Genomic DNA, 144,179 nt, shown 5'->3' on the forward strand with positions numbered 1-144,179 from the left:
TTTTATTTCAACATTCGGTTTTGCAATATGGAATGGCTCACATCAATGAGAGATGATGCACACAAAGACTGATTTAGCAGGTTAAGCTAAGGTTGAATGCACAAATAAATGAAAACCTTGATGGTCCTTAATGGAAGAGAATATATATGAATACAGCAATATCAATACTTCCAATTTATGACTCCAATCTGTTTTATATAAGAATGTATCTGAACATTACGGCCTTCACAGCCACAAGGTGAATATCTGGCATTACGTACGTACGTACGAACGAACGAACGAACGAACGAACGAACGAACGAACGAACGAACGAACGAACGAACGAACGAACGAACGAACGAACGAACGAACGAACGAACGAACGAACGAACGAACGAACGAACGAACGAACGAACGAACGAACGAACGAACGAACGAACGAACGAACGAACGAACGAACGAACGAACGAACGAACGAACGAACGAACAGCTTTATTGTCTCAGAAGTTGAGAAATTCCTCTTCCAACAACATGCTTTTACATTTCATGCAGTTATACATACATGCTATACACATACATGTTTCACACAAATCGCAAATCACACACATTTGAAAGTTTGCGCCCCCCTCCTACACACACATGCACCGGAGGAAGCCATCAGCTGGCGTCAGTGGAGCAGATTGGGGTTTGGTGCCTTGCTCAAGGGCACCTTCGCAGTGGCCTGGGGGCAGACTGGCAACTCTTCAGCTGCCAGCAGCCAATCCACACTTTTAGGCCCACAGGGGACTTGAACCGGCCACCTTCTGGTTCCCAAGCACCGTGGTTCCCAAGCCACTGCTGCCCCCACAATGATTGAGCAGTCAGGGATGGAACCTGTAGTTCACTGCATCAAGGTCCCTGACTTGCCCTCTACACAATGGGTAGTTGTGTTGGTAAGATGAAGAGGTTAGTAAGGTTGGTAAGATGAGAGTATCAACAGTGCAGTTATGTTTCTTTTGATGTATTTATCTATATCTAAAGACTGTAACTCATTTGTAGAGTAGGCTAACCTGCATGTGATGCCCCGGTGCAATACAGCTCATGATCATCTCGCCATAAATGCTAGAACAGAAGTGTTGGTTGGTTTTAGATAGCACTTCCTCCTCTATTTTAATAGCGCACTCAATGAGAAAATAAGATTAAACTTGAGCGTAAAGGCAAATGTTAACTACATACACACAGAGCAGGGGCAGCAAATAATTGAAATCTAATCAGGAAGTTTTATTACATAATTACATGTGCTGATATGAATACTCTGCTTGAGGATTTAATGAATGTGATAGGGACTTGCAATCATATTTTCTATCTCCAGGCTAATAAAACAGAGAATTATAGAACAAAGTACAAGATGCCACCAGTCTAATGGAACAGATATTTTCACAAACTGATGCCTTTGTGTCAGAATTCTGAAATTTCTTTTCTTTAAGGAGAATATTAATTTTTAGGGGGGAGGGCTGGTCTTGGAGAAGTTTAAGCTTTGTTGTACAAACAAGTGTACAAATCTTCTATTTAGCTATAAATTAACAAATCAAAATGAACAGTAAGTATTCTAATATTTGATGATCAGGCTCAATGGGGGAATTAATGTGTGACGTTGCACTTTAATGTTAGTAATAATGTCATCAATCAATCAATCTAACTGTATGGATCTTTCCTATTTGTTATATTTTCAACTGATAAGCAGCACTCCTTTTATAAACATATAACTAAACATGAATATATATTCAGTCAGTCTGAAATTTAACTTCAGAAATTAAAGTGAAGAGTTTGAATATATTGTTTGCAATATTACATTTGAGTTTGTGCATTAAATGAATCACTCTGTATCTTGATGACAATGTCTAATAGCTTTAAGATGATCCATGAATGAGCAGAAGGATTTGAAGTGATACTGACTATGAAAGCATATGCATATAAAAGCAGCAAACTTCTGAAAATGGGTATTATTTTTGATCTTGCTCTAATGGCTTCACTGCATCTCAGATGTGTTCATTAAAGGCCTTTATTCACAGTGTGGAAATAAATTTGGATGTTTCGTTACACACATTTCTTAAGCCCTCTAATGTGTGTTTGTGCATGATGGAGAAGCACTGATTCATGCCTGTAAGATTGGCAATCATGTCGTTCCACTGCCACACAGACATTTTGCATGGAGGCACTTTCAGAATAGAATAAGCCATCAATTATAGAGAAAAGAAGGAGCTGTGGGTGCTGTTTGTTTGGACAGGATGTTTCTGCAAATCACAGGGACCCTGCACCATTACACTGTGTACAATGTCAGGAAGACTGACAGAGAAAAGCAGTTATTTGTTCTTGTCAGAGAACTCAAATGACAAATCAGCATTGCTAAACGATTTCACGGCAACCACCCGCTGGGTCGAGCCGAATGCACTGTGGTCAATCTCTACAGTCTATCAGTCAAGTCTCGATGAAAATTATAATTTGCAACGTGTTCCACAGGAGCTCTTATTATGATTAAATTATGGTTTGATAGCTGAGTGAAACTTTCCCAATAACGCTGAACCAAACGAGTGACTTGTTTGTGAAGAGTTGCACGGAGCCAGCTGTATAATTTCCGTTTTTGATGAAACTTCACACTAACTTCAAAGGGAGATGTCAATAGTCCTAACCCCTGTCCTCAATTTATAATAGCAATCAGTTCTGCATTTATAGATGGTTTTGAAGGATTATTAAAAGGTTCTTCCAGTACAATGCAACATTGTCTGTAGTCGTAAATGCTGATATGCTCTTAAGAATTAAATTCTGTCCCTGTAACCTCTATTAAGAACCCATACAACTTTTAAATGCCTCTTTAGAAAGTACTACATTTAACATCGTTTGAATCATAAACAGTGGAATTTACACATTTGCTATACTTGAGTTAGGCATGTTTGTTTAAAATGTCAATAAATTGTTGATTTGCTCTTCTTGCTGTATGTGGGTGTAAAATACAAATGCTTTTTAATTTGATGTCAAGGCAGGATAGTTTTACTTAAACATAAACCATAAAGGAGTACAAAATGAGATTAAATTAGGAAGGGCAGGCTTGTTTAAAATAAATCTAAGATTTCAATTATCGCTATTTACACCTACCATGATAACACCGTGTAATGATCTCAGAACTGCTTTCCAAGAAATGAATATAGGAGAATAATGAAGGAAAGTCTTCATAAGCACCATGACAGAGTTTGAACTTTGTTTTAATTTGTGGTTGACTTGAACACATTCACATGCACGATGCCTCACTCTCACTCTCAGCTTGATAAATGGCGCCGTCATTTCCCTGTCAGCTGCTGCAGATTTACAGACCACACAAAGGTAAGCACAGTCAATTAGTTTTCAACTGAGTTAATATGTGCAATCATCTTGGCTTATATTGTGTTTACTTAACGTGATATGCCACTTGGTACAATATTTACCTGAAAACCTGATTGTACAGTTCTGCGCTGAGTCTCGCAGGCTGGCCAGGCTTTCACTGAGAGGGAGGAGGACAGTATTCTCTGTCTCTTGATTATTTGAGTGGGCAGTAATTTTGGAAGCAAATTATGTATTTGACAAGAGGAAGAGCTTCGAAATGACAATGCCAAGTAGTTCTAAATTCTATAATATTCACATTAGGAATAAAAAATACATTTGCTTGCCTGGAGACATAGGTGGAGAAAAAATGAGCTTTTTCTCTTGGAAAAGTCGATAAATTCTGCAAGTCATGCGCATAGACTTTTGATTGAGATTAATGTCCAGCCTTATGGGAATGAACTCTAAAACAATAACCCATTACGTTGGGTAATTGATCATTTGAAAAATCTATAGGAATGCTTTCCCTAGGCAAGAATTAATGTATCTGCACCATAATTCATTAACAGCTTGGCAAAGTAGTGATGCATTTTTTTTCAGGAGCGAAAAGTTAGAATAGATGAGGAAAGTCCCCTGTTTACTTAAAGAGTCTGAACTCAGTTTATCCCATTCGATCCTTCATGCTGATGCAGTGACAGTGTAACTACCTAGTGCCTCTGATCTGATGGAGATGTTACTGATGAGGGCTTTATAAATTAGACAATGATGTGAGGACAAAAGGTCATGTTTTAAAAGTGAAGTGAGTGTTTCCAATTACAATAACATTTGAGCATAATTATCTTGATTTACCTATTCACAAAATAAATTTTCAAAGACTGTTAACGTCTTTCAAAAGATAATGATCTCTCTGTAATCAAAGTGGAGTGCACTATTTGATAAATTCCCTGTTTTGACATTTATCAAGTCAACCTCATTTAGTTGGTGTATTGAGTGACCTCTCCACTCTCTAAAGGTTGATCTCAGACCCAAACTAATCTTCCTGTTTGTTATAAATGGAAAAAATAATAATTACATTTTGCCTTCTCAAGTTAACAATAAATTAATGAATGCAGATGAATGGCAAACATGCAATGCTTGAAACCTGAATGAAAATGCGCTTACATTGACTTAGCATGGAATGATTGGTTGGATGGTGAAGGTTCATTTACCGTCGGCCAAGCAGTAAGATGTATGAAACAAAAAAACTTGAGACTATTTCTTGGACAAACAGTGATGTGTTTCCAATTTTATTCAATTTACTTCAGAGGAGAATCACATTGTACAGTTTATTGCTTCCCATTTGCTTGTGTGGATGCATGCTTAAATCTTTCTGTTTGTATCTTTTTAATTAGACACTTCAAAACTGACAATATGCAGTCTGGCTATGCTAACTTCAATTACCATAGCCAGACTGCATGGAGATGGAGAGCTAAGTGGTCTCATTTGGCAGGGGCGGGTTGGGATTTCAAAGACTTCTGCAGGCAACAGCATTGGATATCTGGTATGTTACACACACTGCAGGCATGACGGTCTTGGTAATCTGCAAAGCAACTCAGACACTTCAGGCATCAGAGGGAGTTCAATAACAAAGCTGTCAAAGAGTGGGTGAATGAGAATCTAAATTTTTATAATCAACTTAAGTACCAATTCTACTTCTTGCTTGGCTGATGGATCTCCTGGTTTGTGATGTCTGTGTAATTGAGAAAAGTGAGACATGCAGAATCAAGCAAACTGAGCAGGAAAGAACAAATGGTCTCACCCACGGGGACTGAAAATTTCATCAGACTGCAACAAATCACAACAACCATGTGGCGCTACATCACGTAGCAATGGGAGAACTGATACCCAAACTGGCTAAGTTTGAAAGCTGAATTGTAGATCAGTTAAATTTGATCAGTTGCCATGAAGTTTGTGTTCAACCAATCATTATGCAGTTCTGCAGCTCTGTTGAGCGCTAAAGGGCTTATAAGTTATTGTGTAAGTTAGTGACATTTACCACACAGACAAGTCTTCATTGGTCTTAACTTAACTTAACTTAAGTCATCTACTGTGTTTCCAGCAGCAGAAGTCAGACAGACAGAATGCCAGACGTGCATGGACACTCTTAATGGTGAAGAACGTAGGAGAATTTAGCAAAAGATAGACGTTACATTTTTATCTGGAGATGATGAAGACTATAAAGGAGGATTTCTCAAGAGATAGAAATAGAAATTGATTTCATAATATAATTGTATGTCTCCTTAGAAGCTGTTCTCCCTCTGTCATTACGATACGATACTACTGATGTGTCGCAAACAACAAAAAGGGAACTCTTCCTTTTGGCAAGATCCCGGGGATGTAATTCTGCTTGCTGGTATGTCAGGACAATGTATCTGTGTTTGTCTGAGGGGGATTCTAATCACAATGTGGCCTAGAATTCAGTATTGGAGGTCTATGTTTGCTATTGTACAATCTAACTTAATCCTCATGTCATCATCACACCATAGCTATTATTTTCTGAAGTTCCAAATAAAGCGTAGAAGTGTTTGACAGCTTCATCACACAGCCACAGATTGGCACAGTGTTACAGATAGCAACCAATAACCTTTTCTATTTGTCATTTTTTCTTTTGCCGACAACAGTCTTGAATATTTTATCAGTTTATTTCCATATTTCTCTATTAAACTGTCTTTCAAATGTCCTTGGTTATAAAAGTGACTTTAAGTGTAATCTTACTATGTAAATATTATTCTTGCTATTAATTATTTGTGTACATCTGCATGATTTACTCACCAACATTGCTGTCCATGTAATGCATAAATAAGCATTCTGTGTCTCACGGAGGAGGGAGATTTGTCATTCTTGAGCACGTTCACTGTTTTTTAACCAAACTTATTATTTAATATTTCCTCAGTGATGGGATGTGAGTCTACATGAATTCGTAATGTTACAGAATTTTGTAACGTGCACGGGTCAACATTAGTTATAGCTTATTTAATGTACTCCTCGTACTCCTTTAAAAGATGTAATTGGCTGACTCTGATTGGCTCTAACAAAGCTGGCATATCCGGTATAACTGATTTATGGGTTAAATTAATTGTACTTGACTGGAATATACATTTTCTAAGTGGTTATTCCTTATCTTGTAGGGTCTTGAACTACTGTTGTGTGGGCCGGAAAAGCCCTTTGAGTCATTGAGATAATGGGCAGTACAATTAAATCTGACTCAACTAGAATGTGTAACAGGAATTTTACATAAGCCAAAATAACCACTGCCTTATACAGAAACGAAGTTAACACTGAAACTTGACATACACACAATGACACACACTGAGACCTGTCTGTGTGCAGAGATCTGCTTGTCTTGTTGGCAGGAATAGAACGATCCTTCAGGCCGTATGTGATGTTGTGTAGTGCAGTGTAGGTTTGAGAGCTGATGCGCAAACAAAATCCATCTTGCTCACCTTTTAACTAATGAAACATGTCTTAGTTTTATACTAAATAAACGTAACGTAAAAAAGTGAAGGGAGCCACACCATTGTTGCCTCTTAAAGAAGAATTTGGAAAGTGCTCTTGAACGTGTCGCAAACCTGCCACGCAGCAAGCCGCTGTGTTCGTTAATGGACATGCAAGGACATCAATCAGTAAAGAACACATACTTCATAGCAGCTATCTCTCTTCACATGAACACCCACACACACACAGTCCAGGCAGGCACAAACATACAGAAGGGCACACACGCTTCACCCTCGCATTATGTAGAAGCACTGCTGACAGATGAATCAGATGCGGATGGGTTAACACTCTGCACATTTATATCAGTCTTCTCTCTCCAGCTCCCTCCGTTTCTCTCTCTAAACCGAGTCATCAGTCAACATGGAGCTTTCAATCAGCCGCCTCAGGTAGAACGCCATGATACTTATTGTGGGGAGGTGATGTGCAACTTGGAGCACATCTGCCACACTTTCTAGCCCTCCGATTTCTGTAGCCCATTTCATTTAAACCACAGCAGTGTAACCTAGCGTGCCAGTAAAATGCACACCGTATTACCTGTTCCCATTGGAGAAAATGAAGAGGGCTTAGCGCTTTTGAAGCAATAGTTCCACTTGAGTGGTAAACCAAAGTGGGGAATGGCTTACATTTTCTGAAAGCAGAACCTGCCATAATTGATTTTTATGGCCAATGGGATGCAGCGCAACATTGAAGCTTGCAGAATGACAGACATTCATGCCAAATGATTGCCTCACAAAGTAATTGTTGATGTGTTAGCAAACCTTTTTATCAATCAAACAGACACAGAGCAACATTAGTTTTTCATTATTGCTCAGATAAATTTCTGTCTTTCTCAAAACTCTTTTTTTATGATTGTTTTCTTAATCTTTGGCTCACTTTTGTCCAAAACTCTTAATACAAAACCCAACACCACAAAAGGCTAAACTCCGGAAATCTCCACAAAAGCAAACACATCATTGAAGGCTGTTTTATTGCTTTCAAAAACTTGATTTGCATGAAAATGACACACTCTTACCATCATATGAATAAATCTTTCTACCAATCAACAACACACCGATGTGCTCAACACAAAACACTACTCTGAATATCTTATCAGTAGATTTATGCCTTTTGCGTTTCCGATGGTAAGCTCCACAGATTGACAGTTGACGAAGATTGTAACAGTAAGGTAATATACTCACACAGATCCAATACACTGTCAAAATCATCTTTGTTTCTTTCTAAAATGCAGCACTTGAGAACACTTGTGTTTTGTATATAATACTTCACACACTCAGCAGGGAAAAATATGTATTTTTTTCTGAACACAAACACAAAAACAAAAGCATAATGTAAGAAAAAATAAATGAGGCTGCACCCTGCCTCCTATTTTGGTTCAGACCAAAGCACCTCATCTGCATCTTAAGCTCCAGTATGTTCTCCATGGCTAAACCCTGACATCAACATCACCACATGCATCCTCCTTTGGCTGGAGAAGAGACATGCATGCGAGAGGACGGCGGTCCTACACCTTCCATCTCCATACGGAAGAAACTCTTCAGTTGGGTTAAAGAATATGGGGGATATGGTGGGAGGTATTGAACAATAAATTGTAAGTGGTCAATAATCCAGTTGACGACCAGTTGCCCCAAATGACATCATACCTGGGCTGCTCTGGTCCACCCCTCTTCTCAGCTGGAATGCCATATTGTGTGTCCAGGAGCGTGATGAGACCGGCACTGTTGTAGGGACGAAGGTTGGCATGGGGATGCAGGACATCTTGCTGGCCATCGGCTGCACACATGGTGATATTCCCTCCACGCTGTCCAGTGACATCCACAATGGTTCAGTTGCCAATAATCATATCCCCTTCTTTTGGTTGGGTTAAAGCCACCCTCATCGCTAAAAATAAGAGCCTGATGGATAGCAGTGGCATCCAGCATTAGACTCTCTGAAAAAAAAAACAAGACAACATGCGAAATAGACTTAGAGCAGTCAATATGATGGATGGATGAATGGATTTCTTGCAGTGTAATGGTGTTTGCCACCACCATGTTCACAATGTTGCTCTGGTCCGCTGTCTTCCTTTATGGCCTGGACGTCTCTCAGTTCTGCAGATGAACCAAAAATATGAAATGATTTAAGTGTTTAAAAACAATAGTGACAAACCGTGTACACAAAAACAAATCTTCAAACTACATTCACAAAACCCTTGACTCTTCTGGCATAATCAAACAACATAACATACCTTGGTCTTTCCCTCAACTTCTTCACTCCATGGCTCACTGAAAAGACAGAAACAGAAACACATAAGTTATGATGCCCAGTTAGAGCAAAAGCAACAGGGAGCACCAGATGCCAGTCTGGGCTTTGTCTTTTTCTCAGGGAACCTGGAATCCCTCTTAATCATCGTTTGTTTTGTGTTAATAGCAATTATTTATATTTGACCAAAAACCCAGGACCCCAAAGGAACACATTTGCACATTGTTTGTTGGTTCATGCTTCTGTGATGCTTTTAAAGATCAAAACACCAATAATATTAACATACATTAGCGTTGTATGACCTTGCTTTTATGACTTTTCACCTTGCCGAATGTTTTGCATGATGTTTACCTACCCGTTATAGACATTACCATGGTATCTTAATGCAAAATAAGATTTCAAGGTGTTGTCTCACAGTGGGCACTCTTCCCTATCTGGTTCTGGATCAATCAAACAATTAAATTAGTTTGTATGAAAACAAAATGTTTGAGAATCAAATCAAGACCACCTCGTCAGTGTACATTCACCACAGGAGGAAGCACCCGTGGTCTGACTGAAGCTTGTAGATGTACCAATCTACAAAACGCTTCTACAATGAGTCACAGATCTGGTAGCAAAGAAGTTTGTCACACACACAAAGCAGCCTGTTCACTGCGCGTTCTCTGATAAATGACTATACTCTTTCCTGCTGTTGCCACCGGACAGTTTAACTAATTGAATTTGCTGTTACAAGGCAGAGGTCAAACTGTTTCCAACTGTTTCACTCATGTAAATGATTTTGGGCCTTTGGAAATCATCTGTCATCTAACTGAGTGGATCCAACACATTCTGCTGCATGTGAAGACCTGCATGATGATTCATACCTGATTCACAATCCACATGGAAAAAGTGAACAAGAGGAGATTTGTAAAGTTACTGTCTTGAATGCCTCCTATCCTCCTAATGCCCTATCTCATGTCATTTACATCATATTCTTGTGTTGTTTGTTTCATATATCCACTTGGACAACAAATTGGATGGCCAGATGTGTTGTTTTGTTTGTCTGTGTCACAGTGATGACTTCTTAATCAGATATGGGTCAAACCTGGCAGGTGTGTCAGGGTCAGGAACGTTGCTATCCATTTGTTTTCAAATGTGTCACAGGTCAAGATCACAAAGCAAAGTCAAAGTTTCTGTCCATTGCTAACGGATGGGTAACATCATCAATATTATATGAAATACACACATTTTGTATTGTACATTTCCATATGACTATTTTGGGGGATTTTTATTAAATTAGTATGTGGATGATGCTAAATTAGATTAACATGCATATTACAATGGACATATTTAGCACATAATCTCATCAATAAACATTATGGAAATGAGCACAGTAATTCCCCAACGGCTGCATACGTTGTCCTGTTTACATTGTCTCGTGATGATTCAAAATCCTAAGTACCGGTAATAACTAGGGTCAAAAAACTTCACTTGTGACTGAAATTATGATGATGATGATTTATTTTGCACAGTTAGAATGTCTTCTGTTATTAAAGGGTGGCTCTTGGGTGTTGGGGAGAATCGGGAGTCACCTTCTATAATTATAAAAATAGTTGGCTAAGAATTTTATTATTGATTAGTTGCTCTTTGCCATCACTCAAACTGTGGCATGAGATATCGACGTCGGTTGATTGCTAAAATACATGGATTTCACATCAAGCATCCGCCATAGTCAAGTCATAAGCAAAACATTTGGAACGAAAACTGAATGAGTGGAAACCCCTCCAGTAGCTTTGCAGCTAAGCTCTGTGGGTGCACACACACGCATGTGGTCTCTAATAAACGGAAACATTCAGCTTAATGTAACATGATTGTAGGGGGTATGAATCTAATCCCAAACCTCTGCTTTCCATCCAGACCCATCTGTTTACAAGACAGCTGAGAGCAAAGGACCCAAGCTGCTGCTGCCCTTTAAGTGCCTTTTTTTGTAATCTAAAAGTAACATAGAATGTTGTACAGATTTCTCTCAGTTCTCTCACACATGCTAATGCAAAATGTAACTGGTAATGACTTGAACTCCACTACTTATTCTGTTAATTCTTAATACTGAAGTGCAACTTAGTGTAATGTTTTACAGTTCAACATTCTGAATTTCATGACCCATTATTATTCATTATGATTACTATTATTCCTTTGAAACGCTTTATTTCTGTTGAAAAGAGCCAGAGTGTGTTTTATGCTTCATGAAAAACATTATTCATTTATAAAAACGCTTCATCAGTTAAAAAGGAGCACTGCACTTCACATATATTCCATTTGATCAATTAATCCCAAAAAATATTTGACAGTTTGAGTATTAAAGTGCCTGATACTTGCAATCCTACACTGTTCCCTGAAAACAGGTTTTGTTGCTGTATAGTGAAAAGGTTGGGAGAATCATGTAACATCACCACAATTGCTTTTTTGCTGTTGACATAGATGACAAGTTTCAAAACTAAAGCATTTCCTGAGCCTTTATCATGAATTGAGTTGAATAAACTTCTAAATCACTTCAGTTCCCTCAGCACCATTGGGAAGTAACCTCTGTCATTGCTTACCTCCCTCTATGGACGTTAAGACTTTTATAAAGTTGTTTTCACGTGCTAAATAATGATCCCCAGAACAATAACATTTGGACAGAGAAAACTACAAGAGGGAAAACTCAGAATGTAGAGAAATATAGTAACAGCAACATCAGGAAACCAAACAACATCAGGAGCCTTTATCTTTTCCAAACTGCCTTATTTACTCCTTCCATTAAAATGTGATTTTTATCCAAAAACGTTACGTTAGAAAAGGAAGCTTTTATTAATTCAAGACGTTAATGTGTATAGAATGGATTGCAATCAGAATGATATCTGGCCTGCCAGACAACATTAGGATGCATTCTGGCTCACACTGAAACTGAAATCTTAATCATGATGAGCCAGATGTTTAGGAAATTCCTACAGATGGGACACATTTATACATCTTGCTTACTGTGTTGTTAATGTTTTGTGGAGTTATATGACAAGGTACCTGCACCTGGATTCCAGACAGTGAAAGCCCAAGCGGAAAAGATTTTAAACGATGGCTGAGTCCAGTCAACACAGAATGGAGGACACGAAGGCGCGTGTACTGAAATACGACCATAGAATGAGACCAAGACAGTCTTTGGCCTCGTCTAAGCATCTGAACTGTGACATCTTTTCCTTTTGAAATCAGCTAGTTGATTATTTTGGCTCATATCCTGTAGGTATAAATAATTTGGGGCCAGCCTTGCCTGGCTTTCTTTTTTGCTCAGGGTGGTTCAGTTTGCATGAAATGGAGCAGAGGAGCAGATATATCCTCACCTTTCAGGACATTATCAGTGTCACGTCTTGACAGTGCTGACTGAAATACAATGTCAGCCCCCCCTCGCTGTGACAGCCCACATCCTACCTGCTTGACAGCTGTACTTGGCTTTGACACCTGAAGTGAGCAGCTTGCCAGCACAGGGAGACAGACGGGGAAGGGATCGACTGGAGTCAGACTGGAGGTCAGAACCTGCTGCTGTGCTGTAAATTACTTTAAAACTAAAGGAAAATGTTGGTGTAGAGTACTGGCAAGTTTCATAAAACTACACTGCTCGGATTATGTGTTTTTAATAACTACAAAAGGAGCAGGAAGCATGCAAATCATGTGCTTTATGAATACATGGCCATAGTATTACCTTAATTCCTGAATGTCACCTTGATATCACATAATAAAAACATTAGCAGACATACAGTACATACACATACGACTTTAAATGATAGATTACATTTTAAATACAATTCAATTATTAATTTTCATAACCCCTTCCTGTAATTTCATGACTTTTATATGATGTGCGAGGGTCATTAAGGGATGTGGGTACTAAGGTGTCCTTCCACAGTCCTGGGGTACGTGAGCTGACTTTGAGGTGTCAGGGGAGCCCTCCTCTCCTCAGACCTGCTGTAGGTCCATCTGTCCTCTGCTTCTGATCTGTCCAACTGTCCTGACCTTTCTCAACCAAGATGCAAAGTTTATACATCTGGACTATTAATCTTCTTAATTCTCTCAGCCACAGTTGCCCTTTACTCCTGTTTTCTCTCAGTTCCATTCTAGGTTTGACTGTAACCTTATTTTATGTGAAGTTTCTGAGACAAACTAAGATTTATGTGAGTTTCTCATAACGAGTAATTATATTGTCCGTCTTTTTAAATCCTGTTAGATGAGTTACACTGAGCATTGAAACCTCTCTTCATGATGAATAATAAAGATAATTTATCTTGTGCTTAACAGACTTACAGTCTTAATTTATTCAGCATCAGATGGCCTTTAGGCTCATAATTCTTGCTTCATATAATTTCCTAGATTTGAGTTGAGCTCATTTTTATTTCACTTCAGCGAACATGACGGAGCGTCATCTCGCATTTTAATAATAGATTGTGAGATTATTACTATTAGTCTTTGCTCTTATATGTGTTTTATGAGCTAATTTGAGCTCCACAGGCCTGGGCAGAGGGTTTGTAAATACTTAACACAAATCTGAAAGAGGAATGACTCCCCAGCACCTCCACACAGGAGTGCTTTGACAAAGGAGCAAACCCCAAATGCTGAACCCCCTTTGTCTCACTGAACACCAGGTGGCAGGTGGGAGGGTTTTTTCCTCAGAAATTCTTCTGATTTACTGTTTTACATTTCCTTCAGCAACCACAGGGGTTTGTTTGGAATAAACAGAGGAGGACCACATGATAGCTAACAAGGCTGAGCACACACTACTAACACCAAGAACAGATAAAGAAGAGAAATGAAACAGATGAAGGTTTAACCCATTACATTACATTACATTACGATCATTTGGCAGACGCTTTTATCCAAAGCGACTTACATTCCATTACCACCCTTCGCAGAGGGGGAAGCAATTGAGGGTTCGGTGCCTTGCTCAGGGGCGCCTCGGCAGGGGCTCGAACCGGCAACCCTCCGGTTCCCAAGCAGAAGCTCTACCCACTGAGCCACTGCCTCCCTCACCCCTGGATTATGTTTGTTTCATGTACTTTACAAATCTATGAAGATCTAGCGTCCTATTGTAAATAAAAAATGCAGGTATTCTATGACGAAAGGTTTTGCAAACATGGGGTTAATTTGTTAGCAAATCCTGACTGCCGCAACTATCAAGATGTTAAGTTGACTCAGGCTCTGTCAATTAAAGTCCCTGCACATTCATGTAATAGGGGCAATGAGACAACATTGTTTACTAATGTTGGATGGACTTTACTGGAAGGGCTATGAAGCAAAATTTCGTTTTAACCATGGAGTTAACCTGCTCGGACCAGGATTGGAGCAGAGCGTAAGTTGCCATGGCGATTAAAGTCAGCTGATTCGTAGCAATTCTGAAAAACTCAATTTCGGGTTTAAGCCCCAAGTAAGCTGGTGAAACCACAAACTCCATTTCATAGTACATCCGTGTGAGCTCATACTAGAGATCTGGTTCTGTTTGGCAAATCCCAGCAAGTCTAACAACGTGGCTTACAACTTTGTATATTGAGTTGGTGGGAATTTTAGGGTTTCTTACCACAGGAATATAACAGGGACGTAATGATAGGCACATAAACAATGACAGTTTGTTTATTTTCTTCCTGCCACTTCTGTGTATAGCCCCTCTATTAATGGCTCCTGTCCTCGTATTGGTATTTTTAATTTACTCTTCAGAAGGATGTGAGCGCTTGTTTCACCACTGCTTATTATATACCCCCATTATAATCCCCACCTCCCTTGACAAGCTGTGGCTATTCAGCACACCTCTAATTACTGCAGCAAGAACACAAAACTGCCTGTGTGTGTGTTTTCCGTAAAGCCCGGCCATCGCTTTTAATTTACTGCTCTGTCTTCATCGTGTGGCCACCTGATCTGCGATGTGAACCGGATCAATTGTACCGTGATCTAAAAGGTCACCTCAACTGTGCTCAACGCTTTACTATATCAGCCTGGGTTTTGCATGCTGCCGCAGCTCACTTGCACGTCGAAGAACGTGATCTGTCACTGTGCGACCGACCTTGACTCCCATGCAACCATACGCCAAAAACAGGATGGGGGTTTAGAAATCGCCATCGAAGGGAAAGTTGGGAGGTTTGCAAACTAAAATTGCTATCTGGGGATTTTTATTTTCCTGACTGGAAGCATCACAAAGCTTTAATAAGGTGTTGCAAGGATTTGATGGGAAATATGATGGGATAATAAAGAGTTTGAGGGTTTTATTTGACCCCAAAATCAATTTCCTCTTAAACCCCTATATTCAGTTTTAATTGTGAGCTTGTGTGGTCTGGCCCGGAACAACCTCATCATCCTCCCCCCCGCCCCCTCCCCTCTCCCCTCCCCCCACCCACCTTTTCTCAGCACCATCCAACACATAGATCATCGCAATACACAAAGGAAACAAACAGGATGAGTGCAACATAATTGGTTGCTGTTATCTGTTCCCATCAGTCTATTTTTCATGCAGCGCTGCAGGGAACAGCTTCAGCCGCGAGAGTTGTCAAATTGTATATTAGCACAAATTCAATCACTGGGCTGAAGCGGCGAGCTTGCTGCCGTGTTGTCATGTAAACCCCATGATGATATCGCCTCGGCATTGCCTGGGTGTAACAGAGACATCACCATTACACAAACAGGCAGGAGAGGAAGTGTAGAACAGGATAAGGGTGCCTTTGATCTCCCATTTTACTCAATCAAATCCAGCTTAAAGCACGATCTCGCTTATGCTGAGCGCATTGAGAAAACGCTAGGCGCAAACAGTGATAGTTGGTGTCCAGAGCTGACACAGCTGAACTCTGCTGATGAAGATTGCCAGCAGTTTCTCACTTCCAAAAGGCAGCACTCCAGTCACAGCAGCACCAACCTCCCCTCCAAACTGACTCAGGGAAATTGGCAGCGACTCCGCAGCTTTTACAGGCTCTGGCAGAGGAGTGTGGACCTGGTGAAGGCCTGATAAGGATGATTTGAATTAAATGGCATTCGCTTTTGTTTTGATTACAGAAATTATAAATATCAGCGGTGACCTCCTACTTGTGATGCAAGCACTAAATTAATACAACGAAGCCTTTAACACAATGAGGCAGCCTGTGTTCAGCGTGACTCAATGATGCCCTCAAGTGGCGTCAGTGAGCCAGCTGCAGCTGAAGCGACGTTGCTCATCAACGGCAGATCAGAGAGACTTGACATGTGTGCCTTTGTGTTGAATCTTCAATTCATATAATTAGGGAGAAGCACTCAGAAACATCAGTAATTCTACCAGTATGCCCCTCTTCTGTGTCAGGGCTTATGGTTCAAAGAGGATTAAATTGCTAGAAATGTCATTGATTAGACTTTAATGTTACAGTATGAAAACCAAGCTACACATTTTCCTTGTATTTACCAGTATTTCTGAAAAATTCTACTTTTTCTGCTGTTTTGGAGTCCTAAGCATTTGCCATTGTGCATATTTGGACTTCTTAAAGTGCATTTATTCATTATTATGGCTATGCTTTTACTTCCTTTTCTTTCTTTTCTCCAGGACACAGTAAGTCAGGCATAAACTCTCTGCTGCTGGCTGTGCCCTCTGCTTTAATAACAAAACACTAGGATTACTACCACTTTGACAAAGCACATCTCCATGCAAACCGTGATGAGACGCTACACATCTTAACGAACGTTAACGAACGTGCTCACACAAAAACAAACTTCAAACGGCGCTTTACCAAACAACACTGGAAGCAATTATTAGTAAATTTAAAACCTCTAGCCTTTGAAAGTCATTAACTGCAATCGTAATCAGAAATTATTGTGTATTCATTGTCTTCTTTCATCACTAGATTGCCTTATACTGCACAGGAATAACAAAGTACTTCAAACCCTACAGCGCTGAAATTACAGGCTCTAAGAATAAAAAACATCTGAAATGAGACACTCCCTGCTGCTTAAATGGATACTTCGCTTTGACTCTTTGATTTCATTTCTCTAGAAGTTAACTTTACAATTGTAGATTACTAAAGAAATGTTCAATTTTTGAATGAAATGGGTCACTTAGGGGTTTGTGATTAAGGGAAAACAATCACCTGTGCTTTAAATCATCAACAAACCGTTGCCTCCATCACCCACACACAACAAAGAGGGAACTGCACAGCACCCACACACACAGAGACATGAAGCCTCTGGCCCTGAGCTCACTGCCCACTCCACAACAAAGTAAGAATGACAACTGCACTGCACTTTGTAATGTATATACTTTATATTTCACATACTGCTTTTCACATTAGGTATGTAGTTGCACAGCTCACTGTATAGGAAATTGTGTTTGTCTGCTATGTCATGGACCATGAGAAAAGATATTTAATGCCCGGCTCACACCAATGGAAAGAAGCTCAACCAGAGGTATTTACACAAAGTCATTTATTCAGAATCCCATCGAATTCACAAAAACACCGAAAATATTATCTCTTCCCTATTTAGTACAGAGGACAAGAGGGAGCACAGCTGGAGCAAAGAGGGAGTAGTATAATTACAACTTAGCATATTTACCTTACATCATATAATGTCATAAATAACCCACACAGGCACACAGTCACTAATTTTCACAAATACATTTGGAGAATTCTGTATTGTCATATTAACAATGCATACTGAAGAATTCCCACGACAATAGTCACTTGAATGTGTGGTTGAACCAGAAATCCGACAAACATCAGCCACTTTCATTTGGATTCTGTCTACTGACTTTAAGCCAGAACTAGTTTATAAAGTGAACGTGGTTTAGAGACAGAAACAAAGTCAATAGCGACCTCAGACGCCTGATGTGAAACACTGAAACATCAAATCTCCTGCAACACATTTTGCCATGTTATTACAAAAACTTTTTGTCCTCAAACCACAGAAACCTTTGATTGGTGTCCACAGTCTTTGAGGGTACAGTAAATCTACAGCAGTCCCATCCCCCAATTGTTATCACTTTGACTCAGTCCATAGGAGGCCTAGTAATGACTAAATGGTGCTGTCTCCTTCAACTCATGGTACCCCAGGTGGTTTGGCTCTGTGAAGAGACAGAGAGGGCAGTTAGGGCTAAGAAGTACCACAAATCTATCTCTTTCTGTACGTTACCTTCACTTCAAACACTCTTTTAGAGCTAGGGGCTGCTACATATCAGAATAAACCAAAAGCAAGAACTTGTGAGAATTGGTTCACTAAACACTTCATTTGAATTCACATCTTCCAGCTCTAACAAATTTTGGAGAAAGTGCTTCCTTCCTCAAATCCTCTTGGACTTGGCCTTATTTGGCATTAAGTTACAGTGTCTGTTTAGTGAGGACTGCTTATGCTGTGTAATATTCAGGATATTTGCTATTCATTTTCAAAGGCTGTATCTGCAGGCTGGAGGTCACTTAATAATTTTCTGCACATCCCATATGATGTAGATGAAAATAGCCACTAACAGTATGCGTTTGAGTGTGTAGATAAGTGTTACGGTACCAAGGCTCATATTCTCCTCCACCAAAGGCTTCTGCTCGCTGCAGTTTACGACTTTGCCCTGTGCCGCTCCCAGAATGGTCATGATATCCACCAGGTTAAGGTTCCCTTCCTCTCTGGCCTCTTCCAATTCCTCTGCCAGCTCAGTCGCCGCCTCTTCTCGCTCTTGGATCTCTTCTTGGCTGAGCATTGCGCTCAAGCCCTGCCCCGGGCTGCTGTTGCCAACCTGCGGAGGCGCCAGTGAGCACAATGCTCTCACCTTCCCGAAAGACTTGAGGTGTGCAACGTTGGCACGCAAGAAGAGCAGCAGGACGTTGAGGTCGTTCAGAGGGCAGCCGAGCTTGCGACGCCGGATGAGGTCAAGAGCCGGCAGGACCTCGTAGATGGAGAGGAAGGCGGTGTCCCAGACGAAGAGGCGAACAAGGCTGAAGATGACGATTGGTGCCAATAGGAGGTAGATGGCACCGTTGGCTACACTTATCACCTGGAAGACCAACTGGCCAATCATTTTACACTGAACTAGCTCAGGCATCCAGTTCTGGTCACGCAACATGCCGGTGCGGACAAAGCAGCTGAACTCGTCTTGCAGGAAGGCGGAGAGGTGGAAGTAGGCCAGGTAGAGGCAGGCAGCAGTCATGAAGGTGAGCAGCAGGAAGCCCCGCAGGAAAAGCATGCTCACCAGGAAGTAGGAGTTTTGTTTGCACTGCATGTATCTCTCCAGCAGGGGGTATTCAAAGTATCGCTTCCTCTTAGCCCTGCAGTTGGACAAGAAGAGGAGATTTAGCACAGATCTCTGCTTCAAGTTCACACACGCACATTCACAGCTGGGATCTACATGATGCAACCGCAGTCTTCTACTTTGGGCTACAAGGAGCTGCCTAACACAACAGCCTCAACAGTTCTTTTCTGAACATGAAATTTAAGACGGGAGAACATTGGAAAACCACATTTCCCTGCTTCCTTTCACAGGCTCGTATTAAACAGATCCTGTTTATTTGAAGCAGCAGTGACCCAATGCCCATTTTCAGGAATCATTAAAGTTTCATTCAATAATGTTCAATCTTCTGTGAGATTAAAGCAAATCTCATAAAATCAGTTTCCTCTAAAAGACTTAGACTTGTGTAAACTTGGCAGCATTGCATTTAACGAGACATAAAGCGCAATGAAGATTCTTGACACGGGCCAAAACTTAACACACGGGCACTTTGTCACGTCTCCCTCTCACCTGTCCAGCTCAGCTTGAAAAGTGAGAGGGTTTTTCGTGTTCTGGCGCATATCCAGGATGTTCTGCGCCAGTCGGATAGAGCGGTTGTACGACTTGTCCAGCTCCTCAATTATGAAGAGCAGATCCGCGCCCAGTGTGGGCATGACGAGTTGGCGCCAGATCAGAGCTGGGAGATACATCAGCATCGCCATGGCCAGGAGAGAGTAAGGGAACATCTGAATGGACAGAAAGGACACGCAGGGAAGATTTAAGAAAAGAGGATGGAGGGCGCAAAAAGATATATATACGGCTTTAAAAACTACTTTACACACATTTAGCATTGCCCTAAAACTGTCAGGCGCATTACTGAATGGCTCTAAACTGTTTGCAAACGGTTTGAACAAAAATAGCTACAATTGGGTCCCTCTAAGTGGGAAAAATAAGTCAAGCATTTTCTGGTTTTACCTTGTGCACCCACAGGGAACGCTCCTCAAAGTTTCCATCGCTGTCAAACTCGTGGTGCATGAGAGAGTCCCAGCAGTACGTGTCCACGTAGCTGGCCTGCTTCATTGTGAAGTTGCTGGGAGGGAAACAGCTGATCTGAGGCCCTGCAGAATAAACATTCATTGGATTATTGACCTTATACCAATATATAGAAGTTATGGAATTGGTAGTCTGTAGTACCTTTGATTAATCTTCATCAATTTTCTGATAAATGTAAGCACATATTCAGTGCTGGAGACTTGCTGCTACAGAAATAACGTCTGCACGTTCTTTCCCTTTCCGTCCCGAGAAATCATATGTTTCTGAATGTTAACCTGACATTTAAAAAAAAGTGGGTGACTCCTTTCCAAAAATTGAGCTTCTCCACTGTATATTTAGTTCACCTTGGTTTAACCACACACATACTCCAACCGCTTGAATCTCTGCTCCGCACCCCATCTGTCATCTCCCAAGGGTGCTCCACCCTTAAAGAGAGGGGATGGGTGTGCCCCCCTCCACTTCAGAGCGTTGCAAAGAGAAACATGGTGGTTCTATTTTTTACAAGCAACCTCCAACATCTGCCAAGTTTTCCGTAAGTAGAAACATGTTGCTACTAATTTACTGCCAAGATGAGAATTCTCCATCCAGTCCATCTCATTACAGGCGTCTGTTACATGGGGCCCATTATATAGGGCGTGCGTGTATATACATCATGTCTGTGTGTAATTTCCCTTCCATGTTCTAACATATTGATAGTTGCATTGAGAGCAGTAATGGCTGCTGAGGTTAGAGAGACATATATCCGTCTTAACATGACCAATTATACACACCAAGACATGGTTAAGTGGGAAAACGTTGTTCAGTTGCTGCCCTCAGCGTTGCACATCTCCACCCATTCTGTGTACTTATTCTCAGAGTGGCATTGATTCGAATCTAAATGTGTGTTGTGAATGTGTTTCCTGTTGTTGTACATGTTACATTTTACAAATCCATTTGTGTCAACTGTCAGCAGGCTATAAAACTTATTTAGTATGCTGACAGAGCTTAATAACGGCAACATTCACCATAGTTAAAACCTTGATTATAAGCCGATTAAGGCAATTTAGTTGATTTCTTTCTCCTCATACTCGATAATCCAAAGAGTCATTCATATTTGCATGCTTTTCATTTCAAATTCATATTTTCTTGCATATTTTCTTCATTGGAGTGCAGACAAATAATCTGAGTACAGTGTACAAATTCATTTAAGATAATTACTTAAGATATCTGTCATCACCATGTCCACATTTAGAGTTATACTTAACCAGAAATGCTAATTTATATGTAGGGACATTTTATTTAACATTATATAAATCGAAAGAAGATGTTGGTCAGCTAAAATATAAAGCAATTTCTCTCTACTTTGAAAATACATTTTAGCCAGGAAGTCAGCAATTACTTGCATTCCCAAAACAGAAACAGCATAATTGCTCCACTTGGAGTACAGTTCTTGGTCCAGTATACCATTTACTGCAGGTCTGGATCCAGAGTACAAGTAGACGCCAAACCATACACAGCTGATCTCTAGTTACAGCAATTATACAATACTGTATTCTTTCTGTTGCAAAATCAAGTGCACGTTTTTAAAAGTATTTTCCTTCTATCTAGTTCCCTTTCATCTTTTCTAAATGTGATGTCCATCCACAAACCTTCAACTAGACATCACGGCTTAGCTTCGAATTTCATTTTCTGTCAATCTTCCAGACTCAAACTTTCGTCCTCTGCACTCTCTCATCCTGTGCAGGGTCATGTGGAGGCCAAAGCCTTCAGTCTGTCACAGATCTTACATTCTGATACACACTCGTGTTCACATCAGCACACAATTAATAGCTTGTAATTCATCGAACTAACACAGAAAGGCCTCAGTCAGACTTAGATAGTGCCTCAGCTGCCTGTCTAAATAGAGAAAAATAGGTCACCACTTATTAGAAATAAGGTCATAATATATTAAACCAGTGGTTCCCAAAGTGGGGGGCCCGACCCCTAGGGGGGAGGCGCAGAGCGGGGGGCACAGAGCGGGACCGGAAGAGGAGCGATATGAATAAGTACCACCTCAGGTAAATGAATGAGGCGATACTTCTCAGTCTCGCTGCAAGAGAATCTGGGGGGGCGTCAAGAGCGCCCCCAAGACCGATCAGCCGTCCCGTATTGTTTTATATTGTCTACATATTATTTTGCATGTTTCCCCTTATAAGTCTGACACCAGCATGTTCTTTTGAATTAATTTATTCACTTCTATCTTTCCCCTTTGCCTGCATTCTTGCTGGTGTTTTCACCCCTGTGCGTTCTTTGGAGCGAGAGGCCCTAAATTCCTGCCACCGCTCCTATCTCATATTCCCACTCCCCGGCTCATGTTGGCAGATCTTCCTCATATTTGTGCTTCCTGGCTGAGAGTCCAGGTGCAGCTCAACCAGACAGCAGACAGCAGCGCAATCAAGCTCTGTTGTGAAACTGACAACCACGCAAAAAGGCAGCCAAGATCTATCGGTTCCACGCCATGTTCTATGCTCCCCCTCACCACCCCCACCCCCCGCCCCGCCTCCCCCCACCCCTCTCTGGATAATCAACATATCCTCTCATTTGACTCAAATAGAGTGGAGCTGCCACAGAAGAAGTTCGCCCTGTAATTACAGTGTGCCAGTGTTAGTGAACGCTGCTCTCAATCATCCCCCATGGCAATTAGTATCAGGAGCATCGTGCTGATTGCAGACCAGCTCAGGAGAGTTCGCTCAAAGCTTAGGGAGTCAGCTTCTTCAGATAAAGACATGTTGGCTGCTCTCGCCTCTTATAGCTCGGGCTGTAAACTCTGCTTTACATTCGAATAACCCTGTGAAATGCTATTAATGTCATTTTGATAAATAAAACAGTTTTTTCTATGGATAAAACAATTAGAACAAGCTGCTTGACCTCCAAAATGGCTGAATTTCATGGTAGAATCAATATAAACACTTGACCTATACTTAATTATTACTTAATACTTAAAAGAGTTTGTTTAGGATTCATATTTTGTCCAAATGGAACCGATAGTTTGCGTTGTTCTTCCATGATAGGTTATGTGGGTGTGCTGACCTTTGAAAGTGTGTGTAATCCCATTTCTGCTTGTTGTTGCTGTTCATATTTAAACCCAGCAATGAAATGGAACACTCTCAGGTGAAATGAATCAAATGTTTTACAGCAACCTCTTATCTATTTATAGTCTAAACCTTTCAGTTCACTTTGAGTTAAAGGTGAGCCTGAGGGATAACGCAGCATCTCATCAAGAACACTGGAGTACATACTGTATAACTATAGAAGGACACAAATGGAATATAAAATGAATGTCCTCAAATGGCAGAAACACACAGCTGCTCACCCAGGGAGACCTCACGGGCGAAGGCCATGCAGACAAGAAGCAGTGGAAGGCCCACAGACACAAACTTGATGACCTTGTCCAGGGGAAGCTCCAGCTCGAGGTGGTTGATCCTGTTTACCCCGGAGCCTTCCTGCAGCAGGGCATCAGACAGCATGGCCTGAGCCGCTGCTTTGGCGATCGACATTTTCAACACCTATCAATAATAAGAAGGTTTTTATACCAATCTGCACCATATACACAACACACCTTTCTCTATCTTGTCATTCCTGTCATGCCTCATTATATGTGCCATGTAATAAGAAAGAGCCGTCCATAATCAAGGCAAACACTGCAACAGTCCCTTTACTTTTACCTCTGATAAAAAGGAGCCTAATTAAAGTTGCAATTAACATAACTAGAATAAGAAATGTATGACCCTCTTTACAGACAAGATGACAGCCGTCTTACCTCAAGTCCAGCTTTAGTGACACAAATGGGAAATCTGTTTGCAGAGCCACCAAGTCCTTCCAAAAGTCCACATATTGTTGGAAACCTTCTTAAATATTCAAGGAGGGCCTTTGTAAATGAGAGGTTGGATCTGGGCTGGACCAGGCCGAGCCGGGTCTGGGTTTAATTACAGAGAGGACATCTGGGAATATGTAGACGCCCAGATGGCACTGCTAACAGACCACCAGTTCTGAATGCTGTGCCGTGTGTGTGTGTGTGTGTGTGTGTGTGCGTGCTCTCCTCTGGTCCACCCTTCAGTTGCCCATGTTGTGGAGCACCATGGCTGTGGCCCACTTCAAACAAGCAAGCCGTCGTCAGTGGCTTTTGCCGCCTCTGTCATTCCAAGACTATTTTTACTAGCGCTCCAGCCTCAGAGCTGCTGCTATAACTAAGATAACTGCAGTGAGACTGAGCAGAGAGTAACGTTCGTTTCTGACTTTTGCAGTCATTGAGTTGTGAGTGTTTGAGGAAAAACATGATTAACAGTAACATGGTAGGATTGAGGGGATGTGACATGTGTGCGTCTGTGGGTGTAAGAGCTGCACTGTGGTGAATCTGAAGTTATCAAAAGGAACACAAATGATACATAAAGACTGAATAGTAAAGTTACTTTGCCTACAGGTTAAAGTTGTTTTGAGTCAGATCCAGTCCTGGTCTCCACTACCTTAATTATAAATGCCCAATATGGAACCTAAACAACATGAGAGTTGTGTTTTCAATCGGTGTGTTTGTTATTCAGCAGGATATCTTAAAAAATAATACATTACTGCAGATAGATAGGACTTGAATTGAGAATTGAATTGGATCCAATTTTGAAGGAGTTGAGGATCTTTCAACATTGCAAGATGGCGTATTTATTGACATTCATTTTAGTTTCTAACAACAAAGAAGTTCAAATTAAATGATAGACAACCAGCTCGTGTGGTTTAGATTTGAAGGAAAATATCCTCTCAGGCCGGGGTCACGTGTAGCTAAGGTGATGCCAACTCAAAATATATGAAATAGTTTTCAGTAGTTTACTTCTATTGTGGTATTAATACTTTCAATTATTTGAAATTATTTGATTATTTCTATTTCCACTGGAAGTACTGCAACACCTTAGGTTTCCACAGTAGATAATTACATCCAACATTCATGCAGTCGATTTAAAGACTGATGTTATCTGGCTTGTTTTGTTTTTAAATGTATTAATCATCAGTCTGAACCTGCTGGCCTTGAGTGAACCACTGAGTTAGAGGCAAACAACAACCTGAAATAAATTACCCGGCAAATGATTTATGACTTTACAGCTCTGCAGCTGTAACTAATGCCACGTGATAAATTAAAACGCCCACCTTAGCAGTGAAATACGTACGTTTCTATACTCACATTTCTTCTGCGTTTACAGAATGTTTTTCACTGACTCGCTGAACAAGTCCTGAACAAAAGGATTCTTTATTTTAGAGTTTAAATTTCCGGGAACATTTGGCATTTCTTTCAGATTGAAGAGAAGCTGCACATTATTTCCTCAGGGTTTTATTCACTAATCCTGTCTTTATGTGTCACCTATTCCCACTATAATTTACAATTCAACCCCGCGTGGCCGCTACAGCTCAGACTTTTGCTCCTTATTCGAAAAGAAAAGCCGTAGCTGAAGGAGGAAATAGCAGGGAACTCATGTTTAATAAGTTTTACCGCAATTAAAGTTTGACTTTTCGGGGGCAGAGGATAGGGTAAGGATGCAATTATACACAATGGATGGTGCTGAGGGCCATGTAGTTGGCATAAAAACAATACATGGGGATTGTGCCGCGAACACCCACAGCAGTGATTAGTGTTTTACCAAGAGGCAGAACAATCCACATTTCAGCAGCTGAAATAGTGCTGTGGAAAGCTTTGCTGGTTCTTTTATTTATCATTACAGACTAAAAGGTGGGAGAGCATTTGGGCGGGCGTCTTCCAGCAAGAGCAAATCATAGGGCTGAGCAATAACCAGCGGGTGGGAAACGAGACATGTGACAGGAAAATGAGGGAAGTTAAACCAATATTTAGACCGCTTGCTCTATAATCTGGAAATATGTTACAATGTACCAAGGTCGGAGAGGGTTTGGAGAAGTCACCCATAAGTTTTGTTCTTTTGCGAAAACGTCGTAAATAGTCCCGGCATGCTTTTTACATCACAACAACCCTGGCAGGGAATGTTCATCTATTCTATTGTTTGTGTTTCTATTTGTGTTTCCATGTCCTGCAGTTGTGACCAAAAGCGTTGGTACCCTTGCATTTTTATTCAAAGAAGTCCTGAAAAGTGTTAGACGTAAAATATGTTTGGTGATTCATACATGAGGATACAAAATGACCTGAAAAGTCATGAGAAATAAATGTAACTTAGTGACACTTCAAGTAGACTTTTTCTTTTTAGATCATTAATCACAGGCATCTTTAATTTTATAACCCCTCATTCTGGCATCTTAAATGGAAAAAAAGGTGTCACTTGACTGTTTTATGGCACTGTGTGTATCACACTAAACACAGAATAGGGATAGGAAAGCAGAGAGAGTCCAAACATGGTCAACGTAAAGGTTTAAAGACCACGTCCACGGCCCCCGATGTTCCTGTGACTGTGACCAATAGTATCAAGACGTCAATGGGGGAAGACTGGCCCGAAATTAAAGGGAAAGACTCTTTGAGAGTACAAACCTTCGGAACTTCAAAATGTAGATATTGACCTTAAAGGACACCAGCTGTTAGCCAACTGAATGAAAATGTTGACAAGTATCTTGGCACTCCGGTCCAAATTCCAACAGAATTATTGCTTTTTGGTAAATCACACAGACCCCATGTTCACACAAAATAAAGATCAAAATAAAGATAAAAGAAGAGAAACTGCTGTGAAACATGAAGGAGGCTCAGTGGAGTTCTGCGGTGGCTTTGCTGCCTCTGGCACTGGATGCCTCAGATCTGTGATGACATCTAAACATTATCAGGCAGGTCATGGGTCCCCCAGCAGGATAATGACCCAAAACATACCTGAAAAAGCACCAAGACTGGATGACAAGAAGAAAACATTCCACCACTCTGAAGTGTACAGCTTTAAGTCCTGATCTGAATCCCACTGGACATCTTTGGAAAGAGCTGAAACTGGCAGTTAGCAGAAGAAAGACTGCAGCAGTTTGCTCAGGAGGAGACGGACTAACTCCCTGTGAAGTTTACCAATTTGTTTCAAAGATACAGAAAGTGCAGTTATTGTCTTGAGGTTATGATATGGAATATACATAACATTAGATTAGAATTAGACATTAGATATTAGGGAAAGATCTTTTTTAACTCTGATTATTTTGTTTTTTCTCCACATTGAGCCATAAAAAAACATTTGTTTTCCTCTGTTGAATGCTGATTATCAAATCCTTTAGTTAGTTTCGCCTGTGTGAAAGTTACCAACATTTTCTCCTTAAACATTCATAGCATGACTTCAAAATCAGTACCTTTACATGGTTTAATTATTAAAATTGGTCTATTGAAACACAATAGATTATGACAACAAAGCATACAAATGAAATAGAAATATCCCCTATTGTTTGTTTCTTGCTCTGGAAGATCCATTTATAAAAGCAATCGAGAAAAAGAATATTAATGAGCAACACACTTCACAATGAACAATCAGAACATTCAATATAACATGGTTTTCTTTTCTAGACAGCTTCACATTAGAAACAAGTGAATCCTTTTTATGTGGCTGTGTTTTTAGTACAAAACAAGAGAGCTGAAATAGTTTCACAGTTTCTTCAAAATCCTTCACATAAAATTGAGCTCCAGATACCTCCAGGAACTCAGTTTGTTTTTTTGTCCTTTCCTTGTTTTTTTTTCTTGAAATTGTCTTCTTCTGTGAAAAAAACGTGCCAGTAAATGACATTGTTTCTGTCAGTCTGGGATCCCAAAGTCATCGCTTGTGTATCCGTGCAATTTCTCTCCTCGCTGAGATGTCAATGAGAAACTTTTTGATCCGGCGGCGGCGTTTAACAGGCTTTGTTTTTGTGACGAATCATCCCTGGTCAGAAAAATTCACAAGAGATCGATGGCTAAAGTCAAGTATGTGCATGACCACCAGCGCCCCCATTTGTCAGGAAACATACTGTGTCATCATCTTTGTCACTGCAGATCCTTGAGCCGACTCTCTGACTCTCCAAACCAGAATAAATATGCAAACCGTCAACACCAGAATGCAAACATGAAAAATCCAATATACATACTTTGTGCAGTCAGTATACACTGGTTTACCACAGTTTGTTGTTCATAGAAGAAGAAAAACACGGTTCCAAGAGACATGCTTGGAAAACCAAAACGCTGCAGCAATGGTCAGTGTTCGATGAGTAAGAAAGTCAAAAGAAAGTGTTGTCCAACCTGAGAACCTATGAGTCATTAAAGGTGTGAGTGATGTACCAACGATGGAAGCCAACATATACAGCCTTGCACTTATTTGGACAGCGTTACATTTTGTTCCCTTTTGGCGGTCTAGATTCTGTTATGTGTCAGTTTTAAAGGGGTCATATGTTCTGATTTTTACTCGCAAGTCTGTTCTGATCTGGTCTTTCCAATACTTATAGATAATGCTCCTTTGCACATGAATCTGTCATACTGATCACTATTCAGCATGTGGAAAAAGGTCTGGAACTGGCCTCTGTGACGTCACAAGGGGTCCCTTCAAGTTGGTGATGGTGGCGATACAAAATTAAAACTATTCTTTGAAGTTGTGAAAACTATTCTTTGAAGTTGTGAAGGTTGAATTTGACTTAGTTGGCTTTTTAGTTGCAGTTTTCAGCACCAAGACAGCAGTAATCAGATGAGTTTACCTGACTCTGCATCTTGCCTTCTACAGGCAGGAAAACCTCCAAAAAATGTAGCTCATGCAAAAAATAACTAAATTTGGTGCATAAACCCGGCTAGATTCCCCTAAAATGTACACAATGATCAAACTCTATTCTCACTTTCTTTAGCACTGGTGTGCACAATAGGTGAAAACCTACACATTTAAGGAACTGTCTCTTAAAGCACTCCCTTGAAAGACCACTCTCCTCTAAATCAGGCCTTAAAGGGCAGCGTATATAGAATTGCAAAACACTCGCTAGCCACTGCATCCAAACCCTCACTCACTGCCCTTCTGCTCCCTTAGTACTTACAGACTAATCAGAAAAGAAGCTTTCCACATGATACATTTCCTTTAATTGTTGAGCGCTTCCACTCATACGATTGGGCAGCTCCTTTAATACATTGTCTCTCCTTGTGTCAAGATGTCAAAACATTTAGACGTAGTTCACTTAGTGTTGTTACGTTACAGAGGCAGTCAGATGTTTCTCACTGTGCAAAGAGTTGCAGCATGTCAGCACTCCTTCCAATTCACATCTTATCAACACATCCTCCCCCCTCGACATTTACTCCATCATTTCTGTAAGAATTTAAACCGTCTGATCTATCAAAATATATTCGTGTCTCTCTCACGCAGCTTTACATTTATCACAAAGAGCTTTAATAAAGAAGGAGATAAACGTCAAACCTCATCTTCTCGTCCGTTAACTGTTCGTTACAAATGTACCCAATTTAATACTGACAGTGAGCCTTTTAATGTCTTAACCCATTTGCTTTCATAAATAATGAGCCTAGAGTAAAATGTGCTGCTATCCAAATATTTATGCAAAGGCAGGTACTACTGTGTAATGATACAATATATATTCAGCGTTAAAGTAATATTTTCTGTTTCTAAGTGTAGTCATGGTGGTGTCAGAGAGTGTATTGTGGCTCTGCAGAGAGTCTGATGAATGTGTAGAAAACCTAATATGCCCTTAAATGCCCTCAAGCATCATTAACATTAGAGCTGTCCTAGCCGAGGTCCTTTATTACTCCAGTTCCTCTGTGTGCTCCATACTCAAATCTCTCCTTCCTCCTCCTCCTCCTCCTCCTCTACTGGCCATCTGCCTCCCTCGCTCGTTTTCCTCCTCGCCGTCCTCCTCGTCTTCCTCCTCTTCCATCCCCTCCTCCTCCTCCTCCTCCTCTTCTTCCTCCTCCTCCTCCTCCTCGGTGCCGTCCATGGAGTCGTCTGCTCCCAGCATGGCTTGCTGCATGGCCAAGGTGGCCGAGTCCGACGACAGCGGCTGGAGACCGTCCATGCCCAGAGGGTCTGTGAGGAGTCAGACACAAGGTCCACAAGTTAGATCATTCCTGTCATTTGAACAAGGAGGAAATCGTGTTATAAGGATAAACTCTATATAGTCCACTGACAAAGATTGCAAGTCTTTCTTAACAAGACATGTTGAAAAAGTACAAATTAGAGAGTTCCCCTTCCCATACAAATACAACCGAAAACTCCCATGCAGCACACACAGCATGTATCGCTGTAGTCACTGAACACACAACAGCTACAGAACCTACAGGCCAGTCTTTTCCTAAACTGATAATGATGATTCTTTCATTGATTCCTGTGCTCTTCATGTATTTCCTTCACCGTGGAGCACACAGGTAGTGTTCTATTATTGTACTATTAAGTGTTTTCTTGTCACTGCGGGTGCACATTCTTTCTTCTTTACAGCCTTGTGTGATTCATTTTTACTTCCATGAAGGAGGTGATGCTTTTATCCAAGTTTGTCAGCAGGAAATCAATTACATTTTGGTGAGTTTGTTGAAAACAGAAGATGATGTGACTTTGAGCCAGATTGCTTTTACGCCCCCCTTCAAAACATAAGAAGCCAGATAGGACATTTGTCAGCACTTAGCCCATTGCTCAAGTAGTGAGACATCAATTGTAATGAAACATAATGTTCCAGTTTGTGTGCACTATGATGGACTGTGACCAGGTGCGATCTAGTGGATTAAAGTATATGATCAGATATTTATGGTGTCGCTGAACGTTTACACATGAAGACAGAAAGATGCAGCTACGACCAGCTTAGATGATTCAGCCATATTGAATAGTTTTCAACCGTTTCAGGTATCATTCATTCATCTGCAATGCTGTGGTACAATGGATTTGTGTGATAAATCTGATCTTCACATCTGAATTTGAGGTAATGATAAGAGTTTGGCTCTATGTTTGATCTATAATAGATAATGACAGATAGGAATCCACAAAAAAAAACATGATGTCTTTGAGAGGTGAGCTTTTTACTCGTTAAGTTTGTGGTTTTGAGCCAACACAGTGCTGCTGCTAGTTTATCTGATTGGACCTAATTGCGTTCACCAGGCAGCGCCAGGTCTAAATTAGCTTCTGATTTATGGCCAGAAGGAAAACCAGCAGGACTCTGAGGGACTGAAAACCACAGGGAGATGAGAATACAGAAAACAAAATCACCCATATGTCCCTGTTAGTTCACCTGCTCTGGAACTGCACACAAACACTTCAGCAAACAGATGGCGATAGAGAAAATGAGAACTTGAAGATCTAAAGCTAATTTGTAGACAACATTGCCTGATTTGTATGTCACTCATTATTTCATCATAACTGATAACAAAATCAATTCTTGAGCTAGTTCTTCAGGAACAGTTGACTGGTCAATGTTGTGCCTGAGCCGCTCCCACACAGACTGCAAAGTATGGATGCTGGTAAAACACTTGGACACTGGCCTCATACTTTGTGGGTGTGTTGGTGTGTGCATGTAGGTTTTGAAATTTTGGGAATGTCCAACACATAAACTCTACAGGGAAAAGTACAAAAAGAATTCAAGTCATTTAAAGTACTCAGAGGTTTTAAAACAGATTTCTTTTAATATTTTTTTATTAATGAACTCTGTTATGTTCAGTTATGTATATAAAGTAAAATTTCAAAATAGTCTGTGCTCAATTGTTTCCATGGCACGATTGATCTTCATATGCCAAAAGCATGATTTAAGTGCTTATTAACCTGACATCTAAGTGTGTCAACATACATTAGGACTATAAGAATTACAATAGGACCTTATTAGTGTTTCCCAAAATTAGGTTTAGTTCCCCCGAGGCTGTTCAGTCTAATTGTTCCTCAGCAACATCGATATGCTGTTGCTGTCATTGCTCTTGACTGTATGGCAGCAGGGGAAAGATATAAGTCTCCTAGCAGTGGACAGACTTTTCCCTGTCCACACTGTTAATGATCCCTTTACCTGTGACAGCTGCAGTGTTGAGATTACAGGCACAGAACAGTCAGTGGGTGTTCAATTTATCCCTTTAACTAATGTTTCAAAACTGACATGAAAACAGTGGATATCTGGGCTGACGAGACACGATCATCACTACTCCTTTATGACATCATTCTAACAGATGCTTTGACTTTAAAACTAAATACTTCCTCCAAGCCACTCTGTGGACCTTTTCACAATGTTGATATTCTGAACAGAAGTCTTCCACATGGGTTAAAATAAAGACTAAACAGTGGCATCTACTGGTTAAAGTTTATACAGCAATGCTGCAAAAATGAACTACAAAATCCCATGTACACAACAGTGGCTTCCAACCAGCTTTTACATGTGTTCTATCTTCTAACAAGGCGAGTTTTGTTTGGAACTTTTTGTCTGGGAATCTGGACGTCATCTTACTGTCTGAGTTGTTTCCCGTTTGTGATCTGTGCGTCTGTAGCACTCCAGCCACTATGGAGTCGGGCCAGAAGCGCTGTGTGGGACGGTGCTGGGACTTCATCTTCTTGGCTTTTGGAGCTGGATCTGGGTTGCTCGCATCCAGCATGGGTTGGAGAATGCGCCTGCGAGCGTTTATGAACCTGGAGACAGGGACCGGGATGAGACCAGAGGTGTATAACATGCATATACATCAAGAGCTTGACATTTTTATAATACAGATCGTTCGTGTGATATAATCATATTCGGGACTTTAGAATATAATAGACATCTTCATCCACTGGTGAGCTAGAAGCCTAAATCAGGACAAACACATATAAGAATGTTCTCTGATGTATTTGATGTGTATGGCCAGCAGATGGCGCCACAATGCCGTAAATATAAAAGGGAAGCTCCTGCCAAGTCAAGCTCAAGCTCAAGAAACAAAGTTACACAGTAGAAAACAGAGCCGTGTCTTTATTTCTACTGATGTGAGAACATTACAAGGAGATAGTCATCTTACCAGTTGTTCACTTGTAAAAGGGTTAAACTTGTTTGTCCTGCAATCTGTCGTTTCTCGTCTTCTGTTGGATATGGGTGCTAAAAGAAGAAAGAAACACTCATTGTTTTCCAGCATGTTCCTGTACCTCCTTTTTCACATCTTATTTCTTTTTTTTTCTCACTCTGTATTCTGCTCTTACATTCCAAGACCGACCAACTCAAGAAACAAAACAACTGAACTCTGTCATTGTCTGCTGCCTGGCCTTCTGCAGCATCATTCTTCAGTCATCTGCATCCAAAGCTGCCACTTTAACACCTTCCCACCTCCAACAAATGACCAGTTAGTACCTATTTTTCCCCCTTCCTCACCATGAGATGCTGAAAGAGCCAGGAGCGCATGATGTTGGTGGCATGCTTGGGCAGGACACCCCTCTTATTCTTGGACTTCTTATCATCGCTGTCCAAGAGGGAGGACAGATCCACGTTTACCTGGTCAATGGATGCCAAGAAAGGAAGAAAGAAAGAAGGAGAAAAAAGGAGCAGTGGTGGAGATTGGTTATTGTTGCCACGGAAACAAAGGGAGACTACCAATTACCTATCTTTTTTCTGTGGCAAGGGCAGAAACACCCCCTCAAGTGTCACCATGGTAACTGAATTTGAGTAATGATACTTAAAATATATAAAAGCAGCACCCCTTGACTATATAGAGACACAAGGTCAGCTGTCTGAATATTATGGCAAAGAATTTAAAGAGCTGTGATAAAACACAAGGGTCAGACAGTCTTTCAGTCAAAAGTTAAGATTTTGGAGTTTCATGGTGGATCGGTGGGGACGTGATGCAAACTGCATGACTTGATGTCGAGTTGAAAGTCTTCATTAGGATGTTAGTGTTTGGAATCACAGTGAATGACAGGATGCTTCAGAATTTGGACGGTCAGAGTCACGCACACTTGGGTGTGTGCAGGTATTTGGTTCGGTTTGGTTTTGCTTGTGAGGACATCATATGCCACTGGTCTGATGGGGACATAGGGATATGACGCTATTTTGTCATTGTAATACATTACAAACGTCCCAAAAAACTTCTACCTCTAACATGAGTTCAGGTAATAAGAAGCCAAAAAACAGACTAATCAAAAAGGGGGCTCGTGCAAAAAGATTCCAACAATGCAAAGTACATGACATACGGTGAGATCCAGTGATGCTGGAAACAAATCACAGGAGTTTACAGGCAAGTCAGGCCCTCCAAAATGCATCCTTAACCAACAAGTTTGTAATGTCTGTGTGGTTAGCATGTGCCAGCAGATAACTCCACTATGAGTACTGGCTTAGATTTGATTCTAGGGTTTTACACGGTTTTATGTGCACGTAAGTCAAGCTGTAAACTGTATTTAGTAATTTGTGTTTATATTTTAGGTTTCCCTTTAGTGCTTTAACAAGTAAAGTAGGAGAAATTGATTCACCTGCAACAATCAAAATCTACAACATTAACATTCTTAAAAATAAAAATGTTAAAGAATATAAAAAATAATCCACTTAATAATATATTTTGATTAGCTTGCTGCATCATCACCATGTAGTCACTTCATACATGTAACGTGCAAATCTAGATATTCTGTCAAAGAATTGATTCACTTTATACTGAAGTAAATTGATTGATCGTTGGCTCAGTTGAAGGATATGCGATGCATGGATGACCCTGCAGGAAATGCCATCGTATGTGAATGTTTTCTAAAATATACGTACAAGCAATGCATGTATACTGTCTGTGTGTGTATTTGACTGTGTGTGTGTGTGTGTGTGTGTGTGTGTGTGTGTGTGTGTGTGTGTGTGTGCAACATGAGTGTGTTCATTTGATTGTTGGAATAAACACAGTGTTGCGAGACATGCATACAATGTGAAACACAAAGGCAAAAATGAGCCATTCTGTCATTATGTGCAAAGAGCTGTATACTTCGTACTCTGAACACATAAGCATGTTCAGATGTAAATTCAAGCATATGCACCCAAACATTCACACAGATATCTTCACGTTAGTTCTGCTGTTTGTGTCAGAGAAACAGTAAAGGTCCTTCAGTGATTGTAATGACCTATTCATGGCTTAAGTCCTTTGAATAATTGGAAACAATCATTAATTTTATGGAAAATGTAGTAGCGGAAAGTCACAAGCAAGGAATCCCTGCTGACTGGGAGATAAATAACAGTCAAACATATACAGTGTGTACCCTCTCGCACAGACATGCTCAACCCCCAAACCCCCACAACACCAATAAATTCACATCCCCACACACACACACACACACACACACACACACACACACACACACACACACAGATTTCCCCCCACACAAAACAGGACTCATTACAGTTGCAGCTGGGTGTCACGTGGATAACCCTCCTCTTATCCCCCCTCAGCCCTGGGAATGTCTGTTCCGGGGGAAAGCGGGGTTGAATTAATTGGCGGCACCAAGCTCAAGAGTGTGATTACTTCGGGCTTGTCGGCAAAGTAGCGACGGGCTGTGTTCAATTCCCAGCCCACATGTAGAGCCGCAGCCTGGCCCCGGCTATTCACAGAGGCCTCCTCTGCCTGTCAAGCACAGAATTACCGATCCCAAATCTGAAACCCTCCTGAAGCCTCGAGCGGCACAGACTCAGATCCCCGACTCCCCGGTTTGTATGTATGTGTGAGCGGCTGTGAAGACCACAGAAAGACGAGTCTACGGCGCACATTTCAGGGCTTCGTCAGACCTCAGCATCAGTCTTCACACATTAGACAAAACAGCACCATGGAGAAGTATTTCTGAAGCCTGCTGGTCGGGTGTGCTTTCAAATCTCTGCTGGTGCTCTTTGGGCAAGGATTCAGGAGCAAAAAGGCACTCAACTAGGATTTTAAAGTTAAAATGTACTTTAACAAGCTCTTGGAAACAGCATGATGGAATGGCATCAGGCCTGAGCGAAATCACTATCATGTCTAAAGGCGTCATGCAAATGGCCATCAGGTGGCAGACGTCAGGCAGAACAGCCTGAAATCAGATCAAGAGAAACTGCCTCAGCCAGTATCAATTGAAGTTGCCTTCCACTGAAAAGAAAACATTAGCAGTTTGTGCATATGCCTTTCAAAATAAAAGCGCAGATATTAAAAAGTTGTTGCAGGTGAAGGCCTCAAACTGTGGTTCCTGACTTGGGGGTCCAGACTCCAAACTGAGGGGTCAAGAGACAAGTAATGGAATAGAAAAGATGAAAGTAATCATTCAGAATTCTTACAAACAAGCCAAAAACGGTGCCTTAATCGTTTATATCTAAACAGTTTTGTTAATTGATCTTTATTGGTGAAGTTGTGGCTTTTTATCAAAAGGAAAACTACCAGAAGTGTAATATTTGTAGTTTCCTGCTGCTATAAATGCAACTCAGCTATGTCTGGGGTCATTTGTCCTGACCACTTTCTGTCTGAGGCCATTTGAGAGCCTGTGACCACTCTGTAACTACCCTCACATTCTTATCACCCGTCTACTCAAACTCTCAATTTCAATAATAATCTCAATAGTCAGTTTTTGCTTTATCTGAAGGGTTGTGTGGTTTGTTCTATTTTTCTCTCGGGATTCCTGTCTCTCTCTGGTATCCTATCTTCAATAAAGGTTAGGGCATTGCTAATGTCTGCACGTCTGAATGTGCACTGGCAAAATCATCATCAAACAAAAGTCATTGTTTTTAATCTGGTATACGCTTACAGCGGCCTTGTGTTCTAATACACTGTGCAGTATATTGAAGATGCTGATCTGCAGTCACACCTCCTGTTGCAGTGGATTAACATAGTTTGAATCTGTACTTTATGAAAACTAGAGAGACTCCGCAGACGCCATTTCTGCACCAACCCCTTCCTTTCAATGACAGGTAGCTAGATACTGCAGCAAAACTTGACTTGCTCAGCAGAAACATAGAAATTCCCATAAAGGTAAAAATGAATCCTATTCATGCCCAAGACTCAAAGCGGAAAGAGGGTCTCAGGTATCCACAAACAACTACAGGTACCTTTTAGAAGCCAAGAAATGAACAGGGGGAAAAGGAAAACGTTAAAACCATAAATGTCTCCTGGTATCATAAAAAAAATGCAATTTCTTCCATTCATGTGGGTTTGACTATTATGAAGCGTTTCACTGGAGCAATTGCAGTCATAATATGTCCTGCCCATAATATTTCCACCCTCTTTCTTTTCATCCCTCAGAGTCTGCAGCAGCTTACAAAAGACGAAATGGTGAAGAATGCTGTCTAGTTTGAACTGTTTTATTTTCTTGCACATGTGGAATATTTTTCATAATATGACTAAATGGGGTTTTATGGTTATTGTCCTTTATAACCCTCATCTGAAATAAAAACCTGACAGCACCCAAAACATCACAGCAACAAACACATTCCAATTTAGTCAGTGGGGGCTTTTGTTCAGACAGAGACAATGGAAAGATGGCTGGTGGGCTTCCTGTAAGATGTGAAACGACTCCTTTAATAATAACTAATTGAGCTAGTGGGTGGGGGTGGCGGGGTAGAGAGAGGGAGCGATGGTGTCAGACCAAGCATTGGCAGTTTGACGCAGCTTACCTGCGAGTTCTGGATCTGTATGGTTCCCGGCGGCAAAGCCTGCGTCAACACTTGCCCTTGCGATGTCACCATGGCAACTGGCTGGTACAGGGTCCCACCTGAGGGGATAATTTGCCGTCATGAGTATCAAGTGGCTTCACCGCATTGGCAGCCATATCCTGCACTACTCCAGAGCCTTATTAACTTCCTGTCAGCCCCATAAACAAAAAAGCCATAAACAAGAGGCAAAATGATTAAATTCAAGGTGTGTTAATGTTCTTTAACCCACAAAAAAGAAAAAGGGGAATGTGTGTTTGCTGCAGGCTTAATTAGCCTTGATCAACACCCTCTTATCAGTCTGTTTGAGCTCTTGAATGTGTAGTGATCAAAGGCAGAGACATTGATTTATTTTGGGTTAAAAGAGATTTCCAGAGGGCAGGATTAACATTTCACTGTACCGGCTTCACATAATAACAACCTATCAGCCTGCTGCTGTGTGTAGGGATTCTTACCACAGCTCCATGATATGCTTGTAAACAAATCTGAGACTATGGAACAACAAAATGTAATAACAAATGTTTCATTTCCAGTATATCACAGAATGGCTTATTGATGTCAAATATGTGATGACGACCACACAGCAATCGCATTTAACTGCATGGCGATGTTATATAATATCAAACTGTAAAGGGAAAATATTTCACACCTCTTCCGTCAGTTTACGTGAACATGTACCTTATATTTATGTGTTTACATAACTCCCAGTTATATGATGTCTTTAGATGAAGATGCAAAGATGCAAAGGAGATGAGACAGTTTAAAGCATCATTGGCAGATGAAGATACTTGAATTTTGTGGTAAATTGGATTATTGCATTTTGTGAATCCGCCTGAAGTTTCAAAAAGTTCTATTATTCATTAAAATGTCATTATTTTGTACCAAGTACACAACATTAGATCTAAATGTAAATGTAAATATTAGACAGCATGTGTAATAAACCAAATTTCAAATGCAGAATGTAAATGTCACTGACAGCATACTTACTGTAATACTTCTGGAATGTGTCAGACATCCACGGATCTATAATGTTCATTTCAGGTTTTCAGCATCAGGATTACCACAATTTAGCATTCAAACACAATTCTTCTGTTTGATTTAAACTGTGGATTGTTGCATTACTTATGTAACATTTTGAAAGGGAAACCTAACATTCAGGGGTTTATGATTGAAGCTTATAATTATTGATCAGATTTGGTTAATGTAAAGTTTGGTGTATTGTAAATGTGTCCGTAGGAATCTGAAACACAATGTAAAAATGTGATTTATTATGGGCACTTGTCACATCCTTCACTGTCTTGATTTGTTGTTCGTCTGACCTCAGCTGTCTGAATCAAACCCTGAGTGTTTTTGCAGCTTTTAGCATAAATTTAAAGTCAGAATCAATTATTATAACAATTCCTCATCAACCTCAGTACAAAAACAAGTGTCACCTATGTGTTAAAGTTGCTGTTGTGTGTGTATCTTCTCACCTGACACCACTTGGGAGTTGATGGTCGTCATGGCAACATTGCCCTGTTGCAGACCCCCGGCAGGCACCACAATCCCTGAAGGGTTAACAGAGCTGGAGACAGAGGTCATGGATGGAGAGGAGGTCTGAATTAGTTCCTGGGGGATCATAGAGAGACACTAGTGAGCAAAAATGGAGAGGTGGTTTGTGTTGCTCCTCATCTGAGTGGAAAAACAGCCACTAGCTAAATCTACCAAGTGATTAATGAGAGGGTCCACGGCTCACCTGTTGCATGCTGAGATTGGTTTGCGAGGGAGAATAGGGTCCTCCGAGGTCGTTACGGAGGAGGTTGTCACTGTGCATCTTTGTCTTGAGGCAAGTGATGTAGCGGTTGCAGAAGTCCTTACACAGCTCATTGACCTTCTCTAATTCCAACAAGTGGATCCGCAACACCTGTATGGCCTTCACCATCTGAAAGAAACGCAGGGAATAAAGGTAAAGGTGGCTATTCTCCACTACAGGTTGAACATTGAGGCCTGAAATTACTGGCGAGTTACTGGGAATGCAAAAAAATCTACCCACCTACCACAAACACATTTTATCCATATGAAAGGTTCAACATTTCTATTATCTTAACTTAAGTGTTTTGATAAGCAAAAACATTTCTACGGCAGCACTGTTATATTATTTATGTTGACCGCAAATGATACATATTTGGTACTGTCTCTTTAAGTGACAACCAGAAACGCCAGCTCGATCCTGACTGGCCAGCTGTGTCAGGCCTGAGCTAGTAACACTATAGACAGTGAAACAAAAGCTGACCAAACTACACTCACTTGCCTCATATTATATTAGAAACTGAGGGAAAATACCAACAAGCAACAAAACAAAGAAAAAGTTGGCTCAAACTTGCAAACCAAGCAGATGACGGTATCCTAGTAATGAGATGATGTGTTCACTGCCATTTGGCCAAAGGGTGAAATGTAACACAGAGAGGAACTATAATACAGTTGTTTTGTTTTCATGAGAGACAGTGACATCCAAATGTCAGTTTCAAAGATGCATCGATTCTCAGTCTTAAGGGGGTCACTAATCCTTTCCTCCTCTATTGTTTCAAAGCTAGAAATCAACAGATGCAATTCCGAGAGATTTGAGTTTCTCCAGTAAAACAGGATAAGCCTGGTGAAATGAGACGTACCATTTTACGATGACTATACAGGATCATATGTGATCATATCTGACAGAAATGACCCTGGGTAACTGTAACAATTTACAGTTTTGAGAAATGCACTTCATTCATTCTACATGGCAGAAGTCTATAGTTTGCCTTTCCAAATATCTATTTTCCTGTTCCATATACTTCAGTGTGTTGTGTACATTTATGGCCATAGATGCTGTACACACTGCCCCATTTCAACTTGTTACAGAATGTACTGGAATCTGTTTTGTTCGTGGTTTCATGAAATTGGCCTTCCAGATTACTGCTTTCATAAATTGACCAAAAGAGAAGAAAGACAAGAATAACAAGACATTAATTGTTAGCAGCCCACTCAGACCTTGACTCCTCATGTCGGAACTCTGTCAGATAATATCCCCCTTGGAGTAAACTGAGGGAAGCGCTCTGCTGCCAGAGCATAGCCAGATAAGAAAACATTTATTTTCCTGGTGAGTCACAAGAATATTAAAGAGATAAAATTAACCTGCAAATAAAAATACATTTGATCAACACTAAATAGTGAGCACTTCTGGCTGATATGCCTCCCTTTGTTTCAGGAATATGAAACGACTCTGAATGGATTGGAAATACGGATAAAAGGACAGCTGGGTATGCTCTCATTTAAGATTCCTGCTATTTCAATTCAATTCAACTAAACTGAAGAAGACACTGTGGACGCCTCGTATTTGCTTGCAAACTCATCTGGGAACCATGTTGGACAGAAAAGACAATATACAGTTCACTGAATGAGCTTAAGTATGTAGACACATGGGTTCACTAATGCGGGTTGAGGTCCATGCAGACATGAAATGCATAGTTTGATATGGAAGAACTTAACTGGCCTGTGCACAGTCCTGACTTCACCCCCATCCAACGTGTTTGTGATGAAATGGAGACCTGCTAAGTGTTGTAGGTCAGTATTAAGTAAGTGGTTTTCTTAGACTCATATTCAGCATTGTAATTGACAGCTTGTAGTGAATGCTTTAAAGGAGTTTCAGACCATTGTGTGGCATTCACAAGGCCTAGCAACATTCTTTTAGGAGTTATTTTAGTCAGAGTTGAGTAGCTTTCCTATCCTCCAGCGCCACAGAATCATTGCTCTGCTCCAACACCTTCAAGTAATGCAAATAAAACCAAATTCTCTAGCAGGGGTCAAGGAAGAACTTCCATCAGACTGGGGTTCAGCCACACAGACTGCCAAATTTCTGATTTTAATAACGTGTTTCATTGAATTTGTGTTGCTAGGAAACAGCCTGAGTCCTGGTTTATTTCCTGACAGCTATTGGTAATCACAAACACTGGAAGCAGAAATAAAAAAGCTGGACTCTCTAAGATGCTTATGCACTGCAACTAATTTTAAAAAAGTGTTCCGGGCAGCTCAGGACCTATGGATTAGTCTTACTGGATGCATTCCCATAGGTGTATAACTCCATCATTATGAAACTTTGAAGCAATGTTGACCATATACTTTCTACCATATTCCCCCATAGAAATGAGGGAAAAGAGCTAAAAGCATAAATTTCCCTTTTCAATGTCAACTTCAATTTGTAACTTTGTGATACATAAGCTAAACTATGAAAGAAAAGTCTGGGCAGGGCCGATAAAAGTCCAGCACATCAAAACTTGTGGAGACCGCATATGATGCCGTATTCCCCTCACTTCAGCGTTTCTCTCAGCATCAACACCCCTGCTTGGCCCCCCCCCACCTCATGTGCGCCACTCTGAGGTGTACTCTCTCAAAGTCGCCACTCAAGGTCGTCAGAATGGACAGAAAAGCGCTTGGCCAAGGAGGAGATAAATCAGCTAATTAAACTCAGCTCGCTTAATCAAGGGACCAGTAACTCTTGCGTCCATCTCAGCCAGTCAGGCCCAGTGTAACATTACTGCCCTGTGGAAGAGTTAGTGCCCTCTGGGAGGGATGCCCGCACCCAGTGCCTCATAAAACACACAGATGCAGGGTTAATTGACTGTTCAGCACTAGTCGGGGCGACCGTCTCACATACTGTAATGGCAAGAGTGCACATTTCATTTTTTACCCCCCCCCTGCCCCGCCCCTGACTGTCTTTGTCTCTGTCTGGCTGCAGTTCCTCCCCCTCTTTTCTCAGTGAACATGATCAGCATCCTCCTCTTGATTTGTAATTACTGCTAAGCTGTTGTGGAAGGGGAAGTGAAGGGGGAGGATGAGGAAGATTACAGCAAAAAGGAGAGAATGATGAGTCTAAGTGATGACAGGGCACTGTAAAGGAGTTGCAACACCTCAATGATGAAGACTTTTAAAATTGATTTCGTCAGGTTTTAGGAAACTGATAACAGATGGGCATGAGTCAAACTTTTAATCTGAAGATGACCTCATGATGCCAGGTTATGTCAATGGTTGTCATCCACTATTTGCCAGCTCACCAAGTTGTCCAGCTCTGGATCCTCACTGAAGAAGGGCTTGTGTTCTCTTTCCTGCTGGTGCACAAAGTTTTCAATGTCCACATCAAAGCTGGCCGACGTGATGCATTCAGATCCTTGCGTTGCCTGTTCACACTTCTCAAACAGCAATGCCAGCAGAGGGAACAATGGATGTCTGAAGAGAGAGAGAAAGAAAAGGGGAGTTTTACATTTTGGAAATCACACATTGATATATCACAACAACAACAACATCTACTTCTGGAGCTTTAAATATCCAAGTTCTTGTTTCATTGTCTCCTGTTCTTTTACTTCAGTTGGATCTTACAATGCCAGGACAGCTGCCCGCTTTGTTCTCCATTTCGCTTACATTCAAACTGTGTAGTAGCAGTGTACTGATTGGCCCGCACAGGTCCTCAAATCAGAGGATTGAAGGCATAGGCATTACATTTAAAAGAAGGTGGAACAAAAAGACTCAAATAAGCCACTCTGTTTCCTGACTAAGAACCCCTCCTGGCCAAAACCCAAGCTGAACTGATTTGGTATAGTAGAATCTGATTCGGGTACCATTCACTGAGTTCGGAAAAAAGCGCTATTGGTCACTTCCTACATTTCCCAGAGTGCCGAGAGGAGGGGCTTTCATTCAGGACCTTTGAGGTTAGATGAGGACCACCCACAGGCATCATTCTTCTGTCGCGATTTCTTATCTAGTCAATAGATAGCGGGCTAACTGTGGAATTTAAAATCCTTTTCAAAAAATGTGTGCACAGTTTAACCCAAAAGAAGTGGTTCCGCCATTTCTGAAGGCAGGGGGCTGTAAAGATCGCCCATACACATTGTGTTAGAAAACAAAATCATGTGGGGAGGTTATGTGGGGGAATGTATCCAGAAATTCTGAACTATCACTTGAAGCAGTGCTTTACAAATGTCACCACATTCATCATGTGTTGACAGGAATGTTGTTTCCTTTGACAGAACATCCATGATGATGCATTATCGGACACTTGCACCGACCAACAGGAGACTTTAAGACATAATATGAGCTCCACTCTTAAGTACTTTTCCTCCCTTGCAGTACATTTAATGGCGTCACAGTCCTTTGACATTTCCAAAAGGACAAGCCGAACATACGGACAAGGTTCAGCTCAGATCAGAAAAAAAGATCTTTGAGTGGATGGGATTTGGTCCAGTGCCAGTGCTGGACTGTCCTCTACACTCTTACTATCAGCCCTTTGCAAGAAATGTCACTCACATATGATCCCCCAGATACACTGTGAGATGCTCTACACATCCTACACTACTGTATGTAGTACAGGGTACAAATTACTGAGCATTTACAAAATTAGGAATTCTTCTGCACTAATTCCACAACATCAAGGGATGAAATTTTGGTTTTGTGGTGACATATTACAAAAGAAGTTCACTATAGTAGAATGTGCATTTAGACATGGTTCTTGCATCTTTATAGATGTCCAACTGGAATGCAGCATTACTTCTGCTTGAAGATTTAGACTTTAATCCTGTACATTTTACCAGAAACTCAATGATATCTATGATACAATATTCCACAATACATATAGGTACATCTAGAAAGTAAAATGCAAAAGCCAAGTTGTGGTGCATTGGTTAAGGGCTTGTGTGCAAAAAATAAGTTTTTTATAAATGGCCATATGGTGGCAAAATTTAAACACGGAATCAGTTCTTTCTCCTATTTACTGAGGTATCTGAAGTACAGATTTGGAGATTTCCTCCATTATACTGGAAAACAATACAGCAAAAATATGACCAGCATATGCAAAAGCAAAAATGATTTTCTGAAAGCGTAACCGATATTTGTCCTTATTGGTGGCCGTTTGCATAATGACGATCAACCGGAGGTCATATTCTACTTAACTTTTTATTTCACACTGTATGATTGGTGTGGACATGCATGTGTGCATGGTGAATGTATATTGCGCTGGCACGGTGGCAGACTGGGCCCCTGCTCAGGCTCTAACCCATGGCTCTCATTTGCAGCCTTTAATAGTTGTCTATATTATACTCTAATCTGCCTGATCCCAATTTAATGCCGCTCCCTGAGCTAGACGTGGCAGGAATACTAAGAAGGGAAGGTCACGTGCTGAGTGGAGAGCCTCTGCCTTCTCTGCTTAATGTGTGTGTGTAGGGGGAGGAGAGTCTGGGGGTGGGTACATGGGGAGGAGGGATATAACCGAGAGCAAACAAGGCGACACAGGACTGCACAAGATGTCTTAACAAGTTATTTACTCTCATATCCTGTGTCTGTGTTTTTTTCCTTACAACAAATGATTAATTCTGCCAGCGGGGTGAATTAAATTAACTTTGAAAGACACTTTTTTCTGATCTTGAGTATTAATATCTATAAACAAGGAAGAGGAAGACAGAACATCAAACATAGTGACATTCAATGAGTCTTGAAACAAGCCGATGCGTTAAGATGATTGATAAATAAGGAAATCTAACACACATACACTGACTAACACATTTATTCAGTCATCTGCTGTCAAAGAGATGTGGCACTGCAGGACCTGAAGACCCAGGGGCATTGTGGGTGGGACTGCAAAGTACACAACACCTTCATTAGCTGGTAAATACCCACACTTCCACATGTGCATTATAGAGCAAACACCCACAGCCAAGCAATAAACAAAACAAACACAGCAATGTAAGGTGACAATATGGAACACAGATGATTTGGTTTAAAATCAAAGACAACGCAGCGCTTGATGTCATATTTACATGTGACAAATTTCTCAGGCAAAATTTTCATGATCCTAATTCATCAACCCTGTAGGAGCCGAATGGATCTTTTGGTTCATATTTCAGTTTGAGTTATGTACAGCCATTTCCTTTGTTGTGATTGGGGTTCGAAGTGGAACATTTTGATGTCTTTTTGAGTGTTTACGCCCTCTATAGGTCATGGGGGCATGAGCGTAAAGGTGCGCCAAACCGAGACCAGAGGGAAGGGGTTCCATCATTGACATATCCGTAACCTTATCCACACGTGGAACAGTGCTAACTGTATAGGACAAACTGTTTTCATGTCATTTGGGCCTTTTCATTTGTGACAATAAATATCATCAACTTTACTGCAGATACGCTTTACTTTACCGTCAGATACGCAAAACACCGGGACTCCGCAGAAGTGGTTAGAACTATCAAAGTTGTGTCAATGGGACACAGCAAAACAGCAAGGTTTTGCCACAACAAACCCCTCAATCAATCAATCAATCAATCAATCACCCCCTGTGATATCATCATAGCAGACTGTTACATATAAGGACATCTCAAAATAAAAGCTCTATACAAAACAGGCTCAAAAAATAAAGAGTTGCTATTATATCATGCAATAACAATAATAATGGCTTTCTCCTCTTGTGCTAGTTATTCTGTGGTTAGATTTCCATCAGCATAAAATAAGTTGTAAAAGCCACAAAGAGTTCCTTGTTTTCAAGCCAATACATGTTTGTGACGACGCCCTTCTTTACAAGTTCAGAATTTAATTATGACTGAGAACAAAGTACTTCTTGTTTTCTACTTCTGTACTTTCTATCATGATTCTTTCAGTGAGTAACCTGCTGAGAAGATTATGGAAATTAGAGCAAGCAACATCTCTGTCTGTCAGAGCCACTTTGATTATTGCAATGCGCGATCGATCCAAGTTCCCATAACCATAGGCAGATCTTTTGGAATGCCTTTTCATTTCGGGTGGAAGATTCAATGTCTCTGTGGATCTCCAAAGCCACACAGACACACTTACACTTTCTGATCCACATATCCATATAGTTTTCCATCTTCAAAGGTTCTGAAGATAAACCTGAGCTTTCAGAAAGGCATTCTACCCTACCCTAGGGTAGGAGCCTAAAAATGGTCCAGGAACTATCCGTCTTTGGTGCAAAATGAAGGAAAGCTCCTGAGTTCCTGAAAAAGACTCTGAGAATCTATTTGAGTGCTTCTTGTTACTGAATGTGTCAATTAACACGATTAGAGAGAAATATAAAATATCAGGAACTGCTTAAAATGGCTAAAGCACAATTCTGTCCATCAAATAGTAGTTTGTTTGTTACATCTGTCTTGTCTGTTTATGTTTATTTATCCAGCTTTATATGAGACAGAAATTATATCATTAACTGTAAAATTAGACTTTTGAAAGCCAAAAGTAATTTAAACTTTTGGCTTGATTAACCAGCTTTGTGATGTGTCGGATTTTAGTTTTTCACATTCTAACTCAAAATGTCAGTGAGAAACAGACTTAAAAACTGAAATCACAAAAAATGTATTGTTGCTGAAAATACATACAAATAAGTTGTTGGAGTCCATACCAAGAGGACTGTCTGGCCAATAAGAACGCTGTAATAGCTTAGTGTAGAAATTTAATTGTCACTGTTTTGTTTATGTCTGTAGTCTCCGTTTTTGCAAATACATTTCATTTTCCCTTTTTATTTAATTTATGGACGTTTCAACAAGCATCTCATGTCGTTATATGAAGCCATTAGAAAGGAAAGTGGTACAGCTGAACACATGTAGCAACCTCATTAGTTTCTGGCACTTCAGCACTACATTAATTTGTTTCTTGAGGTTTGATGTGTTCACTAAAACTAAAGCTTGCCGTACACCAACAAAACTGTGACAAAACCTCTTTCATCATGTCCTCGCTGAGGAGATTTGAGTGTAAGGGTTCAGCAATTAAGTTGAAGATCATTATGGGTTTATCGAATAAGCTTACAGTCGCTTCAGTGCAGCAGTTTATGGGGATTTTTAAGCTCCACAGCTAACAGCCAGATTTAGAATAAAGGATGTTCAAGGCAAAAGCTATCAAGGCAATCAGCGTTTGCATGAAGACATGTTGTCAACATACCATTGTGCACAGTTGGATATCACTAGTGTGGAGTGAGGTAAAAACACTACACTTCGGCATTTTCTATGACCTTTACACAGGAAGTCAGGATTAAGGTAGATGGGGTGTGAAAATGCATGCATTTTTATGAACATGAGCATAACTGCATGTGTCTGTGTGTGTGTGTGTGTGTGTGTGTGTGTGTGTGTGTGTGTCTGTGTGCGGGCATGCATGGTCACACAACGTGTGTCTCCCAATCTTCTACTACCTCCAAACACCCTGAGCAACCCCCCCCCCCCCCCCCCCATGTTGAGTGCCAAAAGCAGCAGCTTCTATCTGCAGTGCGACGGAGTGGAGATTGCTGGCTGGGGGATCATTACAGGGGCCATAAAAGAGCGATTTACAGGACGGCCGGCGAGTGGAGTCAGCACGGTGCCCCACCCTCTAGTGCTGCACCGTGCTGGGTCACCAACAAAAAGCCCAAAACGGAGAATCAAAGGCCAGCAGGGTATAAGATGACTTAAACATGAAGGCCAGGGACGTGGCAGTTGCAGTGCCATCTGCTTTATGGCAGAAGAGTTTGATGCTGCAGGAAGATATATAGTGCTGCAAGGTTTCTCCTATTTAATTAATGGGTGATGCACCTGATAAAGACTATTGTGCAATGTAAAGGTAGACATATTACATCACTGAAAAACACACCATTGTTAGGTCTGCTGAAAGTCTGTGTGCCATTTCTTCAGACATTTTAGAATTTTAGAAATCATGACTAACTTGTCACGTCTAAAGTTACATATAGGCAAAACCACCGAAACCAGCTGTTATTGCTTTATCAAAATAACAATTGCTATTTCACATGACTAAATGTAATAGCAATGACAATAACACAAAATAATACTTTAACTGAGGAAAATGTCGATTGCAAAATCTTTCTTTTGTAAAAGTTTGTGCACTTGCTATTTACTTACTTACTTACTTAAATCAAGTCCACGCTTTTCACAATAATCTCTCGAGTTTGATGACGCCACCATCAAGTGACCTGATGAGGCCATAAGCAGGAAGCTCCCCTGCCTCAGATGGTGGTATATACCACTGTAGTCTCTGATGATCAGCAAACAACATGTCAGCAAATGCAGACCTGTGTGCTGCTACATGCTGTGACTAAAACAGCAGCCATATTCTGCATTTTCCTTGTCTAAATAGTTGCTTGTTGTCAAAGGCCAATTTATACTTCAACACATCTGTGGACACACAAACCAAACCTGTATGTGCGGAGTGTGGGAGGACACCAGCGCACTGGGAGAAGACAAAATATGTCCCTGTGTTTAATGAAGCCATGAAGCAACAGAGTGTGGAAACAGCTGACTAACATGGCTGTGTTTCCCCTTTTTCTGCCTGCACAAACAGCACAGTAGAAACTGTATATCTCTTCCTAAAGTCTTGAGCATGCACTGTGCGGACAGATCTGTGACATTAACTGACTTAATCGAAATTTGTATCTCACAGCTGAATGAGTACATTCACATCTGCTATTTTATCTGAATATTCACCACTCACCATATTGAAATTATGGGTGTTAAACCACCACTGCACTGCAGCAGACTTTGGTCAAGACCTGACCTAGTTCTTTTGAGTAAAGTGACATAATCTAAGAGCCTTTGGTCTTGTAAACTCTTGTGGCAAGTTTGCAATGTAACATGATGAAACACCAGCAGACAAGACTCTATAAGTCCAGTGAGGCCTAACTGACTCAGTACATCATGTGGAGAGCAATAAGCTTAAAGCCCTGAAGGTGGATCTGTTTTATTTGCATATATATTCAAATTGTTATTTCTTCATCTATAATTACAGACCACACTATGCAAAAATTGAAGTTACCGGGTTTTCATTTGACAAGCTGGAATATTCTGCACTCAGACGCAGAGCTGTGCATGTAAACAAACTCAAATCAAAGCGGTGAAGCCATCTAAAGCACAAGTCGTGTTTGCCTCTCCAGGTTTGCTTTACCTCTGGTTTTTGTAATAATTTGGCAGACCACCAACAGGGTACAGAGGGAGCAGGGAGGTGGGGTTTAAAGGTATGTGTGAGTGTGTGTGTGTGTGTGTGTGTGTGTGTGAGGCAGGGAGGGGGGTCTCTCTGGCTCTCTCTCTCTCTCTGCTCCCCACTGTTTGCCATCCTAATCAGGCCTGCTGTATGCCCGTATATTAGAAGCCAGTTTGTGGTGGAGTCCTGCTGTGTTTGCTCCCGACAAGGCCCCCGTTTCCCCAGGCTACATGTCTGAAGCATACCCCATGCACGATTGTGTGTGCGTGTATGTGCGTGTGTGTGCATGTGTGTGGAGGAAGGCACATGCACACACACCCACTTGCACAGACACATATGTATGCACTGACACATGAAGAACCCCAACACATCTGAATAATTCCAGTCTCCTTTCTCTCTATACCTTTCAAAGCTCCATTGATACGTCCTGAAATTCTCTTTAATTTCTGCTTCTCTAAAGACTCCTGAACTATCACCACCCCATCTGTCCCACCCCCACCCATATCCCGCAATGCAGGCTGAGACTACAGTCTACAGCTGCCTGTTTGCAATTCTGGCTAGGGTCCACAGCAGATGTATAGAACCGGGAGGTGTGTACGTACTGGAACCTTTCTATCACCAAAGAGGAAGACAGTAACAGATCTCTTGTTTGTCCTCAGTGTAGCACACTATTGGTTTAGTGTTGAATCTAATCAATAATGAATGATTAAGTCAAGTTGCTTCACATTTTCTTCATACTACAGATTTGTAGAACACCATGTAGAAAATGGGGAAATATCCTGGTGCCACCTTCTAATAAAACGTAATTTACAAAGGATTAATAAGGTGTAACTGATTGTTTTTAACAATGAATAAATCATCCATTAATCTTTATAGATCAGCAATACTCCATTAAAAAGAATAAGTGATAGTTGCCCACTTGTGTCGTTTGGATAGGTCCTTTATATCTCTAATATGTTCAGATAAACATGTAAAAGTAAAGAAAGGGAAACACACTCTGTCAAGGAGTGATTCAAGTGACAAAGATAAACAGATAAACATGTAACTCATACGTTTACACACCTGGTTAGAGAAACACAGCTGGCCCATCAAAACAGAGTTTGCTTTTTGGAAGCTTAAAAAAATGGAACCTAACATGGATTTATTTTGTTCAGTGTGCATAGTAGTGATGGATCAAGGGAGAGTAGTGGAGGATCATTGTGTTTTTGCACATGCACACATTGTAAATAGATTATAATATTATACAATTAGTATAAGTATCATTTAATATAAAACTGCAGATTTTACAAGTATAAATCACAAATAACTAATAACTTCAAAAAAACAACCTTTATATAAGTATGTTGTTAAAAATAGCACTAACATAGCAATAGATTCTGTACCAAGCAATTGTTGCTTTTCTTTGATGAAAGCATTTATGTTGGCGAACAATCAAAGATAACATCTCCGACTGAATGGATGGATGATGATGTCTTTCCTCAGGACACTATTTGACAGCTGTGGAGTGCAGATTATGTCCTATTCGTTTCAATGTTTGCTTTAGGCCACTCTTGTGCAGAGAAAAGATAACACAGATTGCTAAGTTACACATGTTGACAAAAAGACAGAAAAGAAAATTGTGGACTTCCTTTCTCATCTAAAGTCAAGCAGTGAGGAAACTCATAAAAAGGGATATCTGAAAGAAACAGCCAATAAAACCACTTGAGCTTTGACAGTTTCCTGCATTCAGCAGCAGTTGAGCACCGACACACGCTGACCTGCTAAATGGAGGAGGCACGGCCTGTGTTGAGCCCGTCAAACAGCGAGAGTCTTTACACTGTTGGAAAGGCAGCACAGTAGGTCGGGGGTACATTGATGCATTGTAGCAGTGAGGATAAACAGACTTTATGGTGCATTACTAAGGCAGGAAAACACACAGACAAGCACAAATTTGGCCAAGGCTGCCCTTGGAAGTGTCAAATTAAAAGTCCTCCCATCGTGTTTGACACGAGAGCTCTTCAAATCTTCTCAAGGAGTGCGTATACACACATAAACACTGCAGAGATATAGATAAATTCCTCTATCTGTAGGAAGGTGAGCAACTGTCAAGAAGACAGCAGGTTAACATTCGTGCGCATACACACACAAACCCTAAAATCCTATCTGAGTGCAAAAAACTGAGGCTGACCAGCGTGAGAGAGGCTTTCAGTAAAGACCCACTACAGAGGAGAGTGAATGATAATATGCACCATACAGAGCTTTACACTGCAACACTGCCATCTTTGTATAGGAATCCCAGCACTGTAAAAAGCCAGAATAAATCCAATTGTAGTTGTTTAAAATGTGCCTGTTTGTTTTTCTTATTTCACCCCTTACTGATGCTAAGTAAACATACAGCAAAATAAAACAAAATACAGGAGACTGTTACATATAATGAGGTTAAATCCTGTTTTTCTGGAATACTGTTATGTGAATACAGTGCAGTGCAATACAGTGATAATACAGAACTAAACACTACAGTAAGTAATTAAATCAAGCTCTTGCTGGTGATTAAATGATTATCTTTGTAAGATATTCAATCTACTTTTCAGATGGAGATAAAAACAAAGCATAAATGTGGACAAACTGTATTCATATCCCAAGAATTGATTATGAGATAAAAGTCAAGAAAACAAGAACGCTTGGACAAGACCCTTTGACTCTGTACAGCCTTACTGTATGTGTCATACAATGCTTCCGAATGAATATGTAATATAATAGAGAGATCCCATAGAGATTCCAGCCTATGCTTCCGTTGCTGATGTTAGTACACGTGTCACACCGCAGACGTCACTTGCACACATTTCCATAATCTTCAAGGTACCTGAGGCAGAGTGGGAATACACAGAAGGCACTCACTGAAGGAACCATAAACGTCCTATTCCAGATAGGTCAGGGTCAAAGAGTTTCTAATTTAGTTCAGAACGTTATGTCCCCAAAACGTTTTTTTTTTTTTTTGCTTACCCCATTGTCGAACTTTTTCAAGAGGATTTGTGCAGTGTGGTGAGATGTACACAGCGAGTGCCTCAAATAAACTCATAAAACTTTGCCTTGAAAGTGTTCTTTTAATCAAGTTGTTTCTAAGCATTACAAGGACATTTCTATTTAAAATAAAGAACGATTCTGATGTCTCTTTCAATTAAGTGCATGTTTCCATCACTAAGCCGACTCAACTTCCATCAACCGTGAACATTATATCCACAACCTGAAAAACAAAAGCCGTACCAGGTTTTTAATAAGATGCAGAGAATCCAGAAGGATCTTTATTGTAAATGCCACAACTCATTAGGCTAATTACCCTATCACACATTCATTCCGCTCTTAATAATGAAGTCGGGAGAGAGACAGAGAGGAGAGTACACATCTCCATATAAAGCTGGCATTCCAGCAATTAGTGGAAAGAAACATTAAAGCCCACACAGGCTTCCCGAGCAAAATAATGAAAGAAAAATGAGAGAGATGTTGATTCTTTGTGCTCGTCTCCTTTTCACGTCTACAGCCCCCGTATGAGCGCTGCGTAGAGGCAGGAACACAGCCGCATCAGACGTCTATTAAAATAAGAGCGCTATTTGTGTCTTTTTTGCATACTGACTCACTGTGGGAGAGTGGGTGACTTGTGAGGTAAATTTTAATTGCGTTTTATAACAAAGTAACAAGGTGCATTTAGTCATTAGCTCCTGCAGGGGCAAAATAAGTGAACGCTAAACATAAGTATTTCACTTAAGAGACACAAATAATCACATTTAATGGAAAATGCTGGTGAATGTTTAGCTCGTGTTGCTCCCTGAGCTCACCATTGCCCTTGACACTGTTGATCACAACATTTTAATTGGCCGTCGTAGGGATTTACAGACAGCCAGCTCCATATTCTCCACAGCATCATTTGGATGGTAACAAACTCAAGTTTCCATCCTGGGTGCTATTTTGCTCTCCATCTTTATGCCTCCGTTTGGTCACATAAAACCATGAAGTTACTTTTCATTGTCTTGGGATGATATACAGCCATAGTTGCCTCTAAACCTTCCTAATAAGGGCCTGGATACTCACTAAGTCTCTTTTAGGAGATGTTTAGAACACAATTTGATGCTCTCAACTACTTTATTTCACTCACTGATCATAAATCAGCAGTACAATATTTTCTGACATACTATCAATGCATGTTTAACTGATGAGCAGAGCCAACTATCTTTCTAGCCTTTTTTATCTTTATACAGTTTCGGTTTATAACGATTTCCAAATTTTGAAACCTTTCCAATCCTTCAGAATGCAAAAATAACAAACAAATGCAATGATCCACTTTAAGCGTCCACATTCATCCACTTCTCTTGCTGCAACACCGCTGTGCACACTAAGTGAAAACAAGCCATTTTAGTCTCGGTTGTGTTTTAAGTGTTAAGTATTACATGTTGATGGTTTTATCTTTATTAAACAAACCAAGCAATAAGAGGGAATTAAAATACAACAACGATATAAAAGTCAATGATCATATAAAGTACCAACAGTTCAGCGTCAGTAGCTTGTTATTAAACCACTTAAATTTGTATCAGAGCGTATATCTTTTCCCAGAAGGTGTTTTCTCAAAGGGGGGGGAAGGTGCTGGGTGAGAGTTGTCACTAACAACGTTCCAAGCCTTTCGATAGAGCGAGCTGAAGTACAAGATGGGAGGTGAGACCAGTCATTTTTGGATGCCGTCTTATTTTCTGGAACATCTAATATCTTTTCTGTGGCAGACGGGTTTCAAAAACCAAACTGTGATGAATAAAGTCAGTTCACTTTCCACAAGGCTTCACACAATGCTGAAAATGTTTTGCACAGCCTGGAAAATAATCTCTTCTTCACCATCTTCATGGTTTCTCTTATGTTCAGATGAGCGGAAAATATGTTCCTGAACACAACAATAAATACAATGTTACATTTCAAACCTGCAGATTCAATAAGCTATTACCAAGAAAGTGAATCTGTAAGCAACACATTGTCCAATTGGTTGCATCTCATTGCAATTTCCTTACACAGCAGTTCAATCACTCTACATCACCCAAAGAATGTGTAGCCAACTGTAATATCTCTAATGCCACTGTGCATTGTGTGCATTGAGGTGTTTCACATTAATTATGTATAACTACAGAAGAATCAAAACACAGATCCAATCCTTCCTTCCTAGCAAGGGATAAAGTGTGAGAATAATTAACACTGAACTAATTAAAAACAAGTAATGTACAGAATATTTTACCTATCTAAACCGGGCTACTACTACTGTACACTGTGTATACTGTATGTGGTTTAGCGAAGGAAGAGAAGGCTGGCGTTAGAGGCGTTTGCAGCTAAAAAACACACACACACACACACCGCCACCACTAGCACCCGAAGCCACTCCAAAGATGGCTGCTCACATCAAAGGGAGCCTTGTATCTCAGAGGAGCTTAGAAATTCAGCCTCAGGCTTGGTAAGGACTTTACAGCAGCACGCCTCAGGCTTGAGCACAGGGGCTTGCACCTCCTCAGACAGCAGTGGCGGATACCCTTTGGGTGGGACCAGAAGGGGCTGGGGCAGAAGACCCGACACGTTCTGCGGCGTCATCACTGCAGGGCTGACTGAGCGAGGTATCGAAGGGCAGCTCGTGCCGCATTATTCTTGCGCCTAATGTAGAGTTTAGGTGTTCTGCGCTGTTCGCTGGGCTATTCAAAATGCCTTTATTTTGAATAATTCATTTCATAAATAGATAATACAAGCTCATTATAAGTGTACATCAATATTCCAGTGATAAGCTGAGACAGGACAGAGGTATGTTTTTCGCTGGTATAGTTTTTACTTAGCAATGGTTTTCTTTTGTGTTTTTTCCGACTAAAAAGGCGATGCCTTCGAGGCCCTTTGCGTGGTAATCAAAGCATGCAGTCTGAATCAAACATCTATCATCTAATCTTAACATCAAAATGAAAAGTGAAAAGAAGAGGAAACCTTGACTATAGATAAGTGGAGAAATGATCAGACTACGGCTTTAAATTCTCCACAGCACCATTTAGATGGTAAGTAACTCGAGTTTCCATTCAGGGTGCTATTTTGTTCTCTATTTTTACGCCCCCGTTTGGAATCATAAAATCATGGCGTTTCTTTTCATCGCCTTGTGATGATATACAGCTCTGTTTGCCAGTAAGCCTTGCTGATGAGGGCCTGGATGTGCTTGAAGAGGTGTTTAGTAGTCATTTGATGCTCTTAAAAAAACTTGATTCCACTTATTGTTAATAAAATTGCAGTAAAGCATCTTCTGAGACACTTTGTCATCTCATTAAATATGAATAGACTCAAATAGAATTCAAATGTGTGATTTTGTCCTGTAATGTTTGAGCCATAAGTTAGAAAATTTAATTAAATTTTTCTTGGATTCTTCAGGTAACTCTGTATCCATGGTCTGGTCAAAAACCTGAAAAACTTGTTAAGAGAGACAGAGGCATAATTGGGGGGACTGATGGGTTTTGGCAGTCTTGTCTAATCAGGTGTGTGTATGTGAGTCAATTCAAGTTAAACATCAGAATACAATAGCTAATCAAAAAGAGAAGTTCAGGACCTGTGGTTAACCTTAGGGGTTTACGGCTTGACTATATTCAATTCATTCTCATTACTATGTTACAGTACAATGCAAATAAAAGAATCTGCCCCCTTTAAGTTTAGCACAAATGTTTAACCCTATAACAAATATAAGAAGGAGTGCTTCTTTTTACAAAGTAGAAAAAGATTATTGCAAAGAAAAACTCCCAAATCATATCTGACACATACTAAAAGGTTGTTGTTTTTGTATATTGTGATTTTAACTTTACCATTAAGAGTCCAAACCACAAATCTCACTGGAAAAGTCACGCTTACCTTATAAAATGACTGATAGCATGAAAAGGAAACAAATTGGTTTACTATTAAAATGTGCTCACTCTGCTTACATTTCATCTTTACCGCATGAACTGAATACACAACATTTTGTGGTCCAAAATGTTTTAGACTTTAGCCTACTCTGAGATTTTAAACCCAAACAATGACCGCATTCAAGTTTAGGTTTGTAAATAGCCTCACTCATTCATTTATACACACAATGTCTGGATCCAGTTATTGCTAAAGTGGCTCACCAGGGGCGGCAGAGGATCCAGAACCAACACTGGAAATGTGACGGGAATATTTCAAAGTCAGTTCAATAAATTCAAAGTGTAGAAAGCAGAGAGTGCTTCTGTTAGGCTACAATGAGTGAGAGCATTTTCTGAAGCTGCTCTTTCATTTGTGAATCCAAAAGAGAGCAGTGGAAGAGGCATCCTTCATGCAAAAGAACCAACAAAGACACAAAACAAACACACAAACTTAAAAGCCTTTGTGTAATGGTTAGTTAAAGAGAACAACAAAAAATAGCAACGGAGCTGTTGTGTCCCTCATCACAGAGTACCAGTTCAAGTCAATTTAGCAAAAATGACTGAACACAGCAGGGGGCTAGAGAGAAATGTTCAGTAATAATTTCTCAATATTCTTTTCACCTATGGCATACAGAGACCATTTTGAAGGCTTTTCAGCAACACACGGTGGCATTAACCCTTGAAACAATGATATCTTAGGAAATGTATAATATTTTCTCAAAGCTTTTATGGTTTGACACCAGCACATTCTGTCTGAATTAACCTTCAAAACAATCAGAATATGTCCATCCTACAAAACAAAGCCTCACTACAGCAGCATAACGCTCTGAAATGCTTTTTAAATGTGTTAGTAAAAGACTGATGCTGTCCTAATTGTCTGAATAGTTTAATGACTATTTTTATATTTTATCAACAACAATATCCACCATTGCAGAAAGACAGCAACATAATTCTTGTTGTCTTTAGGGTGAAAATGTCACAATTTCTTAAAAACCCTAAAAATGTCAAATCTGTTTGTATTTATAGTTGTATTACATTCATTACAATTATGTAGCACAAAGTCTGATGAAGATAAATAGATTTTATTATACCTCACATGTGTCACATGCTCAGTGACTTTCTTTGAGACATTTCCTTTGCAAATGTTTTTCCGGAAACATAGAGGAGTGCAGATTCTCCCAGGACGGTTCTACCGACAACGCAATATCACATGAACATCTTGTGGGTCATGACATTAAGAGACACTGGGGCACAAACTGACCTGTATACAGCCCTCTTATCAGATTCCAGCTGGGCCTGGGGGTCAAGGGTCACGCTGACAGAGGTATTTCCTGCTGCAGAGGCTGCTGGGATATGGACCTGTGGGGTCTTGGTGTTCTGCTGAGTGGTGCCCGTCATCTGGGTACAAAACAGATGCACAAGTTACTTTTGACTTAAAGTAATAAGAAATGTGAAATTCAACATCTTGTGCTCAGATAAATTTTGATTCAGTAAAAGTAATGAAATTAAAAAACATTTACATGTTATGGAATTTTCATGTCATATTATATTTTGCAGTTAAGTTCTTTCTAGCAGACAAACCCTTTACATCACTGCTTTATTTTTCCATTTCATTCGGTGAGAGTTGTGGAGGGGTGAGCTTTCCCAAACTTTCCCTCCGGTCTCATGTACAAAACATTACAAAACCTCAAAAATTTGTGTTACTGCAGTTGCTCAATACTATGAGTAGCTCACTGGAACACAACTACATTATAATTGATAAAAATGTTTCCACGAATGACCAACATCAGGATCTGGCTTATTGTGGTTAAACACTTTCTGTTGTTTCTGTTATTTCATCTAACCCCATATGCGTAAAACAAGCTGGACAGAATATATAACAACTCTCAAAATACACAAAAATGCAATCAGCATACCACCAGCACTAATCCCAGCATTAGAAATATCCATAAAGTTGAATCAACATCTCTCAGACCTCTAAGCTTCACAAAGCCTGATTCAATGCAGGGCTGTTGTTAGTTGTTGTTGGCCTGCATCACCATCATTGCCAACATCATTGAGCTCTAACACACATCTGATTCTGACAGACTGCAAATGAATACCATATGTATCCTGACTGCATTGTTGATGCTTAAGGACGACAGCCTTGTAATGAAGCTGTTCAACTAAATGAATGCGATAGGGTTGGTTGAATAATTAAACAAGGTCTGCTGAAGTCATATATAGTACAGATTACTGTTCCGTCAAATGATAAATATTCAATTAGTACTTACTAGTTGCAGCACTAAGTCTCTGGTGTCACTTCACTGAGTGTGATAGCGCCTGAGTTATTGGAGGTATAGTTGCATTTTGATGATTCATAGTTACACTGTATTCTTCGGCCTATGTCCTCTGAACAAGCATAAACCCAGTGATGGCTCCACTGCAAAATCTGCAGAACATCCTTTGGTGAGAGAATGTGCTTAATGAACACAATCCATTCTCTCCCTCTTTCCCCCCCCCCCTTCTCACTCTGTAACAACCCCCTCCTTTTTTGAGTCAGGGTGGGGTGGGAGGAAGCTTCCAGTCATAATCCCGGCACCAAATGGGAAATAAATTAGCTTCTTCACACTTAACTAGCTCTCATTTGCATTTGCCGAGCCGCAGTCTGCGCGGTTAGGGAGCTGTCCCCTGGCACTAATCCTCTGGGCGAAAGAACACGGAGGTGGTGTGGACGTGGAGGAGGGACTGGCGGTCAGATGAACCTGCTCTTCTTCCCGTCAATGTGAAGGTCTGCAACGCCACCTCGATGCTACATTAATTATGCTGACCTGTTGGTGGCGTTGCATGTTGTGCGGAGCACCGCAGGCTGGGGCTTGACCCCTTTTTCTTCCACTTTGTTCCGTTAAACTGTTTGACATATGTACCTGTCTTGCAGTCACATCTTGATGATGATGTAAACCTCCCTCATGAGAAATCACTAGATTCATACAAAGTCTTACATTAGGGTTGTGCCACTTCATCTCATTGCAATACATTCCTCTGCTCCTTGTCAGATAGTACATTTACATACATGTTAAAACGCGTATAGCCTAAACATCATGTAAATACCATGACTGGATTCAAATCAGCATAAATCCACTATGAGTAACCCACCTAGGTTATGGAATTGTAAAACGGATTTACTTAAGCATCTAAGCGATTGTGTTAAAAGTAAGCAATCTTACCTGATAGTCTCTCCCTTATAAGTTTCAGTTACACTTTAATGTCCCCGTAGGAGAAATCGTCCTCTTCATTTAACCCCTAACCATTCGGAGCAGTGGGCAGCCAGATCTGCAGCTTTGTGTGGGACAACACTACACTAGGTCTTTAATGACCGTGCCTTGGTCATTAACTTAATGCAAATGTTTTTGATGGTGTAGGAAATTGCACCCGAGTACCAAGAGCCCAGGCAGAGAAAATGCAAACCCCACACAGAAAGGACCAAGGGACACAGGATTTGAATCCATGACATTCTTGTAAATCATGTATATTCAGCGAACAACAGAACCTTATTAATTCCATCCATGTAAACGTCTGACTCAAATCTTTGCATTAATTGTGGTACAGGAAATATGCATCTATGTAAGATGTGTTTTTGTTTTGTCAATAAAATTGTGTTAAATCTCATGTAGGATGGACTAAATATCAAGAGTCATGAGTTGAAGACAACTAGAATTTAGTGTTGTTTAGTTTATTCTTGTACAAGAGGTCACCCAAGTGGCTTCTTCTTTTCCATGTTTCCATTAAACCTGCATTTATCTCCTGAGAGTCGTTCACACCTCGGGTCAGTTGACTAATCTAGTCACATAGGAGTCATGCAATGCTTGTTGGAGAACAATTCAACCCCTAATGTTGGGATTTATACATTTAACACAGAGATTTAAACTCAATCTCCTCACACAACAGGCTGAAAATCTTCCAAAGATTAATGTAGGGCAGATGGTGCTCGATATTTGTTTCTTGGCTGAAAAACGATTTTGTCAGCCTAAAACAACATTCTGTTCTCTGAAATTTCAGTTTTCTATTATAGTGATCTCCCATAAACACATCCCTAAAGTTTACAATAATATATTATTGTATATGTACATAGTGTGCATGATGACTTTTAGGAATTATTCTTATTTGTGTTACATTCAAAGGAATATTAGTTGTTTTGTAAGTTGAACTGAGAGTTATGTAGGAGCTAAATACCGGTGAAGTTTTCTGACCTGTTGGCTCTCCTGGTACGATGGTGGAGGAACGCTCTGGGTGGCCATCATTGTCACTGCTGGTGCTGGGGACACATGTTGCATCATGGGATAGCTTCACATCGAGACTGGGGAAGACAGACACACACAATATACATGAATCCAGTGCTGACGGTGATTGTAAATTCTATTACATGAGCAACCACCAGGTGCTGCTATGATTAAATAATAGGAGATGGGATTTCCATGCTGCATCTCCCTCTCGAGCCTCTCACTCCTCTTTTACTCCTTTTCTGTTTACTCATTTATTTCAGTCCTCTGCCCCGCTGATGTATTAATATTGAGTGCTGGGGACACCGACGCAGAGCATACAAAAACAAAACTAACACAAAGTCAATCATGGAGCACTTTACAGAAATACTTTACATAGCAGCTACTTCATAATGACACCGCAAACACACCCGACTACTTGTTTACCAATTACAGACAGTTATGCTTGTTTGCTAATTACAGCTGGCTTTAAAACAGCACAACGTCGAGGAGTCACCTTGGTCGTCTGCTGGTGTTGTTGTCACCACTGTCACCAAGCCAATCAAGGGGGCTAATTAGGGCTCTTGTTGGTGGGCTAATTGCTATTGGCCAGGAACCCACAGGGCTGAGGGGCTGTACCCCGTGGAACACCGCTGTAACCATTACACCCACCCCCACTGAAGGAGCTAATTGGTTCAGGGGTACACACGCACACACGCACACACACACACACTGACAGACACACACACCCAGACCCCCTACTATCATCCCAACTTACTATAGGCAAACACAGCAGGCGCTCCATCCTGAAGCTACATATAACCTATGAGTATATGCTGCGTGAAAACTTCCTATAAATTACTTATCTGACCCGAAGCAGTTTTTCAGAGGGAAATGGCTGCTTTGATGAAAATGATGCTTCACTTTGATGAACATTTTATTTATCAAGATATTTCAGCTTGAACTTATATCAAAAAGAAATGCAGGTCCTCGTTTTGCAATTTTGCCACACCAAAGCTGATTTTTAAAGCCATATACTGTTTATACATAGACATATACACTTTTAGGCAACACATTTACATCTATTTCACAACTAGCATATCAAGTTTTACCTTCCTCAGAAAACACTATAACATGCTGTAAAGTATATGTTAAGTGTTTATTATTGCAATAAATGTTTTATGGCACATTAATTATTAAAAGCTGACCTAAAGTAAATTATGAACAATAAAGACTTAATTAGAGCTGACTAATATTTATAAAATGTTATTAACTATAAATTACAATTGGACATTCCATTCCATACTGAGTGTTGTGTTTGTTGATTATCATTTCCTGATTCCTGCATATTACCAATTATAGTTATTACGATTGTATCAACACATATTGTAACCATTTCTTCCCATGAAAGGTGGATCTTAAATAGGGACAACTCTGCGATTTATTAATGTTGACTTTATCTATGTAATATCAACAGTACAGCAGCTATTTGGCACTCACACTCCACACACAAATGTCTCGTACAACAGCCAATTGTATATAAAATCCATAAAAGCTAACATTTATATGGAACAGGAGTCTAAATTGAAAAATTGATGTTGACGTAAAACTGTAATTAAAAACAGAAAGCCATGTGAGGACTTGTAAGTACTTTTTCACAACAAATCTTAGGCCCCATCTATGATACATTATGGTGAAAATAGAAAGGAAACAAAAACACAAAATATGCCAAAGCCCGACTGGATGCATGATTTTATGCATTTGGAAAACTAAAAAATACAACTATAAATGTAACTGTATAGGATTGTAATAATAATAATAACCTCTTATATGTATCACACCCTCATACCGTATGTGCTTATTGACTACATCATCATCTGTTGTAGTGCGATGCAAACAATTAGTTCTTTAATATACTGCTTGTGAATGTTGAATGGGGGAGAGGGTTAAAATAATGTGTTACCCAGTTCATCACAACCTCCATTTCTACAATGTCCCAATCTTGAGATCATGAGATATTCTATTGGAAAAATGCCTGAGTATTACACTCACAGCCTTGCGTGACGATGAAAAGGAAGGCGTGAATGGTTTTGACCTGGAGGAAAACACTTGATTATAAGCCAGTGAAATGGAACTGGAACATCTGAGCGAAATCTTAGCAAACGGTTGCAACAGCCGTTCAGAGCTGCTGCCTCAGGAAATAAAAAATGTGCAGTAAATCCTCCTGACCACTAAAGCCAAGGATTTGATGTATCTCACTCTAAGGTTTGTGGGGTTATGGCCTTATGAAAAGGAACACTGATCATGTAATAGGTTTTTACAAGAATATTACAAGTATCACAGAAAAATTGCAAAGGAATGTTGTGGGGATACTTAAGTGACACCAACCAGAATAAAACAAATATCGCATTGTGTCCAATAACCTGACTTTATGTCAGACACACAAAAAGTAGGCACTGAAAAGGGACTTTACAGAGATCGTTCAGTTCATTCAGTCACACGTCACTATAAATCCCCTGCTGTAGTCCCCTCCTGTAGTCTAACACATCTGTGTTGAGACCTTGAGTAAAATGTCTCTCTTTGAATAGTTTTCAGGTTAGTGGTGCCAGACAGGAAGCATTGTGAACATCTCATCCTTCTCCTCAGACTCAGGACAATGCATGACAAACGTTCCCCGCCGGTGAGCTCATCCCCCCATTGAAACCCAGAAACTGGCAGAAACTGTCTCTGACTGGAAAAGTCAGCATAACTGTGCTAAAGTCACTTCTGCATCCAAAGGGCAACCACAACAGCTACCAAACATTTTCTCTTAGCAGTGTGAGATAAAGGTTTAGTTTAATTAAAAAGAACAAATGATGCATTCCTTTGGAATTTCACCTAATTTTGTAGTGTAATGTAATCAGCAGTATGGGTTGAATATTGCTAAATTTGCAAAGACTCATGCTTGTGGCAAACTCACAGGTTCTGAAAACCTTTTCATTATATTTTACTTCTGTATTAAGATACAACGCATTTCAATTTACCTACTTACACACCGTGTTGGACACACCAGTACATGCAGGTACAAGGCCAGCAAGCGTTCACATTCAGTTTTCACATTCTGCAAGAGATCAGGAATTGTAATGCCTCAAAGACAGCTTGTTTTCACTTGGTGTGCACAGTGGTGCGGTCACCAGAGAGAATAGATGTGGATCAATGTGTTGTTGTGCATTGCAGCAGTTTCAGAACATCCCCTTAAATGAAAACTAGAGCATGGAAATCAGCATAATGAAGCGAGCAGCACCTCTGCACAAACCAAAACAACCAAGTGCAATTTCACCAACAAGCCACAAGCGTAGAACAGAGGAATAGCGACCAGAGAGGCATGTGGGCTATTTATGGGAAAATAATCTTCCCACTGTAAATAATTTGCAACAATAACATAATTTCCATAGTTTTCTATTGTTTTGATTCACTGTCCATATTTCCAGAGTCAATTGGAGTAACACAGGGTGCTTCAAATAGTGCTGTTGGTTTGAGAACCACTAGTATGCTATCTCCCTGTTAAGTTTTATTCTCAACCTAAGTAATAAAAAAATAAATGCAAAATTTGCATATTTGCGGTGTGTATGCATGTCCTTGCATTGTGTGTGATGCTTGTTTGTGTGACAACTTGTGTCCTGATTGCTTCTTCTGGTTTCTGTTTCTCCTTCCAACTGGTATCAGCTGAAAGGCATCTCTCCTCTGTTATCAGTTCTCATTTTAATTGCAAATGCAGCAAGCGTGTTAGTGATTAAATGGAAAATTGCACATTAATTGATGAGACTAAAGATAAGGCTATTCCAATTACTGCACAGTATTTTAGGCGGCCTCTCAAGTTTCGCCATCCCTCGAGGAATGAGGCACCTTACGCCAAATTTGAGAGAGCAATCGTGCATCCATAAATATACACATACACACACATAAGCATGTGCAAACATACACAGCATACTTTGGTTGCTGAAGCATTGAGGTACATGAGAGAACACAGCAAAAACACCAACAAACAAGACATTTAATTTCAACTGTCAAATTAAACACCTAATAAAACCTGCCTCCTGAAACCATAACAATAATTGTTGACTCAAACCTCTTGAAAAACATCTTGAAACAGTCAATACTCCTCCATCTGCCACCCAAAGGTGTACAGTTACACAGTATGTTGTAAAATTCATTTTGAAGACAAATGACATGTTTGTCCCTCAACAAAGGCCTGTGAATTATTAGAGAATTCATATTGTGCACCAATTGAAAAGTGCCTGTAGTCACAATCAAAATTCAGAAGCGAACAAGAAATGGAAAATGAGAAGTAGGGAGAACATTATTCCAACAAACATCAAAGGGTTTTGTAGTCGTACTCTTTCATTGGAATTCTCTGCTGTGAGAAATACCTCTTTTCAGTTTCCAATATCATAGAATTCGCCTCTGTTGTATGTGTGTGAGGTTTGTGTGTGCCGTTACAGTAGTTTCACCTCGTTTACTAGCTGGCATTGAAATGAAAATCTATATATGGTCACATATGATGTGATCACTGCCTCTGGCCTCCGACCATGTCCTAAGTCTTCTTCTCATCTGCTCTTCTTTGAAAGTAAATGTAATATACAGCACACCTCTATCATCAAATGTGAAATGGGAATGTGTCCCGTTTCAAAGCAGAATAAAAGGCAGATGATCCTCTTTGCAATTTAAACACCAAAGAAGCGAGTGCATGTGTTGGAAACACTCCTGGCACTACAGATCGTGACAGGCAGGGGGTTTACTCACATGTATAAAGTGTGAATGGGTTGTAAGGAACGAGAGCAGACTTGAGGTAGACAATCCAAAGTTAGACAGAGCCTTTCTCTGTTTATCAGAACCTCACTGACGCCACTGTCAGACTGAATAACAACACAGTGAGTCAAGGTGCCAAAGCCAACACATTCACACAAGTTCGCACAGCGATAATGAATTCAATCTTCACGTGTAAACAGTCTGTCTGTGATTTGGGTGTGTGATTCAACTAAGACTTGGAAACCGGAGACATAGCTGATGCAGGACACAACTCACCGTTACCACCAAAACTGAAACCACGTGATGACTGGAGTGGATGCGGTAAAATGTGCATTTTTACAACCCAACATGCAACCAGACACACAGACATACACACACAAAGGAACACTCTTCATCCCAACTTGTAATATAATTGCCATAAATAGAATAATTTGTCCACAGTAAGACTCTCAGCTTTATATTAAACATATTTAGGATTGATGACGTGCATTTTGTAGTTAATTTGTTATAGATGGTTTTCCTACGTTTGCATTTGAAGTACTGGTGTTTTGACGCTGTTAGTCATTGGAAGGATGCACTGCTGTGTCTGTTTTGTTGATGCATGGAAGGAAATTGCTATGCAGTGCGTAGGGTTTGGATGTATCTGTCATAAATATTGACGGCTCATAGGATCCATGTGGATTCAACTCTAATTAAGGCGGTGATCACAGATTAAAAACAAAGCATGCTGATGTATATTTTTTTTCTTTTTCAGTTAGTATTGATTACGAACCAGGCTCGCGTTGACAGCTTTAACATAGTGGTAGTTTCGTACATTAATCTCAACAACAAAATTTAGGCCAGTGTGTTTTCTCTCAGAGAAATAACTGTAATCTCCAAGGTGCCAATTTCTTAAAAACAGCACCAGTTTGATCCACTTCTCAAAATCCCAAAGCTATCCATAAATAAAAGCGTGTGCATATTCATGAAAACATAGACGGCATATCATAATGTTACACTCAAGGCGAGATATAAATACAGTCTCCAAACATATTTAACCTATTTTGACTTTTTGTACATTTGATATGCATTTATTGTTTTTGTTTATTTAACATACAGCAGATGTATCCATGCAGGAGGAAGCCTCTAGAGTGGCCTTCTTCTTGCTGTAAGGATCAGTGCCGATATCATTTGCACATTTTACCATCAAAATCTCATTTAATCTGTCTTGTTTGAGTTTGTTGGTTAAGAGGTTGACCTGAAGATGCAATGAATAAGATTTAGAAGTGGGCATGTCACCTTGGTCAGATATTATTCATCTTGAGGCCCTGACTCATCGGTATGTGAGGAAGATGAATAAATAAATCAGGTGTTTTTGAATATGCGCAGGATCTAATCATGGCCTCATTGTCAAGCCTGATTTACAATGCAAACACCAGCAGGCGAGGCCTTGATGGTTTGGAGTAAAATGGTGGAGGGAAGGGCGGTGTGGTAATGAGATTGGGGAAGGGGGGGGTGGGTCTGTGTACACATTCGGGGTCCGACTTTCAGATACACAGAAATCGGAAAACACACAGATCAGAGCGCAAACACCCTGCACACGGGAATGGGCATGCATACAAACATAGGCATGTATATTAATGCACCAACACTAAACACAGAGATAGCAAAGCTTCGACCAGTGACCAATATCGCACACACTTTCTCCCCCTCGCTCTAACACGCACATATTTATACACACACATTGTTACACACAAGTACATTCATAGCCAGAGGCAAAGATACGCTCACCAGTCGTCTTAGGGCTACAAATCCCCCCCGGCTAATATGAGCTCCACACATACGGCAGCCAGGACCCCGGTCCACACTCCCAGACCACCTCATTAACCTGAGCCAGCAACCCTCACTCTGCCCAGACGCACAACACTCCCATCACCAACCCACACTTCCAATTCGGACGGGTATCATTTATTCATCTGCTCTTGTTGATTGGACTCCTGCTAGTCCGCAAGACAGATAACACAGATCTGAAGCAGAGTGGAGGACATCGCAGCATTGTGGTGGACTTTGTCTCTGTGTTCAGCCAAAATCACTGTGGAAGATGTGGTGGATTGATGTTGACAATGTGAATGAGAGGTTTATCTCAAGTGTGAGACTCCAGACACAATTTTAAATCTCTGCAGTGTTCTGGAAGTATAGATGTTATGTAACTACATCTTAATTTACTCAAGTATATAGGGTTGTACATGACTATTTACGTTTTTATTTCATCTTTACTACATTTCAGACGATATTATGGCACCTTTAACCCCACTACAGTTAGTGTTCATTATTTCACCCCAAACCCTGTCTAACGTCGAAGCCGTTCACACTGTGAAAACTATGAATCTTGAATTTTGGAGACTCAAGAGATGGAATATTTTGATTGTTTTTGATGCATTAACAGTAGCATGTACAAAGTACAAGATACATTATGTTATATCAATATCTATGATCGCAAGTGCTGTAATAGAGAGCAAAATATGTTGAATGAAACACAAAAAGAAAAAGGGGACCATTCCTGTGGTGAATGTGAATGTGTGGTGAATATTTTGTAGCCTTTTATCAATCCAGTAATGAAGTCAGACATTTCACATTAGATACAGTAGCATGCAATCTTTTGTTACATGCTGTTTTTTAGTCTTATACTCAGCTGGGTATATTCAGTGGGGGCCAGGTAATTAAGTGATCAGGAGCGAGAGTCAGCTAGAAACAAACTCAAACGCACAAAACCTGTGGTCTCAGAGCCTTAAGGCTGCCAAAGCAACTTCATCCTTCTGCTGCTTCTCACGGCAATGAAAAAGAATTTGCAAATAAACACATACATGACAGAGAAATGTCTGTATGTTGGGATTAATCACTTTAGATCAACATAGATGTGGTCATATAAATTAGAGAGAGAGATGATGCCGACAACAGATTTGTACTTGGGTGTTATTCTATAGGTCAAATGTACATCTGTCTGTTACAGCTCTTATACGTGGTCCTTACAAAGACTGCACATGCATTTATATGGTAAATAAATTAAATAAAGGCTTGCCAGACCAAGAAGTCCACTCTGTTTAATGTAATGTAATGCAATGCAGTGTTATTTAATGTTAACAGCATATTAACATTATGTGAGTAACACTTAATATAATTGATTAAATACTTGTTTGGAATGATATCAAGACTCACACTTAAGTAAGAAATGCAGTGTAAATACAGTATTGACTTTGGCTTGTAGGGTTCTGGCTCCTTTTGCTCGTGATTCGACTCGATTCTCACACAATTCCTCTTACTTGTCCTTCCAATGACATTTCATGCATGGACTAAAATGTATAACCTTTGCAGCAGAGTCTTTCATACTCAACTTCTTAATGAACATCCTCCATGTATTCAAATATGCCCCAGAGCCATAATGAAGTTACAAGAATTTCCCTCGGGTATGACAGTTTGCAGGATTCATTGCTTTCTTTCTAACTGCTGACAATAGCATCAGTGCCTCACTCTGACTTCAATTCTTGTTTTCTTTGTATTTATGCAAATGCTTGTTTGGATATTACAAATTCCGATTTGATTGTGTTCTTTCCTGCTTTTTAAAATTAAAGTCTCAAGTAAAGTGGATGGTGGTATAACTACAGTATTTTTGTATTTCCCTAAGGACAGGTGGTTTGCATGCAAATAACCTTATTAGCATAGCTAAAAGCCCTTATTATAATTAGGTGTTTTTTTTCTGATGAGGCAAAATACATAAAGCAAAGATGAAAAAGATCTCAGGTAAGTTATTTTACCATCTGAGTGTATTTTTTTTAACTTATTTCCCATTTAAATAGTGAGCAAGGTAAATCCAATTCATTATCGCACCACACCGAAACCTTTGTGTCTTCTTTAATTAAAATAAAGTCGAGCATTTATTGTTGCCTCTTGGTTTTTGGTGTCAGCTATACTATAGCCTGAAATGGCAGTGTGGGCTTTGGCTACAATGAGGTCGAAGCAGCAGAGCAACAGAGAGGATGTAAACAAGTCACAGGACAGGCCCAACAGAGTGCACAGTCTCTGTCAAAGAGTAAGGTGACATCCCCGAGAGGTTTGCACTCCACCGCCAGTGAGTCTTCCAGGGTTTCATGTGGCCTGGCAGCAGATTTTCAGTTGTACAAGTTATTTTTGCCAAATTATTTGCCAAACTGGATCATTCATAAGCACTGGATTGGATATTTAACGGGTAATTAAAACAGAGCACAGTTAACAGACTACCTACAGATGGGTATTAAATACTGTATTATTCATCAGATATTAAAAGTCAGAAACAAAAACAACTGAATTCCAATTAAACTGAGTATTTCAAATCAATTTCTCTTTTTTAGAATCAGTGCAGAGATCAACCTGACTCACTGATCCTCTCACATACAACATAAAACCCTGCAACATCCAAGTAAATGTATAAAATATGAAGCCAGTTTCCCACTGGCTGCAGCACAAACATACCAGCATGGAGGCTGCGGCACACTCCTCCATCCTCCTACATGAAAACATCATAATAGGAACACAGACATGCTCCGCTTCATACATGATGCACACACGGTGAACATCACACCGACCAAATGGTTGTCGTAGTCGCTTCAGTGAACTTATTTTTGTTTCAGCTCTGTCATGGATAAATTTACACAAACTGGTGCTGCATCATTTCCTAAAACAAACACACACATGCACACACTCAGGGGAAGAAGGTGGGTGGAGAGTGCCAACGCTGCGCTCCCCTCCACCAACAAAAATAGCACCGCACTGTATGGAGGCTCAGAAGCAGAGACAGGAACGTGGATGAGCTGACATTTAGTGGATCTATTCATTAGGTGTTGTAGGTGTAGAGATCATCTGTGGCGAACCCACAGCTCCACACTACCATCTCATCCAGACGAAATGAGCACGTGTCATAAACACGTTTATTATATACGGTTTCATTAATTGCAAACTGATTTATAGTGTCAAACATCTTCCATTGAAATCAAACACTTTCAACATCCAGATTAGGAAACGCGGAAACAGAAGAGAGGTGGGTTACTGAGGAGAGTTGAGTCGATGTTTTATTTAGGCCTTCTACTGAAAAGCCTCATGGATATTTTAGTACGACAAAGTGTGTCACGTGCACACACGTTTGTTCTGTGAGATCCATTCAGTTTAGTTCAGCCAAATCCGAGAAGGTATTTTGATGTTGAACGGTGAAGCGAAGCAGAATGCTAGCATCGTGTAGTGACACACGTGGCAGGAGGAGCATTTCCTCTGCTAAGCTGATAACCATCAGAGCACCCAAGGTAGAAAAATTCAGGTTGAAATTGGAACGGCCAAGCTCACAGAAAGGAAATGTAATCTACAAGAGTTTCCCCGCTGAATCCTTTCCAGACGCTTTGCTCTCCTCTTTCCATCTCCCCGCCTTCAGTCCCCTTCTTCATCTGCTGTCATGTTTGCTGGCACATACAATGTGCAGCTTATCTGCTATTGCATCGGCAAGGATCTTTTTTTTAAATGGATACCTCCTTATCGCAGTGCAAGTGAGTGCCATCCGTGTCACTCCGGAACAACTTTAGCTACTGGTAGGGCGACGTGACTCACAAGTGAATGGCACGAGACACAGTGCTGGGCCAAGGAAGACAGACCCTATATTTAAGGACTACAAAATGGAAAAACCTTCATTATACATGCCAGTCTTGAGGCTTGAGTTGTCACGGTGAATCTTGTTGTCAATTCAAACGTTGATGTTGAAAACAGCAACATTTCTACAGCATGTTGTGGCCAACCATTATTTTCTACCAGAAAAAGTGAGTCAGTGTATAAAGATTAGATTAGAAGATTTAATTACTGTGCATTATTCTCACTATGATTGGAGGGTGATGTCGGTTAAGTCTGCACATAGCATGTTGGGAAGTGGGCCCATGTCAGAGTAAAAGCATTCTGCACCAAAAGAAAATTGAATTTTTTAACTAACAAAGAATCAGTGACCGGCGTTAAGGACTGTACTTTCATGACGGTCCCTTACTGCAGGGGACGGATTACTGAGCTGTATACAGTATATCTGAGTGACAATGGTGAAAATGTATGCATGACTGCTTGTGCCATGTCAGCAGAGATAAGATGACAGAAGGGATTAAAGGCATCATACCACTCTAATGTAAAAAGAAAGTTCACTGCATCACATTTGGCTCACACACCCGCATATCCAATCTCTTCAGGCAAAACACGCTGCATTTTGGTGCGACTGACTTCCTCACAAGCCCCAACAGGGAAGTGGGTAGGATTAGTGAAGTTTCCCCAGTACGCTGCAGGCACACTACCCATCTATAATTTCGAGCGCTCCTTGCTTTTTGTGATTTGGTAATTATATGTTGCCAAATTGCAATTTTCGATTTGAACTGATTAATTGAACAGCACTAATGTGTGTTAAAGCAGGAAGAATTACATGAATAGAGTACAAATGACAAAAAAATGTGTGCTATAGTCAGACTGGTTAGGGATAATTGGTATGGTTACTAATCCCTGCAAAGCAAACACAATCAGCTTTATGGGCAGTCATGAAAACAATACCATCAGGGCAAGAGCTACTCTTTAATAACAACAAAAACATTTTTCTTCTTTTGTCTTCCACCTGCAAAAATGTAAACCAAGATAATTGCTGATGATGCTAATACAAATGTACCCATGTGTTTGCCAAACATGCTGGAGGTTCAGTCTTCATTTAACAATCAATGATCATAATTTATCATTTTAAAAGCTTGCAAACTTTCCTTTTTGGTTCAATTTCTTCCTTCAACCGTGGTTACTTTATTGCACGTCTGCCTATTATTAAACTTAAGTTAAGGTAAGTCCTCATTTCAAGTTGACTGCTTTTACTTTATGAAATGTTAAATGATGCCACAGAAACTTCCATCATGCGTTTTCAAGTAGATGAGTCAGAAGTACTTGTAAGGAATTACTTGTTTCTGTATAACTTCCTTAAAACTGTTCAAAAAACTATTCATATACAATGTAGAACTGAAAATAGCAATGCTGATGTTGCAAGACTTCTTTTTACACTAGGAAGCAGCAGCAGCAGATCAATCAATAGTCTATTCAGAAACTCTCTCTCTTCTTTAGAATGACAACAGATGATATGCCTATAATCTATCAATCACCTACTTGTAAATCATAGTTTCGATCTGTAAAAGCCCCGCAAAATGCCCTGTAAATCTGGCCCCAGGTATCAGTGAAAAAGATTTATAAACACTAAGAAGAAAACTAAAGGGAAACAGTGATGTTTCAGTCATACATCATATTCCAAATTTTACACAGTAAAAGAACCTTCAGAGTTTGAGGTGCAACAATTATTGATTTTTTATCATCTACATAAGATCAGAGTTCATTGGGTCACTGTAAAAAATATATGATTCCCCAATTTATAAGGCAACAGTACAACCATATGCCTATGCAAAGTCACTTATTGTATTCATGTGAATTAAGTTTTAAAGTAACAACATCAAGAGTCACTGCTCAGGTAAGACCCAAAGGAAATCTGGGTTAACTCCTATTGTGCTACTTAAAAGCAAGAGCTTTAAATTGACTTTTCGCATCAAATGAACATTTATGACTGATATGTGCACAATTCCAAGGGACTGATGATCATCTCACTGCACCTGAGACCCATATTTAGTATCACTTTAGAGAAATGTACCTCAACCAAATTTACAAACAAGGCAAATTACCCCCTAGGACGTAATATTCATAATATTAGATTCTCTGTCTAACTTTTCAACAAGTAGCTAGGCTTGTTTAGAATTATCTTCGAAATATAAAGTGTCGAGAGAAAATCATGACCACTTCTTTGGATTCTGATCCCCAAGGCACTACGGCTGATGTTTCAGTTTAAATGCTCCCGAAATTCTGTGCACTGAAAATTGAAAATGTTTGATGAAAACGAAACTGAAATAGCACTTCAAATGTACCAAAGAGTCTGCTGAGGGTCCTGTTGCACACACCCCCACCCCAAACACACACACAAACACACATTCTCCTTCAAAATGAGATTAGCAGAAGGGAATATTTGAGGAGAGCGGTGGGGGATTAATGAGAAGGGATTAGCAGGTGGATGCCTCTTTCTCTGTATGTGTGCGTGTGTGTGCGAGTCTGAGTGTGTATTAGTAGAGTTGGCCACTTTAGCACTCTGATGGAGAATGGAGAGCAGTGAGTTTGTGTTGGTGGGGCAAATCAGGCAGGAGTCTGTAAAAAAAGGGGGCCTATGGACGGGAGACCCAGACAGCACTGAGGAGTGACAGGCCAGGCTAGCATGTACAACAGGCTCAGCCAAGGTAACAGCAGGGCAGTCGGTTTAAGCATTCAGGGCAGTTAGTTCAGATAGGTGACATCTGGGAATGTAGTTAGGTAGACACATGGATGCTATTTGGTTGGATATATTGAGTATCATTATCTACAGTAGAACCAATGTTTTAAATCTTTAGGATAGCAGCAAAGACAAAAGCACTTTCCAAAACCACTTTCAATTACCTTGCTAGAGTTACTACAAGTACAACAGTGTTAACAATCAACTCTTGATCTTGCTATCAAAGCTAAATCTGCTCTTAGGTAAACATTTCCTTGTTTGGCTTCACATTAGAAGCTTTCTACCCACAAACCAGTGGGTTTTTGTGAAGCAAGCACTGATTTTAAGATTCTAGATGAACTGGAGATTGCTTGTGTTTAAAAACTGGCTTTGGTACATCAAGTTATCGACTATTTTCCAGTGCCTTCTTGTCTCACGATCAGTGTTAAATACTGAAGGGAGGAATGGAACAAGAAGAAGAATGCACCGCTCAAGAGCAGCAGGGAACACCAGCTTATCGCAGTTTTGCGCAAATAACACTTTACTGTGTCATTTGTGATGTGTGAAAAACAAACCTGGGCAGCATGCGCTCCCATCACAGTTCGAAATGGTACAGGTATCCAAACTGTATGGAAAAATGGCATATGTGACTGAGCGCACAGTCTAAATGAGACAGCACCGAAGTCGATCTAATGTTGTTTGCACTGTTTAGAAAGCAGCTGTCCAAGGTCATGAATTTGCATACCACCAGATCCAACACTGTAAATTATCACAGAACTGTGAAAAGCTGCTTGTATCTCATCAAACCAAGCTGTTTATATATTGCCGAAAGCTGCCAGAGGTTGCTCCGATACCATCAAAACTGTAGAATCAAAAGCTGTTAAGTGGCCTGTAGATAAAACTCAGAAACAGCATGATAAAGCTTGGGTGCCATCAGAAAGTGTTTTGACAGATAATCTCCCCATATACAGGCTGCCGGCAGACACAGATCCAAAAGTGAAAGGTATCTAGAAAAGAAATCGAGCAGAAGGGAACAAACAGACAATGAAGTGGAGCTGGAGACATTGGAGATGAGAACACCAAATAATGAGGCCAACACCAGTGGTGTTTGCTGCTCTTGGCTGGACAGCCTCTGTTTGTCTTAGTGTCAGGGGCAAAGAGAGTCGGCAGCCAAATGGAATTCTTGGAAACACCAAACAAACCCATATTAAATTTCCTCTGAAATGCTAAGGGGAGAGGTATGGGGCATGGGTGGCAGAGAGTGAAGGGTGGGACTGAAGTGGACAGAAGCGACAGCGACAAAAGGAGAAAAGGGAAGGAGAGAAATAAGGCTTAAAATAAATATAGCTTAAAATAAAGGGAAAGTGCCCAAATGGAGGAGATAGATGAGGAGAGAGACAGCATGCATACTATGGGAAGGACATAGGAAGAGTGGAGGTAGAAACGGGGTGTGCAAGGTAGAGAGGTAGAGGTGGAGGCAAGGAAAGTAAGGCCGGGGTTATACACTAAGTTCCAACAGGAGAAGAGCACTACAGAATGCATACCTCTGCCAAGGCCAAACATGTCTGAGAACATTTCAGTCCCCCAAGGGATCCTCTATGTGGATCTACACCAGATCACACAAAATTGGTACATTTCCTTTGTATGCCTAATTTGTTGTTCTCGTTTCTGCACTGGTTTTTGAAAACACTAGCCAGAATAAAAAATTAATTATAAAAAAAAAAAAAAAAAAAAAAAGTAAAAAAACATATCTCGCAATGATAAAGAAAGAGAAAATTCCTGGATCCGGATTCAGAATCTCCAAAACTAAACTATGAAGGAAATTTTACTTGTGAAAGTAGCGTGATGGAAACCATGGCAACAACGAAGTTGGCACATGAAGCCAATAAAGGAATCTCTCCAGAGATTTCCCACCCGTGTGAATTTTGCAGCTACTGCATTTTGCAAGCACAGTGTGTTAATTGTAGATGACATGCACAACCAACACAGGATACCTACAGTAATGTCAAATATAAACCTTGGCTGTAGCATAGAGACATACTAGCCAATAAAATGGGACTACTGTCTTGTATATTGAAGAAACGTGTGAATCTCGATCAACAACAACACAGAGCTGCAGGTGCATCAATAATAACCCTCCTTGTGGAGAATGTGTGCTTGCAAGACGTTGTCAGTCAGAGCTACAGTCCATGAGGGTATGGGTTTGCTTGTACTATAGCCATGCATTCTCTCTCTCTGTTCCCCCACTCTAGCCTGAAAGGACATCTGGAGCGCATTAAAGCACTAAGGACATTGGATCTCCCCAGAGCGGCGGACTGGATGGGTGGCCCGCTGCAGTCGCCTTTCAGCAGCAGGCCCAGCCCTACCTGATTGATAGAGGGAGCCTCACACACACTTAAAAGTCACACACACAGACAAATCCCACACGGCTGAAATAGAGCACAGACCACAGGAACATTGGTGGTACTATTAACATGGATTACATGTACCGTATAGGGGAATGGACATGTGTACTTCCACCTTTCATTCTATATAGCTTGGCCTATCAATCAAGTATTGGGTACTTCAGTATGTAAATGTGTAAACCACAGTGCACACTTCACACTTTTACAATGTTTCATCACACATTATGAGTGAATTTAAAGCTACTGTGACATTTAATATAATACATGTTTGTACTGAAGTAATCTGTGAACATTGTGGCTTGGTTTTCTTGACATATAGTACAGTATGTAAGTAATACTGGAACAAGAACACAACTCCGTCATTTATAGAAAACAGCAGTACATTGATGCTAATCAAAGCTGATCTTGTTTCCCAGAATTGTAAAAAAGTAATTTCTATAAGATTTTCCAGCAGATGCTCTCCATGTGATGAGAAAATACAAATTTTTTTCAAAGGAGGGAAGTTCAAAGAATCTCCTCACTTCCAGTAAATTGCTTTGCCTGATTTGCCATTTCAAATAAATTGCAGTGTTGGCCAAAATTTGCAATTCACAGGAAGTCGTCCTCTCAGCCACACAGAAGAGGTTAATCCATATTTCACATTTGAATATAAGATGGAAGCAGAGAAAAGGGAAGGAAGAGCAGATAGGTAACTCTACGCCAGGAGATGAGGAGAGGAAGGGGGGCAACTGAGGGAGTGGAGAAAAGGCGAGAGAATGGGAAGAAACAGGCGTCATTTAGAGTAAATGGCATCCAAAAACCCTCTCCAATTATCTTTGCCTGCCATGCCAGTGAGACTGACTTAATTAAAATGACTTGAGAGGGAGGGGAGAGAGGAAGGAGCTGCCAGTGATTGAGGGGGCAGGCAGGCGACGTATCTGCACTGAAACACAAAGCTGAGGCATCGTGCAGGCTGTCGACCACTCTCCCTTTTCAATTCTCGACTTCAAAAGAGAATAAAGAAATAATAATAAAAAAAGAGAGAGGAGGCTCTCACCATTCGAAGCCATGTAATTGTGCTATTTAAATCCTACATTTTTTATCATTGTTAGAATATTGGGGGGCTGGGGGGGTTAGGTGGGGGTGTAGGGATGTATGAAAATGGATAATAAAACAATTTTTTGTTCTTTCCTGAATCCTTCCCTTTTAATCCTCCAGCCGTTTTCTGAGAAAAACCTCTGACAGTGACCTTTTCGCATGAGGTCTGTTTCTATGGAAACAACGTCCAGCCCCTCTATGTTTGGTGTTCTCCTGTCACCGGTCAGCTCAACTTGTGACTAAGAGGAAGGATACATCACATTTAAAGATTTGTCCATCTGTCTTTTATTTCATGTTTCCACACGTCCACACTTCTTAAGGCCTCAAGAGAGGCAGCATCAGCATGTATGAAGTTAAAGATGTGACTGTAGAATCATTCTGACTGTTCACACATGGAAACATCTTCACGAACCTAAAGTGTCACAAAAACAAAACTCAAATGCATTTTAACTATATTAAGAAACGTATTCTGAAAATATATATTTCAGAGAATCAAAACTCCACAAATCTTTAAATTTATACAGCCTATAAAAGTCTTCAGCCAAGGGTTTTTAGTTCTCCTCCTTAGATTACTGTAATTGTGCTTTTCAGTATCAAATTGGAAGAAAATTAATCTCAGTGTGTGTAATAGGATAAATAAGATCAATTATAACATAAATGAATGACAATGTTAAAACAATGTTATATAATTGTATACAATTCTTCAATGATAATGTGATTTTAACTTTCATACTTTCTATTCATGTGTTTAAAGCTTTTACTTTGAAAGGTCTCTGCTAAGCCATTGAAGGGTTAACTAACTTTTGCATCGCCATCTATCTATCTATCTATCTATCTATCTATCTATCTATCTATCTATCTATCTGTCTGTCTGTCTGTCTGTCTGTCTGTCTGTCTGTCTGTCTGTCTGGCGGTCGATCAAGAGCGAGGTTGTTTCTAAGTAGTTTTGGAGCTCACCGTCACACATAGAAGTGGATTTAAATTCAGCTTGCACAAAAGTATGTGCCAATGTCAATAAAAAAAGCCCTTCTTCTCCATCCACACACACACACATTCACACTCCTCTAACACCTTGATCAGCCAATATAAGTGCTCATGTGTCACAGCTAACACCTGTTACTGCGCTTTTGTCTTGCAAGCTTATTGTAATGGCCTGTGCAGGATTTCTCAGTAAACAGAACAAAAACTCAGACTGTTTTATGAAATGTGTTCGGCCAGAATGTTGGTGGGCGCTATAATTTAAAGTTTTTAAGTGTGAGAACATATAGGATACTTGCCAAGATTGAGCAACCACTGCATTGATATAGTGTACATTGGTTGGAAAGTTTGCAAAAGACTGTTGGTGCCTTTGTAAAGAATTTAAGTGCTGTCTTTCAACAGTCATTTAAATATCTTGACATTTTAGCAAGCACAGCTTAAATGCATTTATGATTCTCAAAAATACATTTTCAATTTAACTCATCTGAAACAATAGGTTGATGGTTAAGGCCATGCTTTTAAAGAGTAAAATATTAGTATGTACCAGATTTCCAATGGTTATTACATTTGATTAGACACAGTCTGAGAGGTTTGGGGTGTAAAGGTGAAGGAATGAGAGACAGGAGGGAGTATGTGTGCTTGTGAGTGGAAGAGAGAGGGAGAGAGCGGGGGTTGAGTTAGCATGACAACCGCTATTTTGATGGGGCCGAAGCCAAGTATCTCCACATATCCTCTTTCCCTCTCCTATTCATCCCCCGTACACCCTTCTTTTCCATCCACAGAGCCCTCCTTCTCTCCTCCCCTCTGTCTTCTTTCTCCTTCTCACCGCTGATCTGTCTCCTTTCTTCCTAAACTCGCATTCTTCTCCTTTCACTCATCTCTACACACTCCCCCTCCTTCCCCGTTTCCTTTTTCCCCCTTTTCTCGACGTGTCTCGCCCTGCTTGGGGAGCGTCACATTCCCCTGTGTTGAGCTTAGAGCATAGTTAAGAGATGAAAAAGCGAGAAAGAGAGAGAATATTAATCATATCAATAAGGTTTTAGTGCGTATGTTATTTGCTGGTTTGGGGGAAAAAGACACTTCATGCAGTGCCAATAGTCAACTGGCCGAGACACTAAAGTGAGGATGGACTGCATATCCTTGACCCCAAAATTCAGCTTCTCACTGACTAGGTTGTTCCCGCTCACACACACAGTCCACCATAGACACACATACTGTACACACACGCACACAAACACACACAAACACACACCACACATCTCAGCTCCAGTTGCCAGGGAGACCGCCATACCAGGGCTCTGACCCAGGAGGTTTGGGACTGTTTTTCAACCCCCCCAGAGCAGGAGAGAGATGGCAGCTGTAGGACAGCTGTTCCTACCCGGCCCAGAAAGCTTCAAACCACAACCTTCACTCCACCATCAGTACAGCCTGGACAGCATTTTAGGGGACAAAACACCACACAGCCTAAATGGTTACACACATCTGCCCTATTAACTAGATTATTAAGGAAATACCTCAGGAAATTGTTAGACTATAGATTCTGTTGTGACCTGATTCAATAGAAGCATGTATTTATGTATCACTTAGGCTCTGTATTATACTATTTTCAATAAACCTATATCTATTCCTACCCAATACCTATTCAATACAGGCATTATATTGAATAATTTGCACGTGTATGGATCTGAAACATCTTATTACATGGAAACATTCATGGCAAGATTTTTTGTAAAGGTTTGTTTGTTAATTCATAACAAAGGAGAGTCGTTTTTTGAGATATAGTAGACAGTTTACACTTGTATTATTGAATATTTTTCATAACTTTTTTAATCAAATGACTTCAATATCAAAGGGTCACTTGTACTAATGCACCACCAGGGAAATATCACCGATCCTGCAGCTGTACAGACATTTTAGTTGCTAAGAGCCCATTGTTTTTGTTTTCCAGCAGCACACCTCTATATTTGAGTCTTAGCTGTTTTCATCAAACCCTCTTCTAACAATGAAAGATAGATTGTTTCCATGAAAAAGGTTCAAAAAGAGTTAATACTGGAATTACAAACATTCAGAAATGCAACTATATGCAGACGCTAATGCTGTTCCTTATATATTGATATGTGTATGGAGACGATAATGAGGCATGACATTAATCCGTCCACCATTCTTTCTAAAATCTAATAGCCAAAAAATCACTGAAGAAAAAGCCTAAAACTTGAATGACTTAATTGTCGTTCAATAGGCAACCACATCATCTATGCCGTTAGGAATTAGTTAAAAGAAATTAATGATTTTTCATATACAGTATTTAGAAAACCCAACAATGCCAACATGCTTTAATGGATGTAATGCCGTGCAGAATCCACTGTTTATCCAATTCCGGATCACAAAGACAAATGGTTGAGCAAAGTGGCTCAGATGTCCGTCTCCCTAACCATGTTCTCCATTTGTGCCTGGGGGATCCCGGTATGGCACATAGCCCCATATCTGCAGATGCACCCTGTCAGTTCCTCTCTGATCCGAACCTTACTCACATGAACAGGACCTTAAGATACTTGAACCATTTCACTCTGGGAAGCCACTCAGACCCCACCTAAGGGGCAGCCCAGGAGAATACCTTTCTTTTTTCTTATTATCTTATTTCTCATAATAAAAATATACATACACAGTCGCCCATAAAGTTGGAAAGATTTTTTATTCCAACTTTATGGGCAACAGCGTATATATTTTTACTGTTGCCCATAAGGTTGGAATAATTGTTTATTCCAGCTTAATGGGCGAATATGTACATATATATCCAGTAATTTTACATATAATGATTATCTATTATATTACAGATATACTACAGCTATAATTGGCGTGTGTGTGTGTGCGTGTGTGTGTGTATGTACATTCATCAATACAACATCAATACAATGAGCACCATTCCTCCAGTCGCCTCTAATCTTGTCAGAAACATTGTTCAGTGGTCCTGCATTTGTATAGGGGGCTTTTCATTTACATACAATTAGTTATTTAATTAATCTTTTATTTGCTTCTACCAAAGTACGGTAGTTTGAGACATAAATTGACGACTCTGGCACCCCCCATAATGACATCACAAATGATGTCACAGGGGACACATTTCCTATCATAAATGGCATCACAATTTGTATTATTTGTTTCGGGTTTCTGCTCGTTCTCATTTGTAAAAACGTTAACGATGACTTTGCACACAAATTTGCGACATTTATCCGTTCGTGTAAGAGGAAGAATTATTGTAGGTGCGCGTGTTTTTCAGTGATTTTATTCTACAGTATGCTTGTAACGGCGAAGCTGTGACCCAGGCCGAGCTTGAAAACAGAATTGTTTCTGTTGCTTGTTTGAGTGCTATCCAGGCGCTACTGAGATTGCTTTTTGCTAGTCAACAAAAATCCACCCATATGCCGGAAAACTTAAGAGCTACAATGAGGCAGAGATCAAACAGCTGAAGGAGGTTAACCATCCCAAGATTTTGTGAAAACTTTGTAGCTAGAAATGGAGGATGTTGTTACTCATGGTCTGTATCTAAAAAGAAAATGGAACATTATAACCACTGGAAATAACAGGTATAACCATCCCTACAATCATGTCCAAACTTGCCAGAAACATTGTTCATGTATTTTGCATTTGGATAGGGTGCTTTTCATTTCATTTACATACCATTAGCGGTATTCGTTTTTTATTTGCATTAGCATTAGCGCAGTATAGTAGTGAACCACCCTCCTTTGCAGTAACCATTAACAATGGTCAGGGACAAGAGCATGAGCAAGTTGGCATCTACCTTTCTCAGCCTGTGTTCGCTCACAGTCAGCCTTAAAGAGAGCCAACAGTGTGAGGGTTTCCGTTGAAGGTGATGAGGAATGTGTCTGAAGGGCACCTTGCTCTTGTAATAATGTAATCTTGAATCATGAAACAGTAACAACATGGGATTACTGTGGAGAAGAAACCATTCGTCCTAAAGTTTTGTTTTTAATAAGAACTATTAAGTTAATGAACCACTTTTAGAGAAACCAGAACGGTTTGTTTTGTTAGATAAGGGCATTTGCTGAGGGCATTTCCAAAAAAACATTGTGAAAACAGTACTACAGTACTTTCCAACCAAACAGTTTAAATTGGATTATCCCATAACTGAAGGTGGGTAAAATGTCCTGTAACAACACTGGTTGTTTTGGAATCCATTTGGAATACTATACTGTCACAAACACACCAAAAACACACTGCTCCACTTGTGTGCACTGAGTGTATCTTTAAGACCCTCTTTAAGACTGCCGTGTTCTGATTGGGCGGCTGTATCAGGTCTATAAAGGACTATTCCTGTATGTGGGTTTAAGTTTTACTGGATGGATTTCTTTAGACATCCACCTCAAGTTGTGCAACTTTCACAACATTCAACACATAAGCCCTACTATATTAGATTAAATGAGGGAAATAACAAAACATACTGTATACCATGTCCAATTCCATTTATAGTTTACATACATCAAACTAAAACTGGATGTTTCAAGCTGATGGGTGGAGAAAGCAATACAATACCTTCCTACACTCTAAACACTCCTATCCCATAAACAAACCCACAGATACTTAATAGCCAGAGAATGAACCAGTCAGTCAAGCTGGTGGTAGTTGTACACCCACTTTACAGTATCCATTACCCCACTGACTCCAAAATGCTTGCTACTCACAGGTGAACACATTGGTTTATTCAGCGTGTAATAGAATTTGGCAGGCCCCTCATCTACAAGAGCCAAAAAGGCCATTGAGCTGAAACCAATGGCAGACAAACCGTGTCAGCTTTAAGATGGCGCTGCAAATTAAAGTATAGGGGTAACTGATCTTGCAACTGCATCGCACACAATGTAACTATATTCCAGTGGGGGAAAAGAGCAATTTCAACAAGATGGATGGCCGCCTTTCCGTGCATTTTCAAGGGCAGACAGATCAGCATAGGACCATTACATCTGGGCAGGGTCGGCTTAGTGGTCTGAATGGAGAACTTTGTTATGTATCTGCAGTGAGCATTTTATGGGAGAGACAGATGTGGAAATGCACAGACATGGACGTTGTGTATATGCAACCACAATGAAGTGCTTATATGGATGGATAATTCTAAACTACATACGGAAAATCAAGAGAAATTTCAAAATATTAATCTTTAAAGTGGTTTTGGTATGATTATCCCAATTACTCTCTGTAAGGCATTCTTGTCTTGGTCATATTTAGTTGGAGCAGAATCAACTCATCACCCGTGACATATATTTGAACAGTAATTACAGCAATATATCGTTGCGTTTGTTCTAGAAAAACAGCAATAACAGCTTTATCATCTCTGCTATGGTTGACCTGGCGGGCTAGCAGTGATCTTGGTTGGCTTTCAACCCACATGCAGATTCATGTATTATTACTGGTCTCATAACATCCTGTTGTCTGGAAGCCATGTATGCACTTCCATCCATATTTGCACTCCTTCGAGTTTCTTCCCATCTAAATGAAGTGTGAAAAATGTGGGAGGATTTGGACAGGACTGTCCACTCACTTTTAAAATATATAATTTAAACATATCTATCCCTGTTACTTTGCCAGAGATGAAGCTAATGACAGCTTCCAAGAGCTTAAGAAACATAAAAATAGCTGAATTCCATGTTGAGCTGGACAGCCAGAGGAATTATGTGATCGATGTGTATACTTTTCCACAGTAAGTCACTTTATAGCATTTCAGTATATTATCTTCCTCTATAATTAGCTGAAGGAAGGTAGTTGTCTTTTAGGGGAACAGTGACCTGTTCTTCTTATTCTCGTCAGAGTACCAGGAAAAGGAGCACACTAAGTTAGAATAGTGGTGATGTGGCTCTTCCCCTCCATCTGTTTTGTTTTTCTTCCATCTCCCTCTTTTTGATGAGCTGGGTCTTCAGTCCCCCCTATAAAATCCCATTAGCTCTTAATGAAGTCGGGCTCCTAGCCTCTCGGCCTCACCTCATTTAGCACGATTGTCTGGCGGCCATTAGCATGGAGGCAATTACAGCCGCACGACAAGAGTAATTGGAAATGCCGACAGGGACCCTGAGAAATGGGAATAAATAAATATAAAAAAAATATTCAAACTAATAAGCTCCCATTCAGATGGCAGGGAGGGAACCGCATGTGTCTAAGTTAAATCAACATAATTACAATTAGGGTTGGTAGGGTAAAGAGCCAGAGTGAGGGAGAAATGGATATGGATGGATTGAAGGGTGATGGGTAAGGATAGAGGTAGTGGGGGGGAAAGTGGGGTCACACAGTGAAGCTATTAATGAAGACCATAAATGTAAACCAAAAATCATGTGACGGAAAGGTCACCAGGAGTATGTTGGCAAGTGTCACTTTGCCTCTGCTGTCTTAAGATTAAAGGTAAATTCAGATTCTGTAGCCAAAGCAGACTACAATCATTCCATTACTTGTCGAATCAACCTAAAGCCAAGCAGATGTCTTTACAAAGATTCTTTACAAAGATACTATGATATTTATTTAGGAAGAATAGTCGAAATGTGTTCCACGATGGTTTCCACTGGAGCCCCTTGTGGAATTTAAAATGGCAGCATACATAGCCTCCTATCTGCACAGAGAGTAAGAAGCCTGGCTGGCCTGGCTGGCCTGGCTGAGACTGACAGGAAAAATGCAGGTGGAACTTAACAAGCTATATCTGCAGTAGAACCATTTAAACAATTTCGGAGCCCAACTTCACTGGTCTCCGAAATATGTAAAACTCTTATGATGAATATGCACATCCAGGTATCGTTTTGGGTTAACTAACTGATACAAAAACCGAGCAGGGCTAAAATCACAGCTGAAGAAACCTTCGAGTCAAGACAAAAAGAACTGCTCTCCATGAGCAAGACTAAATGAGGCCCTAAACACTACTGCCAGCATTTCACCCTCCAATTTGTTATAACATGCTGTGTTTGTGGGATGAATTCCTGTGATGAATTACAGCAGGTTATGTCTATAAAGAAATTAAACCAGTGAATAAAGCAGTAGAATGTTATCTAAATTGTAGACATGTGTATGAAACAGATATAATCATAATTGAGAGGCCTAAATAAAAACGTTTTTTTCCCTGTCTGGTAGCGCAGTACAATAGAGTAAAATAGATGACTCTTAAAGATACAGCAATGGCTTACATATACAGTACAAAAAGCAAAACATTCAATGATTTGGTTATTATGGATGGATGGTCATGCCAAATTCATATTATTGTTAGTATTATATTGTATAACATGTTTAGTTAGGATAAATAAATAAGTATATGTGAGAAAGGACTACTTGAGATATCTGGGTGGCTTTGAAACTGTTGAAACAACAGCAGGCCATGGGCCTGGTGCCAGATTGCCATGGCACCCCACTCCCCCCAGCCCCCTCTCCATCCCACCCCCTCACCCACAACCACTCTTGCCCCCTTCCTCCTCTTAAGCTGAATGACAGGTGGCAGAAACCCGATCAGCAAAGGGCTTCATCGAGGAAGCACTCGAATCTGAAACGGGCGTGCTGCCCACTCTCCCACCCGAGGGCCACAGCACAGGGGCTTCAGAAGCTGTGTGTGTGTGTGTGTGTGTGTGTGTGTGTGTGTGTGTGTGTGTGTGTGTGTGTGTGTGTGTGTGTGTGTGTGGGTGTGTGTGTGTGTGTGTGTGTGTGTGTGTGTGTGTGTGTGTGTGCGTGTGTACCTAAATGAGGTGGGGGATGGGGGAGCGGGGCTACAATGGACACAGTGGCATAGAGGGAGAGGGGGGAGAGGGGTATAATGGACGTTTTGGCTGGAGAACCAAAGCGGCACTGCTGGCAGTGGGTGTCCAGGGCTCAAACGGGAAACGGGAGGCTGGCTCCCACAATAGTAGGGGAGAGAGTCCCAGAGGATTGGCCACAATAGCAGGACAAGCGGCTGCTGTCAACAATGACCTCCAAGGCCTTGCTGCTTTAAGCTAGATGGCCCCACCCCAGCACTTCCCTTTAGCGCTGCCATACAGCTAATGCAGAGAGAATTATTTGGGATATGAATCTGCAACATCTGTGCATTTTTTTCATTGAAGTCCTGTCGTCTACCTTTGCTACTGTGCTTCTCTGATATAAGAGTGCAGCAAAAGAGTGTATTGTACAAAGTAGGAGTGGATAGAAATTTACTCAAGTACAACTTTGAAGTATGACATATTGTCTGTTCCATTTTGCTACAGTACTTATATACTATTTTATCCGACCGCTTCAGCAGTTAGTTACTTTGCAGTTTAAGAGTTAACTTAATCAAGAGATGAAAAAGTTTGCACTGATTTAGGGCAATGGTACAATGCACATAAAGCATTTGAATATTTTTTCCACCACTCATCTTTATGTTTGGAGTAGAATGGAATAGTGAATATCAACAAGAAAAAAACACCAGTATATTTTCAGGTGATGGAATTCTATTTCATGAAGGCAGACAGACAATGTAGGAGTATGGTAGGACGTTTGCGGAAGGCCACAAAACGCAGTTAATTACCCAAACATTAATTACCCAAACATCTACTATTGCACTCAGATGCCTTTGCAACGTGTCAGAAATTTAGTTCGGCTCTCTTGCAGCTTGAGTCTCATGAGCCAAGTTGTTGGAATTCACAGTTGCATTTCCAGGAATATTGTGAAGCTATCAAAACGTGTGTGTGCATGCCAACATTAATGTGGGTGCATCCGTATTTTTTAGAACCGAACACAACTATGAAATTGTCAATAAATAAAACTGTCCAGTGTGAACACAATTCCGTGATTGCTGTTTTTTATGCAAATTCAACAAAATGCCACACTTTTGCTGCATAATTTCTGATGTTACTGCAAATGTAATTTGTTTGTCTTTGTTTCTTTATTTTCATATTACATACTGAGAGGGTGAAGGGGAGAGCAGGGGCGTCATTACAGCTGGGTGTAAAGGGTGCACACTCGTCCCCGGGAGCGCCCTAAAAGCAACAGGGGTGCAATGTTTAACTCCGGCTGACTTTTGTAAACATTGCCTTACCAAAAGATCTAGTTAAATGTATTTGTCTAAACTACCAAACGATGATGATGATGTAACGCCTAGAGACACAAGAAAGTAGGCTGTTCTACGCATATTGTTTGTGTTTGTTTGTTTGTCATGTAGATCTGTTTCAACTTTGTGAATATAAATAAAAAATGTAAATGAAGTCATTAGCGGAAAAAAGGCTGAATGTATCGCAATTTTGTTGCAAAAATCACAAAAACTAATGGTGAAATCTTAAGGGAACTGATAAATTGCAGGTTCTGGCAATTCATGCAGGCCATTCAAATGACCTGCATGAATGCGATGGCAAAAATGAAGGCAAAAATGTATTTTTCTCAATCTCTGTATGTGTAAATATCTACAAAACTGTAGTTACAATATTAACATATGACCACAGTAAACATGCGTTTTTACTGAAAACACTGTATTGCTGTCAAAATCAATAATGTGGAAGACTTCATTACACCGCCTCATCACTTCGCAGCAACTTAACCTTTACAGTGCACAGACATCTAGATATAGACACATCCAGCCTTAACGCATCAAATCAGATTTGAAAACCCACTGGCTGACATCTGTACTGAAGCAACTTGGTGCAACACAGACTTGTCTTTGTCTAATCCACTGTCCCTGGTCTACATAAAAAAAGTCTATTTGTCTAAAATAGCTCTTCAAGCAGTCGCTGCATGAGCTGGAGTGATTGCTTGTAGACCTGGAAAGCAATGTAAAAGGGAGGTCTCCAACCAGGAGGAGATTTAATTAGCAAAATCTCATTAAACCTAACAAAATTAAGCGTAAAACAATCCACGGTGGGGAATCTTGGTGGAAGTTTAAGGTTTAGGAAGAGGGGAGGGTAGGAGTGGGGAACATATAGGGGCTGAGTGGCAGTGGAGACTGCTGGAGAGCAGAGAGGGAGACATGTGAAGTAACCGGTCTAAAGATATACTGTAGATCTCTTACAGTGCTAGCGTTGAGTTCTCATCTTATCAACACCTCCAATAAAATATAAAGACATTGTTACTTTGTTGTAACAATAAACAGGTGTTTATATAACCTGAAATGTGTATTAAAATATTAATCTTTATGGAATGTAGGACACTAGGCCAATGGGATGCAAACAATAGTCTCTGGAGTTATTGATTTAAAGCTTCCACAACTTATTCAGCAGCATCTGAATGTATGTTTATGAATTACTTCATGCTAAATATTATTAAAACTGTGCAGAAAAGGCAATTAAGATGCACAGAATAGCCGGAAACAAAAGCCTGAGTTTATATATTTGTCCTTAGGCAAGTAATTTTCATGTAAATAAGAATGACCATGAAGTTGTTAATTAATCCAACAAAGGAAAAACATTCAGAATTATTTTAAATTCTGCAGGAATGGCTGACCATTTTGCATTCTTCAAATTAATGTGCAATTAGTTGCAAACAGGAGGAGTTCTTTTGCCCATTTCAGTCTGAACAACAGGGACAGAAAACAAATTTCAAATAGCCATTAATTTCTACCTAACTTCTTCCCTCATTGTCTTTGGATCGTCTCAGGTGGACAAACAATATCATCACAACATAATGCTGCTGAAAATTAGCTGTACATCTAATACGTCTGATCATCAATTTACTGCCAATTACTGCTGTAATAAATATACCCACTACTAAGACTACGTTAAAGTACTTTCTGATTTTGTTGTCAAAAGATTTTAAATGTAGGATGAATACAGTTACCACCTCTTCAGATCAAATTTAAGTGCACAATATAATTCATGTTTACAAATGTTAGGAACCTGACATGTATAAAGGTTCTATTTTGAAACCTTTGCAATGCATTGCCAAGTGCAAAGACACACTCTTCTGCTGTAGCACACTAAACACACTGGAAAACAAGCCACGCCACAACCAACTGCTTTATCTATGCGTATCCACGCACACTAGCATAGATATGGGCCACATAACACTCACTCGCTGGGCTCAGACTTCATGGGAGTCTCTAGCCATATGTCTAAGTGGGCGAATGCAAATGTTTTATATGTTGTATGTAAAACAGAAAGCGGTTTCTGAACAGAAAGGAAGCTTTGGACCAAGAAGGAAGCTTTGAATCTTGATTTAGAGGGAAATTAACCATTGTATAGAAAGATTGAAAATTGAACCAAAGTAGTTAAGAAGTGTGTTTAAAGCAGCTTTAAGATGATGATTCAATGTAAACTTTAAACTTAATCCTGGTTGCTTCCACCTTCAAGTGTTCCTGTGGGAAAAACTAAACTCATGAGCCTCGAAAACAATTTGGGGACATTAATGACTCTTTCTGTCACGGTAACACAATATAGAACCACTATCCACTCCAATGAACCATTGAATACCCAGACAATTGCTGTGTGTATTGTCCAGAAACCAGTATGCTGCCTGCTCTTTGTCTCTGGAAGCACCGAGTGCCATTAGAAAGCTGGAGCTCTCATCTTTCATTTGAGCCTATTTACATTCTTGTCAGATAAACTAAGCTTTCAGTCTCCCTTCCCTCACCATTTCCTACCTAAAGCACACACTCTTTCTGCTTAATGTGACCCTCAAGGAGTGAGTCCCTGCTCTGTGTAAAACAAGCAGATGTGTGTAGTTCTTAGGGTCGCTTTCTCTCATCGCTCTGACTTTGGTATATTTTTTTGCCTATATATGGAAATGTTTTAGGAAATACAACAATAATCACCCAAGTTTAATGCCATGAAAATCCTCAGTTGCGACGACATCGAATTGAAATGCACAGGATCCAATTAAAACTCTTCACCTTCATGGAGGACAGCACTTGTTGGATTCATTTGCATCCTGATCCAGGATTGAGAGAGCATGTTTGTTGGAGAGTGAACCTATCACTTATACTTAAAAAAAAAAACCCAGGAAGGTTGTCTAAAGTCCCGGAACAACCTGAGCAAAGAAAATCGAATTTCTCAATAAGGAGAATCTGCTTAAATGACATAAATGATTGTTTGGTTTTGACCAACTTGAGTGAGCAGCGGCAGGGAAATCATTTAACATGTACTCTGGCATGCTCACATGTTTATAACATAAATTACATTTGATTGTGTGCTCTTAAATTAAATCACGGACTGTTGCTGGCCTCCAAAGAAACACATTAGCTCCGCTAGGCAGAATGAATGTTCTGTTCCTGAAGCACATAACGCAGCTTTGGTAATGGCATGAATGAGCACAAGGAAGATAACAGGATCTTGCTCAGGGTTTTACAAGGACGTAACTGACAACTTACAGTTAGTTTGCCCACAGCAACACTGCAGTTTTGTGTCTCCTCCCGATATCCAGCTCTCCGCACAAAGCCTGTCAACAGATGATTACATTTTAGTGATGCAACTCAGTGAAGTCAATGGTATTGTAAAGGACACTAAAAAACATGCAGAAGGGCCAGAGCATACATATTGACACATTATCAAGCAGAAAATACAAGTACTGTATATAGCAATCCCTAAAGCACAATTTTGACCGGTTATAACTCCTTATAACCACAACCAGAATATTCTGATAGCACATGAAGCATCAGTATGGTGCCGATGCAATTCTGTGGTAGCAAATGACCTTTCTTTTCAACAAATCACAAGAGGAATATTTCATGGCGTACACTTTGGGGAAAGAAACATCCACAATGAGGAAAAGAAAAGGGTCTTGCTGTTTGAGGACTTAATGCCAATCATCTACCATCCGACTCATTTATTGATATTCTGTCACTTTTTAAGTGAAATGCTGCTCGAACAATCAAACTCCCCGATCTTTCAACAGCAGCAGGCTACAAGGCTGCTCAAGTGTTCTGTGTCAAGCTTAATTATTTCAGTTTGACAAGACCTTGAGCACCATCGGCGATGAGTGCATTATGTCATATGCAGCAAAGGGAATTGATAGAAATATTCGTGTAAGGGTTCCATCTAATATTACAACCACAGGCACTGGCTTTTATGAGTTTAATAATTACTTGAATGGTACCTGGCGTACACCAACACAATTAAAGTGGGTATTATAAATGTAAGAAAGGGTCTGTGCAATAAGTCATCAGATGTGTTTATCTAAATGTAAATACATCAATGCAGGGGTCATTTGATGCAAATTCCTATGTTTCTATTTTCCTTTAAGAGGTCTAGTTCAAAACCTTAGTACTTTGATGTGCTAAAACACGGATCCACTTAAACTCTCCGTTGCTGTGACAACACAATACATTGAGTTTCTGATTGGCCAGCTCCTTCCCATACATCCAAACTGTGAAACACAGATGCTGACAAGACACTCGCTCGCTGGCTTCATACCCTGCGGCTGTGTGTCTAAACAGATGTGTAGGTGGGTCAATTCAAACATGTTTCATGTTGATGTCAAAGAACTAAAGACTACATATTCTTCCCACTACATAACATTATATGACAGAAATAACAAAAAGGGAGAAGAATGATTCCTGAGAATAAATACTATTCTGTTCTGATGCGTTAACATTTACACACTGGTTCCATTGCTTATATCTTGGTAGCACTGCTGGATCTACTTACTTCAAGTGAGAATGAAAGTGTAGGGACCTGAAATATCTGTTATAATTATTAATTGCCTTATAAAAGTGTGTCCGTGCATTTTTATGGGAAGCACTGTGGGCCAAAGATGAACTGGGAAGCAGCATTGTAAAATCAAACAGACAGTTTAAGCTACTCTCAACATCCTCTTTCATGCTCACTTACAAGTGGTTTAGGTAATACAAACTGAGTACTTGGTGCGTCATATGGTATAGATTATGTAAAAATTGTGCAAAGCTTATCTTAATGATATCTGAAGTAAAAGATGCTGAGACAGGTTGTAGAAATATAGAATTTCCCTATGATTAAGTGTTTTACTTATGCCATACCATAGTTTAGTGGTATAAATCATTGTTACCATCAAAGTTCTTCCTACAGGAAAACATAATTATGCTTTAATGGTTTTTATCAAGTTGTTACTGCATTATGATAATCAGACTGGATTTTAGCTAATCCACTTTATGACACACCACCACCGCATACAAAACACATCTGATTATAATTTCCAATGACATAGGTGAAAACAGGGAGGTCAGTGAGCTGCTGTGACTCAAATTCCTTTAAGCAATTGACTAGTTGGCCATTTCTAAGCCACACTGAGCGCAGAGAGAGGAGAGGAGTTATGGCGCACATGCAAAAGATTTAAGTTCAATCAAGCATTCAGGGCTGGACACCTGATCTTTCGCTTAAAGCTTCTCCTGAACAGTGGGAGTGTGGTCGGGCCTCACAGCGGGCCGCCTACCTCCAGCAATCTGCTAACACAGAGGCTCTGAAGGGATGGTATTTATCCAGTGCTGCACGGCTCAGTAGGGACTACTGTGTGTGTGTGTGGTAGGTACTACTAGAGGCCCCGAGTGGATGGGGGGATTGGAATGAAATCTGTAGAGATTTAGCGGTAATAGTCCAAACATTTCTTTTTTTTCTAAGTTTTATCAGTCTCCCTTAGGGCGAGCAAAGTGGAAAAACAATCAAAAGTTAAGTTTCCATTGCATTCTCAAGCAAAGTTTTGGCTGGAAAGTTGGGAATAGAATAAAATGAAAGTTTTATCTTAATTGAAGGTGTTTGTATCATTAAGGCTGAAGTGATTCATGAACACCAAATGTGAATGTCAATTGGAAAAGTTACTGTCTGGGGTCCCAGATATACTGCAATTTAAACTGACAAAACAAGAAATGTGTTTGATGATGCTCTGTCTCAATACAGGAAATGTGGCTGAAGTCCTTAAGTTAAGAAAAGCCATGTGTGAAAGGAATGTATTTCCAATGCAATATGTGACAGAGGTTGTGTTTCTTATAAGACAATTAAATAAGCCAAGTAAATAAGTGTGTGTTTCCACCAACTTTTGAGAATGTGAATAAGTGGTCATCAATATTACATATCATAAACAAAACCACCAATAACTGGTATTTGACTGTGGTTTTAGTGAGATCAGCCTGAGATAGACTATTTTGATGAAGGCATTTCTTCATGGGAAGTGTTCTCTCTCCGTGTAACATGGCTTCCTAACCAGATTTAAACCGTCTCAGCTATACAATAATACTTTAGATTACTTGGTCAGATAACCGGCCCTGTCACTTTGACTGACATTTTCATCTAAAGTTTAGATGATTCACCAATTTTAGATGATCCACCGTTTTAGACACACATTTTAGATTCTAAATGTGTTCTAAAACAGGTGGATGGAACCCCATTTTTTTTTATCATTCTGCCTTTAAGTTTCCATGTTTATGGCTGCAAATCCAGCTGTAACATTGTTTTATCTACATACTACCATTAAAAGATTTATGGATCAATTGCGAAAGAAGATATGCATGATGATAATGATAGTAAGACAAACTCAAAGCCCAAGAAATGGTACAGGAAACCCTTTGAAAACAGCCCCTCTCAGACCATGGGAGATTTGGGTGAGAGCAATACTAAGGTTTCTTTCAGCCACAAAGAAAACATTTTAGCTTCTCAGTAATCCTTCCCGAAGCCCTCCCTAAGCTCTAAGGGCCCTTCCTCCCTCGGTCATCCCTCCGGCCCCATCTGGGACCCTACAGGAGCGTCTCTTCTGCCTCCTCTACACTGAACCCCACCATACACACACTATTCAACATGTCTCCATGACCCCTCTGGGACCCAGTCGACCTTCCTGTTGACGTCAAAGTAAATTAGAGCGGGGCTGCAGTGAGGGGCTCCACCCAGGGGGCTGGAGGTCTAATCACTGTGTTCCTCACAAAACCCACAGAGGAAACATTAGCATTCCTGAATGTGCAGACCACCATCCACACTGCATTTATCCCATGTATACGTGTACACAGGTACACAGATAAAAGCTGTATCAATAAATCATGTGTTGATTCATCCAGTAGAGTAGTACTCAAATCTACTACTACTTCAGTAAAAGTACATATACCACAATGGAAAAATACACGCAAAGACCAGTTCTATTTAAGTATAACATAATTGTTATATTAATATACATATAACTAAACTAATGCTGTATTATTTTGCAATTGTGGGTCTGATCGCCTCACGATACAAACAAATCTGTGCTGAGCTATGGCCATATTGCGCGTGCTTGTGAATACAGACACACAAACACACCAAAGCTGTCTAATGGGACTCACTGCAGTGGAGACTGTATTAGAGGACGGAGCTCAGTGAAAAATGCATGTTTGGAACTAAAACAAAACTGAAACCAGAAAGGACAAAATGGATGAAATGACAATAGAAAATGGCTAGGGGGCTTAATATGTTACCTGGTGCTGCGTTAATTGGAAAAAAACATATTGTGAAATTAGTGATTCATAACATGTATCTGCTGCACGTTATTCCATCAGTTGCGAAAAAGTTGATGTAGATATATATATGAGGTTTTTTCATGTGATGGTGGGAACCTTCTTTTCTGACTTTCCATCTCCGCATTCATATTTCAATCACTATAAAATGGATTCATTCTATCAAATACATTTTGCCTATAATTGATAAGCCAGTGTAGTGATCCTATTTCAATCTATTTTCTATGCCAAACAGTATATTTTGGGATTATTATAAATATGACAGAACACATTGATGCCTACAATACTTTTATTGATAAAAGTCTAGATATATTTTTTATTTACCATATACATTTTTTATAGTGCACCGACTGTTGGATGGATTTGAATGCTAAGAGGCACATGAGGCCACATTCTTTCACACACAGGAGCACACACACGCACAGCACACCTTTTCCCAGTCAATGAATTCTTCATTAAATCAAACAGAGGGAGGATGAGGCCTTGCTCTTGGGTTACGTTTTGACTTTATTAATGCTGAAGGAATTGGACAGAGTGAGTGCTGCTCCCCTGACAAGTCGTAGAGCTTCTTGCGAGTTGAGTGTTTCATTGTTGCGCTGTGTACAACATTTGCTCATATCAATAATGTGATGTGCTCGAATGCCTCAGGCAAACCCTGGGAGAGAATCCAGCCTCATTTGAGTAATTTCATTTTAGTCTTTGCATTTGTGACAATGCAGGATTGTAGAAACTACAGCCAGGAATTATTATTCAACAACTTTTAATGCCTAAACTTTCTTCTCTTATGGAGACTCTGTACGGTTTGAAAACTCCAGATGGACATCTTTAAGATTCCCAAATCCTCCTCCTTTGGCTAGTAAGAGTTTTGGGGTCAAGGTGTGAAGGGAGGACCAAAAGACCCGTTTCCCACAATCCCTCTGCAGCTATAGCCCCCCAGCTGTTCAAGGGCTTCCATAACAACAGCTGCGCAGAGGTTTAGTGCTTCATGTTGCTATGACAACAGCAGGATCAATTGGCATGCACAGACTCTCGGTGCTAATAGCGAAAGTGACATTATGCCATAATTTCATTTCCATAAAACACAGGCGGGTTTTTTACTGCACTAAGATTCAGGGTGACATAAAAGGAGGCAAATAATTAATTTTGCATAATAATGTGAGTGGCTCACACACCCCAAACTGGCAGCGAGCTCCCACGCACACAGATAAACAACCACGCAACCTCACACCACAGAATCGCACCCTGGAATTGAAGATTAACTCGGTAAGAAATGAGATTGTTTCTGGGCTCGTACAATAGAGGCTAAATAAGTTTTTATGCCCGGCAGCTGTATTTGCCACAGATCACTGACCGACAGGATGTGCAACAATCAGAAATATTTCTGTTCTCCTGACAAACAGGATATCGGGTCACTTGGCCACCTTCGTAGGGAGGAATCAGACACTGTGGGGGTTTACACACTATTGTACAGCGCCCAGAAGGACTAACCTGAGCTGTATGTGGGGTTTACACATGTGGGACAATACAATTCTTGGCGAGCTTTCACTGCACTTGGAAATCTGGGGTACAGTATCATATGCATATAACACAATAATCAGAGAACTCTCAAAGACAGCAAAGAAAAGACAACCTTAAGTTGCTACTGTCTTCAGTCACTACTCGTGCTCGATGTGGATGGTTTCCTGAAGCTCTATATTTTGTGGTCTCCACTAGCGTCAACCCTTTGGGGATTTTGGGGCTGCAGAGTTCCAGGGATTTATAAGGGCTCAAGATGACAATGGCAGGTATTCCCACGAGCGTAACCAGAGCTGGCGTGGCGTCACCGCGGGTTTAAGCCCAACATTTAACGAGCATGCAGCTGATACAAGCAGCTGTGCCAGACAAAACACATCACAAACACACACACTTAAGACTACACACATACATGCTTACACGTACAATCATGCAATTAAGCCTGTCTTCTCAATTGCACACAGACTCCGACACTTTCACTGACACCTTAGAAATAAGATAAATAACACAACAAACACACATACACACACAAAGCTATAGATTTCAGCATGATACAAGGCTGTATAACTTTGTGTCTCCGCCACTGATCGACTCTTGGCTGATATTTAACATGGATTATTCCTCCCTGTCTCACAGAACATGATAGCCCCTTGTGAACAGTGGGGGAAAGCCAAACAGGAATCCACCGCTAAAAATACCCCTATCGTGATGAGTCAGGATGGCTTGAGCAAACAAAAAGAAGCCATTCTCATTTCTCCTCCTTTTAGAGACTTGGAAAAGAAGTTCCAGTCTTCAGTGCCACCGGTGGATTCCTCTTTTAAATGAATGTAATTGCCTCAAAAAGAAGGGAAAAAACACAATCTGCAGGCAATCAGGACAAAAGAGATCATCTGCCTGGAGGCTAATGATGTGAAAAAGTGTTAAGCACTTGAAAAGATTAAAGGTGCAACAACAATCAAATGTTTGGTACTGAATAACAGACTAGACTTTTCCAAGACAATATCAGAGTCTAATGTCTGACAGGTTTCTCTACTGGACATGTGGAGGATATACAATGATGTGTATTGGCCTTGATCTAAACTCCTTTCCTCATGGCAACATCAACATGCTTCATTCCATCAACCTTTCAATGAAATTCAGCTTAATTCTAAACATTGCATATTTCTCAGTGTCCACTGTAGTTATTATATTTCAGCCCAACTTCCCAAATGCAATAAAAATAAAGTAAGCAGGAGCAGCAGCAGCTTGTGCACATAGCTTGTATTATCAGCACCAGGCTAAGCAAAGCCCTTTAGGCTCTAGTGAGACTGGGCTCTGTACTCATATGCTCTTTCACTTACAGAGAAGAAAACAGGATGACCCAACTTTCGGGTGGGCTTCAGCGAGCCCTTTGGCCAAAGTTTTTGGACTGATTATTTTTGTAGTTTAAACCCATCTTGCTTTTCTTCCTGCAATAGTTATTCGAAATATTCCCCCTTACATTATTTTTGCATGTTTTATCATTACTTTAGCATGTCTAGGCGTAGTAGTGGTTCAAGGCAAAGGGACTTGTTGCTTGCTTCTAGTTGTTTCTGTGTTTCTTGTTCTGTGTAGTCTTATCTAAACTACATTTGATATGAGTAAACTGCTTCACATAGTATAAACTTCATCTCGATTGGTTATTTAACATAGATCTGAGTATTAGTATCTTAGTCAGTCTGAAAACAAATTAAAAGATTTTGTCACTGTAATGTTGGAGTAAGTCGGTTTTTAGAGGTAGTATTAAGATAACCGTATGTAAGATTGTAAGATTGTTCAATAACGGAAAGGTTTAATTATATCACTACATTAGCTGATGTTTTCATGCTCGACAAACCCACTCTATTTTAAGGCTCAATACTACACTAAATGACTTAAGTTAAGATAGATACTTTTGCAGCCTGGAAAAATCCATAACTGCACAGCAAGGGTATCTTAACTCATTTTGGTAGGAATTGTATCGTTTGGTAGGAATTGTATCCTTTCTCTGGTTCCAGAGTAGACTGGCTCTGCTCGTCCAGGAGGAGAAGCTGGCTGTCATGCTGGCGGCCACAGGCCCTGGTGGAGCTGAAGCTCTGATTCTTCATACCAAAACTGACATCACAGTCAAGTTCCAATTGAGGATACTGCCGCAATGTGTGGATTTAGAAAGGGAGTGTGTGTGTGGGGGGGGGGACTACAGGGACGACAGTCTTTTTAAATTCCAGCACACTGTATTTTAAAAAAAAAATTTGTATCCTCCTCTCTGGTACAAGCAGGGCGGGAGCCGGGAACCAGGATGTTAAATATAGAATGAAGAATACTGAATACAGCCATGATTGGCCATGGTTAATTTATTGAGTATTGCACAATGTTTTCCTTGTATTGTCCCATTCATTTTGCGTATTAATAGTTCAAATGTTGTTTCCTCACAGACTTCTGCAGCCTGTTTGAAAACCATCTGGTTTGTGTCAAGAATGTTATTTCATCAAACTCAAACCAAGGTGGGGTGAAATATTGATGTGTTCAAGTTTTCAGCAGGAAAACAGCCCGATTTGACTTGAAGTGTAAGATGTCACATTAAACAACATATACTTCAAGTCCCTACAAATACAGAGAAATGACCATGATGTACATCACTAAACTAGTGATGATGTAAAATTCTAAAAGGATATTTTATTGAAATACAAAAATACGCACAGCTTAAATGTTTCTTAAATGTCTATGTCTATGATTATTGATGCTTATGTTTTCCTCTTATCACACATTATTTGCCACAGGTTTGCCTTGATTATGATTATGATTATTATTATGAATTTGGCCTTACATGACTTGCTATGATGGATATAATTGCAATTATAACTCTAAGATTTATTTTCCCCACTCCAAGCCACAGTTCAAACACATACAGTACATCATTCACATGAACACCGTAGGGCCAGGCGCATGCGTACTCTATGGATAGTGTATGTCTACACATGCATACAACATGAGGTAAACAGAATGGGAAAAGTCATATAGTGATCATGAAATCAATGTATGCCATGAAGCTTCACACCAGCTGTCTCGACTCTCTGATCGAACACACACTAAAGGAGACGCGACAGAAAAAGCCCTGGTGGAATCTTCCTCCCTTGTTTCTCTGAAAAGGCCTATAGCTCACCAAGTGCCATATACAATATCCACCTCAAGTATTTCCTTTCAATTTTCCATTCCAATAACACAACAAACAATATGCTAATCATAGCTTCATTTCTTGTCAATGCAAATCTGAATGACAACATCATGAAAAAGTGCCCTCCATTACCAAGAAAATGGCATATCAATCTCAAGAACTTGCATGAAATAAATTGATGTGCAGAGAAAGTGAGTGAAATTAATCAACCCTGTTGGCACAATTATGGCCGTATGATGGGTTGAACAGACATGGGTATGGATCAGTATAAGTCTGCTCATTTGTGTGTTTGTTCTGTTGTCCATATCCAATGCTGATTGGATTTTGATACAGTTTATGTGGAAGAATGAAACAATTTCAATTCAATTTGAATTGTATTTCAATTGTTTTTGCACTCATTGCCATACAGGGGAGAATATAATTGCAGGTCAAAAACGAGGTGACATTGTCATAATTAGATTTAGCAATCATTACGACATTAATTGATATTAGTATAACTTCAACAGTAAATAATAACATCAGCAGAAAGAAAGGAAACCTCTACTGCTGTACTGTGTGCAACCACATCAGCTATTGTGGGAAACATACAGGGTTGTTTAACTTCTGAACAAATGACAATGGAGCTCATAAGAGTATACAAAGATTAGACTTTCAGTTACATCTTTTGTCCTTTTCTGGAAATACAACCTTTTCAATAGAAGCCGCAATACCCTATTTGTGTCAGGAATTTGAAGGCTATTGTGTGCCAAATGTTTCCACTATGGTATCATTATTTACATATATCCATTGTAAGATGCAATTATGCAATTTGGCAGTGATCACTTTTGCAGCATTTAGACTTTGTTTTGTTGTCTCTGAATAAACAGACAGGGTTGGCATATGAGATTTAAACTGAAAGGACTTGGCAGAGAGAGGCCAAAGCAGAACAGACAGCAAGTAACTCCTCATCAGTGTCTGAAGTGAGGTTCCTTTCTCCCTATTCTGTTGAGAATGCAAAGAAATAATGTTAACTCTTTCACTGTAATCTGGATCTCTGCTGTAGGTTTTTAACCGTTCCACATAATATTTCAATAAATGCATAAATGCACTGTATCCCTATGGACTAAACCTATAGTATTACCTGATGGTCAGGTATTCTGAGTAGTTTCTGCTATGCATTTCCATATATTATAAATGCACCACTTATTTCACAGCCCGCCTCTGCTCCATATTCGTAGTAGTTGAAGCACTTTCTGTCCATTTCCAAGCACAGAAAATAGTCTTTAAAATTGAGAGGTGCTCTGCCATCTGTATTAAATGTCTATGGTAGTTTATAAATACCACTGACCGCAAGGAAAAGGGGACAGCAGTAGTGGGTTTGGAGAGCGAGGGGGTGGGGGCTAGAGAGAGAGAGAGGACGAGGGAATCACACGAACACACACTTTTGGAAAAAAGTCAAATGCATAAAACACACACACTCACGTATGAAGGAAACACTCAGACAGCACTTTCTCAATCAATCTCTCTCAACATCTTTCCTCAATCTCTCTCGCTCGTACACACACATATAAGTATTTCAAAGTGGCCGTCAGGAGGCAGGTGCAAGTCATCCTTCATCTCCTTCCCTGTTATGTCTCACCTTCAGAGCTCGACTGGCAGCCACTCTCCTAGCCCCTGCCTCCCTGTTGACCTTTACCCATTTAAATATACAGTTTTGTTTAGAGATCAGCCCATTCCAATTTAACCCCGATATAACCTCAACACCAAAATCCTCATGTGTCCCCCATGGGATGATATACTTTATGCCACTTGTGTAATCTTATGTAATTCTTAAATGTGTCTTTTGGATTGAAGACATTAATATGTGTTGGAAATACCTGCAGGTCATTTCAACACTTATCTCCAGTTTGAAGACATCTCAAGACTTCCCAAAGAGTTTTCTATCAAGGTAAAAACACATTCCATCTGCTGCCTGGACTTATAAACTTTATGAACTATAAACAACATTTCTGTAAACATTAACATGATGATTTATATCCTTGTATGACTGTATATTCCTGTATGTTCTTATTCATAATAAAGTTCTTTATACAAATTTAACTAAAGAGATACTAAAATCAACTTGTACACCAACTTGTACACCAACATCTAAATCATTTTAGTCATCAAATGCCCCCCTTCTGTCTCACTGCTCAGCATAGTTGTTAATGTAAGCACGGAGTCAGACATTAGTCATCATATACTTTTATAGTGATGGAATTATCCCTTTCACAGCACGTTGTGATTGCTAAAGTGTTAGCATGGGGCCAATCACTCTACACTGTGAATGCTGATGTAGTAGCACGGCGCCTTTCACTCAACGTTGTGAATGCTAAAGTGTTAGCATGGCGCCTATCTTTCAACATGGATTATGCTAAAATGTTAGCACGGAGCCAACAATCAGTCATCACAAAGTGTTAGTGTGGCGCGTTAGAGCTTAATGTGTTGCACTGTTAGATATACTGACCCAACTGACCAATCAACTGAAAAAGTGACTGTATCCCTTTTATTCCTTTAAGACCAAACTAACAAATGTGACCCTCAATCAGCACTATCAGATTTCAGACTCCCATTTACACCGCACTGACAGTGTAGCAATGCTGAAGTGATGCCAGCGGGGAGTGATGCCACTTACATACCACAGAGGTATCAAGACCTTGACCGGGGGAAGTGGAATGAGTGGGGGGGGAGATTATTGGCACCAGCTTGTCGGTGCAGAAAGGTTTCTCTCCTCGCTCGGTGCGAGTCTTGTAAGAGCATGACACAGTCCCACCATCACGCTGCCGAATTTACCCCTACACTGGCTTGGCAGCTGTTTATAATTCACTTATAGCACAGAGCCATCATCACTCTTTGGAGATGAACCTTTATGAAGCTATAGAGGGAGTGGGAGGTGTGAGTGTGTGTGTGTGTGTGTGTGTATGCCTGTGTCAATGAGGTACGTTATTATTTTCCACTCATATCAGTCATGTGTAGTTTGTCATCAGTGATAATTTACTGAACTCCTTCAATGTCACCCCGTCTGTAAATTTAATCTGGATTATTATTTAAGTTTTTATTAAAATATATTATCTGTAAGGGATAACATATTGTCAGCGTGTGATTATCGTGGAATGAACTCAGACAGGGCAATCAGGAGAGGAGGAGCAGCTGAAGTGTCTTGTATCACCCCGAATCACACGCTGACAGAACGTTATCCCGCTTATTAGCCTATAAAGAAATAAATACTTTCACACAGTACATTAACTTTAAATGAATCTATTAGTCATTCCAAGCGAACGCTGAGAAAAAAAATAGTCCCACAGCCAAGACACTGCATTGCTTTGTAAACAATGGCAGCAGATTCAAACCTCCTCGCAAGCCACAAATTCACCAAAACATCTCTTATGACAAACCAAATCTATTATGACACCATAGAAGCACCGACTTTATCATTATTCTTCTTTTATCAGCAGCATTAACAACTCCAAATAGTACTTGAACACATTGTGATGACAATATTTTAATAACTTATTTTCATCACATTGGAACTCAACTCCCAACAACTCACTGAATTTAAAAAAAACAAACATACTCGGCACTGAAATAGCTCATTATGTTTTACAGCCTTTGGCACAGGTTAGCAAAGGGTGTCGTTGCCAAAAGCTCTGGAGAGCCAAAAAACTGCAACTGAAACATTTGGCCTCAAAAGATGCTGTTCTTGTTGTTCATTGGTGAAAAAAAGGAAGTAACAAGTGAGTAACTTTTAACTGTCACTTCCTAATGAACAATGATTTTTTTTTTTTTAAATCACTGTTATGTATCATCTCAGAGGTTGATTTGCCGGCAAATATTAGCAATAATAAATTGATATCTGATGTCTTCAGTTAAATATAAAACCATTTGATACCTTTTACATTGTGGACATTCTGGCTATGTCTCACATGAACAGTCAGATCATATAGAAATCAAGAAACCAGCATGTACCTTTAAGTTTCCTTATCATAGCATTCACTTTGTCTTTTGAAACATCTTTAATACAGACTTGGTGAAAATTTGACTTTAATTAGGTAATGAAAGTATGAAAATATTGCATTTTTAACAGCTTTATGTTTAAAAGGCAGTTTCAGAATAACTTCAGGCAAAGCATCACAACTGGACATGGTCCCGGTTGGCCTCCTTCATTAAAACTACTGAAATCTTTCCAAGAAGGGCGGCATTGAGGTGTAAAAGCATCCAGCAGCAGGTTTACCTCATCTGGAACAGAGGAGTTGCTGTTGTCTGTTAATTAGGATGCTGTTTTATGGCTGCTCTGCCTTCACTTACTTAAACTCTTGACACAAAGTTATTATAGGGACAACTTTTCCATTTTCGACAATTTAAAAAAAAAACAACTGTGAAAAATACTGAAAAATAAAAGCTGTATATCTGAATTGATACACATCTGTGATTTGGATTGGACTTAAGAACAGAAACTGCAGAAGTAAGGTATTATTTTGGCCTTTCTTCTAACAATACTCCCCATGATACCCCCATGCCTAGTTATATGTTCTGCATATAAACTACAGTCTGTTCTAGATCCCGAGTACAAGGTAAAACCCATTACAAGGTACATTACTTTACATGAGAAATTGCCACAAAACAGATGGGGGAGGCATACATATACACACACACACACAGACAGACACACACAAACATATCCAGACACAACAAAATATACTTAAAAAGTGGAAATTTGTGAGACAAACATTTTCCTTCAACTGTAATGAATTTCACTCTGTATTTCTTATGTTTCAGAAATGTCTTGAACAATACAATCACTGAAAGAGCAAACCTCTTATCGTGGCACATATCCTAACATGCTAATTACCCCACACAGTTTGAGTTCATTTATTATGCATGAAATAATCTAATATGATGACTGTGATAATTATGCGCACATAGATAAGATAAAAGAGTGGTAACCAATTATGGAGAGGAAGTTGGGAAAAGTAATTATTCTTTGTAGTGGAAAGAAGTCTTGGTTCGAAATGGGGCTCTTGTCTGCATTTTTCATTCAGTTCACAGTAAAGCAATTAACATGCAGAATCATGTCTGCAGCACATGCAATAACACAAATATGCTTTGTTGTTTAATTTTTTGGGAGATTTTCCTTCTTGTATAAGAATGTTACGAAGTGCATTGTAAAAATAACACAATAATGGTATAAAACCTGCACATAAACCATTTTAAAAGATGAAGAATGCAGAAAAAATGAATTGAATCCTCATCATATTCTTCACTATGCTATGTGAGTTATGATAATTGTGCACTTTCAGTCCCCAAGCCTCTTCACACAACCCAGAAATCTGACATGTTTACATTGTGCCATGAAAGGCTGCATGACTTGAAGCCTTGGCTCTCCTCAGCAGCAGCAGCACATCAGAAAGGACACTAAAACGAACGAGCAATGCTTAACGTCAATAATCAGACGCGTGTTGTAGAGTCATTAAATATTACCACTTTTAAAATCAGAACTGGCATGTGGTTAGCCCGCACCACTGTGCAAACATACTTAACACGGCACAGCTTTCTTTGGCAAATTATGGGTTCGCCACTACAAATCACAGGAAGCGGAGACTTGACAGTAATTCAATTTTTCTGTGACTGTTTTGGCTTAAATTTTGCTATAAATCAAACTTTTATGTGATGAAACGTGGCAGTGATCAAAACCTGGAAACAAAATCTAACAGGATATTAATGCTGAATATGTGAATGAATTGCTTGTGGATTAGTAAAAAAAATAAGTCAAACTTGAAGTTGTTGGATATATTGGACTGAATTTAAAATTTAATAACTGGGTAATTGCTGCAGTGGGATGAAGGAAATATTGTATAATTAATAAATAGAGCAACTTAGGGTTATACAAATACGCACAAGCAGCAATTTCAAGATACATTCAGAAAGTGTAAAATATAGGGACCTTAGAATGGGATTAAAACATTAAACTGACTCAGAGGAGTATGCAGATTATCTTCACATTCATCTACAACTCTGTCATCCATTGCCTATGTCCCCTTTAAATCATGATCACTAAGCTTCACGCCGAACCTGACACAGGATCAGACTGAAACCTGTCAAAAAATTGCCCAGTGTTGTCCGGAGAACATTTTGGAAAAACAACACCAAATGTTTTTAAAAGGATAGCCAGGTTTTCAGATTCACAAACCTTGAACTTGAACACGATATCTTCATGTTGATCCAGCAGTAGAAAACTATGGACTAGAAAACATGGATGTGTAGTAACCATCAGCTATTCTGTGCCCAATTGTCCTCTTAATGTCAGTCCTTTTTTTTCTATTCCGTGTTCCCATATACTCTCTCCAACTGCCAAAGTGATAATGTCCTGAATGTAATGAAGTGAGGAGAGGAGAAAGCAAGGACAATGAATACGGCCAAGACAGCAATCATTGCATTCCATGTGTTTCATACAGACAGATGAGGTTTGTAATAGTCAAGCTATGATTCTGCAAGAAAATGTGTTTATTCAGACCCCAAGTCATGTCATACCATGCATTCAAATTCCCAAGATTCTGTTAGACCCCTCACAGATAGAGTCAATGAGCCCATTTCATCAAATGTGAGATCAACACCATGATCAGTGGTGGTGAGTCAAATTAATTACCAAAGCGTATTTACTTTAGTGTGCAAATTGTTTTTCGGCACTTACAATTGATCCATATCAAATGTTGGCCAAAATGTTACGAGCTATTGCAAATGATTCCAACTGAATGCTGAATGTATGGAAAGGGCTATACATTTGTAGTTTGCTTGTTATGTGTGACTTATGCATTGTGTGTGTCGTACTGTTTTGCACTGCAAACTAATAACAAGCAAATTGCGTTTGAAAATGATAATCACACACAAATATAAACTATACATATATAAATATAACTTTATATAAGAAATCAATTTACAGTGTATTATGTGTGTGTGTTTGTTACTTGTTCCAAAAGCTGTATATTGCTATTTTATACAAGCCTTTTAAGTTTTATAATGCACCATTAGCACTACTTTAAGTGAGGAGCTACTGGCAACAGAGTTCAGCTCTACAATGACATGAGACTTAGTACTGCATTTCAGATAGTCAGAGGCCTGAAGATCCCAGGGGTCCTAAAATCGACTAATATGAGCCTCGGGAATCCTGCAGCACTACGGCCTCCAGGTTGCCAAAAGCCTTAACGTAATGTAATACAGGAATAAAAAATAGTATAGCACTCCTTTAAGAATAGTCTTATGAAATACCGTAAAAGATGAAGCCTTCACAGGGAAAATGAAATGCACTTCTACTAAAGCCTGTGCTGTCATAAAATCATGACACTTTTACAGTAGGAGAAAGGACTACATAAAGGAAGTCATTTGCAGCTAATAAGAGCGATCACTAAAATGCATTAAGGCAAATTATTCTGTCCTTGCCACTGTACAAGGCTTTTACTCAAGTCTGTTGATCTGCAGCAGTTTCACCAAAGACCCGAGTGCTTACACACTAATGAGCATTTCATCAGGCATCTGCAAAGACCACTTGGAGAGAAACAGCAAGGTATAAAAATGGATTTGAATAGAGAGCAGACTTTGTCTGAGACCAATGTCAAAATAAAGGGGTAGCTATAGACCGAGTGAAAATATTGTCCTTCAAATCAATGGTGTCCTAGAGTGCAAAAGGCTGAGACATTCAGAGAAGATGTGAGTGGCAGAAAGAGCAACACACTTGAATAATATCTTTGGAGAGGATTTTGAAAGATGGTACTGTGCTCAAGTAAATAGGCTTTTGGAGGTCACTACTATAATGGCGTTTCATTTCCATTCAAAGTGCAGCAGACTTCAATGGATTGCTATACCAATAGTCAAAGTAGGGTGATTTCAAAAGGCCAACCACCATCATTTTGTCAGAGTTAAGATTTTCATCATTATTGGACCCTTTTCATCCCCCATGCTGTGTCTTGAGCTCAGAAAGTGTCTTGAGGAAAATAATAATATATTGTACAGAAATAAATTCACCCAAGACAACTTCAGGAAGTAGTCTGAGATGATGTATAGCCGCACAGAAGCCAAGTGTGGAATAGCACTCGTCTGCAATAATATTTCTCAAAATGAGCTTTAAAGGGGGAAGACCAGACAAAGCCAAAGCCAAGCCTGGCCGGAAATCTTCACTCATGATTAGACATTTGATTTACTAACATATTTTTGTCACCATGACCACACATGTGAATTTACCCGCAATGCAATAAATTAGACACACCCACAAAGTATGAAGCTCATGAGCGAGTGTTTGGCAAGCATTTGTGTTCCACAGCCTAACTATGACAACACTTCATTCTGTGTCCACAGATGTGGTGCAGAAAAGGAGAGTCAAAGTGGATCAACAATATTTTATCACATTGAGGCATTGCAATGGTTTCAAGACAGCCATTTAAATGACAATAAGAATAGAATTTAATGGTTTGTCTTTGGTTTAAGTTCAAGTTATTCTGCCTGACATAGAGAGGCAACAACATTAATAGCTGTATGCTGGCAACAAAATCAAAGCCGCAATTACCTTTCTGGAAATATTTAAGTTGATGTGAACTTATATATATCATGTGTGTATACCACAATGAGATCTTTATGAAACAAATAAGGTTGGTGCATGTGAGTATGTGTTGGTCAGTAGGGAAAGTTTGCATCAATGACATGTCACGCAGTGCTCTACCAATAACACTTATCTACGTCTTGAAGAGTATTAAGTAAGGGATGATTTGGAGATTTTTGTTCAATAGACACCATTTTGGCCCTTGCATTTCTTCATTTTAGAGGGACGCAATATGCCGCCACACAGTGCTTGTGGGATTTTCTCTGCTTTGATCTGCTATTGAATTCAAATCAAATATTTTGAACCTCACCCAGCTCAGCTGTTACAGGGACTCTCAAATATAATAAATTCAGGATTTACTGGCAGGCTTCATATTTCTCTGTGTGAAGCTCTACTAATTTATTAGGATTATCTACATTCCACCAGAGATAAGAACCAAAGGCACAATGAGGTTTGGTGTCTTGTTAAAGGTCTTTAAATGCAGAATTTATAATAAGCAGTTGCTAATTTGATTTTGTGCTTGATCCCTGAATAATAACCATTGATGTCTAAAAATACTAGTCTTAATTGTTTTTACTGCATGGAAAAATTACATCAAAAGCATTTTATATGTTATGAAGACACTGGTAGCTAGGAAAACAGCCTATTTCTTTGAGATACATTTTTCAGGGTAAACACTGTACCTGTGTGTGCATCCCGCTGCTGAAACAGCTAAGCCTTGTTTGACTACACTATTCTATGCCATGGCTTCGACTTAGTTTATGGAATGTGTCCCTGCTGGGTTTTCATTTCCTCTTTCTCAAAAAGGAATGCAATCAGAGTGCTGATGCTAAAATCATTACCTAATGACTACAGCCTTTGTATGACTTCTTCCATGCTGCGGCGTTCACTTTTATAGACCCTTTTCAAGCAAACATCACGCGTTAGTGTCTGGAGAAGAGCCTTTCTAAAAGTTTGTTTGAGACTTTCTATGGGTCCAATTGATTGAGTGCTAAACCCAGTTAGTCCCTGAATCACACACTGTGCATTTTATTGAGATTTTGTCCATGTGCAGGTATTATTTTTGTGCTTTTAAAGATAATCTGTGGTGGTTAAGAATGCAGTGATGTTGATTATACATACAATATTTCCTTAAGTCCCTTTGGATGCAATTAATTTTAAAATTGCTAAATTGTCGACGTCAGAAGCATCTCTGTGAACCCTTAATTGGCACTTTAGGAATAAAGCAGCATGACAATATTTGAAACGACAAAATATAACCAACATAACCACAAATCTTTTAAAAATCTATTGTTTTCTGCGGGTATCATGTAAGGAAAGGTCTGCCAGTAATGATCCAAATTCTGAAATGAATTCATGGAAACCAAAATATATTTATAATTCTATACTCTGTCAGCCAACAGTCTCCCAGACTCTTTTGAGGTTCATTTTTTAGAGGTGAGAGGTTGAAGAACGTCTGTGTGAAAGCTTTTCCAAATAGGAGAATTGTATCTGGCAGAGATCTGCTGGTTGTGCAATATTGGTCCAAACCAATTACGATATTTTCTGTCTGCAGTTTTCCAACTATACGCTGCATGTATTTTCATGACAACTCTATGCGCTCTCAGAATCAAAGCTTCGTGATGTCGACAGTATGGTGGATCGTTAAATTTGCCTTGTGTTCCTCTTGGAGCATAAATCAAGCCAATCCATCTCTCTCCGACCCTGCTCCCTGGTGGCTTACTTAGAGCCATGCCAACGCAGCACTGGCTGTGGAATGAGCAAGGGTAAGCATGCAAGGGCTGTCCTTAAGCTGTGCTGTCTGACGGTATAAACAGGCCTCGGCCTCCTCTTGAGAGCAATAGGGATCAACCAGGCTTAGTGGGCATGACCTGTGAGGGTCCAGACAGGACCAAAACATGCAACACAACACAATTGTCTTAACTATTCCTGCAATATTAAGCATGAGAAAACCTCCCCACATCACATTGCTCACGGGCCTGGAACAGGACCTTGATGCACTCCGCTGAGGATACCCAACAGACGAAGGCCTTATGAATAATTCTGAACATTCACTCTCTTTTCCAGGCTGATTTAAGAAAGTGAAGCCCTCAAAAACAATTACAGATCTTGCTATCTGACTGCCAAGAGAAGGTAGAAAATAAGTTTTGCCTATTAGTTGTACGAGACCCCTAAGAAATCTGTGTTCTTCAGAGCAAAATGATGTATTTTTTGACTATAGCATCATACAGGGTGGAATAAGACGCAAAAGCAAAGGAAACGACAACACATTTCCTTGTGGTTTAATCTCCTCAATTGCTTTATGACCATACATAAATGCTTAAATTGGTTTGTAACATATGCTCTCCTCGCTCTGTTTCCTTCCTTCATTTAGTGTGACTGAATCACTTTATTAGTGATTATCCCCCCTCAAAAGCTGCAGGAATGCACAGCATCACACCTCATCATGTAATTTACTCATATAGTAGGAATGGGAATATGCAAATAGTGTCAGAGTATTTTGCAGCCTCAAATATGCCCCTGGGCTGCTTGTCCAATGACACAAATCATCAATTAAGATCTCAGCAGGGTTTAGGGATAAACTAAATTGGCATTATCCCTATCTGACAATATGTAGAACCGTGTGGGGTACATCACAAGAAAGAACAAACAGCACTGAGGGTGATTTGTGATGCTGCTTTTCTACTGATGGGTAGTGTGTGTGTGTGTGTGTGTGTGTGTGTGTGTGTGTGTGTGTGTGTGTGTGTGTGTGTGTGTGTGTGTGTGTGTGTGTGTGTGTGTGTGTGCGTGCGTGCGTGATTCATTCCTAGTTGATTTGAACACTTTCAGCCACTGACAAAAGTACACAAACCTTTGAATAAGTTAAAAGGTAAACAGCCAATCACAAACGGTGTCATTCAAAGTATTTGCATTTACTTTCACAAGGGGGTGCAAGTTTAGCTCCTCATGGGATTTCACGCTCAATATTCTGCACCTGCCGAATGTGTGTGACATAGTGCTCTACAACACCATTGTGATTTCTCAGGGAAGCAGATGATTGGTAAACAAATGGATCAGGCATATTTAAGTGATCCAGGGCGTGATGTTGGAGGAACACTTTAACAGAGTTGCAAGTTGTAAAAGGTGAAGTACAATGTCCAGTATACTGTGCAGTATTGTACCAGTCACACATGACACCCAAGAAATGTGTCATAAATTACTCAAAAACGTTTAAATGACTTATTACGGTAATTTTTAAATAAGCAGGGTTCAGGTGTTTAAGGCAAGCCTCATACCAGACACGGCTCTATTAAAGCGCACACACACACACGAGTGAACTGTGCTTTCAAGCAATTGTGGAATAAACTGGTAATCTGAAATAGAAAGTGGTAAAGTGCCACACAAAGAAGGCCAGTGTTCAGTCTTGGGAGTTTTTTTAGGCCTGGGCAGTGCTGAGAGTAAACATTAGACCCCACTGTGATGAAAATACTTTTGAAAAATTCTTCAAAAATACTTAAGTAAAAACATAGAAAGGAATTCAGAGAAATATTGAGCAATTTGCCCTTTTAAATAAAGCCATGTGAGGGGATAGCTTTATTGTTTGCTTTACAGTGTTTAATCAAATGCAAGAAACAAGTTAGGCATTAAAAACTAAACTACTATTGAAAAAAACCTGATGGTAATATACTGAGACAGTGAACAGACATTGAAGAAAGCTGCCAGTTTACCAACAGTTTTAGAGTAAAAGCTTAGGAGAATCAAAAACATAAATAAAAGTGCTAAATTTGCAAATGTACATTTAGGCTTTATATCCCCTCAGATATATGCGGGGCTCTATTTTTAACACACACACACAGAGACACAGTCACACACACAAAAGCACACAAAACTAATCGGTGAAATTCTGAATTGAATTTCCTTTGAACACCAAACTGGAAAATTAACTTAATCAAACCTTACCACAGGGTTATTTTCCGCTCATTATAAAATAGTTGCGGTTTGTACGTTTTTTACAACGCGTATCAACTTTACTAATCATAACAAAAGCCCTTCTCTTTATGAAAATACAGCCCGAAATGTGCGCTTCCGCCAAAATGACGACAAACACTTTCCCAAACGGACACGTTCACACCAGCAAATGACTTGTTAGTTCGTAAATAAAGCAGAATGTGATATGGCATTCAGGTGCCGACTGACAAAGCCTGACAAATAGAATCAGCTACCTGCACGCGCTTATTCTGACCGATCTAATCGGAAATATTAATGTTAATAGTTATGGCAAAATTACAGCTTTGCACAAAAACATCCGCCGTGAAAAATTCAGATTCAGGTCGTTCTACAGACGATACTCGCATTTACAAACATTACCGATTCATTTTATTTAATCCAAACGCCGCATCAAGCAACAGAAAAAAAATCCACTGGTCTTTCAGTCCAGCACAAAAATGCATCTCCTCTGCTTTCCCTCTCTCTTTTTTCTCATCCCCCTCCCTCCCTCTCTTTCTTTCTCTCTCCCTCTCTCTTCCTCCCTCCCTCTCACTCACACACACACTCTCTCTCTCTCTCTCTTCCTCTCTCTCTCTCTCCCTCTCTCTCTCTCTCTCACTCTGGCCCTGCTGTCTGTCTGACTCTATGAATAATGTCCTGCCTTTTGTAATGAAGGGGGGGAAAGGGGGAAAAGGACGCTGGAGTGCTGAAGCCCTGCTCCCATGCACTGACATTGAAAATGAATGACAGCTTACCTGCATGCCAATCTTCATCAGACTGACACTGGGCTGACAGCACAGCCTATACTCCTCCACACAGCGGCTGACGTCACACATGTGAGGCCCCTCCCACCTCCATCTCCATCTCCTGCTCGCCGCTTTCCAAATACCAGCCTCCCGACGCCTTCAGGTGTCCGTGGGAAACAGAAGAATCACAGCACTCCGCAAAACACAACGACTCGAGAAGAGAAAGAGAGAAACTCTGCTGGTATAGGATCATTGCATTTAAACTAGTGGAACCGTAAATGCGTTTTAATGCGCCCTCAGAAACTGACCGCGATGAGTTCACAAGGGCTTCCCCATGTTGGTGCTTAAGTTCTTACTAAAAAGTTGGATGAAATTATTTTACTTTTTTTAACTTAAGTCTTCAGTTGTCCTCCCCAACACTAGTAAACTGAATTTGTTGTATAAAATTGGTAGAATCCCCATTTAAAACTATAAAGATATAGAAGCTTACACAAAAATTCTAAACAATCTATAGTAACCAATAGTTTGCATTGCTTAGATACACATTTTATTTTTTGATACAAAGCTATAATTATGTATTTGGGAAAACAGATGAATAACAATATGGGTGGGGGGGTTGTCAGCAGCTCATTTGCTAATTTTCTCGCCTCTCTGTCTATTTGCAGAAGTGTAATCAGAGCTGCTCTGAGAAAAAACTAGTGAACAGCGTCTTCATGCAGCAGGCAGCGCAACATTTTATTTCTAAATTGTAGAGAAAAATCCATCATTGTAAATTTGTTTTTTTAAATGTGCATTTTTCTGTGGTAATGATAATCACTGACGTTTTAACCAATCACTGTCAACAATAGTAATGGCACAAAATATTTTGTAACATTGCCTGTGGCAGAGATTTTACATAGACTCTTTACTGGGAGCAGTGTATGGAGACGAACAGAGCCAAGCGACTGCTATGGGGATGAACTACAGTTTGCCAACTTGTACATTTATAAAGCCCTGAAAAAGTCGGAGATTAAGGCCGACTACAGAAACACATTAAGTGCTAACCCTTTTTTTGATAGGATGTGGCAACACTGAGGAAGACACAGACTTATTAGAGGAGATGGACAACCCTACCAACGAGATGTGGTGTCCAAACTACCCCACAAAGTGTAATAATGTTGCAGCCTACAAGAACAAGTTCAAAGAGTGAAAAGCGGAAGAGGGAAGTTTGCTAATTTGGTGCGCTATATAAACTAAAATAGTAGTTGAAATGTGCAACATGAACAATGGCCAGGGGCTGGAATTGGGAAGAGAAGGAAAAGAAAGAAATGTCATTGGACAGTAAAGGTAGTTTGGTTCGTTAAAACTTGGTTATGCAGTTATTATTTAGTTTATTTATGTCTAAATGTGATACCATTGTTGTAACTGTTAGTTTGGATGACATCATTGTTAATTTAGATGGCATCACCTTGTTAGTTTGATGACGTCATTATTGTTTATCTAAGTACTAAGCTTACTAAGTTGTAAGCGATATTGGAAGTACCACATTGCGCATTAGAAAGTACATTTGAATGTACACTTGACTGAGTCATTTTGGGATTTCTGATTAAACAATACTAAGAAAAGTTACCTAGTCTCATCATGTGTGTGACGAATGCTGTTTGCCAGGCTTACCTAAGACGTGAGACGTCCATGCTGAAGAGAGCAACAACGTGGAAGTTACAGGTCTGTTCATCATGGCAATTGAGGGGGTTAATAATACGTAATCATGTTACAAACATTATGTTGGTATTATTATCTGTTCTGTTTGTATCTAGATATTTTTAAAAGGATAAGTTCATACAGTGAAGAAATCAACAGAAATTAATTAATACAAACTGTGAAGATAGGAAGAATTGAATATACATTATGCTCTCATTACTTCACAAATTAGTAAGATAGGATAAGATATGATAGACCTTATTCTACCCAAGGACATTTGTGTTGTACAGTATCTGCTGTTGAGAAAAAACAAATGACCTAATGCATACATACTAGTACATGCACAGACTTTGCACATAGCTCATCTTATGACACTCCTGTGGTTGTCATAATAAGGTGCATAGTATGTGCAGTAACAGTAAAGCAGCCTCGTCAACATACAATCATATGTATGTCTGTGTGTGTGTTGGGGGGTGGGGGGCGAGGGGGTCACCGTCTTTAAATTAAATATTTAACATTTACATTAAATGTACTGTCTAAAGGAAAATGGCATAGAGCAGCATTTATTGCTTCCATTTATTCTATATCTAATCTAATGTCTACCTAACATTCATAATACAACATATATTAGATGTATGTACGTCTCTAACTCTGTCTCCTGAATAAAATCTGGAAAATAAATAATCGACATTCACTTAGGTATAACTGACCCCCGGTTTCGTGTAAATACAGCGTAGACTTACAGGCATTCTTATTTGGGTCTGTTTGGCGATAAAAGGTGTCTGATTTTACGAGGTGCGCATGAAGGCATCATTTCTTCCTCCAGTAAGCAACCAGAGGCACCACTACTTCGAGTCGCTCTGGCGCGCGCACATACACGGGCCAACACACGCTCACACGCACGCGCGCTCTGCTTTTGAAATGCGGATCTGGCCAGCCCCCTGTCGGTATGCATGAATAATTACATGCTTCAAAACGACAAGGTGCATAAAGGATTCTTAAACCACCTGCTACAAGCAATCAGCGACAGGGGGCCTTTTCCTCAAATATTGTCCATCATTGTTATCTGAACGGAAAATATAAATAGGCCACATTACCTTGCGATTACAATTCAAATCTGTTGTGGACACAGATTAAAATACAAGGTACAACGCATTGGTTTTCCCCTCAGTTCTTTCTTTGTGTATACTCGCATACGTCTCCTACTCTTGAGGGATTTATTCGTGGATAAAAAAGTATGCACGTGCTTGGGAATAATTTCTCGATTTTGTTGATGCGGGCAAGGCGAAATTGGACACAGATAACGATTTACGAACTTTGATAGTATTTGAGCGCCCATTTTCAATATTGTGTTATTATTAGTATAGACACTTTTGATTGGCTACTCCTCCTCTTGTACATCCAATCAGATTTGAGTTTACTGTAACCAGGAAGTAGACGACGCCATTAAAACAGCTTTGTGTGTTTGTTTGTGGGTAGCTTTTTGGCAGATAACAGGCTTTGTGGGGGACAATTTTTTTGCTTTTCAACGGAGTTAAAACATTTAATAGCAAACGTCAAATTTATTGGTAATATTTAGTGTGTGCATGTATAGAATAACGCGTCGGGCGTAGCAGATCTGGTAGGTGATAGCGGCAGGGGAGTAGCGGGTAGCCAGCTAATGTCGCGAACGTCCGCTGTAAAATGGAACTTTTTTCTGAAAACTTTTACTACGACGTCCTAAGCTAAAATGGTGAATACGGTATTGGGGGTCGGTCCAGGCATTGTCGTCATTGCTGTCGTTTGGATTGCGGCTCTTGTGTTTGGAGTTATGCTGTTGATGAGAGCGTCTGGGCCAGCGAAGTGAGTGAATCACACACATACATAAGCACACATATTCGTAGATGTCGTAGCCATATTGTTAGTGAGATAAGGTAACTTTCTTTTGATTTGGCGCTGTATAAAATCAGTGCAATTGAACTAGTTCCAGATTTCATTATAAATCTCGTTACTTAAATGTTGCATGACGTGGAACAACCAACAACTACATGCTGTGGCTTAGGGATGAAGTCGTTTGTAAATTTGGCGTAAACACCTTAAACCTTCATTCAAAATCGACACGGTTCATCCCTTTATCTTTAACTTTCACAGAGAGCTAGTATGTCTATTTGGTGAACTAAATATTTAAAAATAGTATGGTAGAGTACAATTTGGTAATGAACACACCGCCATGCCTGAGTGAACATTTGTGTGTAAAAATAACTTTGTATAATACCTCATAAGAATGACTCGCGGTTCCAACGTTTGGACGCAGGTACAGAGCCTGAGTGGGTGATGAGCAAGATTTACTGGCTCCCTTCCTGTCCAATAACTTTACTACACACACACACACACACACACACACACACACACACACACACACACACACACACACACACACACACAGTATATATATATATATATATATATAATAATATACACTATGACACCAAACACTATTTTGTCAATGTGGTCTTGTGTAAAGTGGAGTGATACTAAAGCTTTAATTGGTTGGAACAATTTGTAATTTACTTGATTGGAAAGTTAACAGCCTTTTAATAGAACAATAAGGGTTGTAATTGATCTGATTGATACTTTAAAATGTCACCCGTCTCACCTTGCATTAACAGAAAATGTCGAATCAGCAGCAGTCTTCATATTGTTGCACTTTATTGACTTTTCTTTTGTGTGTGTGTGTGTGTGTGTGTGTGTGTGTGTGTGTGTGTGTGTGTGTGTGTGTGTGTGTGTGTGTGTGTGTGTGTGTGTGTTTCCAGACTTGGGGTGATCCCAGTGCTCCTGCTGGCTCTAATCATCACTCTGGTTCTGGTGTTTTTCCCTCGCAGCCCAGAGACCACCCCTACTTTCAAAGAAGTTGAGGTAAGCTCTACCAGAGATTTGCACACATTCACACACTCACACCAGTTTAACACCATAACCACACATACCCAGTACTGGTCAATACTATCAGTACTGTTTGTAATAATTCCTCATGCTCCTATACAGTCTTATTTTAACACAATGTATAAATATGATGATGTGGTATTCCATTACATGAGGTTTTTCAAACTGCTGTCCAGGATTTACATCATTTATTTCTCAACATTAAGCGTTTCAATTTTATTGTCTATTATTGTGGTCCATACTGTGCTCAGTCTGCTGCTGGAGAACATGCGGAGGAGGTTTCAGAACCCAACAAAAAAGTTATTTTAGTGAAGTACGCTCATTTCATGCCTACAATAGTGCTTCCAAATGTACAACATATATTTAAAAGTTTTTGTTTCCTGCATTATAATCTATATACAAATCTAAACGTTTAACAAAGCAGCTCATACCTTGTGATTGTATGGGACAAACTCACAACTTAAAAAAAGTAATTCCCAGACTAGAGACCATCATGTTTCATTTCATCAACTCCAAACAAGATTATTTTCCTTTTATTTACATTTCAGGCTGTATGGATGAAGGCTATATTTGGTAGTGAGGTATCAAAGAGGAATATGAAACGCTTACCCCAAATAAAATCTTGATACAAACCAGCATCCACAGTATCGCATGCATGCAAACGTGTTGGTGTGTATGTGTGTGCGCATGCCATGAGCTATTCGTTAAGGCCTGTTCTGCTTTATCTTAGTCCAACAGCAACACAGAACAAATACTCCCCCATGTTGCCTCCAGGTCGTGCCAATAAGCCAGCCAGACCTGCCAAGCAAGCTGCTACCCCATAGAAATAGCAGAGCAGGGCCGCGTCCTGGCCAGCTTGCATTTTATAGCCTTTGTGCAAAGGGATAAACCAGAGCAGCAACAAGAAGAGGGAAGGGAAATGTGACTTCCTGGGGTTCTGTACAAGGTTTAAGGGTAAAATCAGCCCGTGACTTGGTCCAAAGTTCATATTGGAGGTTTACGGATGAAGCCAATTTAGAGGGGGGTAATCAATATGAGTTTCTGTTGAGTGTAATCTAACACCTTAAGCCAAGACTAATAAATAGGATGATGCAGTGTACTGTATGTTTGTGCACGTGTGTATCAGCATGTGTAAGTCTACCTGTGACAAAGTAGCATTGTGTAAGAAATGTCTAACCTCTTGCTGGTAAACAAAAGTACAATATCACAGTGCCAATTAGGGCAGTCTCAGGGGTGGGGGTGCGGGGGTTCTCGTTCTATCCCCCGCAACCACCGTGCCTGCCTGCCTCCCTGCCTGCTCCCACCCGTGCACTTGGTGGCACATTAATAAAACATGGCACACACTTTGGGTTCCTGCTCGCTGCGTAATTGGCAAATTAAAAAGTGAGATGTGTTAAATGCATCCATAAGAGACGGCATACATCATCCCACCTCTCCCTCACACACACACACGCACACACATATACATGCCTACTCACATTCCATGATGGTCCCTGTGAAATCTCTTAGTGAGCAGTAGAGTTGCTGCTCTTCTGGTATTATCTGGCTTAAGGGACTGTTCTCAGTTTGTATTCACAAATTCATGGGTGGCTTATGAGCTTAATTTAATATTAACACACCCCCCAAGCTATCTGTGAAGTTTTGATTAAGTGTATTGATGGCAACTAAGTGACGTAAACAAAACTTATCTTAACTAAAGTATCAGCAGTGCCAGGATACAGACGCTTCTGTCTGTCATTGAACCCTGTGCCTTATTTCTATAAGATTTGTTGAACAATCTTAAGAATTGGGCAAACCCCAGTGCAGTTTGGTTTCTGGCCTGACTAATTATCCATCTCAACAAAGCACAGCAGAGGCAGAAAATGAATAACACCCAGACTTGGCATTTGATTTCAGCAATGAGTGATGAACAGTGAAAGGAATTAGTGGGCTACATCAGATTATTCCTGACAACTCTTGTAAGTAAAGTGCAACACAAGTCATCCTCTCAACACAGAGATATCCTTCCTGTATGATTTAGTAACCATTAGGTTTGTCAGAGCGTGTGCCAGGAATTCAATCATATATTTCTGAATCATGCCCACCTACATTACACCAGCTTCAGAAATAATTCAATCAAAAAGCTGAATCAATATTTGAATGAAGGTTTTTACATATTTGGAAATGCATTACCCAATATTTTGAACTTAGCTCCATTATTTATGTCACTTTCACAACAGATGTCAGAAGCAGGTCCGTTCAGAAAAACTCAAATCACCCAAAACGTTTGCATTGCTAATTGTTTGTTATATAGTCAGGGCACCAGTCTACAGTGTAACTTGGTGTTAACATTTTTGAATGACTGTCACTTCATATTTCTTACTGTCATTCCCACCCTGTAGGTATAACTCCCTCTGGAATTAAAACTAGTATGATCAGCTGTTAAATGTAGATAAAATCAAAGGACTTGTGACTTTTGTTGGGTAACTGTAGACACTGTCTTTGTCTGTGTGTGTCTGTGTGTGTTGGTTTGTGAAAGCTCTCCCATGACATCTTGTGGCCAAAGGAAGAAATACTGAGTTTAGGAGCAGCAATAGTTTAGTCAGTAGCCTCTCTTTAATTAGTACACATGTATTAGTGTGTAGTTATTGATGGTGAATGAACTCTCTCTTTTTGAATCTGCAGATAGTGGACACATTGTTCATCGGCCGCTACGTTCTGCTGGCGGTGGTGAGTGTAGCCTTTCTGGTGGCTCTCTTCATGCTGCTACCCTTTCATTTCCTGGAGCCCGTCTATGCCAAGTCCTTAAAAACACACTAGAGCTGCCAGGGTTGGAGTTGGCACCAGGATCACATTGCTGATGTACACAACTTAAGACAGACAGGGCCAACAAGGGCCCCCCTACCCCACCCTACCCTACCCTACCCCCCCTCCATCTTGGGGTGGACAACAGAATGAATCCCAAACAAAACCAGCGGGGGAGCCAATATTTTGTTCATGGCCAAATGTTTGGCAGGGTTCATACAGTCATGGAAGTTATCATGGAAAAACGAACACAAAAGATTTTGGGAAACTCATTGGACTTTAAAGAATGTCAAGGAATTTGTGTTGACCAAAGCACAAGAGAAGATGCATATGTGCTATTTACATAAAAAAAATGAATGCATGGAGCAATGAGGAGGAGTGAGCTTCAATCATGTATCATTCCACCTTAATTATGAAGGGTTTTTGTTCAGATAAATACTTTTTTGACATTTTTTGAGACTATGTGGCATGTAAGCTGAATAACACAACTTTGTTCATTATACCACTGAAGCTTTTGGATGGTAATAAGTTCCATTAAATAATATAACAAAAAAATAAATATTCTAGTAATATTAAATAAATGAGAATCAAAGGACAGTGATTTTGTACTTATTTCCATGCACATATATTGCTTTCTAGCTCATAAGTCTTAAATTAAAACTGACATTTTAGTAGCAATTATTGTTATGCGCTAGTTTGCTTAACTAAATGTCTCCCATTTATTATAGTCCCGACAACCAAATTATGCTTTGCAATCAAACTGACTGTTGACTATTGTCTCCCTGCATTTACAATAAAACAACTAAAGGTGGTTGTACTTTAATTATCTTGTGTAAAAAAAGATCTTTTTCTTGATCCATTTGAAATTAAAAGTTTTGCTGTGACCAATCCCTTTAAATGTAAAGGCACCAGCTTGTTCATCTGTTTTCCAGCTGTTTCACATTATAGCACATCATTTGTTTTTCAGCATTTTTGCTTGGTACTGTAAATTTGATAAATTGCAGTATTTGCCGCATTCTCACAATAAAATATTGTATATATTGTCTCCGATTGGGCGTTTATAGACTATCGACTCCTGTGGACAACCCACTTTGTGTTAAAATGGTCAGCCTTCATTCTGTGACTTATTGTGAAATCTGTTTATTTTCTCCTGGATAAAGGTAATAAGCGAATTTGGAGAGCTATGGATGCCATACAAAAGAGGAACATTCTATCATGATCTCTTTTAGGCTCATCAGGAAACAAACTGCTTGCAGATTCAACGGAAAGACAACTATTAAACATATAACACCCCAAACAATCCGACTGAATACGGCACATGATTTGCACTCTGCAATTGCGTTTTAAGTTACCAGATATATCAAGTGTTACCATCAGGCATCAGCGTGCTTTAGTCAGAAATCCATTTTCTTCACGGATGTTTCTACACGTGTAACCAACCACTGTGGACATGTACCTATCCATCATTGTCTGCTATTCTATATTTTTGTTAAACCTTCAATGGATCATGTTCTATTCTACAGATTTTGCCAACCCTATTGGTGTACTCACATGGTTATGATACTGAGTCTGTGGTGTACAAATAAACAGATGATTCCATAGAGACTAATGAGGTTTTGCCGTCTAGAAGCTCAATTATAAACACCCCCCCAACCCCCCGAAACCCACCTCCATTTCAAAAGTGTGAACCCCGAGGAGACGTGGAGTGGAATTCCAACCAGGATGATGAAAGAGAATCTAATGAATCAAAACCAATCCTATTAGTTCCGGCCCACATCTCCATACCGCAGTCCTTTTTCTGCACCACAATCCACCGCATGATTTCACACAAGTTGGGGAAGTGGGGGGATTCAAGCCGAGTGGGATAGGAGATCTCAAACCTTCCACCCTGCAGGGACTTGTTGCCTGTAATTGACCGCATGATTACCGCAAAACATGATCTTAGCCCCTGTGGAAAGTGGTGCCCAGTCAAGTCTTTAATGAGTCCACTGTAACTGAAAATGGGGTTTGAATGGTGAAGCCATGCCCTTATTTTAACTCTGACAAAAACCTTTGTGGTTATGTAGCTTAAACTTATCGGCAAAATAGCCCCTATTCAACCAATTAGCATTAGAGCAGCTCTTATTTCAAGGTCACCGTGCAGTGGATGTTTATTTTTAGTAATATTCAAGCACTGCCAATGTCTTCCTGTCTTGAAGTCTTTAAACTCACGGCCTTTGCCATCCCAGAGGTCTACGTCTGGCACATCTAACAGTTTTCCATTGGTTGCACTCTCTTTTTCACATACTCTCTTGCTCTACCTCTCTTCTTAATCTTTCTCTCTCTCTCTCGCCCATCTTTCCCTCTCTTTCGCTCCACTCTATCCCTTCCTCATTTTAATTTTTGCTGCTAAACTCTGTCTCTTGGGAGTGGGAAAATGAGCAGAACAAAGCATGTGGGGGTTTGAGGATCATTTGGAACTTAGAGACTGAGTCTTTGTGGTGCAGCCAGCTGGACATATAAAGAGTTGGGGGCGGGCGAGATTGAGAAAGAGAGAGTAATGCAAGGGCAAAGAGGTGTGAGCAGAAAGCTTGAGGTGCTTGGTTTTCAAGCTCCAGAGGGGACGGGGTGTGCTCCTCTCTTGTAGATCCTGCATTGAAATGCACTCAAGCAGAACTTTTGGCTTGCCGTTCACATCCTCGGGCATCTCTCTCTGTTTGTGATATGGATACCGTTTCTGCTCCACCCACCTCTTACAACTCTGAAAAACCATTAAAGATTATTGCTCCGGGATCGCAAACAAAGTTGTTGCACTTATGCCAGAAGAATGTGATTCAATTAATGTTAAATAAACCTATTGGGAGTGTTTCAGTGGACATCCACTTTGTTTTTGTTTCCATTCAAATATTTAGGTAAATACATTTCATTGAGATTAACTTGAATGAGAACTCATCTGAGCATGAATGTAATAAGGTTTCATTTGCCAACAAGTGGATGTTTGGCAAACTGCGAGACACCAGAGTTCCTTGGCGAGTTTAGAAAGAACAGGCGCCTTGTCACCGGAGCAACAAACTATGTATTTTGGGGGCCATGGGGGGCGTATTTTCTCAGCATTGCTTGCCTGCACTCGATTGTGCACTTTTGAACAAAACCACGGGATGCTCTTATTGCATCTCACACTTGGGGGGCAAAATCCTAAACCTGAGATCTTGGTGTTGCCTTGGCCTTTTACCTCTCTCTCAGGAAGGAATTACCTCCAAAGCCAGGCCTCTTGGGGGGATATTGAAGGCCCAGTTTAGAGGTCAGGGCACCTACGAGTAGCCCTTTTTCTGCTTGGACATGACACCCCATTGCGGGCCGAAGCATGGCCCTATGGGGGGGGGTTTCCATTTTGACAGTGTTGAAGAAGCGATCAAGTATCGGCCAGGCTTAGAAAGGCAACGGCTACACTGATCAAAGACAACATTCACTTCAATTCAATAGTTGAACATGGGTGGTGGTCCATGGTCCACAGTATAGAGGAGTATTGGGGACACTGTTGGAAAAAATTAAAAAGCGATTTTGACAAGAAAGTTTAAATATTAAGTTTGCTCATGGACCCATAATCCAGTTTTACCCCTCAAAATACAAGGACTCTATACTCCATTTTCTCAAAATATCACAACTTTAATCCTGTAACATTTTGACTTTTTCCTTGAAATCACATTTTTATTTTTGTATTTTTTTCAACTTTTCATCAAAATATTTAAAAGAATTTATTTAAAATTTTCAGCAGCCCTAATGCTCACTTGTTGCATAGACTGTGCCTGGCCTTGGATTGTGTTATAACAGTTAAGCTGCGGACTGGATCGACCTCTATTTTGGCATACAAACTTATAACAGCATCACAGTGAAAAATACGTCATCATCATAACTGTCACTTCAAACAATGAAAATGTGATTGATTTGCAGAAGTCTTTGATGTTCCTGTGACTGGAGTAAAAGAAGTTAAGATTCCAGTTAGTTTAGATTAGTTTTACTGTCGGGCATCAACTCATTTTGAAAAGGGAAATATTGCGTTGAATGACCTGGACAGGCTTCCTTAAAGCAGGGTGTGTGACACATTGTTGTTTTGTTCAAGACTTTCAGCCTTTGCACAGAGCTTTACTGGAAGTACTTACTATTATTAGGTTACAATATCAGGCTATTCTATTAGCATTACTACAGTCAGTGCATTTGAAGTATAGCATATAGTATTGCACAATGGCATAAAAAGCAATGCAGACTGCAGTGTACTTATTTATTATACACTGTATGTTGTATAATAACAACTGGAAATTATGTAGAGCACAGAAAACATCTAACCTACAAATTCACAACAGGTGACATCTTGTCTACGCAATGTTAAGCTGGGTCAATATTTCAAAACAACCTACTTTGACCTACCAAGGTCATAATATATGGAAAGTACATATGCTAAGAGCCTTTGTAGTAAATAAAGTGAAATTGCTTATATTTCTGGATAAACTGTTGACTTCTCATGAAAGCCACTGTTTACAGAAGAATGATATTTTTGTAAAACACAACCAATCCCTCTTTTCATCTGTAGTGCCTTCAAAGGATGTATATAGGATTTGGCCAAGCATGAAAAATTATACAAAAAAAAGTTAAGGCCAGCAATGCACAAATATGGATAAAACACACAATAATTTAGACCACACATCTCAACATTCTCTGAGTCCTCATGAACCAGACAATGAGACTGTTTGAGCAGAACGTTCTGATATGGTACACTTTGTATTTTCGTTTGCTTTTCATGGGTGATCAAGATGATGTATGAGACTCACACTGTGAAGACAAGCAGCTACAAATTTGCTTGGCTAGTTGACTGGTGGGGGGTTGGGTATAGAAAGGGGGGGTATGCATTGTCAAATTAAAGGAAGTCAGTGAAAGAAAAAGAAGCCTTTGTATTCTTTTTCTTGTTTAAGCTGTTGATTGGGAAACAGAATTCCTGCAGATTTAAATATGAGCTGAAAATGAGATTTGTACAATGTGAATGTTATGCAACACACGTACAGTATATGATTTTTGACAAATGGTTTGTTTCAGCTTAAAATTCCCTCCGTCAAACTTTGGTTGATATAATTTGGTAATGAATTAATTCTCCTTGTTTGATTAAATAATGTCTTTGATGTTCAACATGGCTTAAAACTTTGTGCCACATTTAATCAGCCATATGGTGGACATTTGATTAATGGATCTGATCTGACTTGGGAAAACAGGCCTCTGCGTTACCTCCCCCTTATTTCGACCTCCTCTCTTCTCCCTCCTCCTCCTCCCCTAGACTGAGCCTTGTTTGCTGCCCCCCCATCCTAGGCAGAACGAATGGCACAGATGTTGTTGGACAAGACAGTACCCCTTGGTCCCCTTCTCTTCACTATTCGCCCAGCATGAGGTCTGAAACTTGTGTTTTGATCATTGCCCCCCCCCCCCCCAAACTTTTCCCTCCTCAGGAGAAAAAAAAGACCCAAAGAGGAGGGAGATTGAGAGACCAAGGGCAGCCAAATTAAAGAGGGAGGGAAGAGGAAGAGGAGCACACAGCCATGTTTAAGGAATATAAAGAACAAAAATACTTTCTGACAATCTCCAAATAACAAGTTGTGTGGACAGTCAGCTTACCGTTAGGGAAAGAAAGTTCTGGAGCCACACTGAAGGGGGTTAAGCATTTCACGAGGGCATGGATGGTGCAGTAGATCCGCAGTAGGTGTCTGTGTGTCTCATCCAGGAAGTGCAGGATGCGTGTCGGCGTGTGGTTTTTCTGGGTGTCCTTGTTCTATACCTGGGCAGGGTACTCACAGCTGTGTGAGTGCCATGAAGTCTGTCCAACAGAGCCAGAATTGGACAAGAGGTCAAAGACCCGGGTCAAGGAGCATGTTCGTCATGGTCTGGGGCACCAGCATACGCCTCATAGGAACAGGCCACATCGCAGAAAAGGTGAGATCTTCCTTGACTCATTCTTTGACAATAGAGACACGCGCGCTTTATTCAGGCACCGCAACCTGTTGCGAATGATTTCATGCATTTTATGCGGTGCCGTTGCAGTTAGGTGTTAGCACTGGTGAACTGTAGATGGCAATACACTCTACAATCATTACAATAATCTTTCCTTAATTGGGTATATCTTGATACATTTATTCATATTAATATGAATATGGATGAAAACCTCCTCATATATAGGTACATTCATAAAAATAAAGTAAATTTGTTGTGATTACATTTTCTGTGTGATTGATTGTGAATGATTAAATAATTATTGATGGAACTATTTGCTTTAAAAAATAATGACAATGACACAGTACTGACCTACAAATGGCCAAAGGCTTAAATCTTTAAAACTGTTAAATTCTGAAAGGGAATATTGAACTGCATTAGAGACAAGAGCAAATTAACGCAATGAAAATGTATCTTGAAATTGTTGAAAATATATGATTTCACATAGGTGTATTTTTCAGTTTTTAATCATCTCAATTACTTTTAAGTCCTTAAGAAAAGCAGTAAGTCACACTGACAGTGATTGTTTATTCCTTTTCAAATCACACTTGAATTACACTTGCAATTTACTCTCAATACTCTCAAGTCACTTTTTATCGCATTCTTTACTACAGCTGACACATTCTTTCTTTTTCTTATTCCATCCCTCCCTCTCTGCCTGTTCCAACACTTCTCCTGACCTTTGGTCTACAGAATGAAAGAGGTTCATTCCCTCGGCACATCTCAGCCTACCACCATTCCCATGGCTTGTGTTTAGCCGGGACTCATCCTTCATCCCCTCTATAGCTTTTGTTGTTGACTGAAAGCTGGCCGATGCCGGGGCCATCTAGCCCAACTTGTTGGATCAATATAAGCATCCATCACTTAGCCCTAGCCCTTTGTGGGAACAGTTCACTAAACAATACTTTATTTATGTGCCATTGGGAGGAATGAACTAGTAGTAGTTCACTCATTTCTGTGTCACTCTGGCATTGCTGTGGATTTCAATTAAGTAACTAGGAAATAGGAAGGTTTGTCACTTCCTGCTCTCTCTTTGCTGCCTAATTCCTTCAAATTCACCCCAGATATTTCTTCAGGAGCTCACATAAATATCTTAAAGATAATTTACTATATAATGAATTTGTCTGGCCATCTCAAGGAAACAAAAGTGTTATATGTCTGAGGTAATTTCACTAGAGAGACCAACCACAATACAAATTGGGGTGTGGTTTGCTTTCTAACAGTTGAAAAACATTAATTGCATGAATAGAAGATACTTAATTTCCTTCTATTGTGATGAAACATGGGAGAATCTGAACTTTCTGCCTTAACACACGCGGTGTGTTAGAGGTGGGTTAGAGGTGGGTCTTTTTCACTCTCATAGCAGGCTTTGATAATTCATTGAGGAATTTGTTGAGGGTTAACAGAGGATATTTTAGATGCACTGTATAGCAATGATGTGATTTCATTACAATCATGATTCCTTAACAACATACTGCCAAGGAATCTTAAGGAAGATTTCCTTTTCCACATTCTCATTGTATCTCTATGGTCAGTCATACTTCCAACCTTTACCGTGTCTGACAGCACGTATCCTTTCATACCAAGGGTCCTATGCATGAAAAAGTACAATGTCAATGACAATGTGCCTTTATTGACGTTTTATTTGTATTTTTGCACCACAAATAAAATTATTCATGAACAGAGCAAAAGCTGGTAAGTTATGTAAATGTATACAATAACAGCAAAAAGCAAAAAAAAACAGCACTGGTTCTCTTATTCAACTCTTATGATCTGACCATCATTTTTCTACAATTTACAGCATATTTTACCTCTTTTTCTGCTTAGCATGCATCTTTAGGTAGTCAACTCTCAGTTATGAAACCTCTTATAGCAGTAATTTTTCAGTGTATATAATAGTTACATTTCCTTCTCTTTTTTCGCCTCATTTGATCTAATCTTAACCTCAGTTCTAAGTAAGCAGAGCTGCTACTGCGTGTGGAAGTCTGCAACAATACCAGAAACCTGTGTTACTGGCTTCAAAATAAAACAAGAAAACGCTTTCTTTTTTTAAAAATATATAAATACTCGGGATACGGATAATAGCAAACCATTCAAAAGGCTTAATTCTAATTTGAATATAATTATATTTGTATCGTTAATTTTTTTCTGGAGTTTGTTATTTAAAGGTGTTTGCTTAAGACGTTTTTACTTTGAAAATAAAATAAACAGATCTTCATGTATTTTCTCCGGCTATACAGTGAGCGTTGTGGTCACGGGATAATATGAATTTCTTTGGCGCTGCTTGTCGCTACACAACAGGACGGTCTTTACTACGTCATTTAACTTTCTATTTCAATTTATATTCAGTTTTATTTTGGTTGTTCCTTTGAACAAAAGGATATATATATCGTCCTGTAGATTTACTAAGCATGTGGGGTTTACATGCCGAAAATATTTAACGTTAACGAGGTTAAATGGTAAAAAGCCATTTTCAGGTCGTCTTGAAATAAGTTTTTTTTGTAGTTCCTAGCAATGGCCTCAAACGTTTTCACTGGCTTATTGTTAACGGCTTTTGGAACCTTTTGTTATTTGTCAGGTAAGTTGTGTTACTACTTATCGATAAACATTCAAATTTCTTCTTCACTATTAATTAAATGCTATCTCACATCAACAAATTAAAGCTTGGAAGTACTTCAAAGGTATTGTCACAATATTGAAACTCACTGAAGGAATGTAATAATATTTTACGAATTTAACAGCCACTTTTACTGACCACTGCAAGTAGAGGAATATCACTGCGATGTTAATATTCTGTTGTACTCATCTACATTACAACCAGATGCGATATAGAGCTACATATCTACAAGCATGTTTTTGTAGGTATGTGCTTATTACTGCTTAAACTTTATTTGGGAATGTGAATATGCTACTTTAAATATGTCAAATCAGGTGAAAACAGTGCCAATAATCTCTAATGTAACTGATTGGTAGAGAGAGCTGTGTTTTTGCTTTCCTCTCAGAGCTCCCTGGGTCTCTGTCTCTTACCAAAGGACACTTCAGCTAGTGGGACAATTGCCCGCACAGGGTTGTGGAGGTTGTTAAACTTTGGGTGTGTTGTTTGTTTGGACCCCACTACACACTTTCCCACAAACACATTCCTTGGCATTTATTCATGTTTCTACAGGTTTTGCGCTGCCAAGGCTGGTTTATGTTACTTTGAGACTGATGAGCATCCTCAGGCCTTATTATAAAATGTTTAAACCAGGTCACACTAATGTCCAATGTTTTGGCTGTGTTCTGAATGAGAACGGACAGGGTGACAATGAGTTCAAACAGGCTATTGTTAACAGTAGTGTGAGGGTATTTCCGGCAATAGTGAATCAACAGCACCAGAATGCAACTCTTTTGTTGATTGACCTTGCTCATTTGAGGCAACCAAGAGATATGTGTCCAGATTAAGAGTTTAAACTGCATTTCTACCCATTCTTCATTTACAGCTGTATTAGTGAATGAGTTCTGAATCGCAACATTTATTGTGGAGTCCAGTAGAATGCAGATGGAAACATTTAACGAAAATACTCATTTGAAAATTACTAATTAAAAAAAAAACCTTGCATAATTGTCTCTCTAAATCAGTTGTATACATCAGTTGTAAACTTCTACTTTGTGTGTCTTTTGTTCTGTTGCGGATGTGGTTTTGATGGGGAAGTTCCAGTCTGCTTTTGTTGAGGTTGATGTTCCTGAGACCCCCAAGCTTCCTCTCCTGTCAGGAAGCTGATCACCATCTCCCTATTTCCTTGAGTGTAGTCGTACTGCTCCATGGGAAATTCAAACAATGGCATTCCAGTGCTGCTGGCTGGAAATAGAAATTGTTTGTTAGTCACAGGGCTTAAAGTTGTTGTGGGTGTTCTGTTGCCAGTTAGATGAACAGATGATGTCGATGCTAGGGTTGCTGTTTGGGTGTGTGTTCCTACATCACCAAGTACAATTATCATTATAAGTGCATTATAAGTATATTATAAGTGCACACTGCATGGAAAATAAAAATAAGCAGACCTTAGAAGAGTGATCTTAACCATTAGTACCTTCCCATTCCCAGCTTCCACTCATAATTTGTCTCTAATAACTTGTCCACACTGTATATCAAATGAATTAACCTTATCAATACATAGTCATTAAGTCTTAATTGGTGTTTCAGAGAGTGTAAAGAGCACATTCTTTCAGTTTTACAGCACTAGTTTTTAGGGAAGAAACATCCAGTATTACAGAAAAGCTTTGCCTTATTTAACCTACCATACCATTACAGCCATAATGATATCATTACATACAAAACTGAAGTCTTATTACATCAATTATAATAAACTGTCAACACTGCCTTCACTGTTCTATTTTACATTCTTTTGTTATGGAGCAGAATTTACATATTTTCTTGTTTGGCCACCTTTTGTTGGTTTTCGTCCTTTTCTTCCATTTTTGTACATTTTGTGTTACTTCAGGAAATATCATTCACATGATTCAGACTTAAAGAGTGTCATTAAATGGGCTTTTAACTGCTTTCACGTGTGAACATCAGTCCAATTTGACCTGAACAGTACTGAATATCTCTTGTAGATCTGAGTTCAACTTAAAGTATGTCACTGCTTTGCTACTACACTCACAAGTTGTTCTACATCTGTGTGTCTTCCTCAGGTTTCAAGGTCCGTGCAGAGGAGACACCACCACGCATTGTCCACCACCCCGCTGACGTTGTGGTTGAAGTAGGCCACCCTGCCATACTCTCCTGCCGGGCGGATGGCAACCCTGTGCCATCCATCGAGTGGGTCCGGAATGGTCAGCCCCTGCAGGCAGAAAAGCGCGATGACCAAATGCAACCTATAGTTCTGTCAGAGGGGGGCCTCTTCTTCCTGAGTGTGGGAGGAGGAAGGCGAGGTCAGATGCACGAGGGCAGCTATGCCTGTGTGGCAAAGAACAGCGCAGGCGTGGCCACCAGCCGCAATGCTTCACTGTATATTGCAGGTAAGACTGGAGCCTGTGTGTGACTATTTACAGACAACATAGCTACACTGTGTTTCTGAAGACTAGATGCCTTGCAGCTGTTTTATCGTGGCCCCCACATATAGAGAAAAGTAGAATTGGGGAGGGAGGGGAAGCCATTGCACATATACACTCAGGCGCATGTGCATAAGACTGATGAAGATGTATGTGATGACAGAGACAGAGGGCGGCAGGGGTCCGATGTTAGTGTTTGCAAAAGGGGAGGGGGTCAAACAGTGGAGATAATTGACCCTGACCTGTTCCTCTTGGCTATTCCGAATCCCAAAAAGAAGACAGCTTTAGATAGAGATAGAGCATACATCTTTTGGTTAATAAGTTTCAGGGGCTGCAATACTCTCTGTCTTTATATCTATGTGTGTTCAATTGCAGTTGTGTTGCAGGGATGACACGCATAATAACAATTTGTATTTGGCAACGTCATCAGAACCAAATCTGCACAGCACTATGCACATTTTATTTTGTATCCGTAGCCTTCTGTAGCCTACTTGTGTTTTGATCTTAAGACACGGCAGAAGACATGACAGGATGATGCCCAAAGAAATGTTGAAGGTGTTTCAGCATTTACTACAATCAACAATATATCCAACCTGTCCGCCATATTGTAATTTCTTTGTTTTCTTGCAATATGAAAATATATTACCACACAACACTCCAATATTTTTTTTCATTTCATCAAATTTTAACTGGCAACACCCAGAATACACCCAGATAAATGCCACATGTTGCTACTGACATTGACTTCTAATTGAATTCAAGTATTATGGATTTTTCTCTGGACCAGCATATGTGTTTCCATAGTATTAGTGTTCAAATGAATGTGCAAATGTCTCCGTCTGACCGTCATTCTCTGTTCTAGTGTTGCAGGATGAGTTCAGTCTGGAGCCGAGTGATGTGGAAGTGGGGGAAGGGGAAGTGGCTGTCTTAAACTGTGTTCCACCAATGGGACATCCTGAACCTAATGTCATCTGGAAGAAGAACGGCCTGGTCATAGACACCACTGATCACCACTTTACAGTAATTGTGTTCTGTTATTGTTTTGTTAGCATGTGGTAAATTAAAAATGGAGCTCAATCATGATCTCCCAGTCAGGGTTGAGCTAATGGATTGCATTCCAGTGTGTTTTCCCCCTCCTCACTGCAGTGTTTTTGTGCTGTAGGAGCTGCATGGGAAGCTCATCATTGACCCAGCAGAGAAGATCGACTCTGGTGCCTATGTGTGTGTGGCCAGCAACACTGCTGGAGTGAGACAGAGTAGGGCAGCTCGGTTGTCTGTCCTGGGTGAGATAACACTCCAATTACAATTTACTGGTTTGTTCACAGCAGCAGTGTTTTGACTTCACTACCATTATGTTTAAAAGCAAGACAACGATCGCGCTTTGCAACAGAAGAACAGTGATGATTGGGAAACTTAAACCATAACCACTTAGAAATGCTTATCTCCAGATTACCTCATACCCACTAATAAAATGACTGTACTTATATCAATATTAAGATTTAGAGAATTGAAGCTACAGAGTGGGGAGATTATATTTAGAGAAAACATTCAGTAAATAACTGTATTGTTTTCAGTCAAGTTTGTAAACAGTAGCAGCCTGGAAACGCTCTTCATTAGACTACTTATTGATAGCATACAGTCAGTGTGATTGTCCTATTAACTGTAAACATTTCTATTGTGTTACGTTCCATACAATTCTTCTGAACTTCTCGGTTACTTCCTCAGCCTTTTCAGAACCATGGACAGCACTTTTGGTAGCTGCGTGTAACATCAAAAAATGCCTCAAAAAAATAGCTTCCATGATATATACAACTGTATTTCATCATGATAAAAGGACATTTAGCAACATTTGTTATTTTCTTGTTAGTTAGTTGTTTCTGATCATCTCTCCTTTAAACTGTAGAAACAAACCTAAAGATATACTTCCTTGTATGGGAATACAGGGGGAAATATAAGATGTGCCAGACTACTGTATCGGTTTGTTTATACAAAGAGCAGTATGGAACTGAATTTCCCATCTCGGTCTCACTGCAGCCAAACCTGTATTGGTGCTGAAGCCAGAAAATGCGTCTGTGAGATCGGGGGAGTCTGCCCATTTCTACTGCCAGGCTAAAGGAGACCCACCACCTGCTGTGGTCTGGAGCAGAGAGCAGGGGCCACTGCCCAATGGAAGGTACTTTAAGGACAGAACACAATTCTAATGGCTCCATTCACTGAAGGATGTGCTGCTGTCGTGATTGTCTATCAATGTAGTGCTGAGAGCTGTATATAGCTACCTGTTTCTGTATGAAACTCAAACTCATTTGACTCAGATATAGACGAATGATCTTACCTCCAGAGAAAGGTCCATTCACATTTGGTTAAACATTATTTCACATTTTATAGATTCATAGATTCAATGTATTTTAATCAAACCATTTAGCAAGGAGTCTGTGCATAGTGGGCCAGTAAAACTTGACTAATAATTGCACTTTGTATGCTTACAGGTATCTTGTCAACCCAGACCAGACTCTCCAGATCCATTATGTGATAGCCCAGGATGCGGGGAAGTATACTTGCAAGGCTGTCAATGATGTTGGTGTGGTGACAGCCAGCGCACATCTAACTGTTGAGGGTAAGATAGAAGCATTGTGGTCTAGGTCATAAAGGTAGACTCTTCTGTGTCCAAGGAAAGTTAATCTTAGGCAACTGGACTTGCTGGTAAAGGTTTGAAGACGTTTCACCTCTCACCCGAAAGGCTTCTTCAGCTTCTTCAGGGTGTTCAGAAGATCTTTTACACACAGTCAGGGAAGTCTCCTTTTTCAGCTTCACCCAAATCACATTTTCCTTCCGAGAGGAAATTATAGCTGATTTGCCATTTAGTTATTAATTTTCAGCCAGGCAGTTTCTTTTCATCGATTGCGGTGCCATTTTCATGATGTTCCATAGCTGATGTTCCTTGTTTGAGTCATGCATTGGGCATTGAAGAATAAGGCCCGGAGGAATTTATTTTATTGTAGAAATTCTGGTAAATTAGGTCAAATATTAATAAAAGTGTTTATAGAATATTAAATATTTTTTGTTTCCAGATGCAGCAAGCACTAAACAGAAAGACCTTCACAAGGAGCTTTCAGCCGTGAGAGTGACTCTGGAAAGTGTCATCATCATGACCGCTGGCTCTAATGTATCTCAAGTGCAATGGAAGGTGTGTGTGTGTGTCAAAGCATCATTTGGATAGATCAAACCAGTGTGTTCCCAAAATGATCTAGTTTTGTACATAATGAGATGATTGTGTCAACTGTGGTCGCTCTTGCTGTTTTGAGAGCATTCAGTTCATTTCACAGAATGAATAACTGAATGATGGCCCACTCACAGTAATCAAGCGTGGATATTCCAGGTGAATGAGCAGTGTTGTTTTCTCTCCAAGCAACTCCAGACCCTCCCAGCCCAGCCACATTACCTTGACGGCTTTGAGGTCCTCTATCGCTCTCTGCTGCCTGCCAGCTCTGACTGGGCAGCAAAAAGAGTGACCCTGCCTAGTTTTCAAACTCAGGTTGGACCCTTAAAGCGAGGCTACAAGTATGAGTTTAAAGTCCGTCCCTTTGGCAGCAGTTTGTATGGAAGGGAGAGCAACACCAAGCACCTTCGAGTTCCAGAGATAGGTGCGACATGTATTAATATTTGAGATTAATATTTGTGTAGTTTGTGTATTGCAGTGTTGATGGGATAACAACAAACTCTTTTTACAGTGCCTAGTTCCTCACCACTGGCTGTGTCTGTAACAGTGAACCATGAGCAGAATAATACTGTCCACCTGAGCTGGGAGCCTCCTCCTCATGAAACACACAATGGCATCTTACAAGGCTTCCAGGTAAGGAGTAGGCGAAACAAGGAGAATTGAAGCGATAGTTCAGAGTCTTATACATACTCACGTTTGCTGCATCTTGCTAGTGTAACTGATCCTTCAAGTTTGACCCATCAACTGCCCTGTCATGACAATGCATGCCACCAGGAATGGGCTGCTCCAAAATTACTGCAAACCGATAAATGCTCCCAAACATTGATTTAAGTGTGGACCTAAAACTGCAAAATATTTTGAAGTTATGCACAACAATACACATATGTTAAGAAAGCGATCTCTACAGCCCCGTGGCTCCCTAAATGGCTGAAGTACTTTTTCGAGTGCTGTGCTCTGGTGGCGTATTAATTCACTTTAGGTGAAATGAGCCCCTTTGTTTTTTGACTCTATGCACTAAGTAGGCAAATAGAGCATCAGTCATAATAGCAGTTTAGGGAGCCAGGCAGCTGTAAAGATGGCCGACACATATTCTGTTACAAAAATGTGTTGTTGTGCATTCAAAAAATTGGAGGTTTGTTTCCACTCGCATTCATTCCGGATGTCTTCTCACAACAAGGACTTGATTGGACAACCCTGGGGCATCTATTACCCTGGTAAGATGCAGCAAATGCAAGCACACATGTGAGATTCAGAACAATTACTCACTACAAGAGTATCAAACAAATAGATCACTTTAAAATAAAAACTCTTTTTCTATGCAGGTTTGGTGTGTTGAGACGGGAGAGCAAGAATACCAGAACTGGACAGTCGATAGTGGCAAGCATAGCCTTGATATCTCTACTGTCATACCAGGGAAACAATACTGGATCAGTGTGGCAGCTGTCAATGGAGCTGGAGTAGGAATGCGGAGTGACCCTCGTAGATTTCTAATGGGTGATTGACGTCTTATTGATGAACATCTATTATCTAACACATTATTATCATTTTCCTTCTGCAACACACCTCTACCTAATTTATTTTTTTAATTTCCCTCTTTTTTATTCAGACCCCGAAGTTGGATTGTTTCCTGAGCCAGAGAGCAAAAAGTGGGCCATATTTCAGAACCCAGTGTTGATTGGCAGCATTGGCGCCCTCCTGTGGTTTATTTTCATGGTCACAGTGGTTTATCTGTGTAAACGCCACAGCAGAACAGGACATCTGGGAGCTGGACACAGCAAAGGTAAAGGTCGGCACAGTAATAATCTAAAATTTTAAGCTGTTTAAAGCATGCTCTTTGTAAAAACATGAAAGTCTAAACGAAAATAACTTTTTTTTTGTCTTAATGAAGGTTTGCGCAGACTTGCAAGTGAAGATCTCATCATTAAACATAGGTAAGAATCAGAAACTAATCACAACTGCTATGGGACACATCTAACGCTGACTCACATTTAATATTTTCATAAAAATGGGGGAAACAGAGATTTAAATAAACAAAAATTTAAATTTGACAATTATTCTTAACTGACACGTCCTCCTCTACAGGATGGCGGCACCAGACTCCCCATGGATCTCTGGATTGTGGAGACCAGGGCATTTTAATGACAAATACCAGGACTTATGGGTCCAAACCCGGGAACATTCAGCGCTCAAGAGCACCAGTGAGTATTGATCACAACTTGGCAGAGATGAACAGAAGTAAAACTGGCCACCTTTAACTGAGGTGATGTTGGAGACTCATACATTGCGCTGGACCTACCCACACACACCATGCACCAAAAAGTGTTGGTAATGGTTCAATTTGTAAATAAATGTTACATCTGTACATGCATACATACTTAAGACATAAACCAACAGTAGGTATACACATCTGTAATAACAAATTTCATTATTAGAAACATTTTATTGTTAAATACAAAAATATGTATCTAATAACATCCTGTCCAATATAAAAGCAGGTTTACTCTTCTGTAAGATATATACCCCCCCTACTACCCAGACATATGATGTGAAACTGTAGTGTTTATACTCATAACTTACGTTTCTTTAGGCCTCCCCATCACAGCCAAGAGGGACCCCAACTCCTCCAACTCATCTGTCCCCATTGTGGCCGACAGCTGCGGTGTGTATGGCACCTTTTATGTGGATCTTGTGGGAAATGGCCTCAAGACCTTCAATAGTCCCGGACGCCGGCCCAAGATGCTTCACGGTCTGCCTCATCAACACGGAGCTGAGACCATCGAGATATTCACCCAGCCAGTTGCAAAAAGCGCCTCCCTCGGTAGTTGTGAGGCTCTAGTATGGAAACAGGCCATACGTCCCCAGCCCAAGATGGGTGTGCTGAGGGAATCATGGGAGAAAAACCACAGCAAGCAAGGTGAATAAGGTGCTGGATGGTGGATGATGGATAGCATGTTGTTACAACCCCATAATGTCCCATCCTTTTCCTCTAGACATTTTCTCTTTGTCTTTGTTTGGAAAAGGGAATTTTCACTACTCAGTTTTCTTCAGTTTTCACTCCTTTGATGGAATGATCTTGGAAGGCATCCCATGAATTAAAGGACAGTGTGTATAACAATATAAGGATATTAATATTAATGTAACTCATCCATCTTTCCCCAGAATTGCATGCAGTGAATAGCGTTCCAGTCCACTCAACCAGAAACCAGGCCTGTCCCTCCAACATCCACAACCAGAGACTCAGTCACATACCATCAGGACGAGTTGGTATGACAAAATCTGAACATTGTCATTACTTCTCACACATCGGCTTTTGACTTATTTGTGTTTATTATTCAGTATTTGTGTGCAGCAAAGACGGCAATCTGAAAGAACAGTGTGTAACATGTGTAACACAGAAACTATTGTATAATCCATTAATTTACCATGTGCATTGAAGCTAGATTGTCTTCATTAACAATATGTAGAAATTGTAATTTTGGGCATTATTAACTTATAAGTGGTAACAGCTATAAAATGTTTGTATACATTTCTTACAGTATTCACTACTGAACAATTTATTACCACACATTTTACTCATGGTGTGTGTGTGTTTGTGTCCTATATATCTTTATAGGTGGACATCAAGAGTCTGTTAAGCCCGCTGTGTGTCCGCGTATCTTACACTACTCTGCATCGCTACATCTTGTAGACATGCTGCCTGCTCCACACCCAATACTTTTAGATGACACCATGGATGCACAGAGCTTCACCTCAGATGAAGGGTGAGACACACACACACACACACACACACACACACACACACACACACACACACACACACACACACACACACACACACAATGAATGGTGCACATTGGTGAAATTGATGTACATACTGTACCATTTAAGATTAATCATCATTTAGCTTAACGCAAGGCACATTTATTTGTATAGCACATTGTTTTACACAGAGGTCCTTTAATATGCTTAAAGAAAATCAACAGAAGACAGAGGATTCATAACAGAAATAAAAGCTGCTACAAGGCATTTAATTTTTCACTTTTCAGGTTGTGATAGAGCTCCACAATCCAAACTAACTTACATTGCGCAAAACTGTGAGCATGGTCTCAAAAGTCCTGTGGGGACACATGGATGACGATGGTGTCTGATGATGTCTTTCCTCTCCGTTAGCTCCAGTCGCTCTACAAAGTTAACCATGGACATGGGGTCTCTCCAGTCACTGAGTGGTGCAGGCTACCCGGGCTACCCAGGACCCGCGACCCTGAACTCCAGCTGCCCATCATACAGCCATCAGTCTACTGCGTCGTATTCCACACTGACATCACAGGATGTCACCCAGTATCTGGAGCTCAGCTCTGAACCCAAGAGACAATGGTAAAGTTACAGTAGAGGTTGGTGTTAAACTGGCTTATACAAATGGGAAAAGGGTTCTACTTCAACAACAAAGACCCAAGCAAATAAATGAGCACTGAACATTGTTTTATGTGTGCATGTTGCTGGACCATACATATATTATGTAGAGGATATGTCAATCTGTACAGAAAGACAGGCCCATATTTCAGTGTCCGGTTGTGGACTCACACCATGTGTTCTTTCTTTCCACTTTGCTTTCATGCAGTCTATGCATTAGATTTCACACCTTGCTGACTATGTCATCACTCTCTCAGCAGTTGCCCATCGGATCAGTGTCCTTCGTTGCCACATCCCTTCTCCCCCACTCTGGGATACATACGTGGGCCTCTGCGTTCCGCTCAGCCGGAAGAAGACGCTGCTGCTGATGATGATGAAGCATCTGTTGGATTGCGACGGGCCCGCCTTCAGAGCACTCCTTCCTCCTGCTACAGTGAGTGGGACAGCTCACTGTGGAACACCTGGAGCTCGGTCATGGATGGCAACATGACCAGCGCTCGGACTAGCCTCATCAGCTCCGTAGATAGCTCCTACACAAACGACAGTGCTAACTTTGCCCACTTCCTGGCTGCTGCAGCTGGGAGCATGAGTGGAGCCTCTTTATCAGGTAAGCAAGGAAAGAATCACCTCTCACTAACAAAGGTCCTTTTCTATGGTTTCCCTCACTCATGAAAACCACACACTGCTATCCAAAGTGACACACATAAGAGATTTAAGTACAACACATTCAAGGATCTACAAGAGTAAGTGTCATTCAGCTAAGTCCTAGTCGGGTAGGACATATGTAGGTGCCAAGATTTAGGCAGTGTTCAGAAAAGAGCTGGGTTGGTCAAAGATTATTTACAAGTACTACAAGTTAAGTCAAATGTTACGTGACTTGAACAACCAATGTTGTCAGACCATGGAAACCAGACCATTGCACTTCCTGTATTTGTCCACTAGATGGAGGACTCAGTCTGTGAATAATTCTACCTGGCATCGGGCACCTCCCCGCAGACTACTATCATCTGTCCAATATCTGAATGTCTGTCAAACATAATCATGAAACTTATGACAGGAGTTTGTGTTTGTAATTCCAACGTTTTGATGCTGTTGAGAAGCTTGTTATTGTATTATCGGATGGTTGTTAGACACAAGCAGTACATCTCTGTTGTGTGTATGTGTGTGCAGGCACGGATGCCCTCTCACACGTGTGCTTGTGAATGTACGTGTGTGACTGAGTAATTTGTCCATCATTGTACACTGAGGGGTCTGTACATGTGTCTCTGGCTGACACAGAGAAAGACCTTCTGTCTCATATCCAAGGTGGCACCAGGCAATTACTTAGGACCTTTCAGCAAAATGAACTTCCAGATGAGTCATTCTTTCCCTGTGTCACCTCATCAGTCACTCTAGTCCCTGTGTAGGTGTGTGTTCAGCTGCTAAACTCTCACTGTTTTCTGCCACTGTTATATTTCACTCATACAGCATCGCCCATAAAGGAAGTCTTTTCTCTTGAGCTGATAATGCCGTCTCACTGCGGGCGACATTAAACTTTTATAATGGGAATCTCAAGCGTAACATCAGACGAAGCCACCATCCCTCTTTCTTATCTACCAGCGGGAACACAAGGGGGACATTTGATTTGAGATTTGGTGAATAATACGCTAGTCTAGTACACAATATATTATAGAATGAGGCCAGTCCTGCGCTGTGATCACATTGGGCCCCTTAAGCATTGAGTGGGCCCTTAAGGTTAAAAATAATCTGACAGGTCTTTCTATTATACTTTGCTTCTTATAAATCTGCTGCTGGGAACATTTACGCATTTACGGTATGATGTTGGCGCTTCAAAACACAGCTGGAACGGACATTTACAACTAAAGAATGCTTATATAATATACTTCTTTATACTTGGTTAAGTATAAAGGTTGTAATTATCCTCTGCTCATACTATTATTACTCTTACCTTTGCTGAAAAAGGGAGAAAATCATCACTTATATGAAGACAGCATAGCAGCAGGAGAAGGATTTATCCAGACTGGACACTGTGCAAGAAGCAGTTCCACATTCTCACTGAAATTGGCCAGATTTATACTCTATAACTTGAATAGAAGCCTTAAGCCTCCAGTAAAGCAATATTTCCTTGGCAACTCTCTTTTTCTTTGAAATCAGCCAGTAATAAACTCAAATGGCTAAGGACTCACGGGTGTTTATAATTGAAGAATCCAAAACATGGCGGGAAGTGAATTGGCTTGGTTTGTTTTGGTGCCTCAATGATATGAATGCAGTTTTATTTTCTGTGACAGCGCCTTCAAGTCATCTTCTTAATGTGCTTTTACACCGGAGAATCAGTGTGAAAGGTGTTATTGAACGGTCATGAAAAGTTTTTTTATTCGGAATAATCACAAAAAGTTTATTTCTTTAATAATCCCTCCACTCAATCACTTTTATCCTCTTTTGTGTGCAGACTTCTCTCCTCCGGCCTCTCCTCTCAGCGCCGTGTATCCCGCCTTTCATTCCGACCGTGACTCGTTCGGGGAGCCGGAACCCGTTCCCGCGTGGGACTGGAACATGGCATGGGTGGAGCAAATGGAGGCCCAGTACAAAGCTCGCTATCCCGGCTGGAACAGCAAACCCTTCAATACTTAAGGGACGCTGCCCGGGATGTTGACTAGAACGCTTATAATTTACCAGAACAGCCACAGAAACCGGAACTGCAAGATAAGGAGGGGAGACGGAACATCGTTGCTGCAGTTCTGAATAAGTTTGAGGTGTAGAGATTTTCCACTGGTGAATAGATGAACAGCCAAGTTTGAGATATAATTGATGGCCTCTCCTTGATGTTTAGGACCTCCACTAGCATCTCCCTAGACTTGTGTTGTTTGTCTCTTAACATTGTTCCCAATTTACCTCAGGGCAGCCCGGCTACTATTTTGCCTCCTTCAAATGACTGCCATTAAATTTCTTCTAAGTTTTCTCCTCTCTTCCCTCTTCTGTTCAGCCTTTCCTCTCATTAGAGAAGAAGATAATGAGATAGTTCTCCTTGGTTTAGTTCTCACCTGGTGTGTTTTGAAAAGGCCAGAAAGACACACAAGACAGGATGTGAGACGGTGAGAAAGCAGTCGTTAAGAAGAAATACTGCACCGAGTCTTCCTCCTACCAGCTGTTTAGTTTTTGTGCGTTTGTATGTTTGTCGCTAAGTTTTTCTAAATGCTTCATAGCGTAGAGAATCTGTACAGACTGCTTTATTGACCATTCGGTGTAAATACAGATCATATTCAAGTGTTATTTAAAGATATTTTGAACACATTCCAAATCATTTTCTGTCCATTTTTCGTTGGCTCTTCACGTCACATACCTGGAAATCTTTTATATTTTGAGATTATTTTTGTCTTTTTAATCGTAGAGGAAGTTTTAATTATCCAAACATAGAAGTTGTAGCAAGATTTGATTTCAGAATTTGATGAGTTCTCTTTAACTAACTTGAATAACATTTGATGTATTTTAATATGAATTCAACAAAAGTGTGTATAATGAAATGGCTGTGTGCTTAGCTTAACCCTTTGCATGCTTTCTACATTTTGTACACATTCACTTATTAGAGGTTTTATATTTTTTATATTCTATTTGTTGCTAACAGGATTAATTTCTGAAGGATTTGGCTTCGGAAAAAGTCGCCCTTAGCTCGTCAGGTTCAATTTTGATGCAACATTATTCGATTGACGCTGAAATGATTTAGTATTTCTCTTGTGACAATAATAATAAATAATTTTTAAAAAGATCTTTCGGCTTTTCCTCTCAAATGTTGCTGTTCTGTAAAATTGGCCACCACCTTTTAAAATGTTACGCAGAGGAAACACAGGTGCTGAAAACTAACGCTTTACTGTCTCTGTCTAGCCATGAGAGCATGTGTGTGTGTGGAGGAGGAGGTCAGGCTGACACTGGTGCTCCTCGACGATGGACGTGAAGACAGGAAGGCCGTAAGTATCTCTACCTTACAGATTGTGCCCCTGTGGTCAGTGGGCTGGATTTTAATTGACCCCTGCTGTTGTTAATGGCAGGAAGGTGATGTTTAGAACTCATCATTTGGGCTTGATTAACCAAGGCAAACACTGCTGCTGTACCTGATAATGGCTTTTAATTACAAAGCTGTGGGTGACAGGAACTGGACCCTAATCTATGTTTGTCCTCACACATAAACAGGAAAAGCAGTTTTTAATGCTGTGTGACCCAAATATAAACCTTTCCTTGTTTACGCTGCACTGGCTGTGACTGTTCAATCAATTATGTTCCCTGAATGAATCTTTGTGAAACATCAGGAAGTTTCTTTTTCATGTCAAGTGGGGTTAAGATTCATATGATCAGTAAAGGCCCTGTGTGATCACATGTTATGCCTGGAATATGGAAAAATAAACACATTTACCACATTTAAAAACAGGATGGGGATGTTCAGTGAAGAGTCTGGTTTTGAGGGTTAGGGTCAGACAGATATGAATAATTGTAAATCCATTTCAAAATGTATTTCTGCGCTTACTTTAATGGATTTTAGCACAACTGCCTTAAAAAAAAGTAAGTTCAGGGGCATTATTCGTCTGCTAAGGCCCATCACTTCTCCAATTATGGCTCTGTCAATGAAATTTAACAGGTTATTGGTTATTGATTAGATCATTGTTGTTGTTTTTTTTACAATGAGTGAGTGCACATGTTCTCGGTGGTTACAGGAGATTCATTCTTGCATGAGATACAGCACTTTTTACACTTCAGTAAGTATGTTACAATTGACACAGAATTGTAGGAGAACATCCAAAAGTTCCAAAAATCTAAATTGAGGAATCCACATAAGAATCCGGAGAAAACAGGAATTTTGATTCTATTGTAGGAGAAATTGTTCAAAGGCCTGAGGGTAGATGTAAAAGTGGTCACTATAGCGCCACCATTGGGCCCAGTAGTACCAAACCTAATGGCTTCTTCACTGGCTTCCCTCCAACCTGCGCACCAAGTTGAAATGAAAATGGATTTATAACATTTGAAAAAATCAGACAAGTCACTAGTGAAATTATAACCTCCTTGTTTGATGTAATGAGGGCTAACTGAGCTAAACTGCACAACATCAAGGCTTCAACTCTGTTAAACTACCACAGCGTGTCACATTTACAATCCATAAGCTATGCAGCAGGCAGTGGATTATGTGTGTGTGACTGTGTGTGTGTGTGTGTGTGTGTGTGGTTGTGAATACTGGACTGCCAAAGGGATTATCCTTCATCTGTCTCGTT

The 144,179-nt window shown here is 40.1% G+C and overlaps 4 protein-coding genes across 5 annotated transcripts; 2 read left to right on the plus strand and 2 right to left on the minus strand.

Moving 5' to 3' along the window:
* Positions 1-17,513: 17,513 nt before the first annotated feature.
* Positions 17,514-24,163, minus strand: LOC143009159 (pannexin-3-like). Of its 2 annotated transcripts, XM_076161173.1 has the most exons (6): positions 24,109-24,163; positions 23,662-23,854; positions 20,253-20,395; positions 19,809-20,023; positions 18,587-19,338; positions 17,514-18,149 (listed from the first exon to the last, which is right to left on the minus strand). In XM_076161173.1, the coding sequence occupies exons 2-6, from the start codon at positions 23,843-23,845 to the stop codon at positions 18,091-18,093; spliced, it is 1,353 nt and encodes a 450-aa protein (XP_076017288.1). In that variant the 5' UTR covers positions 23,846-23,854; positions 24,109-24,163; the 3' UTR covers positions 17,514-18,090. The 2 variants fall into 2 exon arrangements, with proteins under 2 accessions (XP_076017288.1, XP_076017287.1); XM_076161172.1 differs by lacking the exon at positions 17,514-18,149 and having other exon boundaries at positions 18,168-19,338.
* A 3,509-nt stretch (positions 24,164-27,672) lies between these two features.
* On the minus strand, positions 27,673-112,900 carry LOC143009158 (homeobox protein PKNOX2-like). Its single transcript, XM_076161171.1, has 12 exons — positions 112,884-112,900; positions 90,797-90,864; positions 60,913-61,019; positions 57,945-58,081; positions 42,887-43,058; positions 39,556-39,741; positions 39,293-39,428; positions 37,785-37,882; positions 33,564-33,683; positions 33,217-33,293; positions 32,679-32,857; positions 27,673-30,295 (listed from the first exon to the last, which is right to left on the minus strand). The coding sequence occupies exons 3-12, from the start codon at positions 60,997-60,999 to the stop codon at positions 30,015-30,017; spliced, it is 1,473 nt and encodes a 490-aa protein (XP_076017286.1). The 5' UTR covers positions 61,000-61,019; positions 90,797-90,864; positions 112,884-112,900; the 3' UTR covers positions 27,673-30,014.
* Positions 112,901-115,995: 3,095 nt separating this feature from the next.
* Positions 115,996-121,289, plus strand: tmem218 (transmembrane protein 218). The gene is made up of 3 exons (XM_076161343.1): positions 115,996-116,396; positions 117,347-117,449; positions 120,138-121,289. The coding sequence occupies exons 1-3, from the start codon at positions 116,284-116,286 to the stop codon at positions 120,270-120,272; spliced, it is 351 nt and encodes a 116-aa protein (XP_076017458.1). The 5' UTR covers positions 115,996-116,283; the 3' UTR covers positions 120,273-121,289.
* A 7,309-nt stretch (positions 121,290-128,598) lies between these two features.
* On the plus strand, positions 128,599-142,509 carry robo4 (roundabout, axon guidance receptor, homolog 4 (Drosophila)). The gene is made up of 19 exons (XM_076161180.1): positions 128,599-128,844; positions 130,938-131,264; positions 132,160-132,317; positions 132,460-132,580; positions 133,332-133,470; positions 133,784-133,911; positions 134,366-134,487; positions 134,713-134,938; positions 135,026-135,147; positions 135,837-136,008; positions 136,121-136,294; positions 136,403-136,445; positions 136,597-136,712; positions 137,102-137,428; positions 137,674-137,778; positions 138,128-138,275; positions 138,685-138,888; positions 139,185-139,531; positions 141,374-142,509. Exons 1-19 carry the CDS (start codon positions 128,781-128,783, stop codon positions 141,553-141,555), a joined length of 3,225 nt encoding a protein of 1,074 aa, XP_076017295.1. The 5' UTR covers positions 128,599-128,780; the 3' UTR covers positions 141,556-142,509.
* Positions 142,510-144,179: the final 1,670 nt, after the last annotated feature.

The sequence above is a fragment of the Genypterus blacodes genome, unplaced genomic scaffold (assembly GCF_046128005.1).
Source record: "Genypterus blacodes isolate CSIRO-AG114 ecotype Tasmania unplaced genomic scaffold, CSIRO-AGI_Gbla_v1 ptg000111l_1, whole genome shotgun sequence".
NCBI lineage: Eukaryota > Metazoa > Chordata > Actinopteri > Ophidiiformes > Ophidiidae > Genypterus > Genypterus blacodes.

What these genes read in the sequence shown, in the direction of transcription:
- LOC143009158 (XM_076161171.1), bottom strand. Translation starts at nt 60,999, where the DNA reads ATGATGCAACATGTGTCCCCAGCACCAGCAGTGACAATGATGGCCACC. An exon ending in GATAAGAGGGCTGTATACAG is followed by an intron (nt 43,059 to 57,944) that starts GTCAGTTTGTGC and finishes CTCTCTCTTCAG; the next exon opens with ACATCCATTGTTCCCTCTGC. An exon ending in GGCTCTTTCAGCATCTCATG is followed by an intron (nt 33,294 to 33,563) that starts GTGAGGAAGGGG and finishes TTCTTCTTTTAG; the next exon opens with CACCCATATCCAACAGAAGA.
- robo4 (XM_076161180.1), top strand. Translation starts at nt 128,781, where the DNA reads ATGGCCTCAAACGTTTTCACTGGCTTATTGTTAACGGCTTTTGGAACC. An exon ending in GGGAGCTGGACACAGCAAAG is followed by an intron (nt 136,295 to 136,402) that starts GTAAAGGTCGGC and finishes GTCTTAATGAAG; the next exon opens with GTTTGCGCAGACTTGCAAGT. An exon ending in GAGTGGAGCCTCTTTATCAG is followed by an intron (nt 139,532 to 141,373) that starts GTAAGCAAGGAA and finishes TTTTGTGTGCAG; the next exon opens with ACTTCTCTCCTCCGGCCTCT.
- LOC143009159 (XM_076161172.1), bottom strand. Translation starts at nt 23,845, where the DNA reads ATGTCGATCGCCAAAGCAGCGGCTCAGGCCATGCTGTCTGATGCCCTG. An exon ending in CGCCCGTGAGGTCTCCCTGG is followed by an intron (nt 20,396 to 23,661) that starts GTGAGCAGCTGT and finishes TTTATTCTGCAG; the next exon opens with GGCCTCAGATCAGCTGTTTC. An exon ending in TTTCAAGCTGAGCTGGACAG is followed by an intron (nt 19,339 to 19,808) that starts GTGAGAGGGAGA and finishes GTCCAACTGCAG; the next exon opens with GGCTAAGAGGAAGCGATACT.
- tmem218 (XM_076161343.1), top strand. Translation starts at nt 116,284, where the DNA reads ATGGTGAATACGGTATTGGGGGTCGGTCCAGGCATTGTCGTCATTGCT. An exon ending in AGAGCGTCTGGGCCAGCGAA is followed by an intron (nt 116,397 to 117,346) that starts GTGAGTGAATCA and finishes GTGTGTTTCCAG; the next exon opens with ACTTGGGGTGATCCCAGTGC. An exon ending in CTACTTTCAAAGAAGTTGAG is followed by an intron (nt 117,450 to 120,137) that starts GTAAGCTCTACC and finishes TTGAATCTGCAG; the next exon opens with ATAGTGGACACATTGTTCAT.